General features: G+C 33.7%; 6 protein-coding genes and 3 pseudogenes across 6 annotated transcripts; all 9 read left to right on the top strand.

Moving 5' to 3' along the window:
- Positions 1–24099: 24099 nt before the first annotated feature.
- Positions 24100–25043, top strand: LOC124100031 (olfactory receptor 5K3-like; annotated as a pseudogene).
- A 2586-nt stretch (positions 25044–27629) lies between these two features.
- LOC124100030 (large ribosomal subunit protein eL15-like) lies at positions 27630–58928 on the top strand (annotated as a pseudogene).
- On the top strand, positions 32285–33268 carry LOC124100002 (olfactory receptor 5K3-like). The gene has a single exon (XM_046455324.1). The coding sequence runs from the start codon at positions 32285–32287 to the stop codon at positions 33266–33268; it is 984 nt and encodes a 327-aa protein (XP_046311280.1).
- Positions 45584–46555, top strand: LOC124100001 (olfactory receptor 5K3-like). Its single transcript, XM_046455323.1, has one exon. It carries the CDS (start codon positions 45584–45586, stop codon positions 46553–46555), a length of 972 nt encoding a protein of 323 aa, XP_046311279.1.
- On the top strand, positions 53672–54613 carry LOC124099974 (olfactory receptor 5K3-like; annotated as a pseudogene).
- Positions 58929–73306: 14378 nt separating the features above from the next.
- On the top strand, positions 73307–74287 carry LOC124100029 (olfactory receptor Olfr180-like). The gene has a single exon (XM_046455337.1). It carries the CDS (start codon positions 73307–73309, stop codon positions 74285–74287), a length of 981 nt encoding a protein of 326 aa, XP_046311293.1.
- Positions 74288–87232: 12945 nt separating this feature from the next.
- LOC124100028 (olfactory receptor 5K3-like) lies at positions 87233–88204 on the top strand. Its single transcript, XM_046455336.1, has one exon. It carries the CDS (start codon positions 87233–87235, stop codon positions 88202–88204), a length of 972 nt encoding a protein of 323 aa, XP_046311292.1.
- Positions 88205–112693: 24489 nt separating this feature from the next.
- LOC124100076 (olfactory receptor 5K3-like) lies at positions 112694–113617 on the top strand. Its single transcript, XM_046455392.1, has one exon. It carries the CDS (start codon positions 112694–112696, stop codon positions 113615–113617), a length of 924 nt encoding a protein of 307 aa, XP_046311348.1.
- A 17534-nt stretch (positions 113618–131151) lies between these two features.
- LOC124100079 (olfactory receptor 5K3-like) lies at positions 131152–132078 on the top strand. The gene has a single exon (XM_046455395.1). The coding sequence runs from the start codon at positions 131152–131154 to the stop codon at positions 132076–132078; it is 927 nt and encodes a 308-aa protein (XP_046311351.1).
- The last annotated feature ends 12101 nt before the right edge of the window (positions 132079–144179 follow it).

The raw sequence follows: 144179 nt of genomic DNA, 5'->3' as shown, positions 1-144179 counted from the left end.
TGGCCATTCTTGACGAGAGATGATGCTAAGGTCTGCACCTGTATCCAGTAGCCCATTAAATTCATGTCCTTGAATATTTAGTTTTAGCATGGGGCGAGAATCTAAATTTAAAGAAAGCATAGCCCAATCTACACCTGTGGAGCCTAATCCCTTGGAACCTCTTTCTACAGTACGACTGGAAAATTTATCATGTAGGCTGGGTATTATTAGTAACTGTGCTATTCTATCTCCTGGTGAAATTACTGATATACCCTTTGGAGAACTGGATATAATTTTTATTTCACCTTCATAATCGGGATCAATTACCCCAGGACTTATCATAAGTCCTTTTAGAGTAGAAGATCTGCGTCCCAATAATAAGCCTACTGTTCCTTTGGGAAGAGGTCCTTTCACCCCTGTGGGAATGATTTGAACTCCCATCTCTGGAGTTAGTACTGCTCTGGCGGAGGCGCAGATGTCCAACCCTGCGCTCCCTCTGGTTTGTCTGATGAAGGATCTGATGGACAATGTGTCCTGGGCACTACCCTGATGGGGTTGCTGGGTTCCTCCAGTGCTCCGTATATTTGTGGTTTTGGGCCCCGGAGCATTGGGCCCCCCTGTCCATTTTTTGGCAATGGAGCCCGATGCCTTTCTCCACGATATCATGGATAAACACCTGGTCCTTGTTCGTTTTTTGATAATGGAGTACCCTCTATGGTGGTTTGAGAACGGCATTCATTAGCCCAATGTCTCCCTCTACGGCATCGTGGGCAAATACCTGGTATTCTACTCCTTTGATACCTAGTTTTGTTAAACCCTCCTCCAATGGGGCAATTCCTTTTAAAATGTCCTGTTTGTTCACAATTGTAGCATGTTCTTGGCCTGGCATCTAAAGCCTGTTTTACTGCAGCTGCCACAATTTGCCCTTGTTCATTAATGTCTCTGGCATCTAAAGCCTGTTTTACTGCAGCTGCCACGACTTGCTCTTGTTCATTAATGTCTCTACATAATTTAATATATGTGTTTAAATCTTCATGTTTCCATGGTCTAATGATATCTCTGCACCAACGATTCGCTTGCTCATAAGCCAGGTGTTTTAGTAATGGCATTGCTTGTTCTGTATTCCCAAAAACTCTGGTAGCTGTTTGAATAAGCCTATCTACAAATTCAGCATAAGGTTCATTAGCTCCTTGTATTACCTTAGATAATTGACCTTGTAAACCTCCATGTCCTTGTAAAGTCTTCCATGCCTTAATTGCATCTACAGCAATTTGTGCATATACACCAGGATCATATGCAATTTGTTGCTGCTGATCCTCATAAGGTCCCTTTCCTAACAACACATCTAGATTTCTCTGAGGATAACCAGCTGCTGCATTTCGCCTAGCCGTCTCCTTGCAAAATTCCTCATTGGCAACCTTCCATAACAGGTATTGTCCTCCATTTAGCACAGCTTTACACATATTAGCCCAATCTGCTGGCGTCATGTTCAAGTTGTTAATGGATTCGACCATGCTTACAGTGAAGGGTGCTTGAGGACCATAGGTTGTTACAGCCTCTTTTAGCTGCTTTACTGTTTTGAAATTTAAAACTTGGTAAAATCGCTGCCCTGCTGCCTCAAATACAGGGCATGTTAATATTTGAGATCTTGTCTCAGGATCCCAACTATCAACTGCGGGGGTTGGGGGCCTCCCAGCATATGGAGGTGGCGCTGTTGGTTGGACATTTACGCCCTCTGGTGATAGAAAGGTGTTAGTAGCAGTCTCCTGTAGAGGTGGTGCTGTTGGTTGGACACTTACACCCTCTGGTGATAGAAAGGTGTTAGTAGCAGTCTCCTGTTGTAACTTTCCCCCTGATGGCTTTTTCTATTTTACACTTTCTTTCTCTGTCTGACTAGCTTGAGAGGCCTTCTCTTTTACTTGAATCTTTTCCTCTGTCTGACTAACTTGAGAGACCTTCTCTTTTACTTGAATCATTATGTCTTCTCCTTCCTCTACCATTGTCTGAACTGAAGGCTTTGGACTAAGCAAACAAGATATGAACGTCCACAATGGCAATGTGCCAACTGGCAGAGTCCCTGGGCTTTTCTTTTCTATTCTTTTTAAATCTTCACCATGATGGTTCCATTGTGATATATTTAACAACTCCTCCTTAAAAAGCCATGGGCTACATTTTTGTATTGTATCAACATATGCCCTGACTGCTCTTGATTTTACTGGGATGCCTCCTTCCTCTAACAATTTACTTAACACTCTTTCAGTTTGTTTTTTACTAATTTCTGATCCCGTATTTCTACTATAATATAACCCAACAAGATGACGCCAAACAAAACCGAGACAGAATGAAATAAAAAGGGAACAACAAACAGTCATTATAGCCTTTCTATCCTCCTGACATGTACATCCGTCCTTTCTCCCTATCTGTTCCTCAGACGTAAATAGTTTTTCCTCAGATGTGAGCGGTTTTTCTTCCGTCTCACTCATCTCCAGGGACAGGCAACTTAAAACAAAAGTGAAGCAAAATAAAAGAGGAATCTTAAAATGGCTACCCATCCTCTCGCCCTGCCCTCAGGGGCGAGCAGTTTCACTTACCCTCAGTCGCTCCCCGTGCGAGACCACTGGAGAACAAAAAGCCAATGAGTGTCCATGTTGCAAAAAAGGAGGGTCATTGAAAAGCGGAGACATGCCTGATGCTTCCAAGGGAGGCCATATGGTCAGCAAGACCTTGACCCATCCTAATGCAGTTGACACTAACAGAGCTAAAATGCTGCTCACAAGTTCCTCAAGAATGTCCTCCAAGGAAACTTAGCTGACTCTTACCAATAGATAGAAACAAGGTCAGTTTGATCAGCTTGGTCTTAAGCACCTAGCAAAAACAGTTAAAACCAAAGCACAGCCATTCCTGGACATTTAAAAAGAAACAACAGTTATTTTAATGTAACTTAAAATGTACACTAGTGTTAGCATCTCCAAAAATAAGTAAGACTGGAGACAACAGAAGAGAAATTCTTAGGCAAAAATGCCTGATAACTACCAATAAACATTGCCAGAAGTTTTTATTCAGTTTAAGGCCTACAGATCTTCCTAACCTCCTACACAGGTAGATGTAATCAGTGTTTATTAACATAATTATCTAGCCCTAAGTAACAAAAGGATCTTTACTGAACACAGAGGTCATGCCAATAAAGATATTTTATAAAAAACAGATGACATTACCTAATTTAACTAAATGTTGTGTCTACAATCCTAATAATTTTGACAATGTTAAAGATTTATGGTCCCTAAAAAAGTGCCTTATTAGGCTTTGTTAGGCCTTGTTATGGGGACAATTTCTCAGGTATTCCACCTCCTGGTAAACAATTATTAATTTCTGTCATTTTCATGATATTCGTGGAGAGGTTCCAGATGCTACAACTGCTATTTTGTGTTAATCTTACTTCAGCACTCATGTCTTTTTATTTCTCTCATACGAGTGCCACCCCAGGTGAATTTACATCCTGTTCTTCCTGAAACAGGTTTTTACCATGGACTCCTTGACCCACTCAGTTTCTAAAGAGGGACTCCAAACTGCTTGCCCCACTGCATATCGCCCCCTTTCAGCTCGAAGTAGCAAGAACGGTCATTGCCCTTTTCCCTTTCAGCAGTAGGAGGTCCCTAATATTAGAGAAAAAAAATTATGGTCAACATAGATGTTTGCCAATATGTCTAGCTCATAAAGATGTACCTGGAAAACTACTCCCAAGATCACACTGGGTGATCTCCCAGAAAGAGACACTTGCTTCCACAACCCAACTTATAAGTGGAACAACTCCCCATTCACCAAAAATTGTGCTTCCCGGGTCCCACTTCGAACTCCTTGCCTAAATCTCCAAACTGTCAATAACTCTGAACTATGTAATCTACTATTTTGATGAAGTACAAGGAAAAGAACACCTGGATTTATCAAAAGGCCAGGGCCCACTGATTTATCAACATAGACTGGCTGCCCCCATTTTAGTTCCCCTCCTGGCTGGTTTGGGAAGTCCCTCAGCCATCAAATAGATATAGATATAGGAAAACTAGGAAGGTCAATCTCCAAACTAAAGGTAAGTACTTTGCACAGAGATATTAAGAAAGGTACCTTGAGGCAAGATCCCACCCATGGTAGTCTCAAGAGTGTAAAAAAAAAAACCAATTTAAGAGATGACCATGGGGGAGACCTGCTTGCACAGGAGTGCTCAGAAGAAAATTTCCCCAAGATTCCTTTCATTGTTTTCAGCCACCCAGAACTCATAGACTCTTATATCCATGTTCCAGGGTGGCCCAGATACTGCACAAGCTGGCAGCAGAACTTGGTTTAATCTACATGGTGTTGGTCCTGAAGTTAAGAAGTCATGGAGGCTTCTGCCAAGATTTCAAAGGAAGGTCAGGGAGGGAAGGCAAAGTATAGTCAGGTTGGAATACAGTGGGCAGGCCCCAAGAAGGTGATGTATGAAGTTGTGAGAAAAAAGCCAATGCTTCAGTGGAGAATCCCCTAATTAAGAGCCACCTATCTATCAGCCCCAGAAAAATGCAGGCTTAGAGAGAGGACATATGTGCTGAAATCAGCAAGGCTACAGGGGTGGGGCAGCCCAAGTTGTTTGAACATCACATCTTGCTACCATGTGCCCCACATGCTGGAGGTAGACCTACATATAATGTTTACCTGACTGAATTTAGGTCTTGCTTTGGTCCCATGGCCTCTTTGTATGACCTATTCCTTCCTTTTAGAATGTGAATGCTTACACAGTGCTATTATATATTGGTTGTATATATCTTGCTTTTGATTTTTATAAGGCCTCAGAGCCAAAATATTGCTTTGAATCTTAGATGAGACTTTTGATTTGGACTTCTGGGCAATGCTGGAACTATTAAGACTTTGAGAACTCTAAGGGATGGACTAAATGCATTTTGCATGGTGAGATGGACTTGACCTTTGGGTAACTATGGTCAGATGTTATGGCTTGGATAAGTGGTGTTTGAAAACAACAACAACAACAACAACAAAAACCCTTTATTTATGCCCCAAATTTTCAGAGGTCAAATAATTGCATCATGAGACCTATAACCTAATCAATCCATAATAATATCAATTAACTAAATTTGTGGTAACTATAGGCATGTGGGGCATATTTGGAAGAGGTGGGTCATGGGAGTTGTACCCTGGAATGGTTCATCTTCCCTTTGGCACATTTCCCTTCTCTACTTCCTCGCCACAGTAAACAAAGAAGTTCTCCTCAATCACACCCTTCCATCATGATGTTCTGCCTCACCTGTAGTCCACAGCCATGGAACCAATCAACCATGAACTAAAACTGAAACTGTGAACTCAAAATAAACTTTTCATCCTCCAAATTGTTCTTGTTGGATATTTTGATCACAGTGAAGAGAAACTGAATAACACATGCTTTTAAACATCTACACTTTTAACTTTATCATACTATTCCTTCAGTTTTTAATGTGGTGACACATATTTTCTGCCTGTTTAAATTTAATTAATTCTTTAAGAATCATGGGAAATGTTTTTTTGACCATTTCATCCCTTAGACTTCTAAGTTTAGTTCCTCTTAGTTTTCCCATGTTTCTTGCTTGAAGTTCCATATGTTTTTTGAAAAAGATAAAATTTTATATTTAATTTTTTAACTGATGCATAAAACATAAATATTCATGTGTTATTGGGGTTCTATGTCAGGTTTTAATACCTGTTTCCCTTATGTATGATAGGAGTTTTCAAAAGTATACTTATCTCGAAATTCTTGAAGATGCATACAATAAACCTTGACAGATTTGCAAGCCAATCATACTTTAATAAGTGACTTTTTTTCTAGTCATGTTATGATGCATAAATTAAATAAGGGAACACAAAGTCAGAGTTTCAGAGAATGAATCTAAACTATTTGGTCAAATTCATTGTAAGACATGAAATAAAGGAAAGTAGCATTGGTGATCACATTACATTTTTCCTCTACAAATCCAACTGTCTCTTCAAATATCTCTTTAACTTTCACTTCAAGTAAACAGTACAAATCGTTTTTCTGCCCATTATAGAGAGAGAGAAAAAAAAGCACACAAAGAAATAATTAAATGTGCAAAAAATCATGATCCAATACATAAACAGACTTTAGTGATGGCCATTTGATTGAACACTAGAATCTCAACATGTATCCCTTTTTCATTAATGTTGCTTTGACTACTGGTATTTTGGGAAACATGCCTCTCAGACTGAGAATCTGTGCAGAATTACCCTGACGTCAGCACCAAGAAAATCCCTTTAGAATCAATGGACAACTTTAACTGTACCTGGAGGCTAACCTAATTGTTTACTCTGACCTATGAATAGAAAAACTGCCCTAGATTTTTATAATTTATTCCCCAATGTTTTAAAGACCAATTTTAAATCTTGATTTCTCTAAAATGTAGAACATTCGGTGTCCAAGAACCTATAGTAAAATGTTCATCAGTGAACTCAGTGTGAGAATAGATTACTAATTTATTTATAATATAAACTTGAACATTTTTCTTTAAAATACTTCAGTAATTTTTATTGTGTTTGAATTTTATTCACTTAATTTTTTAAGTTTGTCTCTAAATTGAAGACATTATGGAAAGAACAAATGACATACAGTAAGTGGCTCATTCAGAGTATTCTGAGTTCAAAAGTACAATAGTTTTATCACCAAACTTACAGGTAAGTCTATAAAGGACCTGGTAAAATAATTCTGGGTCATATAGTAAAAGTCATTTCTGATTCAGAGGAATAATTATACTTTGAATTGGAGAAGAGGAAATTTGTTTTCACTAATTATTTTGTGATACAACATCTCCTAAATAAAATGATAATTTTTGAAAACAAAAAACTATTATTCCCAAGTACACATAAATATTTTCAGCAAAGTTGTTTCTCCAGGATTCCTTTCACTGTGCTTATGAACCCAAGCACCCAGAGGCTGTAGCAGCCGTGGTCAAAGGGGGACTTAGCTATTGCTCAGGCTGGTAGTAGACCTTGGCATAATCTATATAGTGCTGATTCTGCAAGCATGCAAGATGCTGGAGTGCAAGAGTCAAAGAAGGCCAGGCAGGGTGGGGGGAGGGATCAGGCAAAATATAGCAGGGCTGTAATCATCAAGGAAAACCCCTGAGAGGGTGATACATAAAATTTTAAGATGGGAGTAAAGCTAGAATGGAGATCCCCAAGGTTGACAGATGCCAGTACTTTGTATCATCTGCTAAGAAGAGCTACTGGCCAGGAAAAGAGCCACAAGAGGCTAAAAGACAGGCCACAAGAGTTACAATCAACAAGGTCAAAGGGGCAGAGTTGCCCAAGCCCTTGAAAGATCACATTTGCCCCAGATGCCAGATGTGGAGCTACAGGAAATGATTTCCTGGTTGGGTTTAGGTCTTGCTTTGGTTCCATCTCTTATTTATGTGCTCCTAAACTTCCTTTTGAAATGGGAATGTTTTCTCTGTGCCATTACATGTTGGAGGTATATAACTTGGTTTCTGTACCATGGAACATGGAAAGTCTGTAACTTGCTTTTGATTTCTACATAGTGACGAAACCAAAATGTGTCTTGAGTCTCAATGAGAACTTGGATTTGAAATTCTGGACAATGTTGAAGCTGTTTAGACTATGAGAACCCTGGGAGAAGGAATAAATGAATTTTTCATTGAGAGATGTACATGAGCTTTTGGGGACTAGGGGCAGAATATAATGATTTGGATATGAGGGGTCCCACAAAGCTCCTGTGTTCATGCAGGAATACTCAGATGAAATGAGTGTATTCTGAGAGTGGTGACCTAATCAATCTGTGATGGTTTCAATGAGCTACTGAATGGTAAATGTAGACACCTGAGTCATGACTGGAGGAGGTGGGTCACTAGGGCATGCCCTGGAAGGATTCATCTTCCCTGCTGCCCCTTCCTACCTCTATCTCACACACACACACACACACACACACACACACACACAAACACACACACTAATTTTTATAATTTATGTGGAATTACCCTGAAGTCAACACTAAGAAAATCCCCTTAGAATCAATAATCAATAGGCAACTTTAACTTTGCTTTAAGTCTAACAAAATTATTGTCATTGATCTATGAGTAGAGAAAGTTGTCTTAGATTTTCATTAATTATTCCTCAATTTTCTAAAGACCAAATTTTTAATATATTAATTTCCCCCAAAATAAAGAAAATATATCTAATAAGCTATTATAAAATGCTTGTCAGTGAACTCAATGCAATAATGGGTTTCCAATTTATTTACAATATAAATATGAACATGCATTCTTTAAAATACTTGTTTTTATTATTTTTTATTTTATTATTTTTTTTAGTTTGTCTCTACATTGAGTAGACACAACAAAAATATTGACAGGTGGTTAATGCTTCATTCAGAGAATTCTGAGCTCAAATGTAAAATAGTTTTTCTCCAAATATAGTGATTAGTCTATAAAGGACCCTATAAAATAATTTTAGATGTAGATTATGACTCAGAAATAATTATGCTTTGCATTAGAAATCAAGGCAATCAATACATGTTCAGGATTTAACTCAAATTGCTGCAAAAGACAACAAAGAATCATAAAACACATTAATTCCACATTTCCACAAAGGCCAAAACAGCTTGAGAAATTTCTGGCTTGTTTTGCATTTCATGGATAGAATGGTGAAAAGAATTGTAAAACATAAGGCAGTTTCATACTAATACTTATGATGGTTATCAGACTTTAGTGACTGTTACGTACTTATACTTCACTGTCTCACAGGACACTTTTAATAAATTTCAAGTTTTTGTGTTTTTAGGACTTAATATCTCCATAGAAATACACTGATGTCATTACAGGGAAATCCCTTCAGGATTTGATGGAAAACTTTAACTTGGCTATATAAGGAACATAAGTATTAACTCTGACCTATAGGTTGTCTCAGAGGTTTGTATTCTCTTAATCCCAAATGTTTTAGCAAGAATGTACATATATATATATATATATATATATATATATATATATATATATATATATATATATTCCAAATTCTGAGGCCTTCACCATAAAAGCAAAGTCTTCTAAGTGAAATATAGGTAAGATAAATATTTGAACTTATTTTTATTGTTAATATTAGCAACCAGAAATATTTGCTTCTCTGAATGATTTATAATTTTTCATGGATTCTAAATTTTATCCCCTGTTTTTCATTCTAGATCTTAGCAAAATTGGTACTGGAAACTAGGATAAGGTACAATAAAAAAGTATAATTCATCTGACTTCCTGATCACAATATATAATTTCAAAATACAGAGGTAAGATCCAAAAAACTTATTGAAAAACAAAGGCAAGTATACTGGAAGTTATTTATATTTTAAATGACTATATGGTTTATATTTAAAATTTATACAAAGTTAATTTTGATGCTTTCCTCATGGAGATAGAAACTATATTTAAAATTTCTACAATGTTAATATTGATCTTTTTCTCATGGAGATACAAACTATTTTAACCATAGAATTTATGATTTATTTCTGTCACTTAATATATCCCAATGAATCACTAAGTAATAAGACTAACTAATTTTTAAAGCAAACTAAATATGAATTAAAACATGCATGAGGATTTAAAAGTTTTCTATTTTAATAAGTATTTTTAAAAAGATGTATTAAAATGACTATTTTTATTACCTTTATGTCTACTATCATACATTAGAGAATCTTTTATAATTTTCTGAGGAAAAAGAGTAGAAAAGACACTTAAGATTCTCAACTTTGTCATTTAAAAAATCTCCTTGGACATTTTTCTTCATGATTAACATTCCTCAATATGCAGATTATAAGAGGTCACTAAAGTTTATTAGGATACTGAAAACAAGGTCACCCATTCCAGATAACAGGGCAGAGATAGGTTTGGAATTCATTGTGCCTTCATTCCACAACACCTTTGGGCTCCTTTCAGGGAAGTATGTAACAACTAACCTCAAAATTCTTACAATAGAAAATTATTCAGATACCTGGTGAAAGAACAGAACCATATAAATTAAACATGAAAAAATATATATTATATGGAGTATAGAAAACATTCTCTGAATTCAAAAAATGAGATTGGGTTGTCCTGGGACAGTTGCTTAAAATCTCATGGAGTTATATTGAGTATTAAGTATGCTTTACAAAAAAAATAGGGAGGATTTAAACATGCGAAAAAAATCAAACAGATTGGTGAAATATATGCAGTGTTTATGAAAATAGTTGTAATGATCTGAAAGGGTTTTCAATTGATATTGTGTGGACAGTTATCTCTTTAGCTATCTAAGGCAATTTTTTATGAGATGATCTTTGCATAATCTAATATATAAAGTTAATATATCTGTAATATGCTTTTTAAAAATATGCTTTTTATAAAATATTGGAACCTCTAGGATAAAATATAAATTTCTTATCAATAGAAAAATACATATTATTGGAAGAGTGATTTAAAATTTATTTTAGAGGTCTCAAAAAGTATGACACTAAAATTACATTGGAACAATGATCAAATATTGGTACTGAAACTTTATGCTATCATTGCAGAAATGCATAAAGATAAAACATTTTCACTTAAAGTGTCCTCCCTGCACCTACCACAATGTTATTGTGAATGTGGAGAGTGCTCAGCTTGAGGTCAGATATACTGAAAATTTAAGAGAACAAACCCCTATAGAATTGAATGTAGTTGTAATTCGTAGAGTACACAAGATGCTTGAAGAATACAAAAACATATAAAACAGAAAATGCACCATGATCAATTAGGGTTTATCCCTGGGATGCAAGGTTGGTTCAACATATGAAAATCAATTAATGTAATTCATCATATCAATAGACTTAAAGATAAGAATCACATGATCATCTCAACAGATGCAGAAAAAGCATTCGACAAAAGACAGCTCCCCTTCATGTTCAAAACACTAGAAAAACTAGGGATAACAAGCACATATCTCAACATTGTAAAAGCTATCTATGCTAAGCCCAAGGCCAACATTATTCTAAATAAAGAAAATTGAAAGCATTCCCTCTAAAAACAGGAACAAGACAGGAATGCCCTCTTCACCACTTCTATTTAACATATTTTTGGAAATACTAGCCAGAACAATTGGAAAGATGAAAGAAATTAAAGGAATATGGATAGGAAAAGAAGAACTCAAATCATTACTATTTGCTGATGATATGATTCTATACCTAGAAGACCCAAAAAATTCCACCATATAATTTCTAGAACTAATAAATGAATTCAGCAAAGTAGCAGGATATAAAATCAACACCCAAAAATCAAAGGTATTTTTATATATCAGTGACAAATCCTCTGAAAGAGAAACAAAAAAAAAAAACCTACCCCATTTACAATAGTCTCAAAAAAATAAAATACGTGGGAATCAACCTAATGAAAGACGTGAAACACCTCAACAATGAAAACTACTGAATGCTGAAGAAAGAAATTTTAGAAGATGGAAACATATACCTTGCTCTTGGATAGGCAGAATCAATTTTGTCAAAATGACCATACTACCAAAAGCAATATACAGATTTAATGCAATTCCAATCAAAATCCCAATGACATTCCTCATAGAAATAGAGAAAGCTGTCATGAAATTTATCTGGAAAAATAATAGACCCAGAATAGCTCAAGCAATCCTTAGCAGAAAGAGTGAAGCTGGTGGCATCACTACACCAGACATTAAACTATACTACAGAGCAATAGTAACAAAAACAGCATGGTATCAGCACCAAAATAGACCAGTAGACCAATGGTACAAAATAGAGGACACAGAGACTAACCCACAAAATTACAATTATCTTATGTTAGATAAAATTCCAAAGACATGCATTGGAGAAAAGATAGCCTCTTAACAAATGGTGCTGGGAAACTGGAAATCCATTTGCAACAAAATGAAATTAAACCCCTATCACTCACCATGCATAAAACTCAACTCAAAGTGGATCAAGGACCTAGGAATTAAACCAGAGACCCTGTGACTAATTTAAAAAAAAGAAAAAAAGTAGACCCAAATCTCCATCATGTCATATTAGGCCCTGACTTCCTTAATAAGACTCTTATAGTACAGGAATTAAAAGTAAGAATAAATAAATGGGATGATTTTTAAACTAAAGACCTTCTTCTCAGCAAAAGAAATAATCAATGAAGTGAATAGAGAGCCTACAGAATGGGAGCAAATTTTTACCACATGCACATCAGATAGAGCACTAATCTTTAGTATATATGAAGAACTCAAAAATTTTATCACCAAAAAAACAACACAATCAATAAATGGGCCAAGGAATTGAACAGAAATTTCTCAAAGATGATATACAGTCTATCAACAAATATATGAAAAAAATGTTCAACATCTCTAGCCATTAGAGAAATGCACATCAAAACAACTCTAAGATTTCATCTCCAGTCAGAATGGCAGCTATTAAGAATACAAACAACAATAAGTGTTGGCGAGGATGTGGGGTAAAAGGCACAATCATACATTGCTGGTGGGACTGCAAATTGGTGCAGCCAATATGGAAAACAGAATGGAGATTCCTTGGAAAACCGGGAGTGGAACCACCATATGACCCAGCTATCTCACTCCTTGTTCTATACCAAAGGACTTAAAAACAGCATACTACAATGATGCAGCCACATCAATGTTTATAGCAGCATAATTCACAATAGCTAAATTCAAGAAATAACCCAGATACTCTTCAGTAGATGAATTAATAAAGAAAATGTTGTATATATACTCAATGGAATATTATTCAGCATTAAAAGAGAAGACAATCATGCCATTTGCAGGTAATTGGATGGAGTTGGAGAACATAATGCTAAGTGAGTAAGCCAATCCTAAAAAAACAAATGCCAAATGTTTTCTCTGATATAAGAATGCTGATTCATAATGGGGATGGAGAGGAGCATGGGAGGAATAGGCAAAATGTTAGATAGGGCAAAGGAGAGGGATGGAAAGGAGAAGTATGGGGGTAGTAAAGGAAGTGAGATGAGACAGACATTATTACTTTAAATACATATATGAAAACATGATTGGTGAGACTCTACATTGTGTACAACCTGAGACATGAAAAATTGTGCTCTATTTGTGTAATATGAATTGAATTGTATTTTGCTGTCATATATAAATAAAATAAAATAAGGCTGGGAATGTGGCTTAGTGACCAAGTGCCCCTGAGTTCAATTTCAGGTACCCCCCAAATTAGATATTTATAAATATATTTTATATACCCAGCTATATATATACACACACACACATACATATAATACATGCATGCATACATTTCAGCTGCCTTGTAAAATATCCCATTATCTGTAATTTCTGATGTTTTCTCAAGATTAAATTCAAATTATATACTTTCAGCAATCATAGGCATGCTAAGCTTTTTTTCTTGAAACACAAAAGACCCTTAATTGTCATTTCATCTGTTACTAGTGATGCTAAGTCTTATTACTTGGTTAAGGCAATAAAACATTATATATTTAACCTGTATATTGATACTGTGTGAATTTGCTGTTCCTCCACATTTTTCTCAGAGGTGGTAATAAGCATTGACAATACTTATTTGAATTAAATAGTATATTTGAAAGTAGAAAAATGGTAATTTTTCCAATTATTGGCTTCTTCCTGAAAAACTTTACTTCAAAGTATTTATCTTTAAATAATTTAAAAAGTTTTAGAGGCTTCTTTTAGATTTATAAAATGTTGTGAAATTAATACAAAAAGTTCAGCTATGTCATACATGAATATGTTCATATTATTGAGTTCCGTGCTTTTTTTTTTTTTTTTTTTTTTGCCATGAAGGGTTTTCAGACATTCTTTTTTTTCTTTTTCTTTTCTTTTTTGGAAAATTTTGCAAATAGTGAGGAGAATTGGCAAGGCATTTCCTAATAAAGTCCCTCAACTGGAATTTCTCCAATGATTTATGCATAATTATACTAGGAATACTGGTTTGGGGGATGAGCACCCATATAGGTAAATTTGCATTTCATCATGTTTATCAACAGTAAATACAGTCATCATGATGCAATTCTTGAGGCTAGCAGTGACAACCTGGCTACAGTGATGTTTGCCAGGTTTCTCCACTGTAATGTATGTTTGTTCTTCTTTATATACTGTGCTCATAAACGAAGTCACTATACATAGAATTGAGCACCAATTCCTTGATGGCAATGTATCTATATAAATCTGAGGCACAATTCTCCATAGGACTTTTGTCTGTATGCCCTATTTATTTACTTTTTCCATCATTTATTTTGATCAATGTGGACTCTTGGATCTTTACTTTATACCTTTATTTTATACCTTTTATGCCAAATACAACTTAATTAATTCTGGTCACTCTGATTTCAGACATTGGAGTGGTATTTATTGCCTCCTGTGTCCCTTTGTCAAATATCCAGTAATGTGTATTTGGGGTAGTTTTCTGTGTGTTTTAGTACATCTTTTATCAGTTCTAGACTCATATCATAGACATTTTGCATCATAGTTATGATCAGCATTTTCCAAGGAGCTCTGATTCCTTTTATTAATGAATGGTATGAGAACAAAGATTAGAACTCTAGATGGGCTTACTGTTTCCTTAGAGTAATTGTATCTATGGACTCTCAGCTGACAGAGAGGGTTCCTCATGTTGCAACTCCTTACAAGCAATTAATATATGTATAGGTTTATATAAACATATGTATATGTATATACTATATACATATAATCAAAGTTTTAGTAAGTTTTTCTGCTGCTGTGACTAAAAGACTTGACAAGAACAATTTTAGAAGAGAAAAAGTTTATTTGGAGCTCAGGATTTCAGGAGTCTTGGGCAATAGATAGCTAATTCTATTCTCTTTTGCTGAAGATAAAACAGAAAATCATGGGGGAAGATGTAGGGGGTAAAGTGGCTCCTGTGATGATCAGGAAGCAAAGAAAGACTCCACTCACCAGATCCAAAATACATACCCCAAAGACATGCCCCCAATGATCTACCTCCTCTAACCACACCCTACCTGCCTTCAGTTACCACTCAGTTAATCCCCCTCACCCAATTCACTGATTGAATCAAGGCTCTCATGGTTCAATCATTTCACCTCTGAATGTTTTTGCATTGTCTCACACATGAGCTTTTGGGGGATACCTGCTTATTTGCCATTTGATTATTCTCTTCAATAAAATACCTGTTTAAGTGTTTTGTCATTTTTTATTACTTCTAATGAGTTATACATGACAGTAGAAATCTCTTCAATTTGTTTTACATAAATGGAGCAGGATTTTCCACTTCTCTAGTTGTACATGAAGTAAGCAGAGTCACACCATTCATGTAATCATACATGTCCCTAGGGTAATGATGTCCATCTCATTCCACAAAATTTCCTGACCCTAGCCTCTCCCCCTTTGCCCTTTACCCCCTCCAAACTTCCTCCACTCATCCCATGCCTCCCCCCCCCCCGCCCACTGTGGATTAGCATCCACTTATCAGAGAAAACATTTGGACGCTGGTTTGGGGGAATTGCCTTATTTTGTTTAGCATGATATTCTCCAACTCCATTCATTTACCTGCAAATGCTGCAATTTTATTCTCTTTTAATGCTGAGTAATATTCCATTGTGTATACACACCACAGTTTCTTTCTCTATCTATTCATCTATTTAAGGGCATCTAGTTTGGTTCCATAGCTTAGCAATTGTGAATTGTGCTGATATAAACATTAAAGTGGCGGTGTCACTGTAGTATGCTGTTTTTAAGTCCTTTGGGTATAAATCAAAAAGTGGGACAACTGGGTCAAATGGTAGTTCCATTCCAAGTTTTCTAAGGGAATTTTCATACTGCTTTCCAGATTGGTTGCACCAATTTGCAGTCCCACCAGCAATGTATAAGTGTGCCTTTTCTGCCACATCCTCACCAGCACTTATTGTTATTTGTATTCTTGATAACTGCCATTCTGACTGGAGTGAGATGAAATCTTAGAGTAGTTTTGATGTACTAGAGATGTTGAGCATTTTTTCATATATATGTTGCGTGATCATGTATTTTCTTCTGAGAGGTGTCTTTTCAGTTCCTTAGCCCATTTATTGAGTAGGGGTTTTTTTGCTATTAAAATTTTTGAGTCCTTTACACATTCTAGAGATTAGTTCTCTATCCAATGTGCATGTGGCAAAAATTTGCTCCCAAAATGTAGGCTCTTTCTTCACCATATTGATTGTTTCTTTTGCTGAGAAGAAATTTTTTAATTTGACTCCATTCCATTTTGAGTCTTGATTTTATTTCTTGCACTTTAGGAGTCTTGTTAAGGACTTTGGAGCCTAATCAGACATGATGAAGATTAGAGCCCACTTTTTCTTCAATTATGTGCAGGGTCTCTGTTCTACTTCCTAGGCCTTTGATCCACTTTTGAGTTAAGTTTTGTGCATGGTGAAAGATAGGGATTTAGTTTCATTTTGCTGCTTATGGATTTCCAGTTTTCCCAGCACCATTTATTGAAGAGGCTCTCTTTTCTCCAATGTGTTTTTGGTACCTTTGTTTAGTACAAGATAACTATATATTTATGTGAATTTGTCTGTGTGTCTTCTATTCTGTATCATTAGTCTACATATCTATTTTTGTGCCAATACCATGCCATTTTTCATTGTCAGTTTTTAATTGCATTATTTGCTGAATATTGAGTTTTCAAGTCTTTATAGATTTTGTAAACAATTATGTTTATTGCAAATGTTTTCTAACTTTCTATGGCTTCCTCCTTTATAAATGATTTCTTTACTATTTTTCTATTGGTTTGTAATGAGGTCTCCATTCTTTTTCCTACCTATGTGTCTCATATATCAAACTACAAGGTTGTGGTACATACTGTAGTTCTTTATCAGTCCTGAAATTATGAAGTATAAAAAAGAAAAAAGATTTTGTTTTTCTTTAGCATTATGTTGACTATTTTAGTCATTTATTTTTCCATAATAACTTAAGAACCAGTTTTTAATTTTTGATAATGTTAATCTGCATATAATGTACATATTCTCATATTATCTCTCCCTCTCTCTCTCTCTCTCTTTCTCTCTCTCTCCCCCTTCTTCTTCCTTCCCTTCCTCTCTCTCCTGCTTTCCAGCTTCAATAAGGTAGGCAGCTTTCTTCTGCATGCACTTCTTTTTTGCTTCATCTCAAGCCCAGACTGATGGAATCTTGTGACCATGGATAAAATCTCTGTTCATAGTTTGAATATGAAGTATCCCTAGAAGCTAATGTTTGCAACAATACTGGGATGTTCCAAGGTGAAATAATTTACATTACAGGAGTTGAAACCTATTCAGTGGATTAGTCCATTTGATGGATTATTAATTTTAATGAATTAATGGGTAACTCTGGTTAGGTAAAGCATGGCTGCCAGAAGTTGGGCAATGGGTGCATGCCTTTGGGGTTTTTATTTTGTCCTTGGTGAGCAGAGTTCTTTCTCTCTGCTTCCTGTCTGCCATGAACTGAACAGTGTTCTTCCACCATGCCGTTCTTCCATGTTGTCCTGCCTCACTCTGGGCCAAGAGGTATAGAATTAGCTGACCATGGACTGAATGGTCACTGTGAGCCAAAAGAAACTTTTCCTCCTCTACGTTGCTCTTATTAGGAATTTTGGTCACAGTGATAAAAAAAAAAATCTGACCTAAGATATGATTATTCACCTAAAATTTTGGAAGGTAACTTTAAAAAATTATTTCTTCTTTTTCTTTACATTGACCCAATTTCTGTGTGTTGTATGACCCTTGTTAATTTTTTATACCCATCAGGTTCTCTCTACTCTTTTTGACCCTTTTCTTAATTTTTTTTATCTTACTCATTTTATTTCTTCTATTGAACTTAGGCTATTTTCTGAACAAGGACTCTTTTGATACCTGCCAGTTCTCAGCATACACACAACTGGATAAATAGTATTGTGAATGACAGATCTATTGCAGGACACCTCTTAAACTGTTCAGAATTACTTGATACTCAAAAATTCTAGGAACGCACATCCCACTGATTTGGATATCCCTTCTGAGGATTCTTATGAGATGAAGTCTAATGGGACAATGTGCAGTCCTCACTTTCGATCTAGTATCAAAGCTATACTAGCCAGGTGCAGTGGCTCATACCTGTAATTCCAGAGTTTAGGGAGGCTGAGGCAAGAGGATCAAGAGTTCAAAACCAGCCTCGGCAATTGAGTGAGGAGCTACGCATCTCAGTGAGACCTTGTTTCGAAATAAAAAATATAAAATAGGGCTTGGGATATGACTCAGTGGTCCAGTGCCCCTGAGTTCAGTCCTCTATACCCACTCCCCCACAAAGCTATACTGGTAGTAATCTACTAATCTCTTCTGATTCCCTTTATATTTGCTTGGTCACATGTTAGATATTTACCACAGTGGGTTTCCAGAAGAACAATTCCTAAGAGATTTTAGCATCACATCAACATGACTTTTATAATTAGTGGTTTGACATTCATCAACCTACTGTCAAATTGAAGAAAGGCAGTAGTACCATGTGATGTCTATGGATCCCATGGTGCTAAAAATAATGTTTGTTTATCCCATAGTGTCAGTGCAACTCTATTCCCCTGATAATCAGCCAGTAACATCAGAAGCCTGTGACTGTATGGAGGTTCCTTTGTTATATTTGATGAACTTTATATAAATTCCACAAATCTCATAATTTATATGTCTCTGGCTACATTGTTCTGCTAAGTCACATGACCTAAAAATTAAACCCATTACACCATGACTTAGACTTTATAAAGATTTTTTTTTGCCTCAGTTGGATCCATTTAAACTAATATTTTCTCTGATTTGGATAAATATATCAGTATAAAATATGTTTTTAACTGTGTCAGACAGACATTAAGAAACATTTGAAAATAGGACAGCAAAAAATTACTGACCAGTGGTGCTTGGTATATTTCCCAATACAAAAAGGAATGAAAACTTAACTGCTACTTTCAGTGGATTGTTTGAGTTAGAGTGCCAGAGTCCACAGGGGATGTTGCTAAAACATTATGGAACATGAAGCTCATAATGGTTTTATAAAAAGGCTTGAAAAGAAAAAAAAAAAACATCTAACAACCCATCTCTCCAATTGAGATCAAGTTTAACCAAGAAGGACTTCACAAGATAGGTAATCAAGTGGTGCCCAGAAGCCCCTAATTAGGCCATAGACACTGAAATATTTCTGCTGGAGAAGTCTGCAACCCTTACAGCCTCTGTACTCACTTTGAGGAGCTAGTGGTGAATGACACAACTACACTGCTATGAAAAATCTGAGCCTACATTTTGCCCCACCACAGGCTCCTACCATACACTGCTATCTTGGGTCCTTACCCACTTCAGGTACTAAAGCAGCCACATGGCTATTTCAAATGGTTCGGCCTTCCTAGCCACCCCAATATTAAGAGGAGACTGGCAGCCCCACACATCTTTCCATTGCGCTAATGAGAAATTTGACAACCTTCCTTGAGCCAAGTGGACTCCCAAAGCCAGACAAAGCCACCCATGCAACTACCAGTGGTACCAGAAGTAGGTACCACTCTCTATCCAACCATTGAAAGCCTTACATCCATGCAGTCCTCAGACTTCAGGTGCCCACCCATTGCTACTGGGCATACTGCAACATACCTGCCTTGGTCTTCCGTAAGTCCCTAAGCAACTGACAGGTACCCCAACTCCACTATCATGTCAGCTATTCTTGCCTGAGTGGACAATAATCACTTTGACAAAAGGAGCCAAAAAATGTACACTCTTCAATAAAAGTGGAAACTAGATATCCCCATGATGAAAAATCTAGCCTTTTATTCTCTCACCATATACTAAACTAACTCAAAATAGATCAAAGGCCTAAATGTAAGGCTTGAGTCTGTGAAATACTAGACAACAATCAAAGGGGGAAACAATTCAAGCCAACAGTATAGGCAATTGTATTTTATAACACGCCTATATCAAAATAACAAAAATAAAAATAGACAAACAAGATAATGTCACATAAAAAGTTTTTGCATTTGAAAGAGAACGAGAGAAGTGTGAAGAAACAAGCTTCAGGGTGGGATCAAATATTTGCAAACCAGTCATATGAAGAAGAAAGAATATCCACAATATATGAAGAAATTATATAATTCAAAGCAAAAATATAAATGTTAAACAACCTTTTGTATCATTAATAGAAAAAAATTTTTCATACTCTTTATTCACTCAATCTTATTCCTTATTCATTTCTAGTTTTATGTTTTGTGATATACATAACATGGCAGCAGAGCGTTGCATATATCAAATATGTAGGAGAATAGGCAATATTTAAATTATTTTTAAGTGATTTTATTGATTTGAATGTACAAAGAACAGGTGGCAATCGGTCTTCTGCTGAAGTTGCAAGCAGATAGATGACAGTTGAAACTCTAGATGAGATAGATAACCAAACCAGCCAACTTGGTTAAGAAGTTTCTTAGATGTTCTTTCGAATGACATTTAGAGTTGGACGTCAACTATCAGAGAAGAGTTTCAGTAAAATGACAGAAGTACAAAGAATAAACAGGAAAAAACCAATCAGAAAATTTTCCAATTAAACTCTCATTTCCCTTATGTTATTTGTAAGTTTTACCTTATATCATGTTGTAAGTTTTGGCCAAATTACTTTACTATACAATATATGATTACATGTTACACTTTCTAATGTCTATACATTTGTCCTGGGTTTTCCTAAGGTACTTTATATTCTCATGCTCTCTGCTGTTTATAGCACTCTTACCCTCAGAAGTTTATCTAAAATCACAAATCCACTGGTAAATTTTTTAAAAAAATATGAATATTGAAATAATATGTATCAGGAATTTAGCTCAGTTGGCTTCAAAGAGCCCAAAAGAACTATGAAGTGATACCTATGTTAAGGCTGTTTAGAACAGAGGTTCACAAAAATCCAGAGACATACAAGTCACACCTAGTTAAGTGAATACTGATATACAGAAAGAACAATTTAGGTAATGCAGATAAAAAGGTTTGATCATAAACCAGAGAAAGTTCTCATATAAAATGTGTTTATATCTGACCTTAAATATGAGCAGAATTGAAATGGAAAAAGAGGGAAAATTTATTTTAGGTGTAAGAAATACTGATATCATACAGAATAAAGCAGGTACACAAGGATCAGGGAAGTGATGCACATGGCCATCTTGCCTCTGATGAACAGGAGAAAGCAAAGTGGGAAATATATAGAATTGCAAAATTAGGAAAATGGACCTAGTTTGAAAAAATAAAGAGGTTCTGTTCAGAACTCTTGAGCAGGGAAGTATCACTTTGAAATTCATTCAGCAAACAATAAGCACTACAAAATGACAAACACAATTCAGAGGATTGTAAATACAGAATTGGACAAATCAATGAAATCCCTTCTTCCTAAACCAGAGCACCAATCTTGGGGTAGGAAAGGAGTGACCAATTGCTGATGTACTCACAGATAAATGCATAATTATTATAGAGTGATTAGTGGTATGAAGAAGAGAAAACAGCAGGGTATGAAATATAAAAGACATGATATGAAGAGAAAGGACAGGAGAACAGTCTCAGAATTTTTATATAGAACAAATTAAAGAATCAAATTTCCACATGGGTATTCAAGGCACAGGGTGAAAAGTTGATTACCCTAGCTGAAGCTTTCATACCTCCCAATTTCCTCTCAAAAGCTAATTATCTTTCATAAACCAATTAATTCTACTTCCTTCAGAAAGGGGTTCAAAGAACCTGAGACTATTTTTCTGCCTATTCTACATTTTATGGACATCACGGTGAAGAGAATTATAAAAATTAAGTCAGTTACATACAAATTGGCAGGATCAAACAAACTTTAGTGCGTGTCACTTGCGTTAATCTCATTGTCTCACAAGACATCTTTAATGAATGACAAGTGGTTCATATGTTATTAGGACTTAATAGCACACAGAAATACAATGATGAAATTGCAAGGAAATCCCTCAGGATTTGACAGAAAACTTTAACTTGGCAGTGTAGGGACACATTATTATCACTGACCTATAGTCTCTGAAATTTGTGTTCTCTTAATCCCAAATGTTTTTGCAAGAATGTACACATCTATATTCTTAAATTCTGAGACCTTCACATTAAACAACATAAAGCAAACATTGCACTTTCAAAAAGCTCTTCTTAGTGAAATCTACATAGAAGAAGTGTTCGAATTTATTTTTTAATTTAAATTTTAACATATTAGAAAATATATTTCCTGGAATTATTTACCATGTTTCATTGTTTCTAAATTTTCATTGTTTACTTAGTTCTCTAATTCTTCTCAGTATTGAAAAGCATGGTAAATGGGGAAAGTTATAATGCTGTGATTAATGTGAATATCTGATTATAACATAGAACTTCAAAATATATAGGTAAGATCCAAAAATTTGTTAATTTATTTAGGAATATACATTGAAAGTTATTTGTAGTTCAACTAAGTATTACATGCTTACATTGGTATTTACCCTAACATTTTAGGAAAAAAATACTTTCTAATGGCTTCCTTTTAGTATTTGTGCAAATAAAAATATAGTTTTATCATAGAATTTCTATGATCAGCTTTATCAGTGAATTACTGATCTGTGATCAACCTTATCACTAAGTAATAGAAAAAATAGCCCTTTAAACTAAATAAAATTTGAAATCAAATATCCTATTAGGATTTAATGGATTTCCTGTTTTTCAAGTGAGAAAAGTGAAATATGAAGGTGAACTGCTTTTATCGAGCTGGATTTCTAAATTTAGAAAACATATAATCTTCTAGTAGAAAAGAGGTAGTTTCAACAAAGGAAATATACCTTGGTTTCTTAAGAAGATGATTTTGAAAATGTTCCTTTTGGACCTTTCTTCAAAGCTTAGTCTGAGTATGTATATAACACATGCACTACAATTCAAAATTGTGGTTACTGTGGTCTGGGATACTCAGTTAAAAGTTTATTAAGTAACGCTGTATGTAAACTATGCTTCAGCAAAAGAGGAAGAGCTTAGAATTAGAAAAAAATCAATGGTAATAATTTAATGGGAAGAGTCATTGTTCATTAAAAGTGTATAACAATAAGTTATGCAAAGGTTATGATCTCTGGAAATTTATATCTTTGACTTTCCATTTTTTTTCAGGTAAAATACCCTCCTTATTCCTTATTGATCTTTGTGACATATTTAACATATTAATTTAACATATGTGTAAAATATTTTAAACCATTTCCTTCCCTATAAGGATAAATAAAGATCATTAACACAATAGAAAAACATGAACTTATAGGAAAATTGATTTTTAAAAAGCTTGGGATTTTTTTGTTTGTTTGGTACTGAGGATTAAACACAGAACTTTATCACTGAGCTACACACATAGAGATATTTTGTTTCAAAATAAATAATGAAAAACTAAGTTTCTAAATCCAGCCTCCAAATTTTGAGCCCTCTGTCTCACCCTCCCTAGTTGCTGGGATTACAAGTGTGATATTATGAACATCATATTTAAGGTATTTTTAAAAAAAAAACTGATATGGAAATTGCTTGGAAAATGGATCAAACATGGATACCCTAAATGATTATATGATTATGAATAAAAACTTAAAGATAAAATTTCTGTGCTTTTTTTGTACCAGAAATTGGACCCAGGAGTGCTTAACCACTGGGCAACATCCCCAGCCTTTTGGGTCTTTTTGTTTGTTTGTTTTGTTTTTTGGAGATAAGATCTTATTAAGTTGCTTAGGGCCTCATTGATTTGCTGAGACTGGCTTTGAACTTGTGATTCTCCTGCCTCAGCCTCCCAAGCCACTGGAATTATGGGCATGCACCACTGTGCCCAGCAACTTTCTGTTCTTTAACCATCCTGCCTGGAATTATCAAAATATCCTTGTTAATTTTGATAATCCCAGATAGAGGGCATAGTTGCTGACTCTTCAAGAAAGACAATTGTTCCCTGGAAGTATGTGGCATTTTGTGCTCAACATAGCATGGTTCAGTAATGAAGAAATTCTTCTACCAGCATAAAAAAGAAAAGATCAATGGAAAATTGTATGCGGTTAATTAGAATTTAATGTCTCATTAATATCTATCTTAACAGACAAAGATGACTAAGGTCAACCATTCATTGACAAATGAATTCATCCTCATGGGACTTACAGAAAACCCAGACCTCAAAGCCCTTCTGTTTGTGGTATTCTCTGCCATCTATCTGGTCACCATGGTGGGGAATCTAGGTTTGCTGGCCTTGATTTACATGGAGCACCATCTTCACACACCAATGTACATCTTCCTGGGCAACCTGGCTCTCATGGATTCCTTGAGTTCCTGTGCTGTTACTCCCAAGATGTTGCAGAACTTCTTTTCTGAGGACAGAAGGATTTCGCTCTCTGAATGTATGGTACAGATTTATTTTCTCTGTATTGCTGAATCAACAGACTGCTTTCTTCTGGCAGCAATGGCTTATGACCGCTACGTGGCCATATGCAGACCACTGCAGTACCACACCCTGATGTCAAAGAAACTCTGCATTCAGATGACCACAGGAGCCTACACAGGTGGAGTCCTGCATCCACGATTGAAGTAGGGCTTTTGTTAAGGTTGGTTTTCTGTGGGTCTCATCAGATCAATCACTTTTTTTGTGATGTCCTTCCATTATACAGACTCTCCTGTGTTGATCCTTATATCAACGAATTGGCAGTACATATTTTGGCAGGGTCAATTCTAACCTTTACTATTACTGTAGTGCTAATATCTTATCTCTGCATCCTTTTCACCATATTCACAATGAAATCTAAAGAGGGAAGGGGCAAAGCTCTATCTACTTGTGCATCCCACTTTCTCTCTGTATCAATATTCTATGGTTCTCTGCTCTTCCTGTATGCTCAACCAAGTTCAGTTAATGAAGGGGATACAGATGTACCTGCTGCTATATTTTATACTCTAATAGTTCCTTTATTAAACCCTTTTATTTATACTTTAAGAAACAATGAAGTAATAAATATTATAAAAAGAATTATGAAGAAGAGGCCATGTTGTAACTTTCTATAACAAGTTTCATCTCCATTGAAAGACTGATTTCTACTTTACAGTACTTTTTATGAACCTACAAATACTGAGAAAGTGGATAACAATCCCTTCAAAATAAAAAAAATAACTCCAAAGGGAGAGAGTATGCAAAAATATACTTAAAAATAAAATGTGTGAAATCAATCAGGAGTGAATTAGATAATTATTCATGACTGTTGTAGCAGAATTAGGCCTAATTTTCAACAAAATAAATATTAGAAATAAAGTCAGAGTATACATATATAAAAGTTGCCTCCATTTAATACTGTTAGCAACTTTCTTATATCCCAAAGAATATTTTTTACAATCACTGGCATATTCTAAGTTCTCAAATGTTAATTTTTCCTTAAGCAACTCCATCTGTCTAAGTAAACAATGTGTTTGAATTTGATTTTTGAATTAGACTTTAGTTATTTCAAGAGATTATATTTCAGTATGTATTTATTCTCTAATAAATAATATTTTCATGTTTAGTTTTATTCACTTTTAATCTCGAATTCTCTATAATAGAGTATCTGAATATTGTGATTTAACAACATGTAGTTAAAATGGTGCTCTTTGAGTAAAAGAAGATGATAGAAGGAGAAGGAAGGGGAGAGCATGTGGAAGGATGAGGGATGAAATCTAGTAAATCTAGATAGATATATCTGTACATGCTCTGTCCATGTACAGATATATCACAATGAATCTCACTTATGCATATGTAATTATAATGCACAAATTAAAGTAACAACAAGTATAATAGAAGGGAGAACAGTAGAATAGAGCAAGCAGATTGGGGTGAGGAAGGAGAGATGAAAGGGAAGGCACCAGTGAATGAGATTGATCAAATTATGCTATGTGCATGTATTAATATGGCATAATGAATCCAACTGTTATGTATGATTATAATGCACAATTAGAAATGTTTTTCATTATAAATCCTGTTCAATTTTATTTTTTTATATAATTTGTTTATTTGTACATCATACCACAAAATTGTAATTAATGAAAATATCAATGAAATGAAATTTTTTTTAACCTGACATCATTGCCTGATTTGTTATTCAATAGGATTATGAAAACCCTGGTCTGATTCTTATGAAATGTATTAATATATATAGAATTAAGAAGAGATGGAAACATTTTTTTCCAAAATAATCGAAAGAAAAAAAAGGAGTGAAAATCCTTGGCACCTGACCAAAATATTTATTCACCAAATAAATTAACAAACATAAAAGAAAAATAATTTTCTGAAATATATTCTCTGCTAAACACAGGCTAGACTTTTCATGTGTATTAAATAATTAACTAAAGAGACTTTTTTTTGTTTTTTTCTTGAATGAAACCTCATACACTGATATGTTTAGTAGCTTGCCTAAGTTCAACTAGGTAAGTCAAAATAAACTGGAGTGTAAATCAATACTTTATTTTTTCCACATGCTTGGTGATTCAGGAGATGGAGATAATATTATTTGAGGTATTTAGTTGTAAAGTAGCATGAGATATAAACAGTACAATTAAGGATGGAAAAAAAATTGATCACTGGAGCAAAATATAAATTATACTGACCAGAATCTATGTTTGTGAAAATCAGTGTGCCTCTGCCTATGAGAAGATGGGTAAACAGTGGAACAGAGCCATCATAGTGGCTAACTGTTGGAGAGATCCTTGGTGAATTTGGGAAGGGAAGGGGGAAATGTGTCAGATTACTGAGAAACTTAATGCCATTCTGAGAATCTGAATTTATTTAGAGGCATGAGACATTGGTGTCTTCCCGGCAATAGTGTAAAATAATTGTATCTCTCAGAAAACTGACTTGGCAATTGATTAGAAAAAATTCACATATTAGGTGATAAGATCAGAACTCAAGCATAATTTAAGAAAAAAGAGGAGTATACATATATATTTTTAAAATATTAATTTTAACTCCTAGTAAATAAAATGAAGCCTACTTTCTTCCTGCCTCCATCATGTCATATCTGATTTTGTATTACCAGTACTCAAGCAGTGCCTGACATCTGCATACAGCACATATTTCCTTCTAATGTTTTAATAGAATTATGTTAGTTAATGTATAGTGGGGTTCATTATTTTTACTTTTAAATGACTAAAACTTTTTTAAAATTTTTCAATATTAATATCTAATATGTGAAATACAGATCAATACAACCTACATAAATAACAGCTCTTTAGGAACATACTTATGTTTTAAGAGTGTAAACAAATGAAAAGATCACAAAATTGAGAAACTTAATTGAATGGAGAGTGTACATTCTATGTTTATGGACATTTTCAGCTATCAAAAGTACATTTCTTGATTCCCTTTCCCTCTTCTAATAATACCATAATTTATGCCATACATTTCCAAATAACTCGTGTCTAGTCCTTATGAACATTGATTCCCAAACAAATTTGATAGAAGATTATGTGATTTATTTGGGACCAATGGGACAAAAGAAGTGATGTTTTTGGAAGTTTCTGGGAAATGAATTTCTTTTGTATTTAGAGAGATCCACAAAAAAATATCTGGACAGGAAAGAGATGCTTCTTCCTTTTTAACAGATAGCAGTCATCAGGTAAGTCACGATGGTGGCATACAAGTACATCTTGGAGTTGTGGAGGAAGGAGCAGTCTGATATGATGTGCTCTTCTCTGTAGGTCCCCTGCTGACAGTACCACCTGCTCTCTGCTTCACAGGGCCCTTTACCAAATTCCCCCAGATAAAGTGTACAGACTGGGATACAAGGCCAGGCAGGGTTATGTCATCTGCAGGATGCATACATGCCATAGTGTCTGCAAATGCCCAGTTCCTAAGGGTGTAATGTATGGCAAGACTGTCCATCATGCTGTTAACAAGGTAAAGTTGGTTTGAAAGCCTGTTGTTGTGGAGCAAGCTAGAAGCAACTGTGTGTATTCTGTGAGTCCTGAATTCTAACAAGGTCCTTGAAGATTCCACATAAAAATTCATTCAGGTTATCTTTATTGATCCATTCCATAAAGTTATCAGAAGAAATCTACACACAGTAGATCACCAAACCAGTCATAAACACAGGCAGATATTGAAGCGGACATTTGCAAACCACAAGAGTGGTGACTTTCAAAGGAGATTCCACCACACTTTTTTTGGTTCCTTGCAGTTTGGAGAAGACACAATACCCCCCAACTCTATTTTCACCATTTAATTTTTGTTTAGTTCATACATAATAAAGAATTTAGCACAGTCATGTCTGCCTAAAAGTGTTATTTGTTGAAAGTAGTTTGTAGATTATTTCATGAATGTTTAGCCAAATTGTGGAAGTTAAAGTGCAATGATGTTTGAAGATAATAACTGAATGTGTACCTTTTTTCTAAAACAGTAAACTTTTCTTGTCTTTGCTTTATCTTTATAGGGAGTTACATGTCAGAGGTTAATACATGCTGGGGGGTATAAGCTGTATAAAATAAATTTTGTAACAGATGAATGTTGGAATGAGCATTGTCAATTTTTTTGGTACATATGATAAAATATGCAGCTTCATGGGATAATGCAATGCTCTCCTAACTTTGAAGTGGTTGGGTATTTTGAAGTTTGAGACATACTAACTTTAAAAAATTTATTTTGGTTAGAAATCTGTAGGACGGATGGAGGAAGTCCTAAACCTATACCATGAGCATATGTAGAAAATGTGAGCTAAACCAAAGCCCATATTTTAAAATTTAGCCCAGTGTTTCATTTGTAAAGTTGTTATTTCTGAAAGGAAAATAGTTCCCTAAATGCCACCATGTTTATAAGAGTAAACCTTCTGCAAAAGTGTTTCTCACAAATCTAGGTTAACCTAAACAAAATTGCCTCTCTCTACAGTAGTGTAAATTCACATAAAGTATGAAAGCTAATTCAATTCTATATCTCTATGGAATCTAGAATCCTGAATTTGTCACACAGTGGTCATTTGTGATGTTATGCCACTATCCTTTAAATTGATGGGAATTTAGCTTTAGTTGTTGTTTCCCTTAAGATCTTAAGCTAGTAACAAATGCTAGGGTGGTAATCTGATAAGCCAGTGGCCATTCAAAAAGTTTCATTCAATTTTGAAGTTAGAAACTGAATGTCAGTTTTAATCAAGATTTTAAAATTCTTATCTGTAACACTAATTTGTAACAAGTATAAATCCTCTGTTTCTAGCATATTCCCATGTTCTGGCTTTCTTGGTTTATTCTTTATTCTGTAGATGTGTTTTGTGCTTTGTTATGGCTTGGATTTAAGATGTCCTTTGTGTTAATGTGAGAATATTCAATGATGAAATGATTGGAATGTGACAAAATTAACCTAATTTTAATTAGTCCATCCTACATTTAACAGACTAACTGGGTGGTAAGTGTAGGCAGGTGGGACATGACTAGAAGAGGTAGGTCACTGTTGACATGCTCTGGAAAGGTTCATCTTCTCTTCAACCCCTTGCCCTCTCACTCTGTTTCCCAGTCACTAGGTCCTTCTGCCTCTAGGCCCAGAGTAATGTGGCCTGCCACTCATTGGCTGAATCTCTAAAACCAAGAGTTCAAAATAAACAGGTATTGAAACATTGCTTAAAGTTCCCTATTTTTTGAAAAAGATAAAATTTTATTTTTAATTTTTTAGCTGATGCATAAAACATAAAAATTCATGTGTTATTGGGTTCTGTCAGGTTTCAATATCTGTTTCCATTATGTATGATAGGAGTTTTCAAAAGTATACTTATCTCCAAATTCTTGAAGATACATAAAATAAACCTTGACAGCTTTGCAAGCCAATCATACTTTATAAGTGACTTTTTTTCTAGTCATCTTATGATGCATAAATTAAATAAGGGAACACAAAGTCAGAGTTTCAGAGAATGAATCTAAAGTATTTGGTCAAATTCATTGTAAGACATGAAATAAAGGAAAGCAGCACTATTTGATCACATTACACTTTGCCTCTACAAATCCAACTCTCTCTTCAAATATCTCTTTAACTTTCACTTCAAGTAATCAGTACAAATCGTTTTTCTGCCCATTATAGTTTTCATGTAAATAAGATTTGAGAAAGAGAGAGTGAAAAAAAAAACACAAAGAAAGAATTAAATGTGCAAAAAATCATGATCCAATCTATAAACAGACATTAGTGATGGCCATTTGATTGAACCCCAGAATCTTAACCTTTATTCCTTTTTCATTAATGTCGCTTTGGCTACTGGTGTTTTGGGAAACTTGCCTCTCAGACTGAGAATCTGTGCAGAATTACCCTGATGTCAGCGCCAATAAAATCCCTTTAGAATCAATGGACAACTTTAACTGTACCCCAAGGCTAACCTAATTGTTTACTCTGACCTATGAATAGAAAAACTGCCCTAGATTTTTATAATTTATTCCCCAATGTTTTAAAGACCACATTTTAAATCTTGATTTCCCTAAAATGTAGAACATTCGGTGTCCAAGAACTATGGTAAAATGTTCATCAGTGAACTCAGTGTGAGAATAGATTACTAATTTATTTATAATATAAACTTGAACATATTTCTTTAAAATACTTTAGTAATTTTTATGGTATTTGAATTTTATTCATTTTTTAAAATTTGTCTCTAAATTGAAGACATTATGGAAAGAACAAATGACACACAGTAAGTGGCTCATTCAGAGTATTCTGAGTTCAAAAGTACCATAGTTTTATCACCAAACTTACAGGTAAGTCTATAAAGGACCTGGTAAAATAATTCTGAGTCATATATTAAAAGTCATTTCTGATTCAGAGGAATAATTATACTTTGAATTGGAGAAGAGAAAATTTGTTTTCACTAATTATTTTGTGATACAACATCTCCTAAATAAAATGATAATTTTTGAAAACAAAAAACTATTTTTCCCAAGTACACATAAATATTTTCAGTATATTTACCAATATGTGTTGCAAAAAGTAATGACAGAACTGTATTTTATATTGTTACATTTTGTTCAAAATAATAAAATTTTGAGGGATATTTTAAAAGTGTAGTCTACTTCAAATATAATGGGCAACTTATTCATTGATTATAAGTGTCTAGCAATCAAACTCTAGAACCTTATCACATTATTTGAGCAAAACAGTTTATGAAATTCAGTATAGAGAAGATAAGAAGCAAAGAAATAGCCAAAATGTGTTTTTAAAACAATGAAAATTTTAACAACTATTATAGACTCTTGTCAAAAATTAATATCTAAAATATGTGAACCCAATAACTTGTAGAAATTTCTGGGAGAAAGAAAATCTTACTACTCTTTAAAACCTATGTTGTTTCTATATTTGAAATATTGTTGCCAAGTAATAGTAAATATAAAGTAAAGTGAGGTGAGCATTGAAATTCAATAAATATATAGCAGATTGGGAGTAATTCAGTTTCTAAATTTAAATAATCAAAAAATGTAGAATCTCTATGAGACTCAACAAAAATATAGACATTGGTTTCTATACAACAATTTGAGAGTGCATGAGACTACATATAAGATAATATTCATTAAGAATATGTACACTATGAATGGAGACTTTCTCAACAAGTCTCACAACATTAAATATGCATAGAGTACACATAAAACTAGAGAAAAATATTAGGACAAGTGGATAATAAACAAGGAATGGTAGAAAAAAATAAGGGTAGGATTCAAAATGTGTTTAAATGAATATAAAAAGATTTTATAATTTATTAAGAATTTTAAAGATTTTTATGTTTCTACTCTATTAAAATAGTTAGAAATTTTTATAAAATATTCCTAGATAAAATTATCTGAGAAAGTTTAATAAGCTAGAGAAACTGTTTCTCAAACTCACTGTAATTTTGCACAGCTTTAAATAATTAGCCTATTGGTTGTTTAAAATATCAAAAGACCGATTACTTTAAAATATTGAATCAATTCCATAAAGAAATATGTACAATATTTTTTAATTTGCTAAGAAGAAAGTTACCATGAGAACATATATTTTAACTCAGAAATGTCAAGTTAATTAAACCAACTATGAGACATTCCACGGACCTAGGTAGAAAGAACTTTTTCACACAATGAGTACATGAGAAATTTCAAGGCAAATCCTGTGTGCAAAAATCATGCTATATTTATTCTCACAAGACCTAACAATTTTCAGGAGAGAGCATAGGGTGATTTGAAGAAAAGATGATACCCTTGATACATATGATAATTAGAGGGGTGAGTTAGACATTTCTACTTATGATGTCAATTGAATTTCTCTACAACATAGTTCAGCAAAGAAGTCAGGAATGCCTGTGGCAAATCACTCCAGTACAAATGAATTCATCCTCATGGGACTTACAGAAAACTCAGACCTGAAAGCCCTTCTGTTTGTGGTGTTCTCTACCATCTATCTGGTCACCATAGTAGGGAATCTAGGGTTGGTGGCCTTGATTTACATGGAGCGCCGTCTTCACACACCAATGTACATCTTCCTGGGCAACCTGGCTCTCATGGATTCCTGCTGTTCCTGTGCCATCAATCCCAAGATGTTACAGAACTTCTTTTCTGAAGACAGAAGGATTTCCCTCTATGAATGCATGGCACAATTCTATTTTTTCTGTTTTGCTGAGACTACAGACTGCTTTCTTCTGGCAGCAATGGCCTATGACCGCTATGTGGCCATATGCAGACCACTGCAGTACCACACCCTGATGTCAAAGAAACTCTGCATTCAGATGACCGCAGGAGCCTACATAGCTGGAATCTTGCATCCCATGGTTGAAGTTGGGCTTTTATTTAGGTTGGTATTCTGTGAGTCTCACCAGATCAATCACTTTTTTTGTGATGTTCTTCCATTATACAGACTCTCCTGTGTTGATCCTTACATCAATGAATTGATGATATTCATCTTGGCAGGATCAATTCAAATTTTCACTATTACTATTGTCCTAGTCTCTTATTTCTATATCCTTTTCACTATATTCACAATGAAATCTAAAGAGGGAAGAGGCAAAGCTCTATCTACTTGTGCATCCCATTTCCTTTCTGTGTCGATATTCTATGGTTCTCTTCTCTTCATGTATATTAGACCAAGTTCGGTTAATGAAGGAGACACAGAAAAACCAATTGCCATTTTTTATACTCTAGTCATTCCTTTATTAAATCCTTTCATTTATAGCCTAAGAAACAAGGAAGTAACAAATGTTATGAAAAGAATTATGAAGAGGCACTCTCTTCAGAGTAAAATGAATTTTACTCAGTCACTTCAGAGTAAAATATTAAATTATTAAAATGTTAATAGTGTTTGAGTGAAATTACCTACATAATAATAGGGTTCCATTTGACATAATTATGCATAAATGGAATATATTTCACTCTATTTCAGTCCCCAGTGTTTTCTCTTTCCCTCCACTATGACCTGTACCTGTTCCCCTTTCTCTGTTGTACTGGTCTTCCTTCTATTTATTTTTTGGTTATTATAAATTAGTGCTTTACAGGTATGCATAAAATGGCATTCTCTGTAGTGTATTCATATATGTAGCTAATGTAATTTGGTCAATTTCATTCTGCAGTTCCTCCCTTTTCCTGTTCCACTTATATCCTTAGTCCCCTTACTTTACTCAATTGACCTACCCTCTATTTTCATAGAATCTAATCGCCCCTGCCTTTCTCCTTACTGACCTCTAGTTTCCCATAAGAGAGAAAACTTTTGACCCTTGCTTTCTGAGTCTGGTTTATTTCACTTAGAATTGATGTTCTTCTGTTCCATCCTTTTACCAGCATGTGTCATACATTTATTTGTTTTTTTTTATGGCAGAGTAAAATTTCATGGTGTACATATACTACATTTTCTCGATCCATTCATCTGTTGTTTGGTTCCTGGGTTGGTTTCATAACTTGGCTATTGTGAGTTAATATTTAGTATTGTGATATAAATATTAATGTGTCTATGTCACTATAAAATGCTGATTTTAATTCTTGGGGGAGAATATGAAGGAGTGAGTCATATGGTGATTTCATTCCTATCTTTTGAGGAATTTTCATACTGCTTTCCATAAGTGGTTATACCAATTTGCAGTCCCACTCACAATGTTTGAGTGTACATTTTCCCAACATTCTTGAGAGCATTTATTTCTATTAGTATTCTTGGTTGTTCCATTCTGAATAAAGAGAGATGAAATCTCAGTATACTTTTGATTTGCTAGGAATGCTAAACATTTTTTTTCATGTATTTGTTGGCCATTTGTATTTCTTCTTTTGAGAAATGTCTGTTTAGTTCCTTTTCCCATTTGTTATCTGGATTATTTGATTTTTGGTGTTAAGTTTTTTTGAGTTCTGTATATATCCTGGATATTGAACTAATATATAAAAACATAAAAATTGTACATGATACTCTGATATTGTGTCATATTTGAATACATGTATCAATTTTGTTTGATGAGAGTTTCATGGAAATATACTTATCTCCAAATCATGGAGTTGTGTACAATAAACATTTACATGCCAGTCATACTTGAATAAATGGTTTATTTCCCTAGTTGTCTTGTGATGCATAGGTTAAATAAAGAAATGTAATAGCAGAGTTTCAGAGAAGTATTTTATAGAATTTGGTCAGATTCATTGCAATAAGTAAAAAAAGAAAAAGAAGAAGAAGGAAAGTAGCATTGGTTAATCACACTACATTCTTCAGAAATCCAATTCACTATTCAAATCTCTCTTTAACTTGAATTTCAAATCATTAGTATGAATCTTTTCTCCTAACCATTATAGTCCTTATGTAAACAAGATTTGATACAAAAGAGATTTAAGTGTACAACTAATCAAGATAGTCCTTAAATAGACTTTATTTATGACCATTTGATTTAATTCAGAATCTCAACATACATCCCTATTTAACTAATTTTGTTTGGGTACTGGTGTTTTAGGAACCATGCATCTTGGATTGGGAATCAGTAAAGATTTACCCTGAGGTTAATCTCAATGATATTTCTTTATAATCAATAGACAACTTTTAACTGTGCTCTAAAGCTAACATAATTATTGTCACTGACATATGGGTATGGAGGTTATTTTAGATTTTAATAATTTATTCCCTAATGTTGTAAAGACAAAATTTTTCATATTAATTTTCAAAAAAACAGAGTTTCACATGTCCAATAAGCTATTATAAGGTGGGAAATAGTGAACTCAGTGAAAGAAGGATTTTCTAATTTATATTTAATAAAAATGTGAATATATTTCTTTAAAATACTTCAGTAATTTTTAATGCTTTGAATGTTATCCACTTTTTTTAGATCATCACTAAATTGAAGACACTATGGAAAGAACTAACGACACTCAGTAAGTGGCTCATTCAGAGTATTCAGAGTTCAAAAGTAACAATTTTATCACCCAATATGCAAGCAAGTCTATAATGGACCCTGTAAAATAATTATGGGTTTTATGGTGAAGTCGTTTCTGAATCAGAATAATACATTGCATTTGGAAAGAGAAAATTATTTTTTACTTATTATTTTCTGATGTAATATCTCCTAATAAAATTATAATTACTGAAAATTCAACCTATTTTCCAGAATTCACATGAATATTTTCAGTTTATTTGCCAATAAGTGTTGTTAAAATAATGACAAAAGTAGTATTTTTATATTTTTACAAATATTCTGAGGGGTATTTTATCAGAGTAATAGACCTAAAATATAATAGACAATTTATTTTTCTCATAGATTATAATTAACCTCTAGTGATAAAATTACAGACAACCTTACCATATTATATGAATGAATAGAAGTATCATATATTAAATATACTTCAGATAAGAATAAGAATTAGAGAAACACTAACCAAAATTTTTTTAAAACAATTCATATTTTGAACAACTATTGTAGACTTGAATCCAAAATTAATATTTGAAACATTTTTGAAGCTAAAGACTTATGCTGATTTCTGGGAGATAAGAAATATAATTTTACCATTCTTTAAAACCCATGTCGTTTCTGTACCTGAAATATGGTTGCCAGGTGATAATAAATATACTGCAAATTTCTGTGAGCACTGAACTATAATAAATATATAGCAGATTTCCAGGAGTAAATGAGTTTATGAATCTAAATTATAAAATTAATGAAGAATCTCCATTGGACTGAAAAAAAAAATGTAGACATTAGAGAACTTTGAAAGTGTATAAGACTGGGTATTTATCATGAATGAGGTGCACACCATTAATGGAGACTTTCTCAACAAGTTTCATAATGTTAAATATGCAACAAAGGTCACTTAAATCTAGGAAAAATATTAGGACAAATGCATAATTAAGAGAAATAATTCCCTAATAGGTGCAGGGTCTCTGGTCTAATTCCTAGGTCCTTGATCCACTTTGAGTTGAGTTTTGTGTATGATGAGAGATAAAGGTTTAGTTTCATTTTGCTGCATATGGATTTCCAGTTCTCCCAGTACCATTTGATGAAGAGGCTATCTTTTTTCCAATGTATGTTTTTGGCACCTTTGTTCAGTATGAGATAACTGTATTTATGTGGGTGTTTCTCTGTGTCCTCTATTCTGAACTATTGTTCTACCAGTCTATTTTGGAGCCAATACCATGCTGTTTTTGTTAATATTGCTCTGTAGTATAGTTTACTCTGGTATTGTGATACCTCCTGTTTCACTCTTCTTGCTAAGGAGTGCTTTGGCTATTCTGGGTCTCTTATTTTTCCATATGAATTTCATGATTGCTTTTTCTATTTCTTTAAGGACTGATATTGGGATTTTAATTGGAATCACATTGAATCTGTATAGCACTTTGGGTAGTATGGCCATTTGGACAACATTAATTTTGCCTATCTAAAAGCATGGGAGATCTTTCCATCTTCTAAGGTGTTCTTCAATTTTTTTTCTATAGTATTCTGTAGTTTTCATTGTAGATATCTTTCACTTCTTTTGTTAAGTTGATTCCCAAGTATTTTATTTTATTTCATTTCTCTGAAGCAATTGTGAATGGAGTAGTTTTCCTAATTTCTCTTTCTGAGGATTCATCACTGATGTATAGAAATACTAGGCCCAAATCTTTATCATGTCAGATTAGGACTCATCTTCCTTAACAAGACTCCAAAAGCGCAAGAAATAAAATCAAGAATCAATGAATTGGATAGATTCAAACTAAAAAGCTTCTCAGCAAAAGAAACAATCAATGAGGTGAAAGAAGAGCCTACAGTATGGGAGCAAATTTTTGCCACACACACATCAGATAGAGTACTAATCTCCAAGATATATAAAGAACTCAAAAACTTAACACCCAAAAAACAAGCAACTCAATGAATTAATGGGCTAAGAAGCTGAACAGACACTACTCAGAAGAAGATATATAATCAGTCAACATAAATATGAAAAAAATGTTCAACATCTCTAGTAATTAGAAAAATGCAAATGAAAACTACTCTAAGATTTCATCTCACTCCAGTCAAAATGGCAGTCATCAATAATACAAGCAACAATAAGTGTTGGTCAGGATGTGAGAGAAAAGGCACACTCATACATTGCTGGTGAGATTGCAAATTGGTGCAACCAATCTGGAAAGCAGTATGGAAATTCCTTAGAAAACTTGGAATGGAACCACCATTTGACCCAGCTATCCCACTTCTCAGTCTATACCCAAAGAACTTAAAGCCAGCATACTATATTAACGCAGCCACATCAGGGTTTATAGCAGTTCAATTTGCAATAGCTAAACTGTGGAACCAATGTAGACACCCTTCAATAGACCGATTGATAAAGAAACTGTGGTATATATACACAATGAAATATTACTCACAATTAAAGGAGAATAAAAATCATGGCATTTTCAGGTAAATGGATACAATTGGAGAATATTATGCTAAACAAAGTAAGCTAATCTCAAAAAGCCAAAGGTTAAATATTCTCTCTAATAAATGGATGTTAATCCATAATGAAGAGGCATGGGAAAAATGGAGGAATTTTATTGGGCAAAGATGAGGGAGGAGAGTGAAGGGGAGGGGTATGGGGGCAGGAAAGATGGTGGAATGAGATGGATATCATTACTGTAGGTACTTGTATGACTGCACATATGGTCAGATGCTACATCATGTGCAACCAAAGAAATGAAAAGTTATGTTGCAATTGTGTATGATGAATCAAAATGAATTCTGCTGTCATATATACCCAATTAAAATAAATAAATGTTAAAAAAGAGAAATGATTCCTATGGAAATCTGGCATACAAGATAGGACTAAAATCCAGAATGTGTTAAAATTAATATAAAACAGTTTTAACTTATTAAGGTATTCAAAGATAATTTATGTTTCTACCTGTCTTAAAGGATAAATAGAGTTTTCATGAAAATATCACCACGTGACATTAACTAGGAACTGATAAATAGGTAGAGAAAATTTTAATAAAACTTGGCAATTCTGAGCATTTAGTCATTTAAATGGTCAAAAGAACCACTAAATTTTTAAACAATACATTGATCCCATAGGGCAATATAATTTTATTTTAAATTATTGGAGAGAATGTTAGCATAAGAAAGGGTCTTTTAGGTGATCCAAGATGGCAGGCCAGAGGGAAGCAGCATTCTGTGTTGCTTTAAGACCCAGGTCTCAAGTAGCTGGAATCCTGCTTCTCTGAGAGTGATAGAGGATCCCTACACAGATGCTCTCATGCAGAAATTACCAGCATTATGCTCACAGCAGGGTTCGGGGCCTCAGAGTTAGAACAGGACTCCCAGCTGCCAACACCCAACTCCCAACTACTAACCCACACAGGGCTCCCCGGGGGCCTTAGTAGGATCACTGCATCAACACTGGCACAGAACTCCCAGATGCTGCTCTGCTGCAACACAGGACACTCAGCTGCTACCCACCCTCAGGACCTCCAGCCCCCACTCCCCTGTGGACCCCCATCTACCAATGTGGGGATCCCCTAGTCACCTCCATTTTGCAACTTGGCAGCTACTGCCATAGTCTCCTATGTGTGATAGTCTGCCTGCACCTGGGGACATCCCACAGGCTCTGAAGACAGCCAATAGCCACAACACTGCACTCCACAGAGCTCATCTCTGAACACATCGCACAATGCCATCGCCTGGTTCCCCCCACCTGACCCAACTTCCTGGCACTGGAAGTGGCCTGCCTTCATCTTGGGTCACCTTCCTCTCCATCTTTGGTGGGGCCAGCTCGCAGAGTGGAACTCCAGCTGGCCAAGTACCAATTTTCCAACTACCTCTTCTCCTCAGAGGCAGGTAACCCAGCACAGTAACTGCCCAACACAAAACAGGTCTCAGTAGGACTGGTGCACAGTGTGACCAAGATGCTGCACATAGGAGCTCCCATGAGAGAGGTCCCTTAATTGGAAACTAGTAAGGGAGAGGGAGAGGGTGCAAATGCCATAATTTTACTCTTCTTTAAAGCTGAATAATATTCCATTTAGTATATATATACAAAACACATTTTCTTTATCTATTGAGGGACACCTAGGTTGGTTCCATAGTCTAGCTATTGTGAATTGAGTTGCTATCAACATTGATGTGATTGTGTCACTATAGTATGCTCATTTTAAGTTCTTTGGGTATAAACCAAGGAGTGGGATAGCTGAGTCAAATGGTGGTTCCATTCCCAATTTTCTGAGGAATCTCCATACTGCTTTCCATAATGGTTGCACCAACTTGCAGTCCCACCAGTAATGTATGAATGTACCTTTTTCACCACATCCTTGCCAACATTTATTGTTGCCTGTGTTCTTGATGATTGCCATTCTGACAGAAGTGAGATGAAATCTTAAGAGTACTTTTGACTTAATCTCTAATTGCCAGAGATTCTCGACTTTCCAGCAAGAACAAATGTTGTTTTACTCATGAGATTCACAAATCACCCAGACATGAAGACACTTCTGCTTGTGGTATGCTCTGCCATTTATCTGGTCACTATGGTGGGGAATCTAGGGTTGATGGCCTTGATTTACATGGAGCGCCGTCTTCACACACCAATGTACATCTTCCTGGGCAACCTGGCTCTCATGGATTCCTGCTGTTCCTGTGCCATCACTCCCAAGATGTTACAGAACTTCTTTTCTGAGGACAGAAGGATTTCCCTCTATGAATGCATGGCACAATTTTATTTTCTCTCTCTTGCTGAAACTACAGACTGCTTTCTTCTGGCAGCAATGGCTTATGACCACTATGTGACCATATGCAGACCACTGTAGTACTACACTATGATGTCAATGAAACTTTGCATTCAGATGAATACAGAAATCTTCATACCTAGTAATCTGCAGTCTGTGATTCATGTAGAATGTCTATTAAGGCTTTCTGCAGGTTTCATCAGATTGATCAAAATTTTTGTTATCTTTTCATTGTATAGACACTCTTATACTGAACCTTTTATTAATAAACTAATGATATATATTTTTCCATAACAATTTAAATCATTACCTTTTCCACTTTATTGATTTTCTATTTCTGTATTGTTTTCACTATTTTAAAAGTTAAATATAAGAACAGGGCTGGAGTTGTAGCCCAGTAGTAGAGCATTTGCCTAGCACAAGTGAGGCCCTAAGTCTGATCCTCAGGAGCACAAAACAAACAAACAAATAAATAAATATTAAATTCTTTAAATAATTAAATACAAGGAGGGGACAAGTAAAGCATTTTCTACCATTGCACCCCACACCCAGTCTCAATATTCTACATTTTTCTTTTCACATATATTTGACTATTTGAAGAAAGGGATAAAAATATATTAGTGGCAGTATTTTATAGATTAATACTTTTGTTATTAAATATTTTTAATGTAGCCTGAGAAATTAGGTGATAAATGTCCTAAAAATTTATATCATTCATGGAAGAGGAGAGTAGAAGTGATAACTAAAGCCTGGGAATGATAGGGAGAGGGGACAAAGGACACTTGCACAACATTAACCAAAACATGGATAGTTTGAATAAGATATTGTGTTCTATACTACCATGGGAAACTATAGGTTACTACAACTTATAATAATTTTTTCAAAATGAGAAGAGTTCATAGGCTGGCCGCACAAGGAAATGATAAGTGTTTAAGATGAAAATGATGCTGAGCACAGTGGTGCATGCCTATAATCCCAGTGGTTGAGACAGGAGGATCACAAGTTTTAAACCAGCCATAGCAATTTAGTGAGGTGCTAAGCAGCTCAGTGAGACCCTGTCTCTAAATTAAATACAAAAAAATACCTGGAATGTGGTTCAGTGGTTAAGTGCTCTTGAGTTCAATCATATGTACAAAAAAAGTAAAATAAAATCAACATTGTAATTACTCCGATTTGATATCTACACAGTATATATATGTATCAACATAGTCCACTGTGCCTATTTAAACTTAGCATTTATCAGTTAAACATAAATTTTAAAATAAAAATTAGACAGTAAAATAAAGATCTCCTTGAACAAACTAATATTTCAAAAATAATAAGCCATATATAATCAATTTTTTCAAATATTATATTTCTATTATTTCAGTATTTGTAGTATACAAGTAATAAAACATGTTGTAGATTTCATATATAAAATGTGATTTTCATACCACTTTTCACACAATCTTCTTTTATAATTCTATATTCTGTAACATAGCTGATATTTTAGTATACTGTGAGCATCTAATTCAAAGAAGAATATGCATCTAATTAAAGTATTTTCTACATAATTTTATGATAAGAGTATATAGACAAGTTGTTTGCAACCTCTCTTTTATTGAAGCCACAAGCAGATAGATGACCATTGAAACTCTAAAGTAGATGAGATAGATAATCAAGAAAATGTTCTGCAATGAAAGAAGATGGAGGGCAAGGACAGAGCCCATAGAACACAGCATCATAAAGGGAAAGGGAAAAATAGGATCTTGTGTAAAAGATGGGGAACAACAAGCTGGGCCCATTAGAATTATCACAGAAGGAAGAAATGAGGAGACTTCCAGTATTGCCAAATTCTATAGCTTGGTGAAGAAATTAATCAGATGTTGTTTGGAATGACATTTAAAGTTGGTTGTGATCTTGCCAGAAAGAAGTTTTAGTGAAATGGTGGAGACAGAATACTAAAAAGGGAAGGGGCCCAGTAGGACATTTTCCACTTTAACTCACTATTCCCCCTATTTCACTCCTAAGTGTCCCTTTAAATCATATGTGTACACTTCAGCGAACCTACCTTGCTATCCAGTTTTTTATTAATTTTGTTCTTTCAAACTTCCAGGCTTTTGTCATGAGGTTCCTTGAGATACTTTTCATGTTTTATGCCTACTATAATTGTATTTATCCTGCAAGGTTTGTGTGAATGACATTTCTTCTGAGAAATGTTTCTTTATTCCTACAGGTGAACATTCCTCCAAGTTTTCCCTCTCTATGTCTATATAATGTGTGTACTTTACGATGACTCACAGCCTGGATTGTGTTTTACTTAGAAACTGATATATTGTTCTCTCCAAGTAAATTGTGAGTTCCTTTTCTGAAGTCATGTCTCCAATACAGGAAGTTTCATCTACACACTGCTCATACACAGTGACCTCTATACTATCATTATATCCAGCACCCTAATATATTTTAACCACCAAGGAAATTAATATCTATTAAGAATTAGCTCAGTATCTACCAAAGAGCCTAGAGAAATATAAAATAATACCTCTCTTTAATACGGAGTTATACAATCAAGAGAAATACAAGTCACACCTGATTAAGTAGAAATTGTTGTATAAAGACAGAAAAATACCATTAAATCAAGAAGAGAAAAGACAATCTGATTACAAAGACCAGAAAAATTTCTCATGGAGGAGTTCATGTTTGAGCTTGAGGATGAGCAGGATAGAAATGGAAAGAGAGGGAGATGTTACTCTAAGCAAGAAAAAGCCTGCCATCGAATTAACTGAAGCAGATACACAAGGAACAGGGAATGATGGTCATGGCCTCCTTTCCTGAGGTGCTGAGCAAAAACAAGGTGGAAGATGCAGACAGACTGCAGAGTATCTGCAACCCCCAAATAGGGAAAATTTTGTCTGACAAACAATGAGGTGCTGTTATAAATTCATGAGCAGGAAAATATCATTTTTAAAATTCATTTAACAAATAATGAGTACTAGAAAATGCCAGAGGGCTGGAAATTGAGGATTGGACTTATCAAAGAAATCTCTTCTTGCTAAGTCAATGTGTCAATAGTAAGGAAGGCAATGAAGTGATCATTCATAGATGTGCTGACAGATGCATTTTAGTGAATGTGACCAGTGGTATATAAACAGCATCATAAGAAAGGTAAGAACCCAAAACACAAGAAAATAGTCAGAGAAATTTGTATACAGGACCAATAATAAAATCAAATATCCACTGAGTGCATTAGAGGATATGGGCATAAATTCAAGTCACAAAGTAAAGAAGTTGATGATTTTCATTGAAACTGAGAAATCTTCTAGTCTCCACTCCAAAATTATTTTTTTCATAATCCACATTAACTCCACATTTGCACAAGGTCCAAAATAGCCTGAGAAATTTATTTGTTGTTTTGTATTTTCTGGATAGAACGGTGAAAAAAATTGTAAAAAATAAATCAGTTATATACAAACCAACAAGATGATTATCAGACCTTAATGACTGTCACTTATGTTTACCTCAGTGTCTCACAAGACACTTTTAATGAATTTCAAGTGGCTTATATGTTTTTAGGACGTAATATCTCCATAGAAATACACTGATGTCATTGCAGGAAAATCCCTTCAGTATTTGATGGAAAAATATAATTTGGCAGTATAAGGGATATAAGTATTAACTCTGACTAGGTAGTCTGTGAGATTTTTTTTCCTCTTAATCCCAAATGCTTTAGCAAGAATATATATTATACACACACACATATTTCTAAATTCAGAGATCTTGATGATAAAGCAAACTCGGTGAAATCTAGATAAGACAAATATTCAAACTTATTTTTACTTTTAATACTAGCAAGCAAGAATATTTACTTCCTTAAAAGATTTATAATTTTTTTATAGTTTATATATTTTATCCCCTTTTTTATTTTAGATGTTAGCAAAATTGGTAATGGAAACTAGGATGAGGTGCAATAGAAAAGTGTAATTCATCTGACTTCCTGATTACAAGATATAATTTTAAAATATGCAGGTAAGATCCAAAAAATTCATTGAAAAATAAATACATGTATGCTGAAAGTTATTTATATTTAATTGATTATATGGCTTATATTTAAAATTTTAGAGTAAGCAAATTTTTACAATCTTCATTTTGATGTTTTTAATCATGAAGATACAACCCATTTTAACCTTAGGATTTATGATTTTATTTGTCATTTAATGTATCCTGATGGATTAATAGGTAATAAGACTAAATAGTTTCTTAAAGCAAATGGAAAGGATTTTCTTTTAATAAGTATTAAAAACAAAGAAGCATTTAAATGATTCGTGTTTTATTAGCATTTATCTACTTTAATACAGTAGACAATCATAATTTCCTGAGGAAAAAGAAAAACAGTAGAAAAGAATTAAATTAGATAACAGATATGTAAGATTCTTAACTTTATCATTTAAAGAATTTCCTTGTAAAACTTTCTTCATAGTTAACATTCCTCCAAGTGAAGAGACCAAGAGGTCACTAAGTCTTATTAGGAGGATACTGAAAACAATGTCACCCATTCCAGGTCACAGGGCAGAGATAGGTTTGAAATTAACTGTACTTTCATTCCATAATATTGTAGGGTTCCTTGCAGAGATGTGTGTAACAACTAGTCTCAAAATTATTGTAATAGAAAATTGTTCAGATACATGTAAAAAAACAGAGCAAATATAAATTATACATGAAAAATTACAGATAATATGGGTATAGAAAACATTCTCTGCATTCAGAAAATGAGATTGGGTTGTCCTGGGACACTTGCTTAAAATTTCATGAAGTATATTGAGTATTAACTATGATTTACAAAAAAAAGAAGAATGTGAATATATAGAAAGAATCAATAAGATTAATAAAATAGAGTCAATGGTCATGAAAAATGTTGTAACAATATGAAAGTGATGAAAATTGATACTCTGTGGACAATTATCTATTTAGCTTTCTATGGCAGTTTTCTATGAGACAAATAGTGACTTCTTTAGCTCCTAGTGACCTTTGCATAATATCTAATATATAACAGTAACATATGGGTAATATGCTTTCTAAAAACATTTGATCATCTAAAAAAACATATAAATTTCTTCTAATTAAAAAAATATATATTATAAAAAAGATGATTGTGAACTCATTTTAGAGGTCTCAAAAAGTATGAAACTGAATTACTGTGAAACAATTATCAAATATTGGTACCCAAAGCTTATGCTATCATTGTAGAAATTCATAAAGATAAAACACTTTCACTTCACCTGTCACAACATCCTTGTGAATGTGGAGAGTCACAGCTTGAGATCATAGATATTGAAAATTTATGAGAACAAAAACCTCTAGAAGTAAATATAGTTGTAATTTATAAATAGCAAGAGATGCTTGAAAAACTCTTCTGTTATAAAAACGCTGGGAAATTTTGTGCTTTTAATTAGAGTCTTATATCTCAACAATTACTATTTCAACAGACAAGATAGAGATGACTAAGGAAAACCACTCAATGACAACTGAATTTGTCCTTATGGGATTCACAGATAACCCAGACATGAAGACTCTTCTGTTTGTGGTGTTCTTTGCCATCTATCTGGTCACCATGGTGGGGAATCTAGGGTTGGTGACCTTGATTTACATGGAGCGCCGTCTTCACACACCAATGTACATCTTCCTGGGCAACCTGGCTCTCATGGATTCCTGCTGTTCCTGTGCCATCACTCCCAAGATGTTACAGAACTTCTTTTCTGAGGACAGAAGGATTTCCCTCTATGAATGCATGGTACAATTTTATTTTCTCTCTCTTGCTGAAACTACAGACTGCTTTCTTCTGGCAGCAATGGCTTATGACCGCTATGTGGCCATATGCAGACCGCTGCAGTACCACACCATGATGTCAATGGAACTCTGCATTCAGATGACCTCAGGAGCCTACATAGGTGGAGTTCTGCATCCTATGATTGAAGTAGGACTTTTGTTGAGGTTAACTTTCTGTAGGTCTCATCAAATCAATCACTTCTTTTGTGATGTTCTTCCATTATACAGACTCTCCTGTGTTGATCCGTATATCAATGAATTAATGGTACTTATCTTGGCAGGGTCATTTCTTATCTTTACTATTACTATTGTTTTAATCTCCTATTTTTATATTCTTTTCACTATATTCACAATGAAATCCAAAAAAGGAAGAGGAAAAGCTTTATCTACCTGTGCATCCCATTTCCTCTCTGTGTCAATATTCTATGGTTCTCTGCTCTTTATGTATGCTCAACCAAGTTCAGTCAATGAAGGTGAGAAAGATATACCTGTAGCTATTTTTTATACTCTAATCATTCCTTTATTAAACCCTTTTATTTATAGTCTAAGAAACAAGGAAGTAACAAATGTCATTAAAAGAATTATCAATAAGAGACAATTTTGTAACCTTCTGAAACAAGTATCATCTCCCTTGGAAAATTGATTTCAACTTGATAATACATTTTCTAATCCTACATATACTGGGAAAGTGAAAATGAGAGGTCATCCTAAAATGTAATTGAAAATCTAAGATAGTAATATCCAACAGGAGTGGGCTAAATAATTATTTATCAGTGTCAAAGCCCAATTAATCACAATTTTAAAAAAATCCAATGCATTCTAATAATAAAACCAAAATATATGTCTTTTCCATTTAATACTGTTGGCACATTCCTTGAGTCCTAAAATATAATCTTATAACCACAGGCTATTTCTGGTTGACAAATGTTAATCTTTCCATAAGCAACTCCATCTGTGGGAAGTAAATTGTGTTTGAATTTGATTTTCAATTAGTTCTTTCCTGAGATTGTTTCTGAATACATGTTCATGCAGACTACTTATTACCTAACCAAGTATATTTTCATAATTAATTCTCAGTTAATTTTACTCTCCAATTCTCTAAAACAGAACTATCTATCTATCCATCTATCTATCTATCTATCTATACATACATATATATAATATACATATACACACACATAGTGATTTATTAACTTGTAATTTAAAACAATATGTATATTAATATTTGATGTAGCTTTTTATTTCCACCACATATGGCAATGTAATTAGTGAAAATATCAATTAAATCAAGCTTTTTCTTCCTGATACCATTACCTGTTTTGCTGTTCATTTGGAGTACCAAAACATGAACTGATTCCAATGAAAAGTATTGATATGTTCACAGCATTAACAAAAGATGGAGATGTTGTGCAAGTATTAATCTGGCATAAAAGTAGTTAAATGCTAATTCTCTAAACAAAAATATTTACTCAACAATTAAAAGTACAAATACCAAGAAAAATAATTTACTAAAATGTACTAACTGCTAGACACTAAGTAAAATATTACATATATATATTTTCTATGAACAATTTAGGCCTACTTTATTTCACCTTTTTTCAATGAGAACCTTATGTATTGATACGCTGAGTAACTTGACCATGCTCATCTTGCTAAATCACAGGGATATGGACTTTGAATCAATACTGCCTTTTCTTTACATGCTTGATGGTTCAGAAAATGGATATTATATTACCTGAGGTCTTTAGTTATTAAGAAACATCAGAATAAACTACATTTAAAGGGAAAAAATTTGATCATTGGAGCAAAACAGAAATTAGCATGCCCAGAACCAATTTTTATGGAAATAAGTGTGTCACTTGGAGGGGGAAGAGGGGTAATCAATGGAACAGAGCCAACAAAGTGGCAAAGTTGGAGACGTTCTTGGTTGGGTAGTAAGGGTGGATGAGGATCAGAACATTAAAAACCTGAAATGCTGCTTGAAGAAATTTGAATTTATTTAGAACCATCACACATGTCTTCCTGACATCAAGGTAATATGATTTCATTTTTCAGAAAACTGATCTGGTAATTGATTGGAGAGAAAGGAATGAGACTAACACCAGCATTCACACATTAAGTGATGAGAGTGGAACTTGAGAATAGTCTCAGAAAGGACAGGACACACGTATAAATAACATTTCAATGAAACGTTTCAAAGAAAAACATTTCAAAGAAAAAATTATAAATTGCTACTATTGGGAAATAAAATGAACGACTAGCCTCTTCCTGCATCAACTATTTCACATTTGATTCCTGAGGACCCTGTGTCATCACTCCCAAATGTTAGAGAATATTTTCTGAGAACAGAAGGATTCCCTCTATGAATGCATGGAACAATTTTATTTTCTCTGTCTTGCTGAGCCTGCAGACTGCTTTCTTCTGGCAGCAATGGCCTATGACTGCTACGTGGCCATATGCAGCCCCCTGTAGTACCACACCCTGATGTCAAAGAAACTCTACATTCAGATGAATACAGGAACTTTCAGAGCTAGTAATGTGCATTCTATGATTCATGTAGGACTTCTGTTAAGGCTAACTTTTTGCAAGTCTCATCAAATTGATCAACATTTTGGTCATATCTTTCCATTTTATAGAAACCCCTATATAGACCCTTTTGTTAATGGAATAGTGATATATATTTTAATGCCAATCCAAATATTTACCATTTACACTGTATTGATTTCTTATCTGTACATTATTTTGACAATTTTTGAAGTTAAATATAAGAAGGGTAGAACATTTTCTACCCTTGCATCTCACCCTCAGTCTTAATATTTTACATTTTTCATCTCATATATATTTGTCTCTTTGAATAAAGGGGTAAAGATATAACAGTGACAGTATTTTATAGGATAATGATTTTGTTATTGAATCTTCTCATATGTAGCCTTAGAAATTAGGTGATAAAATGTCCTAAAAAATGATGTCATAGAAGAGGAGAATAGAATAGTGATGACTAATTCTTAGGAATGATGGATTAAAAAAAGCTTGAAAGAGAAAGATTAATTTAAAAAAATTGGGGTAGGTATCATGAGGTTTCTTGAGATACTTTTCACAATGTTAACCAAAACACAGTTAGATAGTTGGAATAAGATATAGTGTTCTACAGCACAGTGGGAAACTATAGCTTACCACAACTCACAATATTTTTTTCTAAATGTGAAGATCTCATACACTGCAAGCACAAGAAAAAGATAAATGATTAAGGAGATATAAATAGTAATTATCTGATTTGATAGCTACACAATTTATAAATATATCAACATATCCCACTATGTCCTATAACTATTTAAAGTTATTATGGGCCAGTTAAAGAATTTTTTTTAAAAAAGTTAGAAAGTAAAATAAAAATATTCTTGAGAATTTATGATACTAATTTTTCAAAAATAAGTCACATAAAGTCAATTTTTCAAATATTATATATGTATTATTTCAGTTATTAGTAGTATAGAAGTAATAAAACATGTTGTAAATTTCACATGTAAGACGTGATTTTCACACTGTTTTTAATTCAACCTTCTTTTACAGTTCCAGTTCTATGTTCTGTAACATAGCTAATATTTTAGTATACTGTGAGCATCTAATTCAAAGAAGAATATACATCTAATTAAAATATTTTCTACATAATTTTATGATACGAGTATATAGACAAGTTGTTTGCAACCTCTCTTTTACTTAAGCCACAGGCAGATAGATGATCATTGAAACTCTAAAGAAGATGAGATAGATTATCAAGGAAATGTTCTACAGTGAAAGAAGATGGAGGGCAAGGGCAGAGCCCATAGAACACAGCATCATAAAGGGCAAAGGGAGAAACAGGATCTAATGTAAAAGACAGGGTGGAACATTCAGAAATTCGGGCCCATTAGATTTATCACAGAAGGAAGAGGTGAGGTGACTTCCGGTATTACCAAATTCTATAGCTTGGTGAAGAAATTAATCAGATGTTGTTTGGAATGACATTTAAAGTTGGTTGTGATCTTGCCAGAAAGAAGTTTTAGTGAAATGGTGGAGACAGAAGACTAAAAAGGAAGGGGCCCAGTAGGACATTTTTCAATTTAACTCACTATTCCCCCTGTTTCACTTCTAAGTGTCCCTTTATATCATATGTGTACACTTTAGCCAACCTACTTTACCATCCAATTTTTTATTAATCTTGCTCTTTTAAACTTCCAGGCTTGAAAGAGCAAGATTAATTAAAAAAATGGGTAGGTATCATGAGATTTCTTGAGATACTTTTTTCATGTTCTCTGCCTAGTATAACCCTATTTATCATGTGAATGACATTTCTTCTGAGAAATCTTTCTATATTCCTCCAAGTTCTTCCTCTCTATGTCTATATAGTGTGTGTATTTATTGATGATTCACAGCCTGGATCATGTTCTACTTAGAAACCAGTATGCTGTTCTCTCCAAGTAAATTACAAGCTCCTTATTAGAAACCATTTCTCCAGTCTTACATACTGCTCACACACAGTGACCTCTCTACCTATCATCATATCCAGCACCCTCATCTATTTTATCCATCAAGAAAATTAATTTTGATTGAGAATTAGCTCAGGTTGTGGCAAAGAGCCTAAAGAAATATAAAATGATCCATTACCATCTGTGTCTTTAACACAGAGTTACCCAATCAAGAGAAATACAAGTCACACCTTATTAAGTAGAAATTATTGTATAATGAGAGAAAAGCACAATTAAGGCAAGAAGAGAAAAAGACAATCCAATTACAAAGACCAGGGAAATATCTCATGGAGGAGTTCATGTTTGAGCTCAAAGACGTACACAAGTAAAATGGAAAAAGAGGGAGATGTTACTCTAAGTAAGGGAAACCTTGACATCAAATTAACTGAAGTGGGTGCACAAAGAAAATGCAAGTGATGTACATGGCGGTCTTCCTGAGGTGCACAGGAGAAGCAAGGTGATGACATATGAGTATTCGGAACTCCAAAATACAGAACACTGATAATGGCTTGAAAAGTGATGGGGTTCTTTTATGAATTCTTGAGCAGGAAAACAACATTTATTTGATTCATTGTGCAAATAAGAAGCACTAGAAAATGCCAGACACTATTGAGAGTGCTGGAAGTATAGGTTAGACATAGCAAAGAAATCCCTTCCTGCTAAGTCACTGTGTAAACAGTGGGGAAGGGGAAGGAGTGACCAATTATAGATGTACCTACAAAGGGATACATTTTAATGAAGAGTGATTAGTGATATGAAATTTTTTTTAAAAAAACATAATAAAGGTAAAGGGCAGCTGGTGGGGGGAAAAAAAGAAAGAAAAGATAATAGTCTTAGTAATTTGTGCTGAGGAAGAACAATAAAATCAAATTTCCACTGTGTACATTATAGGATATGGGGATAAATTCAATTCACGTAGTAAAGAAGTTGATGACCCTTGCTGAAACAGATAATATCTAATTTTATCTACAAATGCTAAACTTTTTCATAGACTATATTAATTCCACTTCTTCCAGAAAGTGGACAAACAAGCCTGTGACAGGCTTTTCTACCTGTTCTACATCTTGTGAACAGCATGGTGAAGAGAACTGTGTAAATTAAGATGCTATGTAGAAAAAAATCAGCATGATAATCATCAAACAGACTTCACTGAATGTCAATTTCTTTAACTGCATTGTCTCACAGTATGTCTTTAATTAATTTCTTGTGGTTTGCATGCTTTTAGAACTTAATGTCTCCAAAGAAATACACTGACATCAGTGTAGGAAATCCCTTCAGGATTTGATGGAAAATTTTAACTTGGCAGTGTAAGAAAATATTATTAACACTGACCCTTACGTAGTGTCTTAAATGCTAACTTTCTAATCCCAAATGCTTTAACAAGAATGTGCATATATATATTCTTAAATTCTGATCCCTTCAGGGTAAAACAAATCACGCACTTTTTAGAAGTTCTTAGTGAAATCTAGGTAAAATAAGTATTCACATTTATTTTCACCTTTAATGTTAGCAACTATAAATGTTTATTACCTGAAATGTTTACCATTTCTTATTATTTCTACTTTTAATTGCTTTCTCATCTCTCTCTCAAAATCGAATAGTCTTATGAACTAGTATGATGTACAATACTCTGATTCATCTGACTCTGATTTTAACATAGAATTTCAAGAGTATATCAGAAAGAAAAACCTCTTATATAGTTGAGGCATTTACATTGAAAATTATTTGTGACTTAACTAATTCCATGTCTTGCTTACTTTTAATATTTTTGAGCAAACTAATTTATACTACCTTCTCTTTAATGTCCTGATTATAGAAATACATGATTTGATCATAGTTTATATGATTAGATTTGTCTGTCACCATGTCCTAAGAGACCACTAAGTAATGGGAGGAAATAAATTTTAAAGCAAAGCAGAATTTGAAATAAAAAATTCTGTTAGGATGCCTTTTCTGAGAGAGAAAAAAACAAGTATATAGGTGAATCTATTTTGATTAAATTTATATTCAATACATTTAACTTTATATTTGACCAACATTAGTTTCTGATTCTTAGGAAACAGTTGATTTAGATAAAAGATACACATCTTAGTTCCTTTATATGAAGATTTTAAAATTTTTCCATGTGGACTCTTTTTTCAAAGCTAATAGTCTAATTATGCAAAGGCAAAGGGATTAATAAGGATCATTACCAGGAAACTGAAAACAAGGTAACCTATATTAAGTGAAAGGGTTGAGCTTGCAGTGGACTTAACTCAGTCTATAGCATTTTATAGCTCCTTTAAGAAGTATGCAATACCTAACCTCAAAATGATTATAATGTAATAGGAAATTGTTCAGATACATGTGAAAGGATAATGCCATATAAATCTCACTTGAAAAATGGAAGATTGTGTTGGGTAAGGAAGACATGATCCACAATTCAAAAAAAAGAGGTCAGTGTGTTTGGGGATTTGGGGATACTCATTTAAAACTTTATAAGGTAGCACTGTATGTAAACTGCACCTTACACAGAGAAAGAAGAGTTTATAATTTGTAAAAAATTATAATGGAAATATGGAATGGGATTTTTAGTACCCATTTTAGGCTTTACTGATCTTTGTGCCATCTCTAACACATAAATTTAATATATGTGTAGCATACCTTTAAAAAATTCACTCCTTTGGAAGAATAAGAAAAAATTGTTATCTCAGTAGAAAAAAATATGCATTTATAGTAAAATTGATTTTAGATATATTTTATGAATCTTCAAAAAGCTGACATAGGAATTATTTTGAAAAATGAACCTAATATGAGTATTGTAAATTTTATGTTGACATGCATAAATACTTGAAGATAAACCTTTTTCCACTTTAACAATCTTCCCTGGATTTATCAAAATATCCTTGTTAATTTCTAGAGTCACAAATTGATGTGACTCTCATGATGACTCTCCAGGAGAACACAATCCCATATAACTAAGTGGAATTGTATACTATAGAGAGCAGAGGATGATAAAGAAGAAATTTCTGTCTTGTATAAAAAGAAATATTCAATGAATGGCTGAGATTATAGCTCAGTGTTAGAGCACCTGCTTAGTGTGAGGTACTGCCTTAGATCCTCAGCACCATGTAAAAATAAATAAATTAAATAAATGTATTTTGTACATCTACAACTAAAAAAAAGAAAAAAAGAGGAATGTTCAATGAAAAATTATGTTCTCTCAATCAGAATCTTACATATCCACAACTGTTATTTCAATGGACAAGGCAGAGATGACTAAGGACAACCACTCCTTGACAACTGAATTTATCCTCATGGGATTTACAGATAACCCAAATCTTAAGACCTTTTAGTTTTTTGTATTTTTTGCCATCTATCTGGTCACCATGGTGGGAAATCTAGGGTTGGTGGCCTTGATTTACATGGAGCACCATCTTCACACACCAATGTACATCTTCTTGGGCAACCTGGCTCTCATGGATTCCTTGTGTTCCTGTGCTGTAACTCCCAAGATGCTAGAGAACTTGTTTTCTGAGGAAAGTAGGATGTCCCTCTATGAATGCATGGCACAGTTTTATTTTCTCTGTCTTGCTGAGACTACAGACTGCTTTCTTCTCGCAGCAATGGCTTATGACCGCTATGTGGCCATATGCAGACCACTGCAGTACCACACCCTGATGTCAAAGAAACTCTGCATTCAGATGACCACAGGAGCCTACGTAGGTGGAAACCTGCATCCCATGGTTGAAGTAGGGCTTTTGTTAAGATTGGCTTTTTGTGGATCTCATCAAATCAATCACTTCTTTTGTGATGTCCTTCCATTATACAGACTCTCCTGTGTTGATCCTTATATCAATGAATTGATGTTATTTATCTTGGCAAGGTCAATTCTCATCTTTACTATTGCCATAGTTCTAATCTCTTATTTCTACATCCTTTTCACTATATTCACAATGAAATCCAAAAAGGGAAGGGGCAAAGCTCTATCTACTTGTGCCTCCCACTTTCTCTCTGTGTCAATATTCTATGGTTCTCTGCTCTTCCTGTATGCTCTATCAAGTACAGTTAATGAAGAGGATAAAGATATACCGGTTGCTATATTTTATACTCCAGTTGTTCCTTTGTTAAACCCTTTTGTTTATACTCTAAGAAATAAGGAAGTAATAAATATTATGAAAAGAATTCTGAAAAAAGACTTTTGTAATTCTCAATAACAAATAGAATCTCCCTTGAAAGATTTATTTCAACTTGATAATACTTTTTCTAAACCTATAAGTATGAGAAAGTGAAAAATAGCCACTTTATAAAGTTAAAATGTTAATTGCATTTGAGTCAAATTTGTTTCAAAGGGAGAATTATGCAAAAATATATTTCAAGAGCAAATGTAGTGAGATCCATCAGGAGTAAATTCATAATATTCATGAGTGTCAGCATATAGTCACCCTGTTCAACAAAACCAACAAATGCTAAGGGGGAAAGTCAGTATTGTAAAAAATAGCCCTCATTTAATAATGTTGGCTAATTCCTCACATCCCAAAGCATAATTTTACAATCATGGGCATATCCAAGCTCTCAAATATTAATTTTTCTTTAAGAAATATTATCTATGAGAAGTAAACTATTTATTTGAATTTTATTTTCAACTTGACTTTAGTTATTTCAAAGAATTATGTTTCAATATGTGTTTATATAGAATGTTTATTCTCTAATCAAGAATATTGTTATAGATTAGATGTGAGATGTCCCCCAAAAGCTCATGTGTAGTAAAATGCAAGAAGGTTTAGAGGTGTAATGATTGAGTTAGGAGAGCCTTAACCCAATCAGTAAATGAACCTCCTTATAGGCATTAACTGGGTCGTAACTGTAGGCAGGCAGGGTGTGATTGAAGAAGGGGATCACTGGGAGCATACTTTTGAGGTATATATTTTGTATCTAGCTAATGAGTCTCTCTCTCTCTCTCTCTCTCTCTCTCTCTCTCTCTCTCTCTCTCTCTCTCTCTCTCTCTCTCTCTCCTTCCTGGTAATGTCCTGAGTTACTCTGCTCCACTATACTCATTCCTTATGATATTCTACATTATTTCAAATCCTGAGAAATGAAGCCAGCCTTCAATGGACTGCGACCTCTGAAACCATATGGCCCCAAAGTAAACTTTTCTTCATTAAAATTGTTCTTGTCAGGTCTTTTAGTCACAGCAACAACAACAACAATAAATCTGACCAAACAGATATTGGTACGAAGAAGTAGGGTCATTTCTGTCACTAAACTGACCCTTAGTTCAGAAAATTTTGGAGCTTTTGGAAATTTGTGGGAGAAATTTTGAAAAGTTTAATGATGTCAGATGGAAAAGCCTTAGATTATTGTAAGTAGAGCTTAAGGGGGGATTCTGTGGAAGCTCAGAAGACCAGAATGCTAATAGGACCATACCAAGTAAAGACAGGGCTCATGAGGTTTTGGAGGAGGATTTTATTGGAAATTGGACTGGAAGCCATTCATGTTATCTTCTGGCTAAGAAGTTTTCTCCATTTGTCCATTTCCTGAGACTTTCTGTGAGGCTGATTTTAAAAGCAATAGACTTTAATCTGGCAGAAAAAATTTCTAGGCAGCATAGTTTTCAGGTGGTGGCAGGGGTATTGCTGGTGGCTCTTAGTCAAGTTTATTGTAATACTCAGGAGCAGAAAGCAGAACAGAAAGATTTGAAAAGCTTAGACTTCAAAGGTGAGAATAAGACTGGATCTAAGGAAGTGGCAATTGTTACAGACATTACTGCCATTTAAGAAATGCTAAAAGAGACAATGGGAAAGATGGTTTAAGAGTTTCTGAGGAATTGGCAAGACCACACTCATTTCAGGATCCAGGGAATAAAAATTCCTTTGAGAAGAGACCAGTGGGGCAAACCTGCTTGCACAGGGCAGTTTAGGAAGTTTTTTCAACCTGTTCAGCCATCCAGGCTCTCCGAGACTGCTTCTCCAGGGTCCCTGGGTCTTGGCTACTTAGCTCAAGATGCTGGCCGACCTTGGTAGTAACTACATGGTGCTGGTTCTTCAGGGTTGTGGGATACTGTGGTTAGGGGGTCATGGAGGCTTCCACCAAGAATTCAAAGGAAGGTCTGGAAGGTCCGGCAAATTGCAGCAGGGTCAGAGTCCCCATGGGCTGCCCCTGAGAGGGCAAAGAACGGAGATGTGAGAAGGAAGCCAAAGTGCAGTGGAGACACTCAAGAATAAGTAATGCCAGTACTGTAGAATGTCTATTATGTGTGATTATCATGTACCAATAGAAAATTATGCTATTTATAATGAACTCCTATCAATTTTAATTGCTCCATTAGTTTGCTTATTTGTTTATTACATAGGACAATGCAATTACTGAATCAATTGAATCAGTTTTTTTTTAACTCCTTGATGTCATTATTTGTTTTCTTGGTCAATAGAAGTATGAAAATCCTGCTCTGATTCCGAAGAAAATTATTAATATGTTCATAACATTAACAAAAGATGGAGACACTGTTCAAGTTAAATGAGGCAAACAGTAGTGAAAGTCCTAAATAACTAAAAAAATATTAATTCTTCTAGTGAATGAACAACTAAAAAAAAGTTCCTAAAATATACTGTCTGCTAGGCACCAAGCTGCACTTTTCATCTGTATTAACCCAGTAAAGAAATGTGTGTGTGTGTGTTTTTTTTTTTTTTTATGCTGTCCTTGAATGAAAACTTCATGCATTGGTAAATTGAGTAGGTTACCTAAGCTCAACCAGGTAGGTCAGAGGGTGCTGGAGGATGACTCAGTACTGCCTTCTTCTTCTTTTTTTTTCCACATGGAAGGAGACTTAGAAAACAAAGATTATATTGCTTGGTGTATCTGGTTATTAAGCAACATGAAAAGTCACCTGTACATTTGTAGATGGCAAAAAAAAAGGGGTTGATAATTGGAGTGAAGTCGAAATTAGCATGACCAGAATCAATGTTTGTGGAAATGACTATGCACAACTGCACAGAACCCTCAGAGTACAAATAGCGGGAGAGAGTTCTTGGTGAGTTTGGGAAATAAAGATAAAGAGGAAGATATCACTGATAACCTTAAATGCCACATGAAGAAACCTAAATTTATTTAGAGGCATCAGACATTGGTGTCTCCCTGGAAGCACAGTAATATGATTATATCTTCCAGCAAATATACCAGGCAATTGGTTGGAAAGAGACTGACTTCAATAATTCACATACTAGTGATCAAAACAGAACTTGAACATAGACTAAGAAGGGACAGAGGGACACATATATGAAGATTTTAAAGAAAAATATATTGTAAATTTCTGCTATTAGAAAGTAAAATAAAATTCTAGCTTTTTCCATGCATTCACCATGTCATATATGATTTAATATTACTAGTGCACAAGCAGAGCCTGACATAATTGGAAATTCAGTAAATATTCCTTCAAAATACTTTCAATGGAATTATGCTAATAATTTATAATGGGTTCATTATTTTTATTTTTGAATGACTAAAACATTTTTGACCATTTAGTTTTAAAATCTAATATGTTAAATACTGGTAAATACAAACCTGCTTAAACAAAAACCTTTAAGGACTTAAATATGTTTTAAGAGGATAAATAAATGTAGACAGAAAAATTTGATGAACTCTGAATTGAATGGGGAGTGCACACACTATTTCCATGAACATTGTCGGTTGCCAGAATTACATCCCTTGATTTCCTTTCCCTTTTCTGCTAATACTGTGATGTATGTTATGTATTTCTGCATTACCCACCCCTCATCTTAATAAACACTGATTCCTACATATCTCTTGGTGAAAGAATATGCAACTTATTTAAAGTGCATGAGAAAAAAAAAAGATGTTTTTTTGGAAATTTCTGGAAAATGTGTTTCCTTTAAAGAACACTACCCCCCGCCAAACAAAACATATATATATATATATATATATATCTGGACAAGGGAGTGAGTCTCCTTCCATTTGTTCTAGAAGCAGCCATCAGATAAATGAAGTTGGACGTGTAGAAGTATACCTGAGAGTTCCAAAGGAATAAGCCAGTGATTTATTTGTTGAGCTTTCTTTTGAGAGTCCACTGAAGGCAGTACTACCAGATCTCTGTGCTCCATGGGGCTCTCCCATCCATTTTGATAAAGCTCACATACTGAGATAGAATACCAAACAAGTTTATGCCATGTACAAGATTTATCTGAGCCATGGTGACCTCAAACACCCCCAGTTTCTAACAATAGAACATTTGGCAATCCTGTTCATTATGCTTGCAGCTAAAGTTAGCTGGAAGTCTTCTATCTGTTGCTGAGGAATGCGCTCAACACACAAGGGTCTCTGAGACTACTGAATTCTAACTGTGTAGATGAAGCTTCCACATTCAAATTCTTTGAGGTAATCCTCATTGATCCATTCCACAAAACTATTAAAAGGAATCCTGACACTCAGTGGATCACCAAATCAGTTCAAAAGCACAGGGACATATTCAGGATGACCCGGAAGGCTGTGAGATTCTTGGCTCTTACAAACAGCTAGGAGTTCTCCCACATTATTGGTGGTTCCATGCAGCTTAGAAAAAATACAATATGTTAGTATAATGTTCATAAACTTCATATCTAATAAACAACTTGGCCCAGTCATATCTGTTTAAAGGTGTCACTTTTCTGTTAAAACTATTCTACAAATTATTTCATGAATGTTTTGTCAATTTATGGAAATTAGAGTGCAATAATATTTGAAGATGCTTAGTGATGGTGTATTTTGTTTCTAACAAGATGAACATATTTGTCTTTATCTTATTAGATAGTTATATGTCAGTATTTAAACATGCTGTGTGGTATAATGGGTGGAAAATACATTTTGTGAAGAAGGAATGATGGAAATAGTCCTGTGTAATTGTTTGGTGCTTGTCATAAAACTTCATCTGGATGATGCAATGCTCCCTGGCTTACCTTAACATGGTTGGGTTTTGTTTGTTTGTTTTGGAGTTTGGGAAGTACTGACTTTTTAAATTGGATTGTGCTTAGGAATTCCTAGGAAGGGTGGATGAAGTCCTAATCCTGTGTCATGGTCATATGTAGAAAAATGTGAGCTCAACTAAAGCCCACATTTTAAAATTCAGTCCAGTGTTCCATTTGTGTAATGCTGCTTCTGAAAGTAAAATAGTTCCACAAAGACTGCCATTTTCATGAGAATAACACTGTTTCAAGAAGTTTCTCTTACCAATGAAAGAAATCTAGGTAAATCTAAACAAAATTGCCTAAGACTCCACTGTCTTTAGGTAAACTCACACTAAGGGTGAAAGCTGTTTCAAACCTATGGATCCGTGTAATCTAGAATTCTGAATTTGTTGAACCAGAAATCACTAGCAATGTATATTATCATCTCTCTCTCTCTCTCTCACACACACACACACACACACACACACACACACACACACCATGATTATTTAGCTTTATTCAACTTTCAAAAAAGAGGAAAGCCTCCCGCATGATAGGCCAGATAGCACATGATCAAGCATTTGAGCAGCATAGAAACAGCACAAGATCAATGATCAACATCCTAATTGTGTGGGAGGGTGAATGATTACTGAGTGTTCCTCTCTGAGATGGATTAAGAGAGTCCCCTCCTAAAAGTCATTAGCTAATATCTCTGAAGGTCACCTCCAACACAGGAACCCCCTAGACTGTGGCAACTTACTCAGTGGCAATTAACTCAGAACCTCTCCATAAAGGAAGACTGTTTCTTTTCTGTTTCAAAAATAATCTCCTTATTTTACTCTACCTTCCATTGTCCATCCGTCTCCTTCTTCAGACCTATGAAACAAACAAATTACATCTAAATGCTCTCAATACTATATCATATACTTAAAAATATAAAGGGGAAGACTTCACACTAAGTATTTTATTCTTACCAGAATAAAAGAAGATATGAATGAGAAAGATATGCATGAACATTCTTGGGAAGACATGTTTGGTATAAAGCTATGTGGATACCAAACAAATGGTTTCATTTGGATTTAAACTGATGCATATGTGTGTGTGCATGTGTATGTAGTCTCTGATGGGGATAAGGGATGGTCAGAATCCCTTGAAGTTTCTCAAAGAAAACTTTTCAATCCAAGGGGGTCACCCCTTTTTTTTCATATATCAGGGTATCTTGAAGAGTATGCCTTGAGAAATGTTCTTATGGTTCAGTACACAAATATAAGTATGCAGCATATATACAATATATTTTATATTAATTTTACATATATTTATCATTTATACATATGTATATAGCAAAAATTTTCTTTTACTTTATTTGCTTAGTCAATGATGTGGAAAAATAAACTGTGAAAACAATTACTTCTACCAAATTAAAAAGTTAGAGGAGCCATAATGGAAGCTTTGTTTCTTTAGTGTATCAAACTATGTTATTTGAATGTCATAAAACAAACATGCTACTATTACCTTTAAAAAATGTGGAATCCTCCTTTCTGTTTATCAAGTCTTCTGTTCTTTCTGATAAATATGTCATTATTTTTTGTTTTGTGTACCTGGTTTGTAAATTTCAGCTTTTGCAAGTTTAGTGGTGATGGAAGATATTCAGTTTTCTAGAGTAGAGTCAATAATAATCTGGTAAGAAGGGGACTCTATTTTTTCCTCCTCTTGAGGTCCAGGAAATCCTGGTTCAAGTGCCTTTCTGCTTGTAATATTGACAAGTGTCTAGATCAATGGCAGCCCGTGATTCTGCAGCATACCATGAGTCAAAAATTTCAGACTATCTAATTGTTTAAATTGCAATGCCATGAGCTGCCATTCTATGAATACAAACCTTTTTAATATGTTATGTTCAGAAGCAGGGCTAAAGTGTAAGGAGCTCAGATATGTTAACATTTTTCTGATTAATATTATTTTTCTGAAATATATCCTGGAGTTCTAGCCTGGGACCATTTTTTAAATCTGTGGACCCAGCAGGAAAATTATCTGCTAAATCAGTTCCAGCCCCAAGTACTCCTCCCATGTTATGTATGATAGATGGTGATAGTTAGCCATTGTTTCCTTCCAAATTGTGTAAACATTTGAATGCATGACCAAACAGTTTTGGTGAGACAGATCTGAGACATGGCTCCTAGAATATTTTTCTCTATCTCTCTTAGTCTCTGATGGGAGTAAGGGATGGTCTGAGTCCCTTGAAGTTTCTCAGAGATGACATTTCAATCCAAGGTGGTCACCCCCTTTTTTTCATATATCAGGGTATTCTGGAGAGTATGTCTTGAGAAATATTCTCATGGTTCAGTAAATAGTTTCCCTATCCTTCTTGGATCAGAAGAGCCTTAGCATATAATTTGGATTAAGATCAATAATATTAAAATATGTGATTTCTTCTGTAGCTTTGCTTGTGAATAGGTACCAGTTATACCCTGAGATTAATCTGCAGGAGATGGTGAGTTTTACAGTTACAGGGAATCCAGGGAGCTGGAGGTATGGCACATGAAGGACATTCTGGGATAAATTAATATAAAGAAGGGCTAGGAAAAGAGTATGTCATAGGTGAGTGATTGGGGCTCCAGGAAGTTTACAGGATTAGAGGAAATTATTTTTCTGAAGATGCTGTTCAGCAGCCTCCATAACTACAGATTAGAATTATCCATTGTTCAGATTCTTAATACCAAGTGCAATAAATTGAAATTTCTGCATCCCAAATTTTTCTTCCTTTTTTCTCTTGGACTCTCTTCATAGAGGTTAATTTGTGATATCCTAGCAGCCCCAAAGGAGCCTTGTGCATTGTAGCTCAAGAAAGTTTTCACAGGCTGGGGATGTGGCTCAAGCGGTAGTGCGCTTGCCTGGCATGCGTGTGGCCCCGGTTCGATTCTCAGCACCACACACAAACAAAGATGTTGTGTCCACCGAAAACTAAAAAAAATAAATAAATATTAAAATTCTCTCTCTCTCTCTCTCTCTCTCTCTCTCTCTCTCTCTCTCTCTCTTAAAAAAAATAAAGTTTTCACTATAGTTACTCTAGGAAGAAAAACAGAAATATTAGGGTCATAGTGGCAAAGTACATAGTTAGGAATTCGACCCAATGTTTTTAGTTTATTGCATAGTTCCCATGAAAGAAAGAAGATCCTATATGGAGAATAGAAAGACCTCCCAGAGAGCCAGAAAGAAGGGCTTCTAACCAAGGAGTCAGGGAACTATAATACCTACTCAGAAAAAGGAGCAAAAACCTTCTGGCCCAGGAAATACTTTAGTATTTTTCACTATAGCTAAGAAATGAAAACCATCTAGGTGTTCATCAATTGATACATAGATAAATTGTTACACAAACACAATGTAATACTACTCTTCCATTAAAAAAAAAGAAATCCTGTAATTTCTGACATGAATAGAGCCTGAAGTCATTAAGAAGCCAAATTATATATTTTTAAAAATAACTTACATAATTCTTCTCTCTTTTGTTTTTGAAAATACTTGTCTTCTTTGCCTAACTATGCCTGCATTCTGTCATGGAATGCATATTCCTAATTGAAATCCTCTGCTCATCCCTAAATAAAATGTTTTCTTTTGTGATAGTCACTTTCCCTGTTTATATTTAGGTTGGTCTCTGTAATTTGATTTGCTTGTACTGTTTCTGTGTAGATTTAGAATTAGGGTGACTTTGGCTTCTTGAAATGCATTTGAAAGTGTTTCTTCCATTGGTGGGAAGAGGCTAAGAAGCATTCCATTAATCATTTTTTAAATGTTTGGTTGAATTCATCAGTAAAGCCATCAGGTCCTGGGTTTTTCTTCATGGAGAGATTTCTGATTACTCAATCTCCTTATGATAAGTCTGTTTCTTCCTGATTCAGACTTGGTAGTTTATATTTCTAGGAATTTATCTACTTATTTTTTGTGAAGTCATAGTTTTATTTGGAGATGCTTACTGCCCCTTCCCCTTCTACTAACTACCCCTACTACTAACAACAATTGAACCCACAATAAAAGAAAGAGACATATACTAGAATGCTTGCCCACTATTTCTTTAGGCTATCCAATTTTTTCACATGTAATTTGTTATAGTCATCTCTTATGTTCTTTCATCTATATGACATCTCTTATAAAGTCTCCTCTTTCATTTTTTTTATTTATTTGTGTTTCCTCTCTTTTTTCTTACTCTAGCTAAAATTTCCCTTCTTAATCCTTTCAGTTGTTAATGTCTCAAGCAGCATCCAGAAAAATCAGAAAATTGGACTTGTCCAGTTCTTTTTCCTTCCTATCTTCCCCAGAAAGAAGCTGGGAGTTGAAGGCTCCCCCTGACTGTATGGTGCTGTACTGCGGTGTGGGGAGGATTATGGCAAATTCTATATCTAATCTTCCCCTGGCTTCAGTGTGGCTGATTTTATGCTTCCCTGGATTCAATGCAGGAGCTTCTCAATCAGATTCTGGGTTTCCTACAAAGTGAGTTGGTCTGTGTTTTATTGTTGAATCAGTAGGTCTTTGGAGTAAGGGACAAGAAGTGTAGGCCTCTTATTCTTCTTTCCAGATGAGATCCTACCAGACTATAATTTGAGAAGTAAAAGGCTTGTGCATGTCATTTTCTTCCTGCAAGCCATATTGTGTACTCAGAGTCCATCCTACACAACAGCCCTTAAAATCATTATCTCAACATATGGCCTAAGTGCAGAGCCACTTGAGTTTCCAAGGTATTGCACTTCAATTAGGACTGTAGATGTTAATTATAATGAGCTCTGGCCCAAGAGGAGCCAGAATGTTGCTTAATTGTTGTTACTGTTTGCCATGGAATTGTAGCCATTTTCACAGATCTCCACACTGTGTTTGAGTACAAGGGCCAAAACTATTCTATAAACCCATTATGTGGAGTCTGTCTTCTTGGACCACAGCCAACACCAAATTTGAATCAGTAAGGACTCAGTTTTAGGCAGAATGATTTAGGAGACAGGAAGAGATTAAAAGAAAGTTCTAAAGTATAGTCTATTTTTGAGGAAAAGTAGCCAAAGAAGGAATAACTAAGAAGCAGGGCTTCCTTCCAGGGTTGGGATACATGCCTTGTTGGGGAGAGTGGACCTGCAGCCCATTGCATAATGGAAAATTTTCTTGCTCCTCTTGGGCCAGAGCTCATCCAAAGCCCAAATGCTGAAGCAAGCAAGGAGGAAGCTGTGGGCAGGATTGTTGATTGCTAAGCCTACAACTGAAGTGATTCTAGCCTCAAAATTTGATGGAGGTTGTGTAAGACTTGTCATTGGTTGACAAGTCTTACAAGAGTGGAAGAAGAACAAGAACAAGAGTGGAAGCACAGGCAACTAGAGAAGCCTCATCCTTCTGCAATGTTCCTCCATCTCCTTCTAGTGACAAGGCTTATCAATGTCATATGCCATCTGAAAAAGGAGATGCATTCAAGGGGCCAGCCCTAACATCACAAATCAGGTTAATAAGGGATAGTTAATAAGGGATAGTTCTGCTAATCAATGAAAGGCAACTAATTGATTCAAAACTATGGATGAATTTCGAAAAATAGACAGCATGAATGTAGACCACAGACTGTATGTTTCCACTTTTTTATAAAAATCTTGAGAAAGTAAAACTGCATTGCCATACAACACGGTTGTGGTTGCCTGGGTTCACCACACTGGGGACAGATATTACTAGAAAGAGGTATTTGAGAACATTTAAGGTAATGAAAAGATGCTAAATCTGATCTGTGGAAATGACATAATTGTATCCAGACAGTTAAAGGGGATGAATTTTATTACATATACATTTTACCTCGATGTAGCCATGTAAATAATCTGTAGTGTTTTCTATTGTTCTCTCAGCCACTTTATTTCTTTAATATCTTTTTAAACATATTGTTTAGTTGTCAATGAACCTTATTTAGAACCCAGTGTCCCATACATGCTAGGCAAGCACTATACCACTGAGCTACAAACCTAGCCCTCTTTAATATCTTTACATTCATTGATTTAATTCTCAAAAAATTTGCCATGGTTGTCAATTTTTTGAGCTTCTGAGCTCTTAATGGAGGATTAACTCCAACACATGTACATGTCTTAGCAGAGTCAATTTTTTTAAACTGGAGAATTTAGATTTAAAAAAATTTAGGTTGATGAAATTCAAAAAGTGTGACTTTTACATCCACTAAGAATATGTTTTGGTACTATCTTTCTGTAATTAAATTTCCCTCCAATACTTTTTAAAGCAGAATGTCTATTTTGATGTTATTTTCTGCCCCTTCTTGTATGAAAAACAGATCTCTAGTTACGCATAACTAGAGCCCAATATGATAATTTACCAGTCAGGAAACTTTTAAGACACCTACATACTAACATGACTTTATTAATTGTAATAGTTCTGAACAGTAGATCTCAATCAAAAAATTTCTTGGGAAGGCAATACTGAGCTAATACAATAACTGTTGCTGAGGTGTACACTTTAGGAAAAGTATAACTATCAGTTAATCAATAAAGATAAGGACCGACTGATTAATTTTGGTGAACAAAACCCATCCACAGGTTATGCCTAGACCAATCACAAGGCATATTCCAAAAATCACATATTAATGATTGTCCTATAGGTATGATTTTTTAAAATAATTCCAACTAAATGAGACTATTAAAGTCTATTTATTGATCGCTGGATACACTAAAAGAGTCTGCCACAATAACTTACATTTTGGCAGAGACTCAAAGACAGACAAAGGAGTGGGAAAATTGGCAGGACTTCAGGTTTGCTTGAATTGGAGACTGTTGCCATGGAGAAGCTCTAACTTGGCTAACTCAAAGCAGGGCAACCTATGTGATTCACTAGGAGAGCATATTTGGCATTTTCTGATTGGTCCTAAGTTGAGAGCAAGAACAGAAATTAGGAAATTGACAGTTAATAATCAAGCTCTGGTCATTTTGAACTGGCTGTTACAAAAGCCATTATTTACCTTCTTGGATTATTATTTAAGATAGCAATCTAGCTTCTTACCAGTCTGATTTACAAAAGACTGGCTTCCTTCCCAGGCTGTTTATTGCAGACTCTGAGTTGATTTCCTAGGCAACGTGTTAGAAGTTGTGCATCACAATTCTATTTAATATAAATAACACATTATAGTAATTAAGTGTACACTCTGGACTGTAGTTTCAAACTCTTTGGAATTTTGTGTTGTCATTAACATAAATTAACAATAAACTAATTCATTTCTAGATATGATGCACAACCTACTTTAGAGGACAATGAAATTGAAAGGAGTTAGTACAATTAAGTTCTTAAAACATGTTTAGAGCAAAAAAATTGCTCAGTAAATGACAATTTCATTATGCATTAAGTATTTCTTTATTTTATACATTTAACTATTGAAGTTATTTAACTAAAGTTGAAAATGAAATCTGCATATCAATTGATGAAATGCTTGTTCCTCCTTACTCAGTAAATAATTGATCTAGGTTTAAAAATTGGTGAAATAATACTGAAAAGCAATATGGACACAAAGTAAAATGTCCTCCTTTCTTATTAAAAAACTGTTGTATGATTAATCAATGACTAGAGCAAGTGGGGACAACATTCCACTTGAAAATAATTATTCTCTTCATATATAAGTAAACTGTTATAGTCAAAAAGCTATAGCTAGGAATGCATGAAAAGACACAGGATGTCAATGAAGAGGTTGTTTTCTATGAAAATCGTTTCCAAATACTAGACACATTATGTTATCTTATAATAAATAATCATGTATGGTACAAAGATTTCTGAGAATCATATCAATACTAAAAAACAATTGCTATATTTAGGATGAATTATATATTTTACTATAATGAAGGAAGGGTGTTCTAAATTTGCTGATCCATTCTCTGATAATAAATGCAATTCATCAAGAATTTTTAAAGCAATTAACACTTTTTTCCATTAATATTTGTGTGGTATTTAAGTGAAATGTAAATGCTTTGAAAAAGGAAATCATGAAATGCAGATAGAATTTTGAAAGCATGCTTAGGATGTTTCCATATATCAGATATGATATTCTGGAAAAAATATATGAATAAAATTTAAAAATGTATGTTTGCCTATATTTTTAAAAAGTGAAGACAGAATTTTCATATCTATGTTTCAGGGAGATTTGATCCAATTTTAAGAAATATTAAAATGTAACATTCTCTGCTTAGATTGCAAGAGCAAAATGAAATCACAAAATATGGTAATTGATTAGCTAAATATCAGGACAAACTCATAAATTAGTGACATCCGTTAAAATGGAGTGTATAATTTCCTAAGTGCATCCAAGGTTGTACTTTTTACATCAATTATTCTGTGAGGAAAGGAAGAAAGAAAATGTAATAGAAAACAAGAGGAAGGAATAACCAGAAATGGAGAAATAAAAATTGTTCTCACAAAAACCTGAGGAGGGAATGGATTTCAGAGTGTGGTCATAGTGGCAAATCATATGGTTACTTAATTAAGACAGTGATGGGAACTATGCTTTAGAGTTGGTTATTAGGAGTTGAATAATGGTTGTCATGGCGACAGAGTAATGTCAGTGAAAGGCAGAGGGCAAAATTACAAGCACTAGTTACAACTTAGTGACTTCTGCTAATCAAAGCATGAGCCCAGATTCTGGCCAATTTGATTTATTCTCCATTCCCAAAATGGAGAATAAATGTCTGTGCTTTTAAAGCATTCATTACCATTAGTCATGCTCTTACTTCAGCCAATAATGCTGACATACCACACATTTTTCTGCCTATGGGAATTTAATTCATCTTCAAGAATCAGAGAAAATATAATTTTTTGATAATGTCTTCTTTTAGACCTCTGAGTAAACTCCTTCTTTGTGATCCCATATATCTTACTTCTAAAAATAACATTTCATTTTTATTTTATATTTTAAATTATTTTTGATATATAGAAACATTAAAGTTGTACATATTAATAGGTTACCATGGTGTGTTTCAATACATGTATACATTGTAATGTTAATCTATCTACACATATCTCTCTTCTCAAACATTTATTATTTCTATGTGGCAAAAAATTCATTTTTTTTTCTGGCTTTTTGAAATGCACTCTACATTAATGTTATCTAGAATCCCCTGCTGTGCAACAGCATACTAGAACTCCTTGCTCCTAACTGTAACTCATTACCTACAGATCAATGTTTCCCTACCTCTGCCTCACTCCTACTTTCCAGCCTCTGAGAGCTACCATTCTTCTCCCAGGTGCTAAGAGATCAACTTCTTCAAATTCCACATGAAGAGAAGCATATGGAATATATCTTTCTAAGCCTGGCTTTCTTCGTTTAACATAATACTTAACTCAGTCTCAGCTGCTCTATGTAGTTGTATAAATGATTTTACCATCAAGACAGAAATTCTGTGAAATCAAGGTCATTTCTTACTTGTCAATGTCTGATTCAATGACTTGTCTCTATAATCACTCTGTAAATGTTGAATATAATTTAAGTCTCTGCAACCAATTTAATTAGCACCCACTGAGTTCTACATTATCTGGAATTATGAGAGGTTTGACATTTGTAAAGCAAAAACAACAACAACAAAAAATTATCTGAGAATGCCCAGGAAGTTAAGCTCCATAAACATACAAATGAATATTCACAACTCTTTGCATAATAGAGACTGTTAAACTGGGCACAGTGGCACATGCCTGTAATCCCAGTGGCTCCCAGTGGCTCAGGAAGCTGAGGCAGAAAGATTTAAGTTCAAAGCCAGCCTCAGCAAAAGGGAGGCACTAAGCAAATTAGTGAGACTCTGACACTAAATGAAATACAAAACAGTGCTGGGGATATAGCTCAGTGATCAAGTGCCCCTGAGTTCAATCCCTGGTGCCTCCCCAATTTTTTTTTAAAGAATAAAGACTGTTAATAGTTTGTTCATTAGAAATTTGAGGAGACCTCTATTGTGAGATTCAGTAGAATAAGTCAAAGAGGGCATTTCAGATAGGAGTAGATTCCAAATAAATATTCAGAATAGAAATCTAGTGCACCAAGAAGAACTAGAGGAGGAAGAAGAAGTCCGTAGAGATGGATTCATAAAGGTGAAAGGAAAACCATAAATGATATAAACCCTATCTATGGAGTGCCTAGATACCCAATAAAAGATAAAGACTTGGTTTGAAGAATAATAAGGAACAAAAACCTTTCTAAGGCATAAGTGTGCATCTACACTAGAGAAGAGATAGAGATGGGAGATCAATTTAGTTATTTTGGTCTGGAATTGTAGCTCAGTGGTAGAGTACTTGCCTAGTGTCACAAGACCCTGGGTTTGATTCCCAGAACCCCAACATAGTTATTTTATGACTATACCATTGATTATGATAAACTTCATGGATGTATATTTATCTTCAAATTCATGGAGCAACACACAGTAAATATGTATAGTAGCCTTTTGCATGCCAATCATACTTCAGTAATGATTTCTCTAGTTGTTATGATGCATAAGTGAAATAAAGGAACACAATGTTAGAGTTTCATTCCTCACTATAGAAAATGAGAGAAAAGAAGCTGCCCTTGCCCATCACACCACACTATGCCTCTTCACAAACCCAAACCTCTCTTTAAATCTCCAACTTGCACTTCAAGTGATCGGTATGAATCTATTTGCTATCCATTATAGTTCTTATTTAAACAATATTTGATACAAAGAGAAGCAGAATTAAGTGGGTAAAAACTCAAGATGATCGTTAAACTGACTTTAGTGATGGCCATTTGATTTAACCTCAGAATGTCAGCATGTATCCCTCTTCAATTAATGTTGTGTGGCTACTGGTGTTTTGGGAACCATTCCTCTCATATTGGGAATCTATGTAGAATTACCCTGATGTCAGTGCCAAGCAAATCCCTTTAGAATTAATGGGAAACTTTAACTGTGCTTTGAGGCTAACATAATTGTTGTCACTGACCTATGAGTAGAGAAAATGTCCTAGATTTTTGTAATTTATTCCCCAAAGTTTTAAGACCAATTTTTTATCTTGATTTCCCTAAAAGAAAAGACTATTATATCAGGTGTCCAATAAACTATTATAAAATGTTCATCTGTAAACCAAAGTGTGAGGGTGGATTGCTAATTCATTTTTACTATAAACATGAAGACATATATATTTCTTTGAAATATTTCAGTATTTTTATTGTCTTCACATTTTATCCACTTGATTCTTTTCTATTATGTCTCTAAATTGAAGATACCATGGAAAGAAATAATGAGACACAATGTGGCAATTATTCTAAGTATTCTGAGTCCAAAAGCATCATCCTTTTAACACAGAATATACAGGTAAGTCTATAAAGGACCATGCAAAATAATTCTGGATTGTAGAGAAAAACTGATTTCTGATTCAGATGAATAATTTGACTTTGCACTTGAGAAGAGAAATTGAGTTTTCACTCTATTATATTCTGATACAATAGCTCCTAAATAGGTTAATGGTTACTGAAAATGAAACATATTTCTCCTGAGTCCACATAAATATTTTCAGCATATTTGTCATTAAGCGTTGCTAAAATAATGATGCAGTTGGCATTTTTTTGTATTTTCATATTATTTTTTAAAAATATTAAAATTCTGAGGGATATTTTAAAAGTGAATAGACCTAAAATATAATGGGCAATTTATTTTATTTATTGATTATAAGCCTGCAGTGATAAAATTCTGGAATCTTACCATCTTATGTGAGCAAATATAAAAACATTGTATGAAATTCAGTGGGGACAAGAATAAGAAACAGAAATACTAACCAGAATGTGTATTAAACAATGCCTTTGAATAATTATAGTAGGCTTTTATCCAATACTGTCTGTCTACAGTATGTTAAACCAAAAGTCTTATAATAATTTCTTGAAGAAACGGAAGATGATCTTACCATTTTTAAAACACGTTTTTTTCTGCACTTGAAATAGCATAATTTACAGTTGCCAAATGATATTAAATATATAGCACATTTTGATGACCACTGAACTCAATAAATATATAGTAGATTGTGACTAAATGAGTTTGTAAATTTATTTATTTTGAAAGACTATATTGATGCCACTCTGGCATATTGGATAAATACAAAGTATAAGTATTTTAAAGCAAAACCAAAGAGATTAAAAACCAAATGCATAAATCCTCTTTTTAACTTTTTAAAAAAAGTTTTAAATTTATTTGTTTTACTCAGTTGTACCTGACAGCAGAGCTCTTTGATTCATTGTACACAAATGGAGCACAATTTTCACTTCTCTGGTTTTACATGAAGTAGGTTTACATCATTTGAGCAATCATACATGTACCTATGGTAATGATGTTCGTTTCATTCTACCATCTTTCCTATCCCAATTCCCCCTCTCCTCCCCTCCCCTCCCCTCCCTCGACTTTGCCCAATCCAAAGTTCCTCCTCTCACACCATGTCCCCCACCATTATGGATTAGCATCCAATTATCAGAGAACACATTCAGCCTTTGTTTTTTGGGGGGATTAGCTTACTTTGTTTAGCATGATATTCTCCAACTCCATCCATTTACCTGAAATGCCTCTTGAATTTTTGAGCAGAAACATAAATTAGTTTTAACTAACAATGAGGTACTTAAAATGTAAATGTAAAATCATATTTTGGAAGAGTATGTTATATTTATACTCCTAAATTTTTCCTGAAATGTTTTTACAAACACAAAAGCACAAGCAGGAAAGCATTTCTAACCAAAGAATATTTCCTCTTAAAAAAAATTAAAGAACCTGAATTCAAATCTCATATGATAGATCAATAACTAAGTTACTGGTATATAGGAGAAAAGAATTTCTGAAATATACATATTTGATTACTAAATTATTCAATAACATACAGTAGATATCATAATGAAAAATATGTGTCAGGAAAACAGTGAGTTTTAGACTTAAAATTTTACAATAAGGCACTTAACACATTGAAATGATACAATAGATTTCCAAAAGAATGCAACTGGCTACTTCTCAAACTTGTCATAATATTTCCTTTGTGAATATGCTATAACATAACATACATTTGAGTCTGCAAGTTTAAATAGTGAAATAAGTGGGGAAACTATAGGACTGAACAAAAAGTGGATTTTTTTTTCTAGAGAAGATGTTTGAGATTATAGGAGATAGACTTATTATGAAACATATGCACACTGTGAATGGAAACTTTGTCAATGAGTCTCATAATATTAGATATGCATATATATACAGAAAGAGAGAGACACTTAAAATTAGAGACAAATATTGAGACAGATAATTAAGAGAAATAACTCCACAAATATTTGACGTACAAGATAGAAGTAGGATCGAGAATATGTCAAAATGAATATAAAACAAATTTTTAACTTATTAAGGAATTTTAACATGTTTTATATTATGCTTTAATATGTTTTATATTCCTACCCTGTCTTAAAGAATAACTAAATATTTCTTTAAAATATCTCTTGGTGACCTTACCTGTGAAAGTTTACCAAATTATAGAATATATTTCTCAAACAAACTGTGACTCTGAACATTTTTTAAAAACTTAGACATCTATTCATTAAAATGTCTAAAGAATAATTTATTTTAAGTACCAAATTAATCTCATGAATTATATTTATAACTTATTCTTTAATTCATGGAAAGAAACTTACAGTAAGACAATGTTTTTTAAGATGGGAAATGGAAAAATAATTATACCGACCATGAATCTGTACATGTTCATGTACAAAGAGCTTTTCCATCCTAGGAATTCACACAGACATTCCCAGACAATCCCTGTTGTGTGCATAATCCGCGATATATTTCTTCTCACAAGACTTCATATACTATGAGTGTGCCAGTTTTCAGGAGATAGCATAGAGTGATTTGAAGTAGAAAAGTCTTCTTTGTGTGCTTAGGGTAATTAAAAGGGGTGAGTGAAACATATTCTGCTTATAATCTCAATTGAATTTCTTTACAAATTATGTTTTAGCACAAGCCAGGAATGCCTGAGACAAATCATTCTTTAGCAACCGAATTTATCCTCGTGGGATTTACAGATAACCAAAATCTGAAGGTCCTTCTGTTTGTGGTATTCTCTGCCATCTATCTGGTCACCATGGTGGGGAATCTAGGGTTGGTGGCCTTGATTTACATGGAGCGCCGTCTTCACACACCAATGTACATCTTCCTGGGCAACCTGGCTCTCATGGATTCCTGCTGTTCCTCTGCCATCACTCCCAAGATGCTGGAGAACTTCTTTTCTGAGGACAGAAGGATTTCCCTCTATGAATGCATGGCACAGTTTTATTTTCTCTGTCTTGCTGAGACTGCAGACTGCTTTCTTCTGGCTGCAATGGCCTATGACCGCTATGTGGCCATATGCAGTCCCCTGCAGTACCACACCCTGATGTCAAAGAAACTCTGCATTCAGATGACTATAGGAACTTTCGTAGCTAGTAATCTGCATTCTATGATTCATACGACCTTTCTATTAAGGCTAACTTTCTGCAGATCTCATAAAATTGATCACTTTTTCTGTGATATCCTTCCCCTGTATAGACTCTCCTGTACTGACCCTTTTATTAATGAACTAATGATATATATTTTTTCAATGCCAATTCAAATCTTTACTATTTCCACTGTCTTGATTTCTTATCTTTGCATTATTTTCACTATTTTCAGAATGAAATCTAAGGAGGGGAGAGGTAGAGCATTTTCAACTTGTGCATCCCATTTTCTGTCAGTCTCAATATTCTACATTTGTCTTCTCACATATATTCGACCATTCAAAGAAGAATATAAAGGTATACTAGTGTCAATATTTTATACAATAGTAATTCCCTTACTAAACCCTTTTATATATAGTCTGAGAAATAAGGAAGTGATAAATGTTCTCAAAAAAGTCATGAGGACCTACAACATTCTTATACTTCATCCTCTACTGCAAACGGTTTTTGATTTTTGGAAATGCTTTCATAAATAATGAACATAAAAATATTTTTCCTTTTACATACTTATTTAAATCATGAGGTCGTGTTTGTTAAAATATATGTTAGTAGAATTTCCAAATTGTTTGACAAATCTTAATTCAAATTACATAGCCAGAGTAAATCAAGAGAACCTTGATAGTAACTGCTATGCCAGCTCTCATTAGTTTCATTACATTTTGAGAAAGTACTGTTCCAAATCTCAGTAAATCAACAGAGTATCATAATTTAATGTTTAAATATTAGGAGTCTTCTTTGATTAATGTTTTCTAGTTACTAATCAAAAGCTTATATGATTTTATGTAGAGTGTTTGTAACACTTAAAATTCCTAGACTACAACTGACATAGGATTGCTGTATGTATAAATATGGATGTATAACCAATGTGATCCTGCAATTTGTACACGTGGAAAAATGAGAATTCATACCCTATTTAAATCAAATGTATGATATGTCAAGATCATTGTATTGTCTTGAGCAACTAATAAAAAAAAAATTCCTAGACTAAAACGTGAAATAATTTCTTTTCAGAAAACTGGCTTTGCTTTTTTTTCCCCCACAAAACAGGTTATATTTTTAAAGAGATAGAAACCAGAAATAAAGTAATGCAGTAATCTGCATTTAAAGTAATGAAGTTTTATTTAGATGAGATTCCAAAAGTGGAAAAAGAATGAAATGAGAAGAAATAAACACATTTTTGGAAAATCATTCACAATAAATTATAACAAATTCAGGAGGAAGAAAGTATACTTTAACTTAAAATATTGTTAAGGTTTGTTTCATTCTTGAAAGCATCAACAATGTTATACAATATCAAATATAAAACAGCAGCTTGCATATTAAAACATTTAATAAATATTAATTAAAACTCAAAACATTTAATACATATTAATGAAGACATTGTTATATATTTTGTATTTTTGTTAGCAAATGACAACAAATATAAGAAAATTATATGTATTAATTGGCTATTTTTTATTTTTATAAATCATCTCTCCATTTTCTATAAGCCCTACTTTTGACTTACGTTTATTTGTAACATTGTTTATAGAGGAAAATGTTAAAATATTTCAACTCCATGATGAATAATTTCTCTATGTGTGAATAGTCTTTTAATACTTGTTTTCAATATTTATAATGTGTACATATTTTAATTGAACACATTTATGATTTTGTTAAAATCTGTAAGTCTTCACTAAACCTTCAGAGATTTTATTTAAAAAATTGTGTATTTTCATTTTCAATATCTTGAATTTTAATACATAGTATTAAAGTACGACCTGTTTTCCAACATTGTGAAATGAGAATTAAAATTGGATTTAGGACTAAGCATTAGTTTCAGAAACATTTGCTAACGAATTCTATCCTTATTGATTCTCGTGTCTCCTTTTTGTACATGCACATTGATAAAAATCACATATATAGGCACACATAGGGAGATCAAATTCTAGCCTCTGTCTTGCACAGAAAACACAGAGAGTCTCAATCCCTACACTGATTTTCTAGGAGCCATGGGAGACTTTTAGAAAGCAACAAAAGTGAAACATGATAAACCATGACGGGAGAAGACTCTTCTCCTTCTACCCAGTCTCTTGTTTGGGTTTGAGAGAGTTCTTATACATGATACCACATTTCTCTATTCTTTATTTCTGAGTGACTCTTTTTATTATTTTTGATGTCTTAGTACGACAATGGTCCAGAATGCTGATTTCCAGGTATGCTAATTCACCTAATCTCCAGACTCAGTGCCTAATCCACATGGTAACTTGAATGTCTCAAAGACACCTCAAATTTAACATGATCAAAACACAACTCTTGAATTTCCCCTAAGCATTGTTCCTCTCTGATCTTCTCTTTTCTAATGGTAGCTTCCTCCAACTGAAAGGACAAGTCAGAAATTAAAAGTAATCCTTCATTTCTCTCCCTTCACACCAAACTCTCACAAGAACTGTCAATCCTCTCTCTTCAATCTACCAAATTTCTTCTGTTACACAATCTGCACACAATTCTCTCTCACCCAAGCATAATCAAGGGTTTCAAATTGGTCTACCTGCTTTTCCTGCATTAGTTTATTTTAGATTTTTGTTCATAAAACAGTTACTTAAATAATCCTGCTTTGTGCTTGGCTCTTTCTCTTTCCTTTCCTCCCCTCCCCTTTTCACCTTCCCTGTCATTCATTCCTTTTCTTTTCTCTTGTATTTTCTTTCTTCCTTTCTTCCTCCTTCCTTCCTTTCTTTTTTGTTGAGTACTTATATCTTTACTTCCTGAAAGGGGGAAAAAAAAAAACCTGATTGTACAAAATAAATAAAATTCGCATAGAAAAAAACCCAGAATATATGAATCAAATCACTAGTTTTCAGAATAATAAATTGTTTTCCTAATAACCCCAGAAATTTACGAATAACTTTGAATGGTAAAGATAAGCTCATATATTTTTTACATATTTACTAATCTGAAGTAATTATTATTGTAATTATTCTAAATAACTTCAAAATTTTCCTGAATTTTTCTGATAGGATCCCAGTAATTTCTGATAGATTGCTTGATTTCCAATATGAGAATGCAAAGCTATTGATTGTAATATCTGTCTCAAAATGAATCAGACCTTTTTTCCAAAGAGGTCCTATAAGTAATAATTTTCACTTGTATCTGATGTATATATTTTTGGTTTATTATAAAAAAAAAACACTATGACATTTCTCATTGAAATAGAAAACAACAGTTATGAAATTCATCTGGAAAAAAATAAGTGACCCAGAATCGATAAAGCAATCCTTAGCAAGAAGAGTGAAGCAGGTGGCATCATAACACCAGACCTTAAACTATACTACAGAGCAATATTAACAAAAATGGCATGGTATTGGCACCAAAATAGCTGGTAGACCAAGAGTACAGAACAGAGGACAGAGAGACAAATCCACATAAATACAGTTGTCTCAAATTAGACAAAGGTGCCAAAAACATATATTGGAGAAAAGATAGCCTCTTCAACAAATGGTGCTGGGAAAACTGGAAATCCATATGCAGGAAAATGAAACGAAACCCCTATCTCTCACCAGGCACAAAACTCAATTTGAAGTGGATCAAGGACCTAGGAATTAAACCAGAGACCCTGAGCCTAATAGAAGTAAAAGTAAGCTCCAATCTTCATTGTGTCAAATTAGGCCCCATCTTCCTTAATAGTGCAAGAAATAAAATCAAGAATCAATAAATAGGATGGATTCAAACTAAAAAGCTTCTTCTTAGCAAAAGAAATAATCAGTGAGATGAATAGAGAGCCTATAGAAATGGGAGCAAATTTTTACCACATAGACATCAGATAGAGCACTAATTTCCAGGATATATAAAGAACTCAAAAATCTAAACAGAAAAAAAATATCCAATCAATAAATGGGCCAAGGAACTGAACTGACAGTTCTTAGAAGATGAGATACAGTCAATCAACAAATATGTGAAAAAATGTTCAACATCTCTAACAATTAGAGAAATGCAAATCAAAACTACTTAAGATTTCATCTCATGCCTGTCAGATGGCAAGTATTATGAACACATACAACAATAATTGTTGGGGAGGATGTGGGGAAAATGGTACACTCATAAATTGCTGGTGGGACTGAAAATTGGTACAGGCAATATGGAAAGCAATATGGAGATTCCTCGGAAAACTGGTAATGGAACCACCATTTGACCCAGCTATCCCACTCCTCTGTTTATGCACAAAGGATTTAAAAACAGCATACTACAGGGACACAGCCACATCAATGTTTGTAGCAGTACAACAGCTAAATTGTGGAACCAACCTAGATGCCCTTCAGTAGATGAATCTGTGGTATATATACACAATAGAATACTACTCAGGATTAAAAGAAATTAAAATTATGGCATTTGCAGGTAAATGGATAGAATTGGAGAATATCATGCTAAGTAAGCCAAACCCAAAAAACCAAATGCCTAATGTTTTCTCTGATTTATGGGGATGGGGTTGGGGATCATGAGGAAATGAAAGAACTTTAGATAGGACAAAGGGGAAAAAAGGGAAGGGAGGGGGCAAGGGTGTTAAGAATGTCCGTGAAATGAGATGGACATCATCACCTTAAGTACATATATGAAGACACAAATGATGTGACTTTACTTTGTGTACAACCAGAGACATAAAAATTTGTGCTCTATATGTGTACTATGAATTAAAATGCATTCTGCGTGTCATGTATAACAAATTAGAATAAATAAATGTTTAAAAATTTAAATGTACAAATAAATAAATAAAATAGCAAGCAAACAGTAGATAAAAATATACACACAATGATTTCCTTTTCTTTCTTATGCCAATGATCATGTGTATGTGTGTGTATAGAATGTGTATTAGAATCTTGGCCTTGATTTTTAAAAACTTTTAAGCACAATCATAGTCTTTCTTTATCAGTATCTGGTAATATGTCTTTCATCCTTTTTTAAAAATATGTAGCCATCTAGTACTCTGCTCTGTGTTTATTTACCTTAAGCTCATGAATAAGGATTGAGATTCTTGTCAGTACTTTACAAGACATCTCTACTTATTCCTTTTTTCTAGCCACATTTAATCACTTTACATTTGCTATATACCTTGTATATATGCAACTCTAGAACCAAGTATTCCTTTCTGAAAAAAATCTAAAAATATTATAATAAATGAGTTAACAACTTTACATTAACTTCTACAACTGATGGGTTTAATCCAACCTCTGTCATATTTATCTCATTTAATATTTCTGACTCACATCATGTTATGTTTATTGCTCTTCATTTATATGGTTTTTTAACCCACTTTTGGGGGAATTTCTTCTAGTATTTTTGACACTCTGTATAGTTTTTAGGTGTTTTCTTTATGTTAATACCTTTACCATATATCCAATCCCCATTATCTGCACTTACAGTGTTTATAATTTGTAAATAATATTATTTGATTACCACTAGTATTTATGTGCCAGATGAGGGAATTGCTATACTTCAGTGTTCTCTCTTTATCCCTCTTCTGTTCATGCTGTTTTAATTTTTTCTAACTTTATTATTATTAATGAAACTAAAGAGAATCAAACAAAAACCTTGGAGCTAAAGAAATGAAAATTGGAAAAAATACAGTGAGAATCACAGTATACTAAATAAAGCAGAGAAAGAGCATTTGTATTTGTATTTAGGGCTTTTAAAATAATCCGATCAGACAAAAGGAAAAAAATCAAGAAATGTTAAAATATTCATGAGACACACTTCATTGAACAAATGTGTTCATTATGATTATTCCAAAAGGAGAAAGAGAATGACATAGAAAATCCATCTGCAAAACACTAGCTGAAAATTATACTAATATTCGGAAGATGCAGATATTCAGGTCCAATAAACTTAAATGCCCCCCAAATAATTTCAATCAAGAAATTCCTCAAGGAGGTCTAAAATAGTCAAGCTGTCAAAAGTCAAAGGAAAAGATTAAATGCTAAAACTAGAAAAAGAAAATCATCAAGTTACCTATATATGGAAATCCCTATTTGGTTAACAGGAGATTTCTTAACAGAAACTGATAGGTATGAGGAAAAAGAAATGATATAATTAAAGTTCTGAAAGAAAAATTTCCAATGAAGAGTATTTTTATTTGTAATCTTTTTAGATATGCATGACAGTAGAGTATTTTGACATATGATCCCATTCTTGTGGTTGTACATGATGTGGAGTTTCACTGGTGGTATATTCATATATGAACATAGAAAAGTTATGTGTGATTCATTCTACTCTCTTTCCTTTTCCCATTCCTCACTTCCTTTCATTCACCTTTGTCTAGTCCACTGAAATTCTATTTTTTTTCCTCCCCACCCCTTATTGTGTTTTAGCACTCACATATCAGAATGCACATTTAGCCTTTGGTTTGGTGTGATTGGCTTGTTTACCTTAGCATAATAGTTCCAGATTCAACAATTTACCAGCAAAAGTCATAAAGTCATTCTTTTTAATGGCTGAATAATATTATACTGTGTATACATGGCACATTTTCTTTATTCATTCGTCTGTTGTAGGGCACATAGGTTGATTCCATAACTTTTCTTGTCTGAATTGAACTGCTATAAACATTGATATAAACATGTCAGTGTGTGATTTGAAGTCCTTTGAGTATATAAAAGGGAGTGGGATAATTGAGTCAAATGGTGGTTCCATTTCAAATTTCCGAGCAATCTCCATACTGCTTTCCAGAGTTGTTTCACCAATTTGCATTCCCACCAGCAATGTATGAGGGTTATGAATTCTTGAGCAGAAAAAGCCTCATGTTTTTAATTCATTCAACAAAAAAAATGAGCACCAGAAAATGCCAGACACTACTCAGAGTTCTGGACATACAGGATTGGACATATTAAAGAAATCCCTTCTTGCTAAACCTATATGCTAATGGGGGAAGGAGAAGCAGTGACCAATTATAGAAGTATTGACAGATGTGGTTTAGTGAAGTGTGATTACCAGTACGAAAATGAAAGGGGGAAAAAAAGAGAACAGTATAAGAAAGGTAAGGGGTAGGTGGTAAGAACAAGACATACAGAGAAAAGTCTCAGTAATTTGTATACTAGACCAATAATAAAATCAAATTTGAACTGAGTGCATTACAATACATGGGCATAAAATCAAGCCACGTAGTGAAGAAGTTGATGACCTTCTCTGTACCTGACAACTTCTGGTTTCCTCTACAAATAATAACTTTTTCTCATAAGACTTATTAATTCTACTTTCACCAGAAAGTGGACAAACCAGCCATAAACTATTTTCTGACTCTTTTACATTTTATGTTCAGCATGTGGGAAGGAATGTTATAAATTAAGATGTTTTGTACAAATCAGCAAGATGATCACAAGACTTTAGGAAACATCATTTGTTTTAACTTTATTGTCCAAAGGACATCTTTAATCAATTTCAAGTGGTTTAAATGTTTTTAGTACTTACTATCTCCAAAAACTAAAATACATTGATGTCAGTACAGGAAAACTTGGCAAAGTAAGGACACATTATTAACATTGGCTTATAGATTGTCTCTGAGATTCTCATCCTCTTAATCCCAATTGCTGCAGCACTAATGTACACGTATATATTTTTAAATACTGAGAGTCTCAGCATAAAGCAAACAATGTACTCTCAAAAGGATCTTCTCAGTGAAATCTAGGAAAAATGAGTATTAACACTTACATATCAGTATTTAAAATATGTTGCTTAGTATAATAGGCATAAAATAAATTCTGTTAAGAAAGAAAGCTGTATTCAGCCCTACAGATTTTTTCAGTGTGTTTAATAGGCAATTTCTTTGGGATGATGCAATACTCTCCAGGTTTAAAGTGGTTGAGTTTTCTGGAGTTTGGCAATAATTAACTTTTTTAAGAGAGAGAAAGAGAATTTTTTTAATATTTATTTATTTAGTTAGTTAGTTTTTGGCGGGCACAACATCTTTGTTTGTATGTGGTGCTGAGGATCAAACCCGGGCCCCACGCATGCCAGGTGAGCGTGCTACCGCTTGAGCCACATCCCCAGCCCAATAATTAACTTTTAAAATTTGATTTTGCTTAGCAATTTCTACAGAGAATGGAGAAAGTCCTAAACCTATATCATGTTTATATGTAGAAAAGCGTAAGCTCAACTAACGCTCACATTTTAAAATTCAATCCAGTGTTCCATTTGTGCAGTTATTGCTTCTGAAAGGAAAATATTTCCATGAATGCCACCATTATCATAGAATAATATTGTCACAAGAATTTTCTCTTACCAATGAAACCAATCTATGTCAACCTAAACTAAATTGCCAATGTACCACAGTACTGCGCAAACTCACATAAAAGGGCGAAAACTGGTTCAAACTAATGGTTCCATAGAACCTAGAATCCTGAAATTGTTGCACAGTAATCCCAAGTAATATTCACAAGCAATATTCCAGTATATTTTGAAACAGATTGGAATTGAACATTAGTTAAATTTTTACCTGAAAGATTGTAAGCTAGTAACAAATGCAGGGTGGGAAGCTGGTAAGTCAGTGACTGTGCAATACATACCATTCAAGTACAAGGTTATAAAATTCAAGTCAGGAGCTGGGGTTATGGCTCAGTGGCAGAGCACTTGCCTCGCACATTTGAGGCACTGGGTTTGATCCTCAGTACCACATAAAAATAAGTAAAAATAAATAAATATATATTTAAAAAAGAAAATTAAAGTCAGTTTCGATCAAGAATTTAAAATACTCATCTGTGACATTAGTTTGTATCCATGAATCCTATTCCTAGGATTTATGTGAATTCTAGCTACTGTGGGTTAGTCTACATTCTATAAATATGCTTTGTATTTTATTATGTTTTGCATGTGAAGTGGGCCTCCACAGTTCCTATGGTTAATTAAAGGATATTCAGAGGTGAAATGCTTGAAGTATGAGTACTTTGACCTAATTTGTTCTGAGAAGTGGGGTTGTTGCTAAGACTAACCTGACACTGGGGTTCAGAATGTTTTTGAACTCATTTGTGGGAGGAGTTTGGATATGCAGGTTAGAAAAGACCTAGAATGTTGCAAGCAGAGCTTAATGGATGATTCTAGTGTGAACTTCAAAGAACAAAATACTGATAGGAATGATGATAGTAAAGACTGTACTCATAATATGTCAGTGGGTAGAGAGGATTCCACTGGGATTCGGACTAGAGGTCATTCATATTTTATCCTTCTGAAGAACTTGTCTTCGTTTTGTCCATACCCCGCTACTTTATGTGAAGGTGAATTTAAAGGTAATGAACTAATTGATGTGGCAGAGGATAAGTCAAGGCAGCATAACATTCTGGCAGTGACATGGGTATTGCTGTTGACAATTAACAAGGTTTATCATGAAAATAGGAAGCACAAAGTACAGAAGGAAGAATTTAAAGACCTACAGTTTTGTCAGAAAATCATGTGTAAATCTGAAGGCAAGTAAGATGTGGTTGCTAAAGAGATTACTACCACTAAAGTGAAGCTAATGCTTTGTACAGAGATAATAGTAAAGGTACCTTGAGGGTATCTCAGGAATCAGAAAGATCCTGCCCATGGCAGGACAAGAGTGTATATGTGAAAACTAATTTAGGAGATGGTGGGGCATGCTGCTTACACAGGAGCACCTAGAAAGTTGTTTCTCTGGGATTCCTTTCACTGTGCTTATGAACCCAGCACCCAGAGGCTGTAGCAGCCATGGTCAAAGGGGGACTTAACTATTGCTCAGGCTGGTAGTAGACCTTGGCATAATCCATATGGTGCTGATTCTACAAGCATGCAAGATGCTGGAGTGCAAGAGTCAAAGAAGGCCATGCGGGGGTGGGAGGGTGGTCAGGCAAAATGTAGCAGGGCTGTGATCATCAAGGAAAACCCCTGAGAGGGTGATACATAAAATTGTAAGATGGGAGTAAAGCTAGAATGGAGTTCCCCATGGTTGAGAGCTGCCAGTAATATGTATCATCTGCTAAGGAGAGCTACTGGCCAGGGAAAAATGAGGCTAAAAGACAGGCCACCAGAGTTACAATCAACAAGGTTAAGCCCTTGAAAGATCACATTTGCCCCAGATGCCAGATGTGGAGCTACAGGAAATGATTTCCTGGTTGGGTTTAGGTCTTGCTTTGGTTCCATCTCTAATTTATGTGCTCCTAAATTTCCTTTTGAAATGGAAATGTTTTCTCTGTGCCATTACATGTTGGAGGTATATAACTTGGTTTCTGTACCATTGCACATGGAGAGTATGTAACTTCCTTTTGATTTCTACATAGATTCACAGCCTAAATATGCCTTGAGTCTCGATGAGAACTTGGACTTGAAATTCTGTACAATGTTGAAGCTGTTTAGACTGTAAGAACCCTGGGAGAAGGAATAAATGAATTTTTCATTGAGAAATGTACATGAGCTTTTGGGGACTAGGAACAGAATATAATGGTTTCGATATGAAGGGTCCCACAAAGCTCCTGTGTTCATGTAGGAATGCTCAGATAAAATGATTGTATTGTGAGAGCTGTGACCTAATCAATCTGTGATGGTTTCGATGAGCTACTGGATAGTCAATGTAGATACCTGGGTCATGACTGGAGGAGGTGGGTCACTAGGGTATGCCCTGAAGGATTCATCTTCCCTGCTGCCCCTTCCTACCTCTCTCTCTCTCTCTCTCTCTCTCTCTCTCTCTCACACACACACACACACACACACACACACACACACATTTTTATAATTTTTGCAGAATTACCCTGAAGTCAACACCAAGAAAATCCCTTTAGAATCAATAATCAATAGGCAACTTTAACTTTGCCCTTAGTCTAACAAAATTATTGTCACTGATCTATGAGTAGAGAAGTTGTCCTAGATTTTCATTAATTATTCCTCAATTTTCTAAAGACCAAATTTTTAATATATCAATTTCCCTGAAAATAAAGTAAATTACATATCTAATAAGCTATTATAAAATGCTTGTCAGTGAACTCAATGCAATAATGGGTTTCCAATTTATTTACAATACAAATATGAACATGCATTCTTTAAAATACTTGTTTTTATTATTTTTTATTTTTTTTTAGTTTGTCTCTACATTGAAGTAGACACAACAAAAATATTGACAAGTGGTTTATGCTTCATTCAGAAAATTCTGAGCTCAAAAGTAAAACAGTTTTTCTCCAAATATAGTGATCAGTCTATAAAGGACCCTATAAAATAATTTTAGATGTATTTTATGACTCAGAAAAATAATTATGCTTTGCATTAGAAATCAAGGCAATCAATACGTGTTCAGGATTTAACTCAATTTGCTGCAAAAGACAACAAAGAATCATAAAACACATTAATTCCACATTTCCACAAAGGCCAAAAGAGCTTGAGAAATTTCTGGCTTGTTTTGCATTTTATGGATAGAATGGTGAAAAGAATTGTAAAACATAAGGCAGTTTCATACTAATACTTATGATGGTTATCAGACTTTAGTGACTGTTACATACTTACACTTCACTGTCTCACGGGACACTTTTAATAAATTTCAAGTTTTTATGTTTTTAGGACTTAATATCTCCATAGAAATACACTGATGTCATTACAGGGAAATCCCTTCAGGATTTGATGGAAAACTTTAACTTGGCTATATAAGGAACATAAGTATTAACTCTGACCTATAGGTTGTCTCAGAGATTTGTATTCTCTTAATCCCAAAAGTTCTAGCAAGAATGTACATATATATATATATTCCAAATTCTGAGGCCTTCACCATAAAAGCAAACTCTTCTCAGTGAAATCTAGGTAAGGTAAATATTTGAACTTATTTTTATTGTTAATATTAGCAACCAGAAATATTTGCTTCTCTGAATGATTTATAATTTTTCATGGATTCTAAATTTTATCCCCTGTTTTTCATTCTAGATCTTAGCAAAATTGGTACTAGGAACTAGGATGAGATGTGATAGAAAAGTATAATTCATCTGACTTCCTGATCTCAATATATAATTTCAAAATACAGAGGTAAGATCCAAAAAACTTATTGAAAAAAAAAGGCAAGTATACTGAAAGTTTTTTATATTTTAAATGACTATATGGTTTATATTTAAAATTTATATGTTAATTTTGATGCTTTCCTCATGGAGATACAAACTATTTTAACCATAGAATTTATGATTTTGTCTGTCATTTAATATATCCCAATGAATCACTAAGTAATAAGACTAAATAATTTTAAAGCAAACTAAATATGAATTAAAAACATGCATTAGGATTTAAAAGTTTTCTATTTAAATCAGTATTTTTAAAAAGATGTATTAAAATGACTATTTTATTACCTTCATGTCTTCTATCATACATTAGAGAATCTTATATAATTTTCTGAGGAAAAAGAAAAAGAGTAGAAAAGACACTTAAGATTCTCAACTTTGTCATTTAAAAAACTTCCTTGGACACTTTTCTTTATGGTTAACATTCCTCAATATGTAGAATATAAGAGGTCACTAAAGTTTATTAGGATACTGAAAGCGAAGTCACCCATTCCAGATAACAGGGCAGAGATAGGTTTGGAATTCATTGTGCCTTCATTCCACAACACCTTTGGGCTCCTTCCAGAGAAGTATGTAACAACTAACCTCAAAATTCTTACAATAGAAAATTGTTCAGATACATGGTGAAAGAACAGAGCCATGTAAATTATACATGAAAAAATATATATTATATGGGGTATAGAAAACATTCTCTGAATTTAAAAAAAAATGAGATTGGGTTGTCCTGCGACACTTGCTTAAAATCTCATGGAGTCGTATTAAGTATGCTTTACAAAAAAAAAAAATAGGAAGGGTTTAAACGTGAAAAAAATCAATCAGATTGGTGAAATATAGGCAGTGTTCACGAAAACAGTTGTAATAATCTGAAAGGGTTTGCAATTGATATTGTGTGGACAGTTATCTCTTTAGCTATCTAAGGCAATTTTCTATGAGATGATCTTTGCATAATTTCTAATATATAAAGTTAATATATCTATAATATGCTATTTAAAAAATATTGGAACCTCTAGAATAAAATATAAATTTCTTCTCAATAGAAAAATACATATTGTTGGAAGAATGATTTAAAATTTATTTTAGAGGTCTCAAAAAGTATGACACTAAAATTACATTGGAACAATGATCAAATATTGGTACCGAAACTTTATGCTATCATTGCAGAAATGCATAAAGATAAAACATTTCCACTTAAAGTATCCTCCCTGCACCTATCACAACGTTCTTGTGAATATGGAGAGTCCTCAGGTTGAGGACAGATATACTGAAAATTTAAGAGAACAAACCCCTATAGAATTATATGTAGTTGTAATTCATAGAGTACAAAAGATGCTTGAAGAACTCCTTGAAAAACAGTGGGAAATTTTATACTTTCAATCAGAATCTTATATCTCAACAATTTCTATTTCAACAGACAATATAGGGATGACTGAGGGCAACCACTCAATGACAACTGAATTTATCCTCATGGGATTTATGGATCACCCAGACATGAAGACCCTTCTGTTTGTGGTGTTCTCTGCCATCTATCTGGTCACCATGATGGGAAATCTAGGGTTGGTGGCCTTGATTTACATGGAGCGCCGTCTTCACACACCAATGTACATCTTCCTGGGCAACCTGGCTCTCATGGATTCCTGCTGTTCCTGTGCCATCACTCCCAAGATGTTACAGAACTTTTTTTCTGAAGACAAAAGGATTTCTCTCTATGAATGCATGATACAATTTTATTCTCTCTGTCTTGCTGAGACTACAGACTGCTTTCTTCTGGCAGCAATGGCTTATGACCGCTATGTGGCCATATGCAGACCACTGCAGTACCACACCATGATGTCAATGGAACTCTGCATTCAGATGACCACAGGAGCCTATATAGGTGGGGTCCTGCATCCTATGGTTGAAGTAGGACTTTTGTTGAGGTTAACTTTCTGTGGGTCTCATCAAATCAATCACTTTTTTTGTGATGTTCTTCCATTATACAGACTTTCCTGTGTTGATCCTTATATTAATGAATTGATGTTACTTATCTTGGCAGGGTCAATTCAAGTGTTTACTATTACTATTGTTTTAATCTCCTATTTATATATCCTTTTCACTATATTTACAATGAAATCCAAAAAGGGAAGAGGCAAAGCTCTATCTACTTGTGCCTCCCATTTTCTTTCTGTGTCAATATTCTATGGTTCTCTGCTCTTCATGTATGCTCAACCAAGTTCAGTTAATGAAGGTGAGAAAGATATACCTGTAGCTATTTTTTATACTCTAGTCATTCCTTTATTAAACCCTTTTATTTATAGTCTAAGAAATAAGGAAGTAACAAATGTTATAAAAAGAATTATCAAGAAGAGACAATTTTGTAATGTTCTGAAACAAGTATCATCTCCCCTGGAAAATTGATTTCTACTTGATAATAATACTTTTTTCAAATTCTACAAATACTGAGAAAGTGGAAATGAGAGATCATCCTGAAGTATAATTCAAAATATAAAACAGTGATATCTATCACAAGTGGGCTAAATATTTATCAGTTTCAAAGTGCAATTATTTACATATTTCAAGAAAATCCAATGAATTCTAATTTTATATATAGATATATATTTAATACTGTATTTCAATTTGATTTTCATCTTGAAAATTTGGTTCTTTCCTGAGATTGTATCTGAACAAGTATTCATGAAGACCATTTATTACCCATCCAAGAATATTTTACAATATATTGTCAGTTGCTTTCACTCTCAAATTCTCAGAAATACAGTGTGTATGTACACATACATATATACATACACACACATACACATACTAGTGATTTATCAACCTATAAATTTTAATAATATGAAACATAATGAAGCCCATATGTATATTAATATTTTATGTAGTTTATTTTCCATCATTATTACAATGTAATTAGTAAACATATCAATTAAATCAAGTTTTTTTTTCTTCCTGATATTATTACCTGTTTTGTTGTTCATTCAGAGTAGCAAAACATGAACTGATTCCAATGAAAAGCATTGATATGTTCATGTTCATTAACAAAAGGAGATGTTGTTCAAGCATTAATTTCTCAGAAAAGTATTAAAACCCTAATTCTCTAAACAAGAATATTTACTCAGCAACTAAAAGTACAAATATCAAGAAAAATAACATACATAAATGTACTAACTGCTAGGTACTAATTGAGATATTTCACATGTATTTCCTATGGATTAATTAGGCCTACTTTGTTACACTTGTTTTTAATGAGAAACTTATGTATTGACATACTGGGTAAATTTCCCATGCTCATTCAGTTGGTTAAGTCACAGGGATCTGGACTTTCAATCAATACTGTCAATACTGTCTTTTCTTCATATTTGGTGTTTCAGAAAATGGACACTATATTACCTGAGGTCTTTACTTATTTAATAACACCGGAAGTAAACTACATTTAAAGGAAAAAAATATTTGATCATGGGAGCTAAACAGAAATTAGCATTACCAGAACCAGTTTTTTTTTTTTTTTTTTTTTTTGGAAATGAGTGTGTCACTGGGAGTGGGAACAGGGGTAAACATTGGAACAGAGCTACCAAAGTGGCAAAGTGTTGGAGAGTTCTTGGTGTGGGTAGTAGGATGGATGTGGATCAGATCATTAAGAGCCTTAAATGCTGCCCAAAGAAATTTGAATTTATTTAGAACTGTCACACATTCCTGTCTTCCTGACATCAAATATGATTTCATTATTCAGAAAGATGATCTGGCAATTGATTGGAGAGAAAGAGGAATGAGACTAACTCCAGTAATTCCCACATTAAGTGATGAGAGTAGAACTTGAGGATATATCAGAAAGGACAGGACACATGTATAAATAACATTTCAAAGAAATACAAATTATAAATTGCTACTATTTATAAAATAAAATGAACTACTAGCCTCTTCCTATATCAAATACATCACATTTGATTTTATATTACCAGTACTCAAATAGTGTCCCTGATATTAGTCATTCTTTAAATGTTTTCTTTAAAATGTTTCCATTGTAATTATTAAGTAAAGGTTAATGGGATTATTATTATTATGTTTGAATATAAGAGTTTTTCAGTCTTTCAGTTTAATTTCTTTCCTGGTAAATACTAATAGATATAACCTATATAAACAATGGATCTTAGGGTCTTAAACAGGTTTGAAGACTATTAAAAAAATCCAGTGATGAAAAACTTTGAAAAGTTCTGAATTCAAGGAATAGTTTAAACACACTGTATTTTAATGAGCATTTTCAGTTGTCAAAATTACACTAATTGATTTTCATTTTTAGTAATACCGTGATATTTTGTTGGGTATTTCTGCATCACCCACCCTAATGCATTCCAACACTGAACCTCAAACATCTATAGATGGAAGAGTATGTGAATTATTTGGGAACCAAAAGACAATATAGATAATTTTTTTCTGAAAGTTTCTCAGAAATGGGTTTCCTTTATTTTAAAAGAGATTAAAAAGTAATATGCTTTCTCTGAATGTCATGGTCTATGGTTGTGAAATCTGTCACAGCCCTCTTTAATTTTGCCATCAAAAAGAATTTAATCTAGAAATATGGTCAGCACTGAAAAAAGAAAATAGTTAAAAGATTGACAAAAAACAGACCTTAGATATCTGGACTAAATTCTTATAGTCATTTCATCCAATAGATCTATTTATTATTTTAGCTTATTTGGGAAATATGGTTTATTTGCAAATGATTAAATGGTACTTTAGTCATGTCTACATTCATGTCTCTTGACTATGTTTTACATATGTCCTGTAATGCTCAAAATTAATCTTCACATTCAGTTTTAGCTTACAAATAACTTTTCAGTGGTATCCACTTCAGTATTTAGCACATCTATTAAGTCTTTCACTCTTATTACTATATTTCAATTTTCAATAACTCAAAAAAAAACATTAAGTGGTAGAGAGTTCATAATTTGTCCACAGAAATAAATGGTACAGTTTAGGAATCAAATCCAGAATATCTGGCTCCAGAATGCATAATGGCAACCATTTTAAGTCATACTGTAAATAACATACACCAAAAGTAGCATGAGATAAAACTTTTTTAAGAATCCAAGCTGTGAAATGGAAAGAGATTGAAGAGGCAAGTGAATCAATCACAGTTACCTAAAAATTTTTTGGAAAAATTTCAAAGTTCAAGAAAATAATGCAATTAATACTTGTATGCATTTTAAACCAAATTAAACAATAGATTAAGCAATTTTTTTACATTTTATAATATTTATCTACTTCAATATGTGCATATACATATGTGCATATACATGTGTACATAATGCTTGTATATACAACTATCAATCACGTATATGTACATATCTTACAAATGCCGCAGGTAATATACTGACATATACATATAATACTGTTAAATTGGATTAAATTTAGGCATAAGGGGACCTCTGCACTTGTTTTCTTAGGAAAAAACTGCAATTTAAATTAGTACATAAACCAAGAAAAAGTCTAACTTAGGAGTACACTCTTGTAACAAATAACTGAGTGTTGGTCAATCACAGAAGCTGAGCTTGTGTCAATCATCAGTAGTCAACAGATTAAAATAAGACAAAACACTTTGAGCTGTAACCAGTTAATCTCTCTCTACACATTGATTATATTTTCTGCCTAAAATGATTTACTACTTTGAGACAAGAAGTTCTTTGAATTAATTCTAGTTTTGAATAATGCTTAAGAAAATGTGAATAAAATTAAAGTAAGACATTTATATTGAATTTGTTTAAACTAATTTGTGAATATCTTTAAATTAAACTGGATATTTATATGCCATGCCAAGTGGTGCACACCTGTAATCCCAGTGTTTTAGGAGACTGAGACAGGAGGATTGCAAGTTCAAAACCAACCTCAGCAAAAGTGAGGCACAAAGCAACTCAGTAAGACCCTGTCCATAAATAAAATACAAAATAGGACTGGGTTCTTGAACAAATAAAGACACTACATTATTATAATGTATAGCTAGCACAACAGAAGAAATGACAGAGAAGGAGTTCAGGATGTACAAAGTTAAAATGTTCTATGAATCAAAAAATTATATAAGAGAACAAATACAGGCAGCAAAAGATCATTTCAAGAGCTACATAAGCAAATACAGGAAGCAAAGGATTATTTCAGTAAAGAAATAGAGGTTCTGAAAAAAAACAGAAATCCTTGAAATGAAAGAAACAATAAACCAAATTAAAAGTTCAATCGAAAGCATCACCAACAAAATAGACCACTTGGGAGACAGGACCTCAGACAATGAAGACAAACTACAAAATCTTGAAAAGAATGTAGACCACACAGTGAAGATGGTAAGAAACCATGAACAAAACATTCAAGAAATATTGGATAGCAGAAAAAGACCAAATTTAAGAGATATTGGGATAGAGGAAGACATAGAGTTTCAAACCAAAGGAATGAACAATCTCTTCAATGAAATAATAAGAGAAAACTTTCCAAACATGAAAAATGATTTGGAAAACCAAATTCAAGAAGCTTACAGGATGCCAAGTGTTCAAAATCACAACAGATCCACACTAAGACCCATTATAATGAAAAATGCCTAGCATACAGAATAAGGAGAGAATCTTAAAAGCCATGAGAGAAAGGAAACAGATTACATATAGAGGGAAAATAATTAGGATCTCTGCAGGTTTTTCAACCCAGACCCTGAAAGCAAGAAGATCTTAGAACAACATGTACCAAGCTCTGAAAGAAAATGGGTGCCAACAAAGAATCTTATATCCAGCAAAATTAGCTTTAGATTTGATGATGAAATAAAAACTTTTCATGATAAACCAAAGTTAAAAAGTTGACAACTTGAAAGCTTGCACTAGAAAACATCCTTGAAAAAATATTCCATGAGGAGGAAATGAAAAATAACAATGGTATAACAGTTAAGCTTAAGTTATTAACAGTATTGACTCAGCAGAGAAAGGTATTACACTAAAGGAAAAACTGATCAAAGAAGAAGCCAAGTCAAATTGAATAACAAAAATGATCAGGAAAGCAAACTATGTCACAATAATAACCCTGAATGTTAATGGCCTAAAGTGACCAATCAAAAGACATAGAATGACAGACTGGATTTTAAAAAAAGAAATCAATATTCTGCCTCCAAGAGTTCATCTCATAGAAAAAGACATCCACAGACTGAAAGTGAAAGGTTGGGAAAAAACTACCACTCACATGGACTCCAGAAAAAAGCAGGGATCTCTGTCATCATATCAAATAAAGTAAACTTCAAGCCAAAGTTACTCAAAAGGGATAAAGAAGAACATTTCATACTGCTCAAGGCAACCATACATCAACAAGACTTAACAATTATAAATATATATGCCTGAAACAATAGAGCATCTATGTTCATTAAACAAACTCTTCTCAACTTTAAGAGCCAAATACACCACAACACAATAATACTCTTTCACCACTGGATAGATCTTCCAAACAAAAGCTGAACAAAGAAACTATAGAACTCAATAATACTATAATAACTTCGGCTTAACTTATATATTTAGAATATTTCATCCACCAACAAGCAAATGCACTTTCTTCTCAGCAGAACATGGTTTCTTCTCTAAAATAAACAATATATTATGCCACAAAGCAACTCTTAGCAAATACAAAAAAGTAGAGATACTAACCTGCATTCCATCAGTTTATAATGGAATGAAATTAGAAATCAATGATAAAATAAAAATAGAAGCTATTCTAACACCTGGAGATGAAATAATATGCTATTGAATAAGCAATGGGTTGCAAAAAAACATCAAGGAGGAGATTAAAAATTTCTTAGGGTAAATTAGAATATTGACACAACATATCAAAATCTCTGAGACAGTATGAAGGAAGTATTAAGAGGAAAGTTCATTGAATGGAGTTCATTTCCCCAAAAAAGAAAAAGTCAACAAATAAATGACCTAACATTACATCTCACAGCCCTAGAAAAAGAAGAACAAATCAACACCAAAACCAATAGAATACAGGAAATAATTAAAATTAGAGCTGAAACTAATGAAATTGAAACAAAATAAACAATTGAAAAATTGGCAAAATGTTGGTTCTTTGAAAAAACAAATAAAATTGGTAAGCCATTAGCCAGGCTAACAAAGAGAAGCATAGAGAAAGCTCAAATCACTAACATATGTGATGAAAAAGGAAATATCACAACAGACACTACAGAAAAAGAGAAGATAATTAGAAATTATTTTGAAAATTTGTACTCTAATAAAATAAAAAGCCACAAAGGCATTGAGAAATTTCTAGAGTCATATGATTTGCCAAACTGAACTAAGATGATATACAAGATTTAAACAGATCAATTTCAAGCAATAAAATAGAAGACACCATGAAAATCCTACCAACAAAGAAAAGACCAGGACTGAATGGGTATAAAGCTGAGTTGTAAAAGAACTTTAAAGAAGAACTAATACCAATACTCTAAAATTCTTTCATAAAGAATTTCATAAAATGAGGGAACACTTCCAAACTCATTCAATGAGGCCAATATCACCCTGATTGCAAAACCAGACAAAGACACATTGAAGAAAAAAACTTCAGACCAATATCTCTAATAAATATAGATACAAAAATTCTCAATAAAATTCTGGCAAATTGAATACAAAAACATATCAAAAAGACAATGCACCATGATCAATTGTGGTTCATCCCAGTGATGCAAGGTTGGTTCAACATATGAAAATCAATTAATGTAATTCATCATATCAAAAGACTTAAAGATTAAGAATCATGATCATCTCAACAGACACATAAAAAGCATTCAAAAAAAGACAAGCCCCTTTCATGTTCAAAACACTAGAAAAACTAGAGATAGACAAGCACACATCTCAACATTATAAAAAGATATCTATGCTAAGCTCCAGGCCAAAATCATTCTAAGTGGAGAAAAATTGAAAGTATTCCCTCTTAAAACAGGAACAAGAAAGGAATGCCCTCTTTCACCACTTCTATTTAACATATTTTTGGAAACACTAGCCAGAACAATTAGACATATAAAAGAAATTAAAGGGATATGAATAGGAAAGGAACTTGAATCATTACTATTTGCTAATGATATGATTCTATACCTAGAAGACCCCAAAAATTCCACCAGATAATTTCTATAACTAATAAATGAATTCAGCAAAGTAGCAGGATATAAAATCAACACCCATAAATTAAAGGCATTTCTATATATCTGTGAAAAATCCTCTGAAAGAGAAACAAAAAAAAAACCCTACCCCACTTATAATAGTCTCAAAAACATCTGGAAGTCAACCTAATGAAAGAGGTGAAACACCTCAACAATGAAAACTATCAAATGCTAAAGAAAGAAATTTTAGAAGAGAGATCTACCTTGCTCTTGGATAGGCAGAATTAATTTTGTCAAAATGACCATACTACCAAAAGCAATATACAGATTTATTCCAATCAAAATCCCAATGATATTCCTCATAGAAATAGAGAAAACAGTCATGAAATTTATCTTTAAAAATAAGAGACCCAGAATAGCTAAAGCAATCCTTAGCAGGAAAAGCAAAGCAGCTAGCATTACTACACCAGACTTTAACTATACTACAGAGAAATAGTAACAAAAGCAGCATGGTATCAGCACCAAAATAGACCAGTAGACCAATGATACAGAATAGAGGACACAGAGACTAACCCACAAAATTACAATTATCTTATATTAGATAAAATTCCAAAGACATGCATTGGAGAAAAGATAGCCTCTTAACAAATGGTGCTGGGAAAACTGGAAATCCATATGCAGGAAAGTGAAATTAAACCCCTATCTTTCACCATGCACAAAACTCAACTCAAAGTGGATCAAAGACCTAGAAATTAGAGACCCTGTGCCTAAATTTAAAAAAAAAGTAGACCCAAATCTTCATCATGTTGGATTAGGCCCTGACTTCCTTAATAAGACTCTTATAGCACAAGAATTAAAATTAAGAATAAATAAATTGGATGATTTTTAAACTAAAGACCTTCTTCTCAGCAAAATAAATAATCAATGAAGTGAATAGAGAGCCTACAGAATGGGAGCAAATTTTTACCACATGCACATCAGATAGAGCACTAATCTTTAGGACATATAAAGAACTCAAAAATCTTATCACGAAGAAAACAACCCAATCAATAAATGGGCCAAGGAACTGAACAGAAATTTCTCAAAGATGATATACAATCTATCAACAAATATATGAAAAAATGTTCAAAATCTCTAGCAATTAGAGAAATACACATCAAAACCACTCTAAGATTTCATTTCGCTCCAGTCAGAATGGCAGCTATTAAGAATACAAACAACAATAAGTTTTGGTGAGGCTGTGGAGGAAAAGGCACACTAATACATTGCTAGTGTGACTGCAAATTGGTGCAGCCAATATGGAAAGCTTTATGGAGATACTTTGAAAAACTGGAAGTATAACTGCATTTGACCCAGCTATCCTACTCCTTGTTCTATACCAAAAGACTTAAAAACAGCATACTACAATGATGCAGCCACATCAATGTTTATAGCAGCATAATTCACAATAGCTAAATTGTGAAACCAACCTAGATACCCTTCAGTAGATGAATTGATAAAGAAAATGTGGTATATATACTCAGTGAAATATTATTCAGCATTAAAAGAGAATAAAATCATGCAATTTGCACGTGATTAGATGGAGTTGGAGAACATAATGCTAAGTGAGTAAGCCAATCCTAAAATACCAAATGTCAAATGTTTTCTCTGATATAAGAATGCTGATTCATAATGGGGATGGAGGGGAGCATGGGAGGAATAGACAAACTTTAGATAGGGAAAAGGGGAAGGATGTAAAGGGGAAGAATGGGGTAGGAAAGGTGGTGAAATGAGACAGACATCATTACCATAAGTACTGTATGAAAACATGAATGATGAGACTCTACTTTGTGTACAACCTGAGACATGAAAAATTGTGCTCTATTTGTGTAATATGAATTGAATTGCATTTTGTTGTCATATATAACAAATTAGAATAAATAAAATAAAATAATATAAGGCTGGGAATGTGGTTTAGTGGCCAAGTGCCCCTGAGGTCAATTTCAGGTACCCCCCAAATTAGATATTTATAAATATATCTTATATACCCAGCTACATCATATATCTATATGTACATACATATAGTAATGCATGCATACATTTCAGCTACCTTTTAAAATATCCCATTATCCAAATTTCTGATGTTTCCTCAAGATTAAATTCAAGTTATGTACCTTCAGCAATCATAGGCATGCTAAGCTTTTTTCTTGCAACACAAGAGACCCTTAATTGTTATTTTATCTGTTACTGGTGATACTAAGTTTTATAACTTGGTTAAGGTAATAAAACAGTATATATTTAACTTGCATGTTGATACTGTGTGAATTTGCTGTTCCTCCACATTTTTCTCAGAGGTGGTAATAAGCATTGACAATACTTATTTGAATTGAATAGTATATTTGGAAGTAGAAAATGGTAATTTTTCCAATTATTGGCTTCTTTCTGAAAAACTTTACCTCAAAGTATTTATCTTTAAGTAATTTAAAAAGTTTTAGAGGTTTCTTTTAGATTTTTAAAATTTTGTGAAATTAATACAAAAAGTTCAGCTATATCATACATGAATATGTTCATATTATTGAATTCCATGCTTTTTAAATATTTCTATAGTTCTAATATTTTTCTGTTTTCCGATATTATGTGAGAAACAGTATTATAGGAATTTCCTAATAAAGCCCCTCAATTGGAATTTCTCCAATGATTTCTGCATAATTATACTAGGGATACTGGTTTGTGGGATGAGCACCCATAGAAGTAAATTTGCATTTCATCATGTTTATCAACAGTAAATACAGTCATCATGATGTAATTCTTGAGGCTAGCAGTGACAACCTAGCTACAGTGATGTTTGCCAGGTTTCTCCACTGTAATGCATGTTTGTTCTTCTTTATATACTGTGCTCATAAATTGCTGAAAGCCATAGCTAAATAGGTACGACACATGGCAATTTCCTTGTCAGCCTACCCCATGTTGCTTAGAGGAAGGACTCTCCATTGTGGACCCAGGTCATTTGCAGTGACTTTGCATGAAAGGTGACCTTGCTCAAGGACCAGGGCGGATCTGGGTTTAGGGTGGATCAGGGTTTAGGGCAGATAGGGGTTTAGGGCTATCCGGGTTTAGGGCGGTTCCAGGTTTAAGGTGATTCCTGCTGAGAATAGGGCTTATCCTGCTGCCTCATGTGCCTTGAGTTCCCATTGAGTTCTCACAGGATTCAGAGAGTATTTGGGATTCAGAGCCCGGTGGAGAGTGTGGATTTTGCCCGGAACGTGCATGTAGAGTGCCAGTGACAGTTCGGGAATAAAGAATTGCTGTTTGAATCTACAAGGCTTTGAGTGGCTCGTGATTTTGTGCCCAGCCATACTGCGGCAATAAATGAAGTCACTATACAAAAAAATTGAGCACCAATTCTTTGATGGCAATATATCTATATAAATCTGAGGCACACTTCTCCATAGGCTATTGTCAGTATGCCCTATTTATTTACTTTTTCCAACATTTATTTTAATCAATGTGGACTACTGGACCTTTACTTTATACTTTTATTTTATATCTTTTTATGCCAAATATAACTTTATTAATTTTGTGATTCTGGTAACTTCAATTTCAGACATTGGAGTGGTATTTATTGCCTCGTGTGTCCCTTTGACAAATATCCATTAATGTGTATTTGGGGTAGTTTTCTGTGTGTTTTAGTACATCTTTTAGCCATTCTAGGCTCAAATTATAGACATTTTGCCTCATATCTATGATCAGCATTTTCCAAGGAGCCCTAATTTTTTTTTATTAATGAATGGTATGAGAACAAAGATCAGGACTCTAGATGTGCTTACTGTTTTCTTAGAGTAATTGTTTCTATGGACTCATTTGGCAGAGAAGGTTCCTCATGTTGCAATTCCTTACAAGCAACTGATATATGTATATGTATACATACATATATACAGATACATACTATATACATATGATCAAAGTTTTAATCAGTTTTTCTGCTGCTGTGACTAAAAGACTTGACAAGAACAATTTTAGAGGAGAAAAAGTTTATTTGGAGCTCATGATTTCAGAATTCTTGGTCCATAGATACCCAACTCTATTCTCTTTTGCTGAAGATGAAACAGAACATCATGGGGGAAGAGTGGGGGTGGCGGGTAAAGTGGCTCATGTAATGATCAGGAAGCAAAGAAAGACTCCACATGCCGGATACAAAATACATACCCAAAAGACATGCCCCCAATGACCCACCTCCTCTAACCACACCCTACCTGCCTTCAGTTACCACTCAGTTAATCCCCCTCACCAAATTCACTGATTAAATCAAGGCTCTCATGGTTCAATCATTTCACCTCCGAATGTACTTGCATTATCTCACACATGAGCTTTTGGGGGACACCTGCTTATTTGCCATTTGATTATCCTCTTCAATAAAATGCCTGTTTATGTGTTTTGTCAATTTTTTATTTCTTCTAATCAGTTATACATGACAGTAGAAATCTCTTCAATTCATTGTACAAAAATGGAGCAGGATTTTTCACTTCTCTAGTTGTAGGTGAAGTAAGCAGAGTCATACCATTCATGCAATCATACATGCACCTAGGGTAATGATGTTCATCTCATTCCACAAAATTTCCTACCCTCTAGCCTCTCCCCCTTTCCCTTTTGCCCCATCCAAACTTCCTCCACTCATCCCATGCCACCCTCAGTTAAGGATTAGCGTCCACTTATCAGAGAAAATATTTAGCCCCTGGTTTGGGAAAATTGGCTTATTTTGTTTAACATGATATTCTCCAACTCCATCCATTTACTTGCAAATGCTGTAATTTTATTCTCTTTTAATGCTGAGTAATATTCCATTGTGTGTATATACCATAGTTTCTTTCTCTATCTATTCATCTATTTAAGGCCATCTAGGTTGGTTCCACAGTTTAGCAATTGTGAATTGTGCTGCTACAAACATTAAAGTGGCTGTGTCACTATAGTATGCTCTTTTTAGATCCTTTGGGTATAAACCAAGGAGTGGGACAACTGGGTCAAATGGTGGTTCCATTCCAAGTTTTCTAAGGGAATTTTCATACTGCTTTCCATATTGGTTGTACCAATTTGCAGTCTCACCAGCAATGTATGAGTGTGCCTTTTCTGCCACATCCTTGCCAACACTTATTGTTGTTTTTTATTCTTGATAACTGCCATTCTGACTGGAGTGAGATGAAATCTTGGAGTAGTTTTGATGTGCATTTCTCTAATTGCTAGAGACATTGAACATTTTTTTCGTATGTTTGTTGCATGATCATATATTTTCTTCTAAGAGGTGTCTGTTCAGTTCCTTAGCCCATTTGTTGGTTGGGTTGTTGTGGTTTTTTATGGTATTAAAAATTTTGAGTCCTTTATACAATCTAGAGATTAGTTCTCTATCCAATGTGCATGTGGCAAAAATTTGCTCCAAAATGTAGGCTCTCTCTTCAACTTATTGTTTCTTTTGCTGAGAAGAAATTTTTTAGTTTGACTCCATTCCATTTTGATTCTTGATTTTATTTCTTGCACTTTAGGAGTCTTGGTAAGGACTTTGGAGACTAATCAGACATGATAAAAATTAGAGCCTACTTTTTCTTCTATTAGGAGCAGGGTCTCTGTTCTACTGCCTAGGTCCTTGATCCACTTTTGAGTTTAGTTTTGTGCATGATGAGAGATAGGGATTTAGTTTCATTTTGCTGCATATGGATTTCCAGTTTTCCCAGAACCATTTATTGAAAAGACTATCTTTTCTCCAATGTGTTTTTGGTGCCTTTGTCTAGTACAAGATAACTGTATTTATGTGGGTTTGTCTGTGTATCTTCTATTCTGTATCATTAGTCTACATATCTACTTTTATGCCAATACCATGCCATTTTTTATTGTCAGTGTTTAATTGCATTATTTACTGAATGTTGAATTTTCTAGTCTTTGTATATTTTGTAAACAATTATGTGTATTGCAAATGTTTTGCTAACTATTTTTGTAATGAGGTCTCTCTTCTTTTCCTTACCTATGTGTTTCATATATGAAACTACAAGGCTGTGGTACATACTGTAGTTCTTTATCAGTCCTGAAATCATGAAGTACAAAAAAGAAAAAGATTTAGGGTTTTTTTAGCATTATGTTGACTATTTTAGTCATTTATCTTTCCATATTAACTTCAGAATCAGTTTTGAATTTTTGATAATGTTTATCTGCATATTAATATACAGGTTCATGCATCATCATATATTTTCCTTTTTGGTTGCATATATAGCAAAGAGTGGATTTTATGATTCATATGATAATTCTATGGTTAGCCTTTGGAGAAATACCATACTGTGTTCCAAAGTAGATACATCATTTTATATTTCCAACAGCAGTGTATAGGTTTTTGTATTTTGCCACATCTATACCAATATTTCTTATTGACATCAGTCTTAGCAATGAATTTTTGGATATGACAGAAAGAACACAGATAGAAAAACAAAAATAAATAAATTGAAGTATGTTAAACTAAACTTCTATGGATCAAAGGAAAATAATAAACAAAATGAAAAGACCACCTAAGGAAACGAAGAGGAGTAGATATTATTATTTATTCTTACCACTATAAAAGAAGAAAGAAAGACTTACATCAGTTCTCTTTGAAAGACATATTTGGTATAAAAAATGTAAATAAGGAAACCTGATGATTGATAGTATATCTCATGGTTCCATTTAGGTTAAAATGTTATGTGTCTATGAATATGTCTGTTCATAATTATGTGTATGTGAAAATAATGTATGTATATATATACATACATTATTATATATATACATACATGTATATCATATCTATGACTTTAGAAACATTTCTTTTATGTGACTAATTAAAATCTGAAATATTAAAGTGTTAAATATTTTTTTATGTGAAATTTGATGACTGGTGTGGACATGAAGGAAAAATTTTTAAGTATACTTACCTATATTAGTTGAATGCTATAAAACAAATGTTACTTTTGAAATTAAATTTTATATTAATTATATAACAACACTGTAAGAGTTGCCCCATGTAAAATGAAATTATTTGTGTCCAGCTCTAGCAAAGTGGATCTGGGGAAAATTTGAAGGGAAGGCTCTCATGCATTATATCCCTCATAACTGGAATTACAAGAAGAAGTTTTTCCAAAGAGCAGCTGACTACATGGGTCATACTGCAGTGGCACGCCCTTTCTCCACAGAAAAGTCTTAACTGGGCTTCTCCAGAAATCTTCACCGTGGCTGATTTTAGGACTGTCAGCAAAAGAGTCTCTGTGAAAGAGTTCAATGTAGATAAACTTTCTATTTTCATGTTGCCCTATCTTACTTGGCCACTGGCCGAGAAGATATCAGCACTCCAGGTGTTGGACACCCCCTTACTAGTTTTTCACAAACATACCTAGTATAGTAGTTTGTAGGAATGAGCAAACAAGGCCTCTGGCCTTGAGCTGGGGGCTTCACAGAGATGTCTACATTTTTAAGATAAGAGATGTTACCAATTGGGCTCCATAGTAACACTTGGCAGGGGGAGGAAAGAAAGGGGAGAAGAAGTTCTCCCCTTCTCAGGTGTTGTCCTTGAAGGGTTAACTTGCCCAAAACAGAGAGGAAAAAGCTGTTTTTATGTGAAATTCTGCAGACTGTGAATTTCAGAGCCCATCCCCTTACATGCTGGGTATAAAACTCTGAAACTACCTGAACTCGGGGTTCAGGGGATTAAATGATTACAGCAAAAGCTGTGCCCTCTGAATCTGGCTGCAGCCAAATAAAACTGTTTCCTGCTACCTTTGGTGCCTTGCCTCATTTGTACCTACAACAACACAAATAGATCTGAAAGATTTTTCATGGTTAAAATAAACCACTTGTTTCTTGATCACCAAAGTCTAATGTATACAGTGACACATAACTGTGTAGTTCTTCACTGTTTTGTTTTTTCAGCAAAGGTGGAAATAGTCATTGGAAATTCTTATTTGAATCAAATATTATTTTGAATAAAATCATATTTGGAAGGTGGTAAATGCTGCTTTTTCAATGGCAATTCAATTTCATTATGAAAAGAACAGCTTTATAACAAAATTCTTTCTTATAAATTTATAATTTTGATATCTGGGTAATATTGGCCTCAGGCCTCTTTAAATGGAGTTGAAGGTGATACATCCTCCAAAAGATTTTGAAATATTTTATAAAAGTTGATGTTTTACTTTAAAATATTTAGTAAAAATCCACTGGTGATGCCCTATTGACCTTTGCATTATCATTTGGTTGGTTTTTCAAATTTCAAATATTATCTCTTTACTTGTTATGGGTAAATTCAGATTTTCCATTTCATCTTTGACTGTTTTTCATACTTTGTGTGTTTCTGGGAGTTTGTCCATTTCAGAGCTTATCCAATTTGTTGGTATATAATTATATACAATATTTTACATCATCTCTTTTTTCTGAAACATTAATGGTAATATTCCCTCTTTAATTATTGAATTTAATAATTTGCTTTCTTTTTCTAATAATCTAAATGTTTATCAATTTCTTTGATCTTTTAAAGGGGCTAACTTTTGGTTTTGTTATTTTTAACTGTTTGTTTTTATGCTCTATTGCATTAATTTTCTGCTTTTACATTTATAATATCCTTTTCCTTCTGACTTTAGTTGTAGTTTTCTCTTATTTTTCTTAAAGTGAAAATCTAGGTTATTTACTCCAGATCTCTTTTTTTGTTCATAGTAGGCATGTTTACTCTAATTAATTCCTTAGTAAGCACTGCTTTTCCTGGAACTCTTAGGTGAAGTGTGTTTGGCTGCCACTTCCATTCACCTAGGAATGTTTTCACCATTCCTTTATGATTAGTACTTTGAAACATTGATCATTAAGGGTGTATTGTTTAATTTGCACACATTAGTTAATTTCCCTATGTTTTTCTGCTGTGGATTTCTAATTTCATTCTATTATAATCAGAAAAACATTGTACTTTTTATATTCTTTCAATGTATAGAGTTTTGCTTTACTGCCTAACAGACTGTCTGCACTGGACAATATTCCATGAGAATTAGAGTAAATGCAGAGTGTCCTATACATGTCTATATCATCTAATTTGTTTTTATATGAAAGAGGATCATAGTCCAAATCTTTTATTTCCTTGTTAATCTTCTACCTAGTTGTTCTATTCATTATCAAAATGATAGTGGGTAGTGAAGTTTCCAGCTACAATTATCAAGTATTTTCTTTCAGCTTGTCATATATATATATATTTCTCTGTTATTAGATGTGTATTCATTTACAATGGTTTTATCATCCTGATGGAGTGAACTTTTATCAATTTTAAATATCCTTTTTATCTCTAGTGATGTGTTTTTGTTTCAAAGTCTAATTTGTCTCTTTCTATTTTAACCCCTGCACATTAACTGTGGTTGCTGTTTGCATGATATACTATTTCCTATTCTTTTACATTCAATCTATGTCTATCTTTGATTCTAAACCATGTCTCTTATAGGCCAGTATATAGCTGGATCATTTCTTATCAAACTTGATAATCTTTGCCTTTTGATAAGATTGTTCAGTATGTTTACATCTAATATTATTTATGTGGCTAAAATTATATCTCCCATTTCACTTTTGGGGTTTTGCATGTCTCATATTTTACTTCCTCTGCTTTTCCTTCACTGCTTTCATTTGTATTAGAGAAGTATTTTCTAATGTTGCAGTAAAGACTCTCTATGCAATTTGGGGGGGCGGGTTATGGGGTACCAAGAATGAACCAAGGGGGCACTTAACCACTGAGCCACATCCCCAGTGGGGATGTGAATTTATTTATAGACAGGGACCCATTGACTTGCTTATATTTCTGAGGCTGTCTTTGAATTTGTGATCCTCTTACCTCAGCCTCCCCAGCTACTGGGATTGTAGGGCATGCACCACTGTGCCTGGCTTATTTTTTTATGTTTTTAGTATGTACTTCTTAAGAGAATCAGTTTCAAATTTATACTAGGTTTATGAGAATGATATATAGAAATGCTGCTCCTTGTTCTCTGCTTCCTGGTTGCCATGACCCAAGCTACTTTCCTCTGCAACACCTTTCTGCAATGATGTTCTGCTTCATTTTGGGCCCAGAGATATGGAGTCAGCTGACTATGAACTTCAGTATTCCATAGTTGTTGCACAGATCTCTCCTCTCTTTAGATATATTTATTTCTAGGTATTTTTTGAGCCTATGTGAATAGAAATGTTTTCCTGATTTCTTTCTCAGCATATGCATTTTACCTGTTAAATACTTAAGAAACAGTTAAATACTTAGGAAAGTATTGATTTTCATACTTTTTTTTGTAACCTGCTACTTTGCTGAATTGATTTATTTACTCTAGCAGTTTTTTGGTAGATTTCCTTGGGTCTTCTAATTATATGATCATATCATCTGCAAACAGTGATAATTTGACTTCTTCCTTTCCTATTTTTATCCCTTTTATTTCCTTCTCTTGCCTAGTTACTCTGGATAAAATTTCTAGTACAATATTAAGTAGAAGTGGTCAGAGTGGACATCCTTATCTTATCCTATATTTTAAAGGAAATGCTTTCAGGTTTTCCCCATGACTATGATGTTGGCTTGGGGTTTGTCATATATAGCCTTTGTAATGTGTGTTTCTTTTGTCCCTAGTTTTTTCAGTGTTTTTATCATGAGTGAGTGCTGAATTTTGACAAAGGCTTTCTCTGCATCTATTGAAATGACTAAGGAATGTTTGTCCTTATTCCAAATTTATGTTACATTTATTTATTTGCAGTTAAGCCATCCTTGCATTCCTAGGATAAACTCAACTAGGTCATGATGTACAATCTTCTTAATATGTTGTTTAATATGATTTGTTAATAATTTATTACGAATTTTTCATGTAAGTTCATCAGGGATGAACTTTCTTTGAGTTTTCTTTCTTTGATGTGTCTTTATTTGGTTTTGTTATGAGTGTGATACTGGCTTTATAGAATAAATTTGAAATGTTCTGCCTCTTTCTATTTCACAGAATAATTTGAGGAACATTGGCATTAGTTATTCTTTAAATGTCTGGTAGAATTCAACTGAGATTTCATCTAATCCTAGACTTTTCTTTGTTGGAAGAAGGCTTTTTATTACTACTCCTATCTCTTTGCTAGTTATTGGTCTGTTAAAGTTTTCTATGGTCTCCTGATTCAATTTTGGGAGAATGTATGTACCTAGAAATGTATCAATTTTTTCTCGGCTTTCCAATTTATTGGCATATAAGCTTTTAAAGTAGTCCTTAATGATCTTCTGGATTTCTGTGATGATTTCTCCTTTTTCATCTCCAATTTTATTAATTTGGGTCTTCTTCTTTTGGTTCATTTTGTTAAGGGGTTTTCAATCATGTTTACTTTTTTCAAAAAACAACTCTTCATTTCATTGATCATTTGTATTGATTTTTTTTATTCTCCAATTTCAATAATTTTAGCTCTGATCTTAATTATTTTCTTCTTTCTACTGGTTTTGGATTTTTTTAATTTTTCCCCCAAGGGGCTTGAGAAGCATTAGGTTGTATCTTTGGAATCTTTCTGAATTTCTTATGTAGGCAATCATAATTATAAATGTTCTGACTACTTCCATAGTGTCCCATAGGTTTTGGTATATTGTATCACTATTATCATTTGATTCTGAGAGTTTTCAATTTCTACACTGACTTCTTCTCTTACCCATTTATCATTCAAAAATGTATTACTCAATCTCCATGTTTTTATATAGTTTTCTGTGGGGTTTTTTTGCTGTTGGTTTTTAATTTTGTTCAATTATTATGCGATAAAATGCAAGAAATTATGTGAATTTTTTTTAACTTGGGTGATTCTTCTTCCTCCCCATCTATTTCTAGATGCTTTGTGAGTAATAGACATTCTTACAGAAGTAAGGTTCTAGCAAATAGTGGTTTTGATTTTCATTCCCCTAATGGTTAGAGATGTTCAGAATTTTGTCAAATGTCAGTTGGCCATATGTATATCTTCATTTTAGAAATACTCATTTAGATCTATTACCCATTTTAAATTGGGTTATTTCTTTCATAGCTGTAGATTCTTGGCCTCATATATTCTTAATATTAACCTCTTGTCCAGTGTTTCCCATTCTAAAGTTTGTCACTTCATACTATTGATCATTTTCTTAATAAGCAGAAGTTTTCTACTTTGATGAAATCTCCTCTGTCAATTTTTGTCTTTGTTTTCCCTGCATTATGATTCTTCTACAAAACTCTGCCCATTTCAATGTCCTGAAGCATTTCCTATATGTTTTCTTCTAGCAATTTTATAGTTTAAGGTTTGGCATTTAAGTCTTCAATTCGTATTTAGTTAGTTCTTCCAAATGGTGACAGATAGAGGTCTACATTTATTCTTCTGCATAACAATGTTTTTCTCAGCTCATACATTGCAGATTTCTTTCCCTAATATGTGGTATTAGCACCTCTTTATAAATCTGTTGGCTAAAGGAATATGGATTTATTTCTAGGTTCTTTATTCTCTTCTATTGTTTTATCTGACCCTTTTCATGCCAATACCATGCTATTTAGATAACTAAAACTTTGCAGTATGTTAGGAAATGAGGTATTGTAATGAATGCATTTTGCTGTGTTCCTTTATTTCTAAATGGCTTTAGCTTCAGTTATTACATATACATTTTTGGATTATTTTCAAGTTCTGTAACTGACTTCATTGATATTTTGATGAAAAGTGTATTGAACCCAAAGATGGCTTTGGATAATATGCAAATTTTTGATAACGGCTATTCTTCTGATCCAGGAAACATTTTGGGGTCCAATTTTATTATGTAAAATTTATTTTTATCATTTTAATTGTTGAGATCCTTAACCTATATATTTAAATTTATTATTTGGTATTTTTTATAGCTATCATATAAAGGACTGTTTTAGCTTCTATTTGAGATAATTTGAAATGGGTGTATTGAGCTGTCTATGTGGATTGTGGGCCTGAAACTTTATGGAATTTATTTATTAGTTCAACTGTTTTTCTAGTGAAGTCTTTGGGGTTTTCTATGTATCAAATAATGCCATTTGCAAACAGTGCCAGGTTGATTTTTTCTTTTCCAGTTTGGATTCCCTTTATTTCTTTCTCTTGTCTGAATGCTCTGACCTGAACTTCTAACAACATATTGAATAAAAGTGGTGGAAGTGAACATCCTTGTCTTGCTTTAGGCCTTAGAAAGTTTTCAGCTTTTCCTTTTCAGTTTAATTTTAGTTGTTGACTTATAAATGTCCTTTATTGAATTTAAATAATTCCTTGCTCTTAGTTCTCTTTACTAAATATGTTGATGGGGATGACTGCCAGCCCCTCATTGGGGGATTCTTCTTCCTCCCCAGGATGATGTAAGCCACCCTAAAACTTAAAGTCTCAAGTAACTGGTGAAGAACAAAACACAAATAGAAATATATTTTCAAAAGGGAAGCCCCTGATAGATCTAGTCCCCATGGGTACTGGAACTAGACAAAGAAAAGGTTGCACTGGTGGTTTATTTAAGGGGTACATCAAAGGCAGGGATAAGGTTTCAAGGGTGGAGTCTTGCTTCCTGATGTCTTATAGTCAGTCAGCAAGTTGACTGACATCTTGGCAGGTCGCACCCATCTCAGGTGCTGTGTGAGATCTTTGGCAGAGCTTGAGGAGGAAGTTAACCTGCATCAGGCAGTCAATCCCTGTAGGGGTGCCACAGGAAGTTCCCAATGCCAGACTTATCCAATCACTAGACTACAATGCACAACATAGTTCACACACAGCCCATGGACAGCTCTTGACAGTATGTATTCACTAAATATTTTATTTTAGACAGCTTTTTCACAGCTGTGACTAAAAGACCTGACAAAAACAATTTTAGAGGAGGAAAGTTAATCGGGGGCTCACAGTTTCAGAGGTCTCAATCCACAGACAGCTCATTCTATTCCTCAAGGCTCGAGGTAAGGCAAAACATCATGGTGGAAGAGTTTGGTGGAAGAAAGTGGCTCACATGATGATCAGACAGCAGAGAGAATCCACTGCACAACAGACACTAGTATGGCAATTTGTAAATCAATGGATGTGTAACTGATGTGAATCTGCAATCTGTGTATGGGGTGAAGGTGGGAGTTCATAACCCACTAGAATCAAAGTGTGGAATATGATATGTCAAGAAATTTGTAATGTTTTGAACAACCCACAATAAAAAATTAAAAAAAAAAAAAAAGTTAAAAAAAAAAAAAAAAAAAAAAGTATATACCCCAAAGACACAATCCTAATGACCCACATCCTACCTATCTTCAGTTATCAGTTAATCTCCATCAAGGGATTAATCACCGATCAGGTTAAGGGTTTCATAATACAACCATTTCTCCTCTAAACATCATACATGAGTTTTTGGGAGACATCTCACATCAAAACCATAACATATTCAACATATTTAATATACATGTTTGAGATCATTTTAATCCCCTTAAATTTCAACATCAAAATAGTGGCACATAATATATTACTTCAAATTATGTTGCAATTAGTACTTGTTGATGGGAACAAATATTTGGGATATAGAGGAAAGTTAAAATATTTTTCAATGAGATTCTTATTTTCTAAAGGAAAATAAGAAATAATTCTATAAAGATATAATTACACTGCTAACCATAATTGTTTTTAAGCAGCCATCAAGAATGTATATTTCATGTTTTATTTTAATTTTTTTGGCGGGGGCAAGTACCAGGAATTGAACTAAGGGCCACTCAACCACTGAGCCACATCCCCAGCCCTATTTTGTATTTTATTTAAAAACAAGGTCTCACTGAGTTGCTTAGCACCTCACCATTGCTGAGGCTGTATTTGAATTTACATCCTCCTGTCTCAGTTTCTTGAGCCACTGGGATTACAGGCATGCACCACCCATGCCCGGCTTATTTTAATTGTCATGATATTTCTTCCTTGCATATCTTCTCTATACTCAGTGTTCCTTTGAAATACTGTGCCTGAAATTAAATTTTATAATAAAAATTTCCATTTTGCAAAATGTAAATTCGTAAAGAACCAGTAAATATTGCCATTCTACTGTTTTTATACCACTGTCACAATGACATGTTGAGACAGAGACAGGCTGGCTTGATTCAGCCACTGTTCTTGAGTTTGAAAGTCAACGTGAATCAGTGTTTGGGAGGCAGTGGGTTGCTTATTTACTAAAGAGAATTTGAACTATTTCTATTAAATACTTTGGGTTTGATGTGGCCAGTTGTAGTCATCACACTTCACCCTCCCTGGAAGTTCTTTGATGTCACATGCTTCAGAGCTTCAGCAGCAGCTTAGAGTGATGAATAATAGGATTAAGTGTTAAGCCAGAAAGACCCCAACAACCATTCAGAAACACCTACACAAGGGTAACAGAGGCTCAGTAGGAAGATGAAGGGAAGAAAAGAACTAGACATCTTCTCTAAATAAGGAAAAGATGAGGAAATGGGCAGTAATCAGGGTACATTTTTGTATTGCAGGTAGTTTTACATTTATGCAAAGAATTGTGAGGAGAATTATAAAAGTTATGTCAGCTCTATTCAAATCAGTAAGATGATCATCAAACATACTTTAGTGAAGGGTATTTACTTTCACCACATTGTCTCATAGGACATTTCTAATTAATTTCAAATGGTTTGTTTTTAGGACTCATGAGCTCCAGGGAAAAACATGATGTCAGTGTGGATGATCCCTTCAGATTTTGATGGAAAACTTTAACTGGACAATGTAAGGAGCATGATTATTAGCATTGACTTGAAATAGTCTCTGTTTTTGTTTTAATTGTCTTGATCCCAAATACTTTAGAGAGCAAGGTAAATATATATTATTTTAAGTCCTGACACCCTTACCATAAAGAAAAGAAAACACTTCAAAGGGATATTCTCAGATACATTTAGGTAAGAGAATTATTGTAACATATTATACTTGTAATTTTTATGACCATAAATATTTATTTCCCTTTGTTAATTGCTCCTAAATTTTCACTCAATTCTTATCTTTCTAACTCTTCTTAAAATGTAAAGGTATATCATGCTGGGATGAGGTACAAAACAGTAATTACTCTGACTTTCTTATGAGATCAAACTTTAAAATATAAAGTTAAGATCACAAAAAGTTCATTTAGATAATTAAGCATGACCTTGAAAATTACTTCTCTCTCAACTAATTGCATGGATTAAATTCAGAATTTTAGAACAAAGACATTTTTATTGCCTTCCTTTTGATGTTTTGATTAAGAAAGTGCAAAAACATTTGGATAGTAGAATTTATAAGACAAAATTTGCTGATTGGTAGGTCCCAATGGACCCATAAGTAATAAGAATAAATACTCTCTTAAAGCAAAACAAAATTTGAATTTCAAAATTCTATTAGGATCTAGAGGGTTTTCTCTTTTTCTAAGTGATTAAATCTGAAGGATACAAGTGAACCAAAAACGTTTTTTTTTATCTATTGTGGTATACTTTAGAGAATCTTATAATTTTTTTAGGAAACTGCCAAATATAAGAAAATAGTCAATTTAGATGAAATAAAGACATCTAAATTTTTTAAGAAGATGATGTTGAAATTTTTTCTAAAAATTCTTCTTCAAAGATAACAATCTTAATGTGCACAGACTAAGAGGGCATTAATAATTAAGAATTATTAATAGGTAATGATTTCATTCATAGAGTGAGCTACAATTGAAATGAATTCTTTCTTCCCATAGCATTTTTAGCTCCTTTTACAAAAATATGTAACAAATAACCTCAAAATGCTTATATAGTAGTTAGAAAAACTGTCACATATGTTTGAAAAATAAAGCCTTGTAGATTATACATGAGAAATTATAGATTGGGTTGGGTGTAAAAGACATAGAAGACATGCTCTAAAATTCAGAAAAGTAGAACAGTGTATCCTAGAACAGTCAGTTAAAATGTCATTAAAAAGCATTATATGTAAATGATGCCTTATAATAAAGACAATTTAGATGTGTGGAAAAAACTTATAAGAATAAATGGAATAAACAGTCAGTACTTTTGAAAATAAGTGTGACCCATAAAAAGATAATGAATGAAAATATGTGGACATTTATTTCTTCAATGTTCCAAGGTAATTTATTTTAATAGTGAATACTGCCTCTACAATCCTTCATGAATTCTGTACAATTTCAATAATATAAATTTAACATAACTGTAATTTGCTTTTTTAAAATATGTAATCCTCTAAAAGAATATAAACATATAATTCCTCAGTGGAATAAATTAATATTTAAAGGAAAATAGAATTTAAAAATATTATAGGAATCCTAAAAATCAATGACACAGGGCTGGGGCTGTAGCTTAGTAGTAGAGCACTTGCCTCACATGTGTGAGGCACTGGGTTCAATCCTCAGCATGACATAAAAATAAATAAATAAAGATATTTTATTCATTTACAATTAAAAATAAATAGATAGATAGATAGATAGATAGATAATGCTACAATTGTTTGTGGGCAATGATCCAAATATGGCTACACTAAATTTTAATGTTATCATTGAATAAATGCATACAGATGAATTTTTTTCACTTTAAATATCCTCCCTCAAATTATCAAAATGGCCTTGTGAATATTGAGAGGCATACTTTGATGTCACATTTGCTGAAACATTCACCAATGAATTTGTTTAAAAGTAAATGTAGCTGTAATCACAAAAGCACATGCAATGCTTAAAAAAGAAATTCCTCTACCTATTATAAATGAAAAAATATCAATGGAAAATTATGTAATTTCCAATGGAACATCATATATACATAATTCCTATCTCAACAGAAAAGCTAGAGATGACTGAGGACAACGACTCAATGACAAATGAATTTATCCTTATCGGGTTTACAGACCACCCAGACATGAAGACTCTTCTGTTTGTGGTGTTCTTTGGCATCTATCTGGTCGCCATGGTGGGGAATCTAGGGTTGGTGGCCTTGATTTACATGGAGCGCCGTCTTCACACACCAATGTACATCTTCCTGGGCAACCTGGCTCTCATGGATTCCTGCTGTTCCTGTGCCATCACTCCCAAGATGTTACAGAACTTCTTTTCTGAGGACAGAAGGATTTCCCTCTATGAATGCATGGCACAGTTTTATTTTCTCTGTCTTGCTGAGACTACAGACTGCTTTCTTCTGGCAGCAATGGCCTATGACCGCTATGTGGCTATATGCAGACCACTGCAGTACCACACTCTAATGTCAAAGACACTCTGCATTCAGATGACCACAGGAGCCTACATAGCTGGACATCTGCATTCCATTGTTCAAGTAGGACTTTTATTGAGATTAACTTTCTGTGGATCTCATCAAATCAATCACTTCTTTTGTGATGTCCTTCCATTATACAGACTCTCTTGTGTTGACCCTTATATCAATGAATTGATGATACTTATCTTGTCAGGATTTGTTCAAATTTTTTCTATTACAGTAGTACTAATCTCTTATTTCTATATTCTCTTCACTATATTCACAATGAAATCCAAAGAAGGAAGAGGAAAAGGTTTATCTACTTGTGCATCCCACTTTCTCTCTGTGTCAATATTCTATGGTTCTCTGCTCTTCATGTATATTAGGCCAAATTCATTTAATGAAGATGATAAAGATATACCTGTTGCTATTTTTTATACTCTAGTTATTCCTTTATTAAACCCTTTCATTTATAGTCTAAGAAATAAGGAAGTAATAAATGTTATCAAAAAAATTATGAAGATATGATATTACAACATTCTTAAACAAATGTTACCTCCATTGGACAATTTATTTTAATTTAATAATAACCTTTTCTTAAACATTCCATCAAATGTTAATTAAATAATTACTGAATACAAAAATAAAATTAGTTCCAATTTCTAATAAGCCCCAAAATACTAGGAATAATATTATGCATAATAATAATCATTTAATATTTTCTTTGCAAATTTCTTGAATCCCAAAGCATAATCTATAACTCAGGCACATTCCAAAAACTCAGATACTAATATTAATTTGCACAGCATTGTATCTAGGAAGGAAAGCATATTTGAATTTGATTTTTAAAGAGATTTTAGACTTTTTAGGAGATTATGTTTGAATGTGCATGCAGAGAGAATATCTTCATAAGAAAATTTTAATTTTAATGTCAGTCATTTTTACTGTTTCTAAAATTAAGTGTATTTTGGTGGTTTATCAGTCTGTATTTAAAACCAATTGTATTCCTAGTAAAATACATGAGGATTTTATTTTTCATAGGCTTTGCTTTATATGTCCTACATATATAGGATTGTAATTATTTAACATATCAATTAAATCAAGTTTTTTTCTCTCAGATATCCTTATTTCCTGCTTTGTGTATCAACCATGTCATATCTAATTGTATATTACCTGTACTTAAAGAGTGCCTGAAATATGTAGACATTTATTAAATATTTCCTTCAAAATGTTCTTAATGTAATTATGTTATTTGTAATGGGCTAATGTTTTTTAATTGGAATGATGAATATGTTTGCAGTTTGTCTAATTTAGATTCTAATCTGGTTAACACTAACAGATATTACTTAAATTAATAAAGGTTTTACAGTCTGAAATATGTTTTATGACCACAAAAAAATCCAGAGAATAAAAGGGTTGAGACACTCTGGATTGAATAGATATTGTAGATATTGTATTTCAATGATCATTGTCAGTTGTCAGAATTATGTTCATTGATTTTCTTTACCTTTTCTAATGGTACCATGCTTTCTGTTGTGTATTTCAGCACTACCCACCACTAATACTCAGCAACACTGAGTCCCAGACATCTGTTGATGAAACCCTATGTGACTTATTTGGGGGCAATGATACAAAAGAGATGATTTCTCTGGAAGTTTTTAGGAAATGGGTTTTTAAAAATTTTTTAAATTTTATTTTAATATATTTATTTATTTTGGGGGGTTACCAGGGATTGAACTCAGGGGTACTCAACCATTAAGCCACATCCCCAGTCCTATTTTGTATTTTATTTAGAGACAGGGTCTCACTGAGTTGCTTAGTGCCTCACTTTTGCTGAGGCTGGCTTTGAACTCACAGTCCTCCTGCTTCAGCTTCCGGAGTGGCTGGGATTATAGGTGTGTGCCACCATGCCTGGCTGAGTTTTCTTTATTTTAAATGAGACACACACTGGGGCTGCGGCTGTAGCTCTGTGGTTGAGTGATTGCCTATATCATGTGAGGCATTGTATTTAATCCTCAGCATCACCTACAAAGAAATGAATAAAATAAAGGTATTGGGTTCATCAACAACTAAAAAAAATTAAAAGACATACACACACACACCCCCCCCCACAAAACTCATCTTACTCTCTTTAAATAAATTGATGTGAAATATGTCAGAGTGCACTCCCATTTAGCCATCAAACGACAGCCTGTAGTGAGGTGTGGAGCTGAGAGAACTCCAAAAGAACAAACAAAAAATATGTGGACTAATATCACATGCCTTCTGTTCAGATAGTTCAATAGATCTTGATATTGTTTAAGTTTACTTTGGAAAGGTGTGCCATTTGTGCCTGAGTAAATGCTATTTGCAATATCATATCTCTTTTCTGTCTCTTATATGTGTCCCTTAGTGATCAAAATGAGTCCTTACACATTCTTTTAACTTACAAATACCTTTTCAGTGGTATGCACTTCACTATTCAGCACAATCATGAAGTCCTTTGCTCTCATTATTGTATTTTAATTTCAAGAACCCCACAATAAAGAAAAATTGAGGGACAGAGAGAAAAGTAATTTGCCTACAGAGATATAATGGTGCAGTTCAGGAAATCAGTCCAGGATATCTGGCTCCAGAATTCATATCCATAACCATTAAAACACAATAACCATAAACTGAAAGTAGCACAATAGGAAAATATGTAAGAATCTAAATTTTTCTTAGAAAGAAAAAATGCACATCAAAATTACACTGAGATTTCTTCTAACCAGTTTTAATAGCAGTCATGAAGAATGCATATAATAATAAATGCTGACAAGGATGTGTGGGAAAAGTTTCACACATGTATTGTTGGTGGAACTGCAAATTAGTACAACCACTTTGGGAGTATGGGAATTTATCAAAAGACTGGGAATAGATCCACCATTTGACCAAGCTATCTGACTCCTTGTTATTTATCTGAAAGAACTGAAATCAGCATTCTGAAGTGATATAGGCTTACCAATGTTTATAGCAGCACAATTCACAATAGCCAAATTATGAAACCAGTCCCTCAATAGATGACTGGATAAATAAAATATTGTATATACAAACAATGAAGTCTTATTCAGCCATTAAGAAGAATGAAAATATGCCATTTGCTGATAAATTGATGAACCTGAAGAAAATTATGCCAAGTGAAATAAGCCAGAGTAGGAAATCAAGGGTCAACAGTTTTCTCTCATATAAGGAAGGTAGAGAGAAGTAAGAATTTTTTTTTAAAGGGAAGACCTCATGAAAATAGAAGGAAGAACTGTGCAGTAGAGGAAGAAGATCAAGGGAGAGTGATGAGGGATGATAAGAAAAAGGAAATGTGGAATGAAATTGACCAACTTTGCTCTGTGCATGTATGAATTAATCACAATGAATTCTACTTTTACATATAACCATAATGCATCAATTTATGAAGGGATTTTGACACAGAGAAGTGTTCCTCTGGTGAGCAAACCTCCTGGGTGTTGGGTAATGGGCACTCTGTTTCCACCCCTAGAATGCCCTGTGGTTTTTCCTAGGAACTAGTAAGATAACTAATTCATGTGCTATGTCTAGCTGCTGGTGCAATGCCACTAGTCTTATCAGCCTTGACCTTGACCTCAGGTACACAGTTATTGGGAATAAAGGAACTCTCTTGTTAGACAACCACAATGTTTCACTGAACTTAAGCCTGTCCTCATAATAGTAACTTTATACAATGGACTTTCTTGAGAGCTACACAAATCTCCTACAATTGCACATTGCAACTTAGTATATAACAGAGAAATAAGCTGCATAATGTTGCTAAGTCTGTAACCTTCCTAGTAATATAATTTACAATATGTACTAATAATGCCAAAGACCTAAAGTAACCTATTGATATAAATAAAGCTGGCAGCTTGGCCACTCTGCCATTCTGCCATCTTTCCTGCCTCTGCATCTTGTCTCTGTGTCTCCTTATTATTTTTCCTTACAAATTTAAAAATATCAATTAATAGAAGAAAGATCAATACAGTAAAGGAAGGGAATTGGGAAGAGGGAGGGAAAAAGAGATAGAACTATGTATTGAAATGCAGCAAGTTATACTGTATGAATTTGTGAATGTGTCAAAAGGAATCAAACTATTATGTATAACTAACTATAAGGAACTAATGAAAAACATAAATTTTTCAAAATAATGTAAGTATTGATGCAGTCATAAATTCAAGAGAGATGTGGATCAATCACAATTATCCTCAAATTTATATTAAAAACTCTCAACATGAAAGACAATTTTGAAGAATTTTACAGCTAATATTCATGTAAATTTTAATTAATTAAATAATTAATTATACAGCAGTTTTTAACTTTCTACATTTATCTATCTCAAATGGGCAATAATGTGTATAACATATATGCATGCATATAATATGTATACTGTAAATATAATACATGCATACAAATGTTATACACATCATATGTACTTGCACATATTTACACACATAATACTGTTAATTTAAATTAATATTAGAACTGGAAATGTCTTTTTATTTTGTATGTTTGTTTATTTGTTTTCTGATAAAGAAACCTAAAGTATGTAAATTAAAATAAAGCTTAATTTAAGAGTATGCTCTTATAACCAATAGCTGAATCTTAGTCAAATCCCAGCAGCTAAGCTTCTGTCAATCACAGGCATCCAGATGCTTAAAATAAGTAAAAACACTGATTTTTATACAATTAAGCTGTCTCTGCATATCACGTCTGAATTCTGTTAAAAAAAATGTGATCACATTACAGCTTAAAAGTCTGGTTCTGAGGGCTGCCTAATTATGAAATTGGAAGTAAAAACCAGTTGAGATATTTAAACTACATTTGTTTAATTTGTGAAGATGTTTAAACTAAATAACATATTTATACAAATAATTCATATTCACATGTAAATAATATATACATATGTACTACATATATACCTACCTTACTTTGTACAATAGATGCCTTGTAAAATATCCAAAAACTGTATTTTATAATATTTCCTCTTGATTAGATTCAAGTTAAATATTTTCAGCAGTGATAGGCATGCTATGACATGCTAATTGCAACACCCTTAATAACAGTTTGTCTTGTTACTGGTGATGCTTAGTTCTAGAACTGGTTTGGCAATGTTCAGCAGATCTTTCCATGGTAAACACACTTGTTTCTTGGTAATTAAAATATAATCTGAAGAGTGACATGCTAATACTGTGAGAATTCCCTCTCCCTCAAAATGTTTCATCAGTGATGGGACTATTCACTGACACTCCTTGCTTGAATTGAATACTACATTTGTAGATAGAAAATTGGAGATTACCCGCATTTATCTGTCTTCTTTCTAAGAGATTTACCTCAAAGCTATTATCATTAAATAATTTTCAGCAAATTTTAGAAACATTTTAGCTTTACAAAAATGTATGGAGTTAGTAAATTCTGATATATCACACACTTACTTCTCCATGTCACCAATATCTTACATTATTGTGGAACTTGTGGTGTAAATAATGGGCCAATGTGGATACTGATATACACTGTGTGTACTGAAATCCATACTTTATTCAGATTTATATGGTTTACAGCTGGTTTTATTTTTCTCTTCCATAATCCCATTTATGAAATCACATTGCTTTTAGTTCTCTTGACTCTTCAGGTTCCTCTTGGCTAAGTTGGGTTCTCAGACATTCCTTGGCTTTGATGATCTAGCATAATTTTGAGAACTAGTCAGTCATTTTGCATAGAGTTCTTTTGTTGTTGAGGGGAAGTTGTAATAGCAGACATGTTTATCTTGTTCTTAATCTTAGAAGAAAAGCTTTCAGTCTTTGACCATTAGCATGACACCAGCTATTGAGTTTATGCTTTTTCTTTTTTCTTTCACTAATTGTTTTTAGTTATAAATAACAGTAGGATTTATTTTGACATAATTATAAAAGCATGGAATATAACTTGTTCTTTAGCATTCCCCTTTTCATCCCCTCCTTCTTCCTGTTTCCTTCTCTCTACTGATCTTTCTGCCATTTACTTACAGTTGGGTTTTTTATTATTATTATTGGTGTTTTGTAAATGTACATGGCGGTGAGATTCACTGTGGTATATTAATACACGTGCATAGAGAAGTTAGATCAGATTCATACAACTGTCTTTCCTTGTCCCATTCTTCCTCCATTCCCTGTTGTCTACTCCATTGATCCTTCTATTCTTTTTTCTTATCCCTCCCTCACCTTATTTTGGATTAGTTTCTGCATATCAGAAGAAACATTCAACCTTTGACTTTTGGAGACTGGCCTATTTTACTTAGCATGATAGTCTGCAGATCCATCCATTTACTATCAAATGTCATAAAGCCATTGCTCTTTATGGCTGAGTAATACTCCATTGTGTGTATATACCACACTTTCTTTATCCATTCAACTATTGAAGGGCAAGTAGTTTGGCTCAATAGCTTGTCAATTGTTGGAGGTTCTTTGTTTGTTTGTTTCCTTGTGATATGGTTATAGGAAGGAGCTTGCCTAGGAACTGAGACATTTCTTCACCAGGGCTTGCAATTATGCCAGAAAGATTTTGGACATGTCACTCAGAGTAGCATTTATTAGAAGGGATAGAAAACAGGAAAAATTGACAATCTCAAGGGAAGAAATAGGTCCTCTCAGAAAGAAGGATGATGTTCCACCAAAGAGTTCCAAAGAGTTCCACCTAAATCCACTTGTTGACTTTTGACTGACAGCAGCATGACATCAGACTTTCAAGTCCCCACTGTGCACGACAACTCTAGGTCACTTTGACACATACTGACCAGTTCTAATTGGAACCTATTCTTACAGATTTTATGATTAGGAGAATTATCCTTATTGTTCTGTGTTTGGGGATCTAGTCTGTGTAAAGGTCACAAAAGTCACCCACTTCAGGATACCTTGTGATGTTACAGGCCTGTATTTCTCTTGCAGATTACATTTTGTTTGCTAAGGAAAGCAACATATCCTGTTGAATTAAGCTATGTAGGACTACAGTCAAATTTCATTTTTAAAAGAAAAAAAAAAGGGTGTGGAGGGTCAGAACAGTGGGTCGGTTTATAGAATTATTCTCTTAACCTCATGTTTCTACTACTCACATATGTGAGTTCCCTACATTTTCCCCCTCAAGGACATTGGCTCACTAGATTCTTTAAGGGTATTTTGTTGTCAATTCTCTCTGGCTGAGAGAGGGGGAATTTAGGAGGAGTGACCCAAAGTCCTTGTTCTCTATCAAGTGGGGTATGGACAGTTAATGGTATTTAGCATCAAGGCAATCAGAGGTCCACGTTGGCAATTGGTGGGTGACTGGGCAAGGTATGCATAGGACAGGATCACACTAGGACAGCAACAAACAAGACAGAAAAGCATTATTTTTGTAAACAAGTAGCACAAAAAAAATTAATAGTTTTTTTCAGCCAATTCCTGAAAACCATGAAGACAGTAACTCATTAAAGCTTAAGATGGGGTGTAACATGGCATTAATTTTTGTGTGAAGGACATTTAAGGTATTAGAAACATTAATAGAGTTGTTAGAAATATATACATAACATTTAGCTTTTATAGTGGAAAAGGTGTCCCCTTGAGCTCTAGTTAAGATATCTAATGCCATCTGATTTCATAGAACATCTTTTTTTATTACCATTACCAGATAAGATGTAAGTATCCCAGGTTTCTTTTTTTAAAGATGAACATGAAAAGCATATGGTGGTGGCATCAGTCTAATGAGCTCAGTTCTTTGATTCATGGATCATAAAGCAAGCCAGGATGGTCTAGTTCTATTCAGAATCTTCAGATTGATGTTATCTAATTAATAAATAGCACTTGGACTTTACTTATAATATATATCTCAAGCAGTCTCTCTCTCTCTCTCTCTATATATATATATATGTATATATATATACACATATATACATATATATATTCATGTATATCTCTCTCTATTCATATATATGAATCTTCTCTTCCATCTGTGTTGCCACAATAATAAGAATTTAAGTTTTTCTTTGACACCTGCCTACAGTTACCATCCAGTTAATCCTTTGAAGGGATTAATGCACCGATTAGGTTAAAAATCTCATAACCCAGATTTCACCTCTAAATTTTCTTGTATTGTCTCACACATGAGTTTTGGGGACACATTATATCTAAACCATAATAATTGTATTAATAATCACAACATTAATAGTGTAGAAATTACGTAAACTATATAATTCTATGAGAGAGTGTTATTACAGTCCCTTAAGTGAAGAGAAAATAGGGGACAAAGTCAAGAAAGTTTGAATATTTAAAAAGTAAACAGGGAAGCAGGAGATAGGCAGAGAATGATGGATATAAAGAAGAAGGTGCAAAAATTAAAATTAATTTAAAAAGGGAGGAAAGGTATATAGGGAAATTTGGGCTATTAGTGGGGAAAGAGAGTGAAGAAGGAGAACTAAAAGGAAACAAAACTAAAGTTCAAAAAAACAAGTAAATATAAGATCAAAACAAATCAAACCCACATAAAATTTTATCCCATGAAGTCAAAGTCAAAATAATAAATGAGAAAGAAATAAAGAAATTAAAATGATAGAAAACACATATATATTCCATACAGTGAAAACATACCCCCCCACACACACACAGTCACGCAAAATGGAAAAAATTAAAAATTAATAAATTAAATGTTTAAAAGATGGAAAAGAGGGAATAGGAAAAATGTTCTTGGTTAAATATAAAGGGGTTGTTTCCCCTAAAGTAATCAAGATTGTCAGCAAGGATGAATGTTCATTGCTTATGCTCTTATGCCATTCTTTTTTTTTTTTTTTTTTTTTTTGGCTCTGTTACCCTTGGGTCAAGGGTTGGATACTGTTAAGTCCCACATCTCTCTGTTTCTCATCAAGCTGCCACCCTGTGTGGCCAGGAACCAAAACTGATTATAGTCGCTCTCAGCTTCCCTTTTCTCTGTAGAATGGGATAGACTGAGGAGTGCTGATGAATAGACTCTTCCAGCAGAGCTGGTACAGAGTTTTAATTTGGAAGTCCACACAGCTGGAGTTTAGTCTTGGCTTACCTCTGGAACTGTTTCTGGTTATTCAATATTAGATTCATACTCACTGTTTCTGGGATGATGTCAATCTCTTCTGGGTGTCTGAGTCTCAGGAACCTCTATAAAATTCCACTTTTAGGGTGAGAAGTCTAAACATTCACAAGCTTCACCTATTTAATAATCATAGTTGTGAATTATCTAGGATCATACCTGGAGTGCAGGCTCACCTATCTGACTGGTTTTTGGAATCTTTTCAGTTGTTCATATGAGATTCCAGCAACAAAGAGGAATTTCTCTCCTTGGTGTTTCCAGCCTGAATTTTCCTAAGCACAGTCCCCTTTGTGCCTGTGTCAATCATGCTGGTCTAGGGACACTCTGAATCCCACCACAGGTGAATGCTGGGTTAAACTGGAAGCTGTCTTTCTGAGTTTGCAATCTCATGCCATATTTTTTTACAGGTTTTTAAAATAGCTTTTATTTTTTTTAAAAGTTAACTATTAATTACAGGAAAAATAAAAACACAAGCAAAAAACAAAGTTATCCAGTCACAAGCAGCTTAATTGGACATATCCCTCCAGGTCCTGCCATACGCACACAATATCCCATTTTGTGTGATTGAGATTGTAGTGTGTTTCATGCTTTTCCACACATCATGAATATTCACCATTTCAAAATCCCAAAGCTATATGAGTATTTTTGATAACCAAGAATACACTACACCAACTCTATCTGTTATCCTTTCTTGGGGACAAAAATTTCGCTGAAGACAGAAATGGCAACAGGTCTCTAGATAGACATATTGGCAGAGTTACAACTAAAATAATGCATTCCCTTAATCTCAATTTAAAATGAGATTGAGCAATAAAATATACCAAACTTGTTTCATTACCAGATTTCTACTATTATAATATTAGCAAGAATGCATACTACCAGTGAATTAAAGTATTCTTATAGTACAGCCAAAAAAAATAAAAATACACACACACCAGTGGCTCACATCAAAATGTAAAATGTGGGATGACACCTATAAATTATTTGAGCTTCACTCATCCTTGAATCAGGAAGATTTAGGTTTGGCATTGCAAACTATTTTGTGGCCCTTCCCACTCATGGATTGTGCAATGCACATGACCTCTGTCATGGCTCAGCTAGGGAAATGGCTCTCTTAGCTCTAGAGTGGGGCATAACCCATTGGAAACTGGACAGCCCACCTCCTATCTTATTTGGCAAAAGCACATTCCATGGAAAACCTTTGATGCTTCCCCCCATGTAAATAAAGCAAATGCAGGCTCTAGCTCTCTCTTTTTCTCCAGTATGAGCTTGATCCCTATGATTGAAGAGCCAGCCTGCCCCCACCCCCACCCCATTTCACACACCCCTGTCTAAAATTACTTCCTCTGTCCTGTGCTTTCTTTGCCATTTTGTCTTTCTTAGCTTTTATTTCAGTGCCAGCCCACTTCACTCAGAACCCCAAATTTCATCACCCGCATGGGAAAACATGGGCTAGAGTAAAGCTTTGAGCACTTGCTCCCATCTTTCCCTGTGTGTTTCCCTGTGCCTTTCTGCTACCAGCCTAACTGTATATATTATATATATACTGGACAAACGATTCCTAATTTTGTAATACCTAGTCTCTAGATATTAAAGAGGTTGTCAATGTATGACAAAACTAGAGTTAGTAAACTCACACATTTGTACACTCTGTGTTAAAATTCATAGAAAGGAAGTCTTCTGAAAAGGACTTTTGGAAGTGAAATTGTAACACCATATCATGTGACACTCAGATGTGACACATGTGACAAGGGAGAAAGAATGTTACTGTTTGGAAGACACTTTAAAACTCTAGTCTTTTAAGAAGGGGATGGGGTTGCTTCAAAGTATGTCCTTTGTTAAGTAAGTGTTGAAGTTTATGCAGTGATACTGTATGTATATTGGAAACTTAAGTCTTTGTTGGAAATATCTAGTGTCTCTAGATGTTTAAAAGTGAACAACACATGGTAAAAGTAGAGGGCTTAAGTAATGCCTTTTAAGTATTTTTTTGTAACTACATAGGAATAGTTGCCATTTAGGGGAATGGAATTGTTGAACTTAATGTCTTGGAAAGTAGGTTGAAGGCTCACTGAGTGGTGAGTGGGGTAAGGAGAAAGTCTGCATAGAGAAACAACCTGTGCCCCTTAGATTAATTCAGATTGTCTAACCATTGTTATAAGTGCATTTTAGTTAATATTACTGGGTATTAAAGGATAAGTCCTAATGCCCAAAATTTGTTAGAAGAAGCAAAATAATCCCTATGTAAATACCCTTTTGTTAGTTTTTAGGAAGAACTGTTTTCTGGCAATGACCCTTGTTAATCCAACTCTTGGAGGGAGAAGAGGAAGGCTGAGGGGAAGTTCTCATTGCTAGTGTCTCCATATCTGGAAGACAGGTTTACATTATAACCACAGATCTACATGTGCATTTGTGGTAAATTGTGTTTGTTGGGCACAAAGTTCATACTTCCTTTCACAACATTTAAGCTTTCTAGATGTCCTGAGGTGACAGTGAATCATAAAAAAGTAGTGCTAGTGAATTAAACAATTTGTAAATATCTTTTTATTATAATTGATAGAAAAGATACATCCCACCTTTTCTTGTTGCTGTGGGGCCACTTGAAATGACTGATCAATTTAATTTTTTTTTTTACTCAGCAATATTCCCTACTGTTTCTGAGTCAGTTAAGCTCAGCCTCTCTGTATATTCCACAGGTTCCCCCAAGACAATTTTATTCACCAGGCTTTTCTCTCTCTGTTTTTTGTCTCCCCTCTGCAGTGGCCTGGTGGCACTGATGCCTCTGATGCTACTGATATTGCCACCAGGTAAGCTGGTGCATGTATATAATATATTGTTTCTTATTTTAGGTTTAAGGTTTTCAATTTACTGTGTGTGCAACACCCTAAGCATATTGTTTGCTCTTCCCAAAAGAAGAACTTGGAGGACTCAACTGAGAGGTTTTAGAGACTTTATTACTTCTTCATTCTTTGGCAGTGGAGGGCCAGGTTAAAATGGAGGCCAATGTTGTGCCTATGAGCTGGGGAGAGAGTGTGTGTGTGTGTGTATGCCAAATGGTGTGCCCACTGCACAGGTGGATTTCTTCAGATGTTTTATGAATACATTCTTTTACTTTAGAACCCAGGTCACCCTATTTAGATTCTTTCCTAAAGATTGGAGATAAGGGGAGTAGCCAGCTCCCCCTTTCCATTTCCCTCATTTCAACATTCTTTTAGAGAACTTCTTTTTTCACTGCAAGCTTTCCTAGCCAAGGCACCGATTAGTGTTCAATCCCACATTGTGTCTCTTTAATTATTTTACTGAATTTCAATTCCTTTGCACACTCACATCACTAAGGACAGACTACTTACTATTTAAATCTTGCCTGAGTGAGGAGCTACTGAGGAGTGCACTTTTCCTCTAATTCACCATATTCCGAGGTTTTGATTCATTGTTTTCTATCATGAATTCAGCTGCAAGTTTTTTTTTGTTGTTGTTCTTGTTGTTATTGAAGTTTAAAATGTCTCTATTTTTTTTCTACTATGGTTATACTATCAATTTGAAGTTTTTCTTGAGAATATTCTTGTAGGTTCCTACTGTCCTATTTTCCTTCTGTGTTCTCATTGTTGAAAACTAAGTAAGAATTAGCAGCATGATGTTTTCATATCTGTATCTTTAAATAGAGATATGATATTTCTGTGTGTGTGGTCAGTCTAACAGTGGGAAGTACAAATTCATTTGTGTTGTAACATAAACATTTTCTATGTTTGAATTTCTCATTTTGTTTTCTAATTACATGAAATGATCTTGAGATTCATCTGAGAGAAGCAATGTTTGTGATGAACTTTTAGAATACACCATAGGGTGAGTGAAAAATAAGTATTATGATATATTATAAAAAAAATATTCAAAGAGCCATATAGAGCTAAATACAAATCATAGAGGTAAATTCAAATTTCCCTAAAATTCTGAATATGAAAAAGCTCTAATTCATATGAAAAGAGAAGTAATAATATTCGGTCAACTAGTTTCATTTAGCAATAAAAGTGGATCCCTTCTTACATTTTACACCAAACTGTATTTCAGGCAAACTAAAAAAATGTAAGATTCTGTGTTATCTTTTCATTGATATAACTAAAATGCCTAAAAAGAACAACATATAGGAGCAAAAAACTTATTCTGGGTTCACAGTTTCAGAGGTTCATTGGAGGACTCCATTGCTCTGGGCCTGAGATGAGAGTTGATGAGAATGCTGGAATAAAGCTTCTCACTTCATAGCACCTGGGAAGCAGAGAGAGCAGGGGAGGTGGCGGTGAGGCAGTGGGAGGAATGGATCTTTTCCTGGAAAGTGAGGAACTTAAGCTCCAAACCTCAGTTTTTGTGTCCTGACAAAAGAAAATTTAAAGTCAGACATGGAAGTCAATCAAGGGAATTTTATTATAAGTGAAAATTAAAGAAAGAACACTCTCAAGACAGAGAGAAAGAGTGGGTCATCTCTAAGCACAGAATGGCAAAGAAAAAATGCTACTACCAAATTTATTATTGTTTGTTTATTGTTTATGGGATACACCTTCTGTGGTCCTCATCAATCAGATGTTTATCTTCTCCTTCACATCAAGCGGGAATTGTTTTTACCTTAGTTGGTCCTTCCTGGAACTGTCATGATGACCTTCCCATTCTCAGGTAGGAGGGGTTCATCAACAAGTCGATTTTATGTTAGCATGTGTGCTGGGGTTAATGGCCAGGAAAACCTCATTCTAGAGCACTTTTACTATCAATGAAATTTCACTTCTGAAATACAATGAGAACTCTATGGCCACATATTCCAACTTTACAACAAACTTTGTAGACCCTGTCAGGAGTTAATTCCAATGGCCTTTCCTTCTTGATAAAGTTTCAAATTGACTCCCTTTGTTTTCATGTGTTTATTCTCAGGGTTAGTATACCTGTTGTTTTTCTACAAGTTACTTGATTGCTCATTAAATCAATTCAAAGAAACCCTATGACCTTGCTGCTTTATTATTGATTTACATTCCACTGATGATTATTACTACTTAACAGGTGAGAGAGAGGTTCCAAGGAACCCTCCCCCCAAAAATAACATACTTTCTCCAGTCACTCCGACTTGTCTATACTTACCAACCATAGTCCATTCAAATTATTAATACATACGAATGAGGAGATAGCTCTCATTATCCCATCTTTTCACCTCTGAACATTGCTTCATTGCCTATTACATGAGCTCTTCAAGGGTCATTCTTAGATCCAAAACATAACAGACTCAGAATTAAATAGAAATCATATAAGAAATAGTCCTGGGGAAATGTAAGGGCTTTAATAACAAAGCAGCAAATCAGAAACCACAAACAGAATAATAGATGTATGTGATTCTTCTAATCATTGATCATTTACCTCTTTGCCCCCAATCCATTTCCTCATTTCTGTTCTGTTTTATATCACAATCAAAGGGACTCAATATATGGTATTTCCAACCCTTTCAAATGAACTCTGGAGGATTCTCCCAAGGAAGGCACTGATAAGAAACTGGACAGTATGTGGAAATAAGTCATAATATTTTTCTTTCTTTCTCTGATATTTTGAATCCTCCACTTAAGAATCTCCTCAGGCATTCAGTGTAACTTTACCTAGAGCCAGAATCCTGAGTTCTGTTAACAAAACTTTTATTTGTAAGAGATTATAACCAGAACTAATCTCCAGGAAGCTTTGTTTTACTCTACTTTTTTGACCTATTGTAACTGTTTCCTGAATTACATTTTCTCTCACTAACTGACAAGAGCTCTGTTTTTCTAAATAGACCTTAATTAAGAACTTACGTAAAACACTAAAACTTCTATATTATAAAAATTAACAAATAGCAATAATTTGTGAACAGAAAAACTGAAATGGTAGATATCGCCAGTCTTTTTTCTTTTTATTTTTCCTTGTTCATAAAGCTACCTTCACTACAACTGTTTTTATGCCACTATCAGACTGACATGTCTAGACAGACTCAGGCTGGTTTGATTAAGCACCTGGTCCTTGGGTTTGAAAGTCAGTTTGAATCAATGGGCTGGATAAGGTGTTTTTTATTTGTTAAAAGAGGGTCTTGACTATTTCTCCTAAACTTGGATTTGACATAGCCACTGTAGTCATCCCATTTCACCTTCTCTGGAAGTGCTTTGATCCAGGTACAGTCAGAGATTCAGCAGGAACTTCATGTGTACAGTAAGGAGATTACATTATGGTATAATGAGCCCAGGACCTTCCAGAAACATCTCCATTAAGGCAAGTGAGTCTCATAATGAGGATGAAGCATAGGAAAAAAAAACTAAACAATGTTGCTCTAAGTAGAGAGAGATGTGCAGAAGATTCGGAAATTATTAGTAATAGGGACACATTTTATATCAGAGATAGTGTATTTTGTGCACAGATTTGTGAGGAGAATTGCAAAAGAAGAGCAGTTTTTAAAAGCAAATCAGCAAGATGATCATCAAACATACTTTAGTGAAGGGTATTTACTTTAATCTCAACTCACAGTACATATTTAATTAATTTCGAATGATTTATTTGTTTTTAAGATTTATGATCTCCAAGGAATAAGTTGATGTCATCACAGGTTGATCCCCTTAGGATATAATGGAAAACTTTAGGAAGTACAAGGGACATAAACTCATATTAAGTTCCTCATATGCTTTTGAGAACAAGATATATATGTATTCTAAATCCTGACACTTTGACCATAAAGAAGAGAGCGCACTTGCAAAAAGCTATTCTCAGAGAAATCTAGGTAAGAAACCTAGACTAACATATTGTAACTTCTAATTTTTGTGACTATAAATATTTACCTTCTAGTTTTCATTATTTCTAAATTTTAATGCCATTCTTATCATTTTAATTCTTTTCAAAAATTTAATAGTATGGCAAACTAAAATGAGGTATAATATTGTAGTTCATCATACTCTCATATTATAAGATCCAATTATAAAATGCAGGCAAATATAACAAAAATATATTTAGAAAATTGTGTCTAGTATCTAATCTAACTGGCTAATTATGTAGCTTTAATTCAGAACTTTAGAACCAAGAAATTTCTACTGCCTTCCTTTTGATGTTTTGATTATGGAAGTACAAACACATTTTGAGAGTAGAATTTATATTACAAGATTTTTTGGTTAGTATGTCCCAATAGATCCCTAACTCATAAGAGGAAATAGCCTTTTAAAGCAAAACAAACTTTGAATTCAACAAATTCACTAGGATTTGAACAACTTTCTCTTTTTCTAAATTTTTAAAATTGAAATATAAAGGGGAGTCTTAAACTTTTTTATATATGATTCATTGAGAGAATCATAAATTTTCTTAGGAAACTGCAAAATATTAAAATGAGTCAATTTAGGTGAAATAAAAATATCTAACATACTTAAGATGATCATGTTAAACATATTCCCTGTACATTCTTCTTCAAAAATATCAATAAGCAGGCACCAAGAGGTCACTAAGGATCATTCGTAGACAAACATTTACTCACAGGGAGAGCTAGGACTGGAATTATTTCTGCATTCTTCCCAGAGTTTCTTACAGCTCCATTCACAGAAATATGTTAAAAAATAACCTCAAAATGCTTATATATGGTTACAAAAATTTTCAGATATTGTGAAAAAAATAAGACAATTTAAATTATACATGAGAAATTGTAGATTGTGTTGTTTATAGAAGACACGCTCCTAAATTCAGAAAATGAGAGCAAGGTGTTTTGGAACATTTAGATAAAACTTTATATAAACTATGCCATAAAAATGAAAAAGGATTTAGATATTTGGAAAAAAGATCAATGGAAGTCATGGAATGGACAGAAATGGTGTTTATGAAAATTGCTGTGACATTAGGAAATGTTTGAGAGGTGATAACATGTGCAGCATTATTTATTTAATGTTTCAAAGTAATTCACTTTAAATATGACTAGTCCACTCCATAGTACTTAGTGATCTTTGTAAAATCTCAGGAAAAAAATCCAATACCTGTAATGCTTTTATAAAAAAATTAATCCACCTAAAGAAGTTATAAAAATTGTATCTCAGTAAGGAAAAATACATATTCATAGAAAATTAATTTTAAATTTATCCTAGGGATCTTAAACAAATACAGACACTATAATTACTTGGGAACAATGATCCAAATATGAGTATGCTAAATTTTTATGTTATACTTGCATAAATGTATGCATTCCAGTATTCATCTTGAAATTATCAAGATGTCTTTTTGAAGGTAAGAATCACACTATGAAGTCACAGATGCTGACAATTTTGCCAAGTGTAGGTCTGTCTCCCTGGAATCAGATGTAACAGTAAACTAGAGAGTATATGGGATGCTAGAAGAAGGCACTCCTCTGTTATAAAAGAAACAAAATATTACCCAGCCATAAAAGAGAATAAAATCATAGCATTTGCAGGTAAATGGATGGAGATAGAGAAGATAATGCTAATGGCCCAATAGACCCCTAACTCATAAGAGAAAACAGCCTTTTAAAGCAAAACAAACTTTGAATTAAACAAGTTCACTAGGATTTGAACAACTTTGGGATTTGAACAATCCCCAAAAACCAAGTGCCGAATGTATTCTTTGATATAAGGAGGCTGATTCATAGTGAGATAGAGAGCAGGAGCATGGGAGGAATAGACGGACTCTAGATAGGGCACAGGGGTTGGAGGGGAAGAGAGGGGGCATGGGGTAATTATTGATGGTGGAATGTGATGATCATTATTATCTAAAATACAGGTATGAAGACACAAATTGGTGTGAATATACTATGTATACAACCAGAGATATGAAAAATTGTGCTCTATATATGTAGTAAGAATTGTAATGCATTCTTCTGTCATATATAAATGTAAATAAATAAGTAGAAAGATAAATAAATTAAAAAAAAGAAAAAAATGAAAATCACATGCTCTTAATAAGTACATTGTATGCACATAATTTCTCCCTCAACAGAAAAGCAAGAGATGACTAAGAACAATCACTCCTTAATGACAGAATTCATTCTCATGGGGTTTACAGATCAACCAGACTTTAAGACACTTCTGTTTATGGTGTTCTTTGCCATCTATCTAGTCACCATGGTGGGGAATCTAGGGTTGGTGGCCTTGATTTACATGGAGCGCCGTCTTCACACACCCATGTACATCTTCCTGGGCAACCTGGCTCTCATGGATTCCTGCTGTTCCTCTGCCATCACTCCCAAGATGCTAGAGAACTTCTTTTCTGAGTACAGTAGGATTTCTCTCTATGAATGCATGGCACAATTCTATTTTCTCTGTCTTGCTGAGACTACAGACTGCTTTCTTCTGGCAGCAATGGCCTATGACCGCTATGTGGCCATATGCAGCCCTCTGCAGTACCACTCTCTGATGTCAAAGAAACTCTGCATTCAGATGACCACAGGGGCCTACATAGCTGGAAACCTGCATCCCATGGTTCATGTAGGACTTCTATTTAGGTTAGTTTTCTGTGGATCTCATCGAATCAATCACTTTTTTTGTGACGTCCTTCCCTTATACAGACTCTCCTGTGTTGACCCTTATATTAATGAATTGATGATACTTATCTTGTCAGGCTCTATTCAGGTCTTTACTATCACTGTAGTATTAATCTCTTATTTCTATATTCTCTTCACTATATTCACAATGAAATCCAAAGAAGGAAGAGGAAAAGCTCTATCTACTTGTGCATCCCACTTTCTCTCTGTGTCAATATTCTATGGTTCTCTGCTCTTCATGTATATTCGGCCAAATTCATTTAAAGAAGGCAATAATGATATGCCTGTTGCTATTTTTTATACTCTAGTCATTCCTTTATTAAACCCTTTCATTTATAGTCTAAGAAATAGGGAAGTAATGAATGTTATTAAAAACATTGTGATGAAGAGATAACTGTACAAATATTGTTTGTCTCCCCTAGAAATTGATTTTAACTTGATAATAACTTTTTCTTAACTTACAGATACTGAGAAAGTAGAAAATGCCTATTTCCAGAATAAAATATTAAATTCTGACAACATGATGATACTGCTGTCAAATTAATTTAGAAAGTAGAGATTGTGTTAAAGTATATTTACAAAATGTTATTTACCACATTTCATCAGGTATGAACTAAATAATATTTTCTGATTGCCAATGTGAAATCAGTCCCAATTGTTAGCAAATCCAAAGAATGCTAGGAATAATAGTCACATATATAAAGGAAGACATATTTAATATTTTTTTGCAAATTTCTTGAGTTTCCAATTATAATGTATATCCTCAGGCACATTCCAAGATCTCAGATACTAATATTTTTTTAATCAACACCATCTATGAGAAGCATAGCATACTTGAATTTGATTTCCAAATTGACTTTAGGAGTTTCAGTAAATTAGGTTTGAATGTGGGTTCAGAGATAATGTCTTCCAGTTAAGAATGTTTTCATGTTAGTGTCACTTGTTTTTACTCTCAAATTCTCTGAAATCTAAAGTACCTATATATTAGTGAGTTATCAGTCTGTATTTTACAACAATGCTATTCATAATGAAAATCATATGGATTTTATTTTTTCCAGATTTTGTTGTATACGTCCAACCTGAGACTAATTATTTAGTATATCAATAAAATCATTTTTTTTCTTCCAGACATTATTATTTATTTCCTTATGTGTCAACCATGTCATGTCTGATTTTGTATTACCAGTACTCAAACTGTGCCTGAATTATTTGGTTATTCAGTAAATATTTCTTTCAAAATGGTTTTTGTGTTTCTATGTTAGTATAAAATGGACTTAATGTTTTTATTTTTGAATGATGAATATGTTTTCAGTTTTTCTGTTTTAATTTCTAATCTGATAAACACCAACAGATATATCATCTATGTAAGCAAAGGCTCTTAGGGTTTGACATGTATTTTAAGAGTCTAAAAGAATCCAGAGACCAAAAAGTTTGAGAAGCTCTGAATTGGATGGATATTGTACACATTGTATTTTAATGGTAATTTTCAGTTGTCAGAGTTATATCCATTGATGTTCTTTACCTTCTCTAACAGCATTATGATTCATGTTGTGTATTTCAGCACCACCCACCATTATCCTAGCAACACTGAGTCCCAGACATCTCTTGAAGAAACACTGTGTCATTTACTTGGGGCCACTGAGTCAAAAGAAAAGTTTCTGGGAAATGAAAAGACATTCACACACACACACACACACACACACACACACACACATAAACACACACATGCATCACAATATTCATCTTGCTCTCTCTACACAAATGGATGTGAAATCTGTCACCACCTACTGTTCAGCATCAAAAACAAAATTAACCTATTGTCATACTCAACACTCAAACAAGGGCTGAACTGAGACAATTCTAAGAAAATAAACCAAAAATATGTGGAGTAAATCATCCCTTCCAGTCATATAATCCAGTAAATGTTACTATTTAATATTTGTCTGAAAAAGTGTTCTGTTTGCAACGATTAAATGCTAGCTATAACATTCCTGTCTCTTACAAGTGTTCTTTAATGCTCAAAATGAATCCTCAAACATTTTTAGAGTTTACAAATACTTTTTCAATGGTATTGACTTCACTACTAAGCACAAATATTAAGCCTTTTACTCTGATTACTATATTCTAATATTAAGAGCTCCACAATAAAACATTGATGGCCAGGAAGATATATACTTTCTACATAGAGATAAAGTAGAAATATATGCGTTATTTCACATTTTTCATCATGTGCAATTGTGAAGCTCAGAAATCAAATCCAGGATATCTGGCTCCAGAACCCATGATCTTAACCTTTAAAACATGTTATAAATTACATAAACTGAAGGAAGCACTGGAGGAAAATATTTTAGAACGTAAGTAATGAAATGAGCAGAAATTTAAAAGAGTTGTGGATCAATCACAGTTCCAAATTTATTTTGAAAATTCTCAAAATAACAGAAAATTTAGCAGTATCATATAACTAATACTCATGTGTATTTTTAGCTAATTAAAAATGAATTAAGCAATTTACATTAATCTATTCAAAATGTGCATGTATGGGCTGGGGTTGTGGCTCAGTGGTAGAGTGCTTGCCTCATGTGTGTGAGGCACTGGGTTCAATCCTCAGCACCACACAAAAATAAATAAATAAAATAAAGGTATTGTGTCCATCTACAACTTAAAATTTTTTTTAAATGTGCATGTATATATATAATATATACATGCTTGCATATATTATATATCTACCTACTATCAATATATACATATTACATACATTTCATGTATTTATACATATTTATACTCACAATATTCTGTTTGAATTAAATTTAGACCTGGGGGTGCCTCTGCACTTATGTTCCTAGGGAATGAAATGCAATCTAATTTAGTATTGCAACCAAGCAAAAGCTTAAATAAGGAGTAAGCTCTTATAACCAATAGCTGAGTGTTAGTCAATCATAGCCAATCACAGCAGCTGAGCTTATGTCAATCAAAGCTCATAAATATGTGAACACATTGCAGTTCTTTGAATTAATTCTGGGTCTGAGGATGCCTAATTCAGAAATTGCGAACAAGAGTGGGTTAAGGTCTTAAACTGAGTGTGTATGATGTGTGAAAATTTTTAAACTAAAATATATATTTATACAAATAATTCATAACACATGTAAATAATATGCACTATGTAAACATATATGCCTTTCCTTGAACAATAGATGCCTTGTAAAATATCCAAACTGTATTTTCTGATGTTTCCTCTTAATTAGATTTAAGTTAAATAATTTTCAGCAATGATAAGCATCCTAGAATATTCTAATCACATTCTTATTTGTTCTACTTAGGTATACATGACAGTAGAATGCATTTTGAGATAATGAACATTTTTTCACACACTTGTTGATTGACTGTATTTATTCTTCTGTGAAGTCTCTGTTCAGTTCTTTAGCCCATTTATTGAATGGGTTACTTATTTTGGGGATGTTGAGTTTTTTGTGTTATTTATATATCCTAGAGATTGGTGCTCTATTTGAGATGTGTATGGTAAATGTTTTCTCCCATTCTGTAGGCTCTCTCATCCGTTGATTATTTCCTTTGCTGAGAAGAAGGTTTTTAATTTGAATCCATCCCATTTTATTCTTAATTTTACTTTTGCTCTTCAGGAATCTTGTTAAGGAAGTCAGGTTGAAAGCCGATATGATGAAGATTTGGGTCTACTTTTTCTTCTTTTAGGCACAGAGTCTCTATTCTAGTGCCTAAGTCTTTGATCCGCTTTGAGTTTAGTTTTGTGCACAGTGAGAAATAGTGTTTAATTTAATTTTGTTTTACAAGGATTTTCAATTTTCCCAGCACCCTTTGTTGAATAGGCTGTCTTTTCTCTAATGTACGTTTTCAGAGCCTCTGTCTAGTATGAGATAATCATTATTGACGTAGGTTTTTCTCTGTGTCTTCTATTTTGTACTATTAGTCTACATTTCTATTTTTGGTGGCAATACCATCCCATTTTTGTTACTATTGCTCTGTAGTATAGATTAAGGTCTGGTATCATGATACCTCCTGCTTCTCTCTTCTTCCTAAGGATTGCTTTGGCTATTCTGGGTCTCTTATTTTTCCAAATGTATTTCATGATTGCTTCTTCTAGTTTTATGAAGAATGTCATTGGGATTTTAATATGACTTGCATTAAATCTGTGTAACACTTTTGGTAGTATGGCCATTTTGACCATATTAATTCTGCCTATCTAAGAACATCGGAGATTTCCATCTTCTAAGGTCTTCTTTAATTTCTTTCTAATGCAGTTTCATTGTGGAGATCTTTCACCACTTTTGCCAGAGTGATTCTCAAGTCTTTCTTTCTTTATTTATTTTGAGGCTATTGTGAATGGGGTAGAGTGGTACACCACCTGTGATGCTACTTGAGTTGTCGTTGACTCGGTACTGAGCCATGGGGGCTTAGATCTCCCCTTGGGAACAATCCCAGCATTCCCATGTGTAGAATGCCCAAGATATGAGATCTCTGCCTTTGTTCTTCTGATGGAACAGCTAGCTCCAGACTTGAGCATTACCCATTAAGCTTGGAAGCCCACCTCCTACCTTATTTGGCAAAAAAAAAAAAAAACATTCCATCAAAATTTTTTTGAAGCCCCCTTTCTATAAATAAATGTAACATGGGTTCATACACTCACTCTCTCTCCTTCCAGTGTGGAAGCAGGACTCTTAAGGGTGCAGAGCCATCCTGCCATGGATTTAAAAATCATTTCTGTGTCACATGATTTTTTTGTTGTATTTCACAGAGATTTACCTCAAAGCCATTATCTTTAAATAGTTTTAAGCATATTTTAGAAACATTTTACCTTTATAAAAATGTGTGTGTGCTCTGATATGTCACACACTCACTTCTCCATGTCACCGATATCTTACTTTATTATGGAACCTTCAGAAAAATTAATGGGCCAATGCGGATGCACTGCTGTGTATCAAAGTCCATACTTTACTCTGATTTCCATAGTTTATAGCTAATCATATTCCCTTCCATCATCCTATTTATGTAACCACTTTGTATTTAGTCATCTTGTTTCTTCAGGCTCCTCTTGGCTATGAGGTTCTTAGATGTTCCTTGGTTTGGGTGATCTCACAAAATTTAGAGATCTTGGTAGATATTGTGTATAAAGTTCTTCTGTTGTTGATGGGACATTACAAGAGCAGACATGCTTGTCTTGCTCCTGACCTTAGAAAAAAATGCTTTCAGTCTTTGACCATTGACATAACTGTGGATTTACCCTATATAATAAAACATACATGCTTTTGATTCTGGGATATATGCCTTTTTCCTAATTAGTTTATTGATTTTTTTTTCATAAAGAGTTGTTAAATTTTGTGAAATACTTTGTATCTTTTAACACAGTCATTTGAATTTTGTTCTATAGGCTATACTTATGATGTGTTTTATTTATTGTGTTTCAAATGCAGCTTTGCAGCAATTTTTGTCTTTCTGGAATAAATCTCAGTAGTTGTGTACAGTCTTTCATAATTGTAGTACTTGGTCAACTAGAAATTTTTGAGAATTTTGAATTTATAATCATGACACATACTGTTCTGGAGTTTCTTTTTTTCCTTATGATATCAAAGTAATATAAAAAAATCTTATTAAATGACCAGTGTTACTTTACCTACATTTAAAAAATAGTTTATAAAAATTAATTTTTACACTAAGAATCTTTGGTAGAATCCACTGGGGAAGCACTACTGAGCTGGACATTTTTGTTGGATAGATTGTCAAATTAGAAAGTCTGTCTCTTACCTTTTATGGTAAGAGATTTTCTATTTCATCTTGAGTCATTTTTTGTAATTATTGTTTTCTGTGAATTTATCCATTTCAAAGCTTGTCTAATAGCATACCTTTGTTTATATTATTTTTATCATCTTTTCTTTCTGAAACATTAATAACAATATCCCCTGTTGGATTTAATAATCTGTATCCTTTTTATACTAGTCTAGCTAAATGTTTATCTACTTCCTTTATCTTTTAAAGAAGTCAACTTCTGATATTGTTAATTTTCCCTTTTCCTTTTTTATTCTCTGTTGCATTGACTTCTGCTTCAGATTTCAGATTCAGATAATATCTTCTCCTTCTTGCTTTACCTTTAGTTTGCTCTTTTTTTAAGGAGAGAGAGAGGGAGAATATCTTTTTTGTAGATGGACACAACACAATGCCTTTATTTTTATGTGGTGCTGAGAATTGAACCAAGGTCCCGCCCGTGCTAGACGAGCACTCTACCGCTGAGCCACAATCCCAGCCCCTAGTTTGCTCTTATTTTTCTTAAAGTGAAAAGTTAGGCTATCTGTTCCAGCTCTCTTTCTTTCTTTCTTTTTAATACACACGGTTATAGTAATTAATTCCCTAGTAAGCACTGTTTTGTCTGCAACTCATAGGTGAATGTTTTCAACTTTCCTTTATGATTAGGTCTTTTAACCGTAGTTTAGGGTGTACTCTTGGATTTCCATATATTATTTAGTATCGTAATATCTCAACTTCATTCTGTTATAATCAGACAAGCCTTGTTAGTATTATTTCTATCCTTTTATTTGTATTGAGTTTTGCTTTTACTAACATACAGTGTACACTGGAGAATATAAACTATGTTGTTGGCTGGAGTGTCCTACACATGTCTGTTTGGTCTATTTTGTTATTAGTGTAGTTCAAATCTTTTTATTTCCCTGATGATCTTCTATCCATTAACAAAAGCAGAGTGGTAAAGTTTCTTTCTGCTGTCTTTGCTTTCAGCTTGTCATATATTTTGTTATTAGATGTATATTCATTACAATAATTGTATCATCCTGAAGGACTGAACTTCTATCATTTTGAAATGTTCTTTTCATCTCTATTGATTGTCTTTCTTTCAAGTCAAATTGGTCTGTTATTAGTATAACATCCACCTTATTTTTGGTTGCTGCATGATATACTGTTTTCTATCATTTATCTCTCCATCTCTTTGTAGCTTTTTGTTCTAAACAATGTCTTTTATATCAAGGATATAGCTGGATGATTTTTTGTCCAATCTTTTGCCTTTTAATATGATTATTCTATATATTCACAGTTAATGTTATTAATTTAATTAAATTTAAAGCTTCCATTTTATTTTTTTGTGTTTTTTATGCCTCATGTATTTTTATTCCTCTGTTTTTTCTTCACTGCTTTCATTTTTGGCGGGGAGTATCTTCTAATGTTGTAGTAATAATTTTCTCTATTTAATTTGTGTGTCTGTGTGTATGCTTACCATATACTTCTTGACAGAATCAGCTTCAGATATATGCTAGGTTTAAATAGTGGTACACAGAAGTATTACTCTTATATAACTCTAATTACTGTCTGACTTGTGTTTTTGTATTGTTACTAATACCAAATTCACACATTACAAACATAAACATTTTTATAATTTTTACTTAGAACATGTCCTTATTTCCTTAATCCATTGTGTTCCCCCTCTCCACCTCCTTTATGATATTATAGGCAAATATAGTACACAAAGATTTTATTTATAAATTATTGTAATATATAATATTATATTATATTATTTACATATATTACATTATATTATTTACATATTTCCTTGTATAAGTTTAATCAGGTATGAGAGGAAAGAAGAAAATGTCTGTAAGTAGTGTTATATAATTGCATAATTACTATTGCTAGTGTTTTGAGTGTGTGTGTGTGTGTGTGTGTGTTTGAAAAACCTTGAGAATACTTACTTTCAGTATTTCCTTTAAGATGTGTGTGCTGGGCACAAATTGTCTCAGCTTTTCCTTATGTGAAGAGATGTTGAATATTGTTTGCCCCTCTGAAATTCCTGTTGGAATATAATCTCCATTCTATGGTTATAAAGGGGGTAGAAACTTTATCAGCATTTGGTCCCTGATGAACATAGATGCAAAAATATTTAATACAATATTAGCAAACAACTTCCAAAAACACTTGAAGACTATAGTACATGATGATCAATTGGATTTTATTCTGAGGATGTCAGGTTGGTTCAACATACACCAATAAATAAACATAATTCACCACATAAATAGAATTAAAGACAAGAACCACATGACCATCTCAACAGATGCAAGAAAGGCATTGACAATATCCAACACCAATTCATGTTAAAAATGCCAGAGAACCTAAGATAAAAGGAACTTAGCTCAACTTTGCAAAGGAACTTATCTACAAAAAACACAAAGCCAATATTATAATCAACAAAGAAACTCTGAGAGCATTTGCTTTAAAATCAGAATAAGACTAGCATGTCCACTCTCACCATTACTGTTTCATACAGTTCCTGAATCTCTTGCCAGAGCAAGAAGGCAAGAAAAGGAAATTAAAATTATACAAATAGGAAAAGAAGAAGTCAAATTATCTCTGTTTGCTGATGACATGATTCTTTATCAAAGAAGACAGAAAATACCCCACCAAAAAATTCTAGACATGATTTTAAAATTCACCAAAGTAGAAGAATTCAAGATAAACAAAAAACAATCAATAGCTTTCCTCTTCTCTAATTATGAATCCATTGAGAAAGAAATCAGGAAAACTATACCATTCACAAAAACCTCAAAAAATTCTTAGTATTAAAATCAAGGTGAAAGATATTTACAATGAAAACTAGAGAACATTGAAAAAAAAGAAATCAAAGATGGAATGATCTCCTATGTTCTTGAATGGACAAAATTAATATTGTCAAAATGACCAAAATACCAAAAGTGCTATATATATTCAATGCCACTGCCATCAAAATGTCTATGATATTCTCAAAAACTAGGAAAAAAAGATTCCTAGAAAAATAGGGCTAGTATCTACAAGTTGTGATGCAAATGCTGGTACAAACCTCTCCTGCAGCCAAGTCTGCTGGATTTTGTAATTAAACAAAAGTTACTTGAATACAATTAATTTTTATTTTAGAGCTTCTCAAGTATACAAAGATCTTCATATGTGTGTGACTGTATTTCTATAAGCATAACAGTTGAAAATAAGTAGATATGTAGACTTTAAATTGTATTTTTAAAAAACTAGATAAACAGTCCTAAGGTTCATTTGAAAGAATAAAAGACCAAAACGAGCCAAATCCATACTAAGCAAGAAGAGTAATGCTGAAGGCACCATAATGCCTGATCTCAAATTATACTACAGAGCTATAGTAACAAAAACAGCATGGTATTGAGGTTAAAACAGACATGAGGATCAACAGAATAGAATTAGAAGACACAGAGACAAATTCACAGAGATACAGGCAACTGATACTTGGCAAAGGTGCCAAAAACATGTGTTGCAGAAAAAATAGCCTTTTTAACCAACAATGCTAGGAAAATTGAAAATCCATATGGTGAAAACTCCAAACAGATTCCTGTCTTCCACCCAAAACAAATTTCAATTCAAGTTGGATTGAAAACTTAAGAATTAGACCAGACACTTTTCAACTACAAAAACAATATCTCTTTTTGCCTTTTCAACTGTTGGAAGAAACATAAGTTTATACTCCATTATGTAGGCTCAGGTAAAGCCCCTTAGATACAGATGTTTCTTTGATATACTGACTTCATTTGCTTTGGATATATATTCAGTAGTGGGATTACTGTATTATTTGACAGTGCTATCTTTCATTTTTTAGGAGAATCCATAAATAATGGATTTATATAATAATGCTACTAATTTACATCCCTATCAATAGTACCTTAGAATTCCCTTTTCTCGGCATCCTCACCAGTACTTATTATCATTAGTCTTTTTCATAATAACCATTCTTATCCATGTAAAGTTATATTTCTTTTTTATTCGTTGTTCAAAACATTACAAAGTTCTTGACATATCATATTTCATACATTAGATTCAAGTGGGTTATGAACTCCCATTTTTACCCCAAATACAGATTGCAGAATCACATCAATTACACATCCACATTTTTACATAATGCCATATAAGTAACTGTTGTATTCTGCTACCTTTCCTATCCTCTACTATCTCCCCTCCCCTCCCCTCCCATCTTCTCTCTCTACCCCATCTACTGTAATTCATTTCTCTCCTTGTTTATTTTCCCATTCCCCTCACAACCTCTTACATGTAATTTTGTATAACAATGAGGGTCTCCGTCCATTTCCATGCAATTTCCCTTTTCTCTCCCTTTCCCTCCCACCTCATGTCTCTGTTTAATGTTAATCATTTCCTCCTGCTCTTCCTCCCTGCTCTGTTCTTAGTTGCTCTCATTATATCAAAGAAGACATTTGGCATTTGTTTTTTAGGGATTGGCTAGTTTCACTTAGCATAATCTTCTCTAGTGCCATCCATTTCCCTGCAAATTCCATGATTTTGTCATTTTTTAGTGCTGCATAATACTCCATGGTGTATAAATGCCACATTTTTTATCCATTCATCTATTGAAGGGCATCTGGGTTGGTTCCACAGTCTAGCTATTGTGAATTGTGCTGCTATGAACATCGATGTGGCAGTATCCCTGTAGTATGCTCTTTTAAGGTCTTCAGGGAATAGTCCGAGAAGGGCAATAGCTGGGTCAAATGGTGGTTCCATTCCCAGCTTTCCCAGGAATCTCCATACTGCTTTCCAAATTGGCCGCACCAATTTGCAGTCCCACCAGCAATGTACAAGAGTACCCTTTCCCCCACATCCTCGCCAGCACTTGTCATTGATTGACTTCATAATGGCTGCTAATCTTACTGGAGTGAGATGGTATCTTAGGGTGGTTTTGATTTGCATTTCTCTGACTGCTAGAGATGGTGAGCATTTTTTCATGTACTTGTTGATTGATTGTATGTCATCCTCTGAGAAGTGTCTGTTCAGGTCCTTGGCCCATTTGTTGATTGGGTTATTTGTTATCTTATTGTCTAATTTTTTGAGTTCTTTGTATACTCTGGATATTAGGGCTCTATCTGAAGTGTGAGGAGTAAAAATTTGTTCCCATGATGTAGGCTCCCTATTTACCTCTCTTATTGTTTCTCTTGCTGAGAGAAAACTTTTTAGTTTAAGTAAGTCCCATTTGTTGATTCTTGTTATTAACTCTTGTGCTATGGGTATCCTATTAAGGAATTTGGAGCCCGACCCCACAATATGTAGATCGGAGCCAACTTTTTCTTCTATCAGACGCAGAGTCTCTGATTTGATATCAAGCTCCTTGATCCATTTTGAGTTAACTTTTGTGCATGGCAAGAGGAGGGGATTCAGTTTCATTTTGTTGCATATGGATTTCCAGTTTTCCCAGCACCATTTGTTGAAGATGCTATCCTTCCTCCATTGCATGCTTTTAGCCCCTTTATCAAATATAAGATAGTTGTAACTCTGTGGATTAGTCTCTGTGTCCTCTATTCTGTACTATTGGTCCACCTGACTGTTTTGGTGCCAGTACCATGCTGTTTTTGTTACTATTGCTCTGTAATATAGTTTGAAATCTGGTATCACTATACAGCCTGATTCACACTTCCTGCTTAGAATTGCTTTTGCTATTCTGGGTCTCTTATTTTTCCTTATGAATTTCATGATTGCTTTCTCTATTTCTACAAGAAATGCCGTTGGGATTTTGATTGGCATTGCATTAAACCTATAGAGAACTTTTGGTAATATCGCCATTTTGATGATGTTAGTTCTGCCTATCCATGAACAGGGTATATTTTTCCATCTTCTAAGATATTCTTCTACTTCTGTCTTTAGGGTTCTGTAGTTTTCATTGTATAAATCTTTCACCTCTTTTGTTAGGTTGATTCCCAAGTATTTTTTTTTTTTTGAGGATATTGTGAATGGAGTGTTTTTCCTCATTTCCGTTTCAGAAGTTTTGTCGCTGATATACAGGAATGCCTTTGATTTATGCGTGTTGATTTTATATCCTGCCACTTTGCAGAATTAATTTATTAGTTCTAGTAGTTTCTTTGTAGACCCTTTTGGGTCTTCTAGGTATAGAATCATGTCTTCCACAAATAGTGATAATTTAAGTTCTTCTTTTCCTATTTTGATGCCTTTAATTTCTTTCGTCTGTCTAATTGCTCTGGCCAGTGTTTCAAGAACTATATTGAATAGAAGTGGTGATAGAGGGCATCCCTGTCTTGTTCCAGATTTTAGAGGGAATGCCTTCAATTTTTCTCCATTCAGAATGATGCTAGCCTGAGGCTTAGCATAGATAGCTTTTACAATGTTGAGGTAAGTTCCTGTTATCCCTAGTTTTTCTAATGTTTTGAACATAAAGGGATGCTGTACTTTGTCAAATGCTTTTTCTGCGTCTATTGAGATGATCATATGTTTCTTATCTTTAAGTCTATTGATGTGGTGAATAACATTTATTGATTTCCGTATATTGAACCATCCTTGCATCCCAGGGATGAATTCTACTTGATCATGGTGCACAATTTTTTTGATGTGTTTTTGTATCTGATTCGCCAGAATTTTATTGAGGATTTTTGCATCTAGGTTCATTAGAGATATTGGTCTGTAGTTTTCTTTCTTTGAGGTGTCTTTGTCTGGTTTCGGAATCAGGGTGATGTT

The sequence above is a fragment of the Marmota monax genome, unplaced genomic scaffold (genome assembly GCF_021218885.2).
Source record: "Marmota monax isolate L192 unplaced genomic scaffold, Marmota_monax_Labrador192_F-V1.1 WCK01_AAM20220418_F8-fsc00053, whole genome shotgun sequence".
NCBI classification, from domain to species: Eukaryota; Metazoa; Chordata; class Mammalia; order Rodentia; family Sciuridae; genus Marmota; species Marmota monax.
Note: the sequence above shows the minus strand (reverse complement) of the source record. Positions and strands in the feature narration are given on the sequence as shown.

What these genes read in the sequence shown, in the direction of transcription:
- LOC124100002 (XM_046455324.1), top strand. Translation starts at nt 32,285, where the DNA reads ATGCCTGTGGCAAATCACTCCAGTACAAATGAATTCATCCTCATGGGA.
- LOC124100001 (XM_046455323.1), top strand. Translation starts at nt 45,584, where the DNA reads ATGACTAAGGAAAACCACTCAATGACAACTGAATTTGTCCTTATGGGA.
- LOC124100029 (XM_046455337.1), top strand. Translation starts at nt 73,307, where the DNA reads ATGCCTGAGACAAATCATTCTTTAGCAACCGAATTTATCCTCGTGGGA.
- LOC124100028 (XM_046455336.1), top strand. Translation starts at nt 87,233, where the DNA reads ATGACTGAGGGCAACCACTCAATGACAACTGAATTTATCCTCATGGGA.
- LOC124100076 (XM_046455392.1), top strand. Translation starts at nt 112,694, where the DNA reads ATGACTGAGGACAACGACTCAATGACAAATGAATTTATCCTTATCGGG.
- LOC124100079 (XM_046455395.1), top strand. Translation starts at nt 131,152, where the DNA reads ATGACTAAGAACAATCACTCCTTAATGACAGAATTCATTCTCATGGGG.